Genomic DNA, 144,179 nt, shown 5'->3' on the forward strand with positions numbered 1-144,179 from the left:
CTGGTACAGTAGCATCAGCATGCTCTGGGAACTTCTCAGAAATGCAAATTCTAGCCCTGACCTGATTTACTGAATCAGAAACCCTGGAGAAGGGCCCAGCAACAAATTATCTAGGTGATTTTAATGTACACTGAAGAACCACGAATTTAGATAAAAACATTCTGCAGGGGGATGTGGGGGAGGGAACTAGAGGCTAAATAAATGCCAAAATATGTTATCATTGCCTTGTATGACAAAGTCATGTTTAACCTTGCTATTGAGCAGTGGTCAATAGGCAAAATTCCCATGCCAGATTTTTCATCAAACAGCTTGTGTTTTTTCTTAATACTGTCATCCTTCTGGTATCCAAGGGGAAGTGGTTCCAGGACACCCCCAGAGACACCTAAATTCATGGATGCTCCAGATCCTCATATAAAATGGCACAACATTTACATACAGCCTAAACACATCCTCTTATATTCTTTGAATCATCTCTAGATTACTCATAATACTTAATACAATGTAAATGCTATCCAAATAGTTGTATATTAACATTTGTATTATTTAAATTGTTGTATATTTTAATACTCTCCATCCAGGGTTCAATGATTAATGGATGCAGAATCCACGGACAAAGAGGGCCAAATGTATCATAAAGAGAACACCTTAAAATGTGAAATATATGTGCAAAGAGGGAAAGCAGAGAAAAAGATGGGGTATGTCATCTTAGAAAATACAAATTCATTTCGATATTTAACTATCTAATTCCTCCTAAAAGCCTAAAGATACAGTGATGCAGTGGCATTTAATGAGTTTTTTTCTTTAAGGTTTCAAAATCAAGCTCAAATGCTGTGTGTTGTTGACATCCACCACTATTTAAGAAAACCTTTCATAACACTCTTTATATTACACTGATGAAGGATTAAAAAATTCTTCAGGAAGGGCTGGTTTACAAAATGGAACTCTCTCTAGGGTCTTTGCCATGTTTCTCATACCCATCCCATTCTCTCTCCGTAACATCAGTGGGAGGAGTGACATAGCTCGCAGGTTAAGACTGACATGCAGGTGTTGACATCTAATGCACTAAACTGTGGAAGTTCTGGGAAGCTATTTTCTGCTTTTAAAAATAAAATTAGCCAGGCATGGTGACTCAAACCTGTAATGGCATCACTTTAGGAGGCCACAGCAGGATCACTTGTGCCCAGGAGTTTATATATGGGCAATATATGGAGACCCCATGGTTACAAATTTTATTTTATTTTTTTTAAACTAGCACAGCATGGTGGTGCATGCCTGTAGACCCAGCTACTTGGGAGGCTGAGGTGGGAGGATTGCTTGAGCCCAGTAGGTGAAGGAGATTGCAGTGAGCCAAGGTCCTGCCATTGTATTCTGGCCTGGGCAACAGAGCAAGACCAAAAAAAAAAAAAAAACCCAAAAAACAAGATTTTATCAAAAATTTAATATTTAATGCACATGTGTCCCATGGAAATATGCAGGACAGGAAAATTGACATTCCAAAATTAGCATAACTGAAAGAGACTAATTATATGACACCTGCACATGTCTGTTTAACAAAAAGTTGAAATTTTCTAAGCTCGTTTTGCAAAATGTTAGAAACACAAAGAAAAAGATCATATAGTGCAGCAGTCTCCAACATTTTTGGTACCAGGGATCAGTTCCATGGAAGACAATTTTTCCACGGATGCTTTGTGGGGCTAGGGGAATGGGGATGGGACATTTTCAGGATGAAACTGTTCCACCTCAGATCATCAGGCATTAGATTCTCATAAGAAGCGCACAACCTAGATTCCTCACATGCACAGTTACCAATAGGGTTCATGCTCCTATGAGAATCTAATGCCACCGTTAATCTGGCAGGAGGTGGAGCTCATGTGGCAATATTCACTTACCTGCCACTCACCTCCTGCCATGCAGCTGGGGGGGAGTTGGGGACCCTGATATAGTGTGTATAACATGGTAAAATAATTACAACAGATTTAGATTGTACAGTCCTTTTAAATTTTAATAAAATAGATTAATTTCATATTACATAGAGAGCAAATCCATCCACTCATCTGTGATAAAATTTTAGAAATACTTTCTATAAAATGTTTTGTATTTGATTGGAAATGAATCCAGTATAATATGACTTCCACAGATAGCATTCACATCCTCACTCCCATTCTTATTAATTTTGAGAAATGTTAAAAATACAGAAAAGTACAAAAAATAAGACAAGATATCCATATACCACAATCCAGAATCAATCAGTATCTTCTCATATTTACTTGAAGTCTTTTGAAAGAGAAGTGGATGTTTATATACAAAATGGAAGTCCCCTTTAACCAATACCCACCACACCTCCCACGCTCATTACTTTCCCTTCTCCACTCTTGACAAGTGACCACTATCGAGAGTTTGGTCTGTATCCTTGCAATCCATTTCAAAAACATGTACATACATATATGCATCCATTACCAATAGATAGTACTGAGTTTTGTGAGGGAACTTTTAATTCAAATTTACAAAATGTCATTGTACTAGCTGCATGGCGCTGCAACTTGATCCCCCATCAACAACTTTGGGATCTTTCTGTTAATACAAGTGGATTTCATTTGTTGCATTTTACAGATACATAGCATTCCATAAGAATTTCCCATATTGTTCATGATGGACTTTTTCAGTTGTTTCTAATTTTTGGCTACTACAAATCCAGCCACAGTAAACATCCTAATATATGTTTCCTGAGCATTCATACTCACAAGTAGAACTGCTAAGTATTTCTGAAGTTGTTACAAGGAATGTTTCCCTATTCCCAAGGTCATAAGTATTTTAGTATATAGCTTTTTCATATTTCTGTTTCTAACCTCTGGATTCACTTTTGTGTATAGTTCATGATGTATTTTTTCCCCCTTGGAGAACAAGTTACCTCCACTTAAAATAATAGTTCCATTATTTCCTCACTTCCTGATGCTGTTTGTATCATATTCCAAATTCTAATAAGTGCATAGGTCTTTTTCTGAAATCTCTTCTGCTCTGTTGAATCAATACCACAGGAGTCTTAATATTAGTTGTAGATGACCATGTTATCTATTTTTGTCTGTTCCTTTCCAATATTTACACTCATTTTTCTTGTTATTGGTGAAGATCTCCAGATCTATGGTGTAGCAATAAAAAACAGGCATCCATTTTGTGTTGCAATTTTTAGTGAAAATGTGCCTAAACTTTTACCATTATCTCTGCTGCAGGTTTCTTTGTCAGACACAGGCTCTTTATCATATGCGTGTCTTTGTCTTCTGTACAAATTTTCTGGTGTCCCTTGAGTTTTTAGTTGTTAAAGTTAACCTCATTCGTGGTGCTTTGCTTCAGAAGGATTATTTCTGGTGCATGATGAGGTGCAAATTTCTGATGAAAGCTTTCCCACTTTCTAGGCGTTCATGGGGTTTTTAGTGAGTATGAATTTTCTAGTGTCTAATGTCATGTGATTTCTTGCTGAAAGCTTTCCCACAGCCACTCCACTGATAAGGCTTCTTACCTGTGTGTATTCTCAAATGCACAGCAAGGGTTGAGAACTGAGAGAAAACTTTCCCACATTCATTACAACCATAGGACTTCTCACCAGTATGGCTTCTCACATGCACCGTGAGAGATGAGCTCTGAGAGAAGCCTTTTCCACAAGCATTGCATTCATGAGGTTTATCACCTGGATGAATTCTCACATGTAGAATAAGTGATGTTCACTGAGAGAAGGCTTTTCCACATTCATTACATTCATAGCGTTTCTCTCCACTGTGAATGTTCTGATGTTTTATGAGGTACTTCTTCTAACTAAAGGTTATTCCACATTCACTACGTTTAAAAGTCTTCTCTCCAATTTGCATTTTGTCATGCTCAGTAAGGTTGAATTTACCACTAAAGGTTTTTCCACACTCCTTACATACAAAGAGCTTCTCTCCTGTGTGAGTTCTCTGGCGTCTGATGAGGTTTGTCTTCTGAATGAAAGCTTCCCTGCAATCTTTACTTTCAAAAGATTTTTCTCCAGTGTGAATTTTCTGGTACATAAGGAGGTTTTCCTGCTGGCTAAAGGATTTTCCACATTCAGTACATTCAAAAAGCTTCTCACCGGCATGGGTGTTCTGATGTTTAATGACATACTCCTTTTGGCTAAGGGCTTTCCCACACTTGTTACATTCAAAAGGTTTCTCTCTCATGTGAAAATGCTCATGCTTGGTGAGGTTTAACTTGTGGCTGAAGACTTTCCCACATACCTTACAGGCAAAGGGGATTTCCCCACTGTAAATTCTCTGCCAGCTGAGGTGTGACATCTGAATGGAAGCTTTCTCATATTCACAAGATTTCTCTCCAGTACAAATTTCTTGATGAATGAGGATGTACTTTTGGCTTAAGATATCTCCACATGTCTTACATTTATAAGGTTTCTCTGTGTGTAACCTCCTAAATGCAAAGTAAGGGATACGGTTTGAGAGGAAATGTTATCACACTCAGTACATTCAATGCTTTCTCTCCAGAAAAATGTTCTAATATTCAGCAAAGTATTGCTACCTTCACTGCTTTCTCTCCAGCATGAATTTGCAGCTTCTCAGTGAGGGTTGTCATCTAGCTAAGGGTTTGTCAATACTCCTTAGTCGCACAGGGTTTCTCTTCAGCATGATTTCTACGTTTGATGAAATGCGACATGTGAGTAAAAGTTCCCCCACATTCAGTAAATTCACAGGGCTTCTCTCCAGTATGAACACTCTGGTGTCAGATGAGGAACAAATGTTTTAAACCAAAGGTATTTACACTTAAAGAGGGTTAATACCATAAGGAGTAAGCTGTGGTAGAGAAGTTCCCAACTAACTCCCTTGATGATTTTTTCCTACACGAGCTCCCTCATGATTTCAGTCCAGGTTGTGATTCAAACTCAAAACTTCAAAAAGGTGTGACCTTAAAAGAAATAAGGTCTGAGAACAGAGGAAGTATTTTTTCTTATATTCAATGCTCTTTTCCTCAGTCTTTACTGGAGATGAATCAACATGCCCTCAAGTCCTTGTGCCTGTCTATCTCTTCATCATCTTCTCGGGCTTCTTCTAAAATGGAGTATAAAGAACCATAGCACAAAGGAGTTAATTCATAAAGTGCTCAGAACCATGGCTGGCACATGGTAAGCCCTTCATCTTGCCTTTATATTACTGTCACTTTTATTTGTGAATTTTCCCATTACTAGCAATGAAACGTCAAACTGTGCTTTTTTGAGATTAACTCTGGTAGCCCATTTCCCAATATGAAAAGCGTCTATATTATTAATGCTTCCAACTAAATTATGAGAAGGGAACCCTACTTGAGGTGATCTAGGTAGAAAATTAACATAAATGGGTCCACAAAGCTGAGAGTACTCTTGTAAAATAACCTTTCTATTTCAGAATTTAGCAAGTTGTATAACAAATAATGAAGAACTGTTACATAGAAGAAAAAGATGACTACATAAATATTAGAAAGTCCACCTGGGATGCTAAGGAAGAAAAATACTGCTCATATTTTTATTTATTTATTTATTTATTTATTTATTTATGAGACAGAATTTTGCTCATTACCTATGCTGAAGTGCAGTGGTGCAATCTTGGCTCACTGCAACTTCCGCCTCCTGGGTTCAAGTCATTCTCCTGCCTCAGCCTCCCGTGTAACTGGGATTACAGGCATGAACCACTACACCTGGTTAAATAATGCTCATATTTAACAGAAAGAGAATAGATCAACCAACAAGTACTTCCTCCCAAAACCCCAGTAAAATGATAAGAAAGACGAAAGTGGTACAAACTCACAAGAAAAAAAGTATAGAAGAAACGCTGGTACACAGCAACAGATATTAACAGATTTTTCAATAATGGAAAGGATATGGAAGATTTCAGTGCACAACAGAGTTATCTGAGGAAACTCAAATAATGGAAATGTACAGCAGAAGAGAACGCCAGTGATTTGTACCACAAAATATCAGAAAGACTCAGAAAATGAAGGGAATTAGGTTTTTCAAAAGGAATAAACGATGATGGCTGAAAAAAAGCGTAAGGAGCAGTTGAACACACACTGTCCACTCATGAGAACAGAGGACTGGCCACACCTTCACATGAAATAGAAGTTTATCCTCTGCAGAAATTTAATCAGAGCTCAGGGTCATTCAGCAAATGAGATGACAGGAATGAGCTGCTATATGAAAATCAGAAATTAAACCTACATATATGGTAAGACCTGCAGCACCGTTCTGCAGCTGAAGACAAAAGATGCTGGCAACCAGGTATATATACCTATGGGCAGGATATGAGAGGATCCTTCTCTGGACAAACTGAAAGGCCCACAATAAACCTCATTAGCAGCCTGGTTAACATGGCAAAACCCCATCTCTACTAAAAATACAAAAAATTAGCCCGAGTGGTGGTGTGCGCCTGTAGTCCCAGCTGCTTGGGAGGCTGAAGCATGAGAATCGTTTGAACCTGGGAGGCAGAGGTGCAGTGAACTGAGATCACACCACTGCACTCCAACTCTAGCCTGGGTAACACAGCAGGACTCAGAAAAAAAACAAAACAAAACAAAACCAACCAACAAACAAAACCTCATTAAGATGCCCCTGCAAGATGATAAGTGTCACTTGTATTCATATTTCATTGGCTAAAAGAAAGGACTTGGCCATGGCTGAGTTCACTGGAGTCAGACAGTGTAATCCTTCTGTAAGACGGAGACCAGTGGTTCACTAAGCATTTCACTTTTCAGTCACTGAAGCCTACCAGATACAAGCACTTGGGCACAAAAGAGCTTATGATCACCTTTTAGTGAGCTGTTAACAAATATTCCACTAATTCCACCAACACGAAAGACATCAAAATCAAGAGAAAAAAAGCTACGAGGAAATAAAGGCAAGGCCCAGCAAACAACACTAAAACCAATCTGGAATAGGTAGAAGATATTTTGTCAGTTAAACAATAACAGGATTTTGTAAGCAAGAAATGGAAAGGAAAGTTCCCTTCGAAATTAAGACTGTGGGGAGTGGGGGGGAAATGATAAAGTGGAGCGTATCCACATTCATCAGTAAGAAGACACCTTGTTCCAGAAGGCATAGCCTGCCTCACCCTAGCAAACTCAGGCATGGCTAGGTGCTCACTTGGCTGATAAAATAGGATCACAAATGAAAAGTGTCATTTCATGGTAGAAGTTTCAATGACAAATTCAGAGTATACACCAAGGAAACAAAAAGCTGAGTAAAAGAAGTTCCAAAAGAAAAGAAAACTCATTGGAGGAAATATTCAAAGAACAAAAAAATGCCTCTACTGTAAGTCAAAGGGCCCACTTGAGTAAGAATAAGACCCATACCTAGACACATTACCGTACATTTCAAAACAGAAAATACAGAGGTTATAAATGTTCTCAGAAAGAAAGAACAAGGCTGGACACAGTGGTTCACACCTGTAATCCCAACATTTTGGAGGCCAAGGTGGGAGAATCTCTTGAGTCCAGGAATTCAAGACCAGGCTTGACAACATAGTGAGACCCCATCTCTACAGAAAAAGAAGTAAAGAGTTTCTGAGACCAAACAGTCTAAGAACAGCTGCTGAAAATATTTGTTCAACAAATACTTATCTCCTTACATGTGCATGGCAGAATTCTAGGCTCTAGGGATAAACAGCTCTCATCAAGTTTACATTCTCGTGGAAATAAGAATAGAGATGGTTTGTTAAAAAGCAATCTGGATATAGTGGCTCTGGCTTGTAATCCCAACACTTTGGGAGGATGAAACAGGCAGATCACTTGAGGTCAGGAGTTCGAGACCAGCCAGGCCAACATGGTGAAACCCTGTCTCCACTAAAAATATAAAAATTAGCCAGGGAGCCAGGGCTGGGTGCGGTGGCTCATGCCTGTAATCCCAATGCTTTGGGAGGCTGAGGTGGGTGGATCACCTGAGGTAAGGAGTTCAAGACCAGCCTGGCCAACATGGTGAACCCTGTCTCTACCAAAAAAAAAAAAAATTACCTGCTCATCGTGGCAGGTGCCTGTAATCCCAGCTACTTGACAGGCTAAGGCGGGAGAATCACTTCAACCCGGGAGTGGGAGGTTGCAGTGAGCTGAGATCACACCAACGCACTCCAGCCTGGGTGACAGAGTGAGACTCCATTTCAAATAAAAAAAAAAAAGTTTTAAGTGCTATGGAAACAAAATTAGGGAAACGGTAAATAGTTTCAATTTCAGATAGGATGATCTCTGACAAGGCAAGAATCATGTCAAGACATGAAGAAAATTAAGATAATGATCCTTACAGGTATATGGGGGACAAGCTTGCTTTCTTTTCATTTCTTTCTTTCTCTCTTTCTTTTTTTTTTTTTTTTTTTTTTGAGACAGAATTTTGCTCTTGTTGCCCAGGCTGTAGTGCAATGGCACCATCTTGGCTCATTGCAACCTCAACCTCCCAGGTTCAATCGATTTTCCTGCCTCAGCTACTCTCTCAAGTAACTGGGATTACAGGCGCACACCACCGGGTTTAAGCAATTCTCCTGTCTCAGTTACTCTCCCAAGTAGTTGGGACTACAGGCGCATGCCACCACACCCAGGAACTTTTGTATTTTTAGTAGAGATGGGGTTTCACTATGTTGGTCAGGCTGGTCTCGAGCTCCTGACCTCAGGTGATCCACACGCCTCGGCCTCCCAAAGTGCTAGGATTACAAGCGTGAGCCACCACAGGCGGCCTGGAGGAAGAGCTTGCTAAGCAGAAATTAAACAAGTTCACAGGCCCAGAAGAAGATCCTGCTGAGCCTCAGTGACACTGATACTTATCAAACATGATGTCCTTCATGTCCTTCTTTGGCTTAGCCTGACCCCCGCCTATGTTTTTTTTTTTTAATTTACTTTTTAAGAGACAGGGTCTCACTGTTGCCCAGGTTGGAGCACAGTGGCACAGTCATAGCTTAGTACAGCATTGAATTCCTGGGCTCAAAGGGATACTTCTACCCCAGGTTCCTGAGTAGCTAGGAACATAGGCATAGGCCACCACGCCCTACTACTTTTAAAAACTTTTTGTATAGATGGGGGTCTCATTATGTGACCCAGGCTAGTCTCCAACTCCCAACCTCAAATCAAGCAATCCTCCTACCTTCCCATCTACCTAAATGCTGGGATTTCAGGTGTGAGCTGATATACCTGGTGCTTATCTTTTAACATTTTTAGAATCTATACATATTCCTGGAAGTGGCTCCCAGAATGTGCTCTCTTTATTTTGGAGATGGAATCTTGCTCTGTCCCCCAGGCTGGAATGCAGTGGCACCATTTCAGCTCACTGCAACCTCCACCTCCCAGGATTAAGTGATTCTCCTGCCTCAGTCTCCCAAGTAGCTGGGATTACAGGTGCATGCCACCCCGGCCAGCCAATTTTTGTATTTTTAGTAGAGATGGGGTTTTGCCATGTTGGCCAGGGTGGTCTTGAACTCCTGACCTCCAATGATCTGCCCGCCTTGACCTCTCAAAGTGCTGGGATTACAAGTGTGAGCCACCACACCTGACCAGAAAGAAAAGTTTAGATTTTTAAGATATAGCAACCAGATGCAAAGCTTGAAACTTGATTATGTCCTGGAATTTTAAAAATGATGAAAGGCATTCTGGGGACAATTGGAAAAACGTGAACAAAGACTGGATCATCTATAATATTAGGACAATATGGTTAATCTTCTAAGGTGTGATAATGGCATTTTGTTATATGGGGAGCACCTTTTTTTTTTTTTTTCTTTTTGAGACGGAGTCTCACTCTGTTGCCCAAGCTGGAGTGCAGTGCTGCGATCTCAACTCACTGCAACCTCGGCCCCTGGATTCAAGTGATTCTCCTGCCTCAGCCTCCCAAGTAGCTGGCATTACAGGCATGCGCCACCACACCTGACTAATGTTTGTATTTTTAGTAGAGACGGGGTTTCACTATGTTGGCCAGGCTTGTCTCCAACTCCTGACATCTGGTGATCTGCCCTCCTCCACCTCACAAGGTTCTGGGATTAGAGGCATGAGACACTACGCCTGACTGGGAGCTCCTTTTTTTGGTAGAAAATACATATTTAATTTCTTAGGAGTGAAACATCATGATGTCTCAGCACAAAAAAGAAACGCACGGATACGGACATATAAAAGCATGGCAAAATATTAATTATTGAATCCACATGATGGGTACATAAGAGATTGTTTTACTGTTCATTCAGCACTTCTTATGCTTAAAGATGTTCATATGAAATAATAATTGAATGGCTGGGCATGGTGGCTCACACCTGTAATCCCAGCACTTTGGGGCCAAGAGTTTGAGACCAGCCTGGCCAACATGGCGAAACCCCGTCTCAACTAAAAATACAAAAAATTAGCAGGTGTGGTGGCTCATGCCTGTAGTCCCAGCTACCTAAGAGGCTGAGGCAGGAGAATCACTTGAACCCACGAGATGGAGGTTGTAGTGAGCCCAGATTGCACCACTGCACTCCAGCCTGGGTGACAGAACGAGACTATGTCTCAAAGAAAAAAATAAAAAGAAAGAAAAGAAAAGAAAAAAGAACTGGTCAATATTTCCACACAAAAAATTCATAGATTTAACAGCATCTCATGAGTTCTCAAACTACTGATCAGAAAAATAAAACATGGATCTTACTTTCAACAGGATTATAATGCAGACGATAGACAGAAAAATCCAAAAATATGTTTAAGATGTCATTTACTGAGGACTCGTAAGTTCCTCTGGAAAACATGAAGTCATGGACAAGCAGAAGGAAGATGAAAAAAAGGCAGAAATAACGGAAACATTTTAATGAAAATTGTATTCAAGTTTGTATAAGAAGTATGTACATAAATAGAATATTTCATAATCAAACACCAAGATTCAAAACATTTTATAAAAAGAAAGAAATATGTTCATATTCATTAGTCACACAATTTGTATGTTGTTTTTCCTTTTTTTTTTTGAGATGGAGTCTCACTGTGGCACTGGCTGGAGTGCAGTGACACAGTCTTGGCACAGTGCAACCTCCGCCCCCCAGGTTCAAGCGATTCTCTTGCCTCAGCCTCCCAAGTAGCTGGGATGATAGGTGTGTGCCACCATGCCCAGTTAATTTTTGTATTTTTAGTAGAGACAGGGTTTTACCATGTTGGCCAGGATGGTCTCCATCTCTTGACCTTGTGATCTGCCCACTTTGGCCTCCTAAAGTGCTGGGATTACAGGCATGAGCCAACACACCTGGCCTTTAAATATTATTATACAATGATCATATTTATAATATTATAGTTTATTATTGTTGTCACTTAATTGATGAGTTTATTATTATATTTATAATATGGGTTTATAATATGACTGGTTTTCATTCATTTACTCATTCAAATATGCTTTGAAAACAATGTGCAAATTCTTTTTTTTAAAAAAAATTGTATGTCACAGGATGGTGTTGTATGTCATGTACATAAATTGGTAACCAAAGCCTGCAGCTAAGAAAGGGATCAAGGACCCTTCCTTTTCCTTTTCTTTTCTTTTCTCTTTTCTTTTCTTTTCTTCTCTTCTCTTCTCCTCTTTCTTTCTTTCTTTCTTTCTTTCTTTCTTTCTTTCTTTCTTTCTTTCTTTCTTTCTTTCTTTCTTTCTCTCATTCCTTTTGAGATGGAATTTCACTCTTGTCGTGCAGGCTGGAGTGCAATGGCACAATTTTGGCTCACTGCAACCTCTGCCTTCCTGGTTCAAGTGATTCTCTTGCCTCAGCCTCCCAAGTAGCTGGGATTACAGGCATGTGTCACCACCACGCCCAGCTACTTTTTATATTATTAGTAGAGATGGGGTTTACCATGTTGGCCAGGCTGGTCTGGAACTTCTGACCTCAGGTGATCCCCCCGCCTCAGCCTCCCAAAGTCCCGGAATAACAGGCATGAGCAACCGCACCTGGTCAAGAACCCTACTTTCTAGCGTCAGGGAACTGTGGCATGGGGCTACTGGGGGAACCACTTTTTCAGAATGTGTGGGCATCTCTCCTCCAGCCCCAACCCCACAATGCTGGCTATAAGGAAAGGCCTAGAGGAAGACCAATCTGGCCTGTTGTGGGAGCCGAGGGAGCTGCTTCCCTTTTTCAAGCCAAGGGAGGCAGGCCTCTGGGAAACCCTTGTCGAGGTGGCAGGATGTGGGCTCTATAAGCTCCTGGCTTGTTTAAGAACCAGTGAGCCCTTTAATTCAGTTGGATGCCGCAGTGTCCAGGGTGTGGGTGAACAGCCCTGGGGTGAGCTACTTGGTGAGGGCTGTGGGTAGAGACAGGGCAAGACCCATCTTCGTGTCCCCTGACCTGGAGTTTCAGTCCCAGCTGGGACATAAAATTGATTCTGCATAGGCCCATGGTCCTAATAGTTTGCTACCAAGAATAGGTGAGTTCAGGAGCCTGTGACCACTGCTGAATGGAACATCTGAGGCATGTAGCAGGATGCTGTGAGCTGGGGCAGGAAGATACAAGCCAAGAGTCTGAAAGGACAATCAATGGCCATGGGAGGTACACAGGAGGGGGCTCTCCTTAGAGGGCCTATGGAAGCACCACTGGTCAGCATCAAGCCCATGCATAGTGCATTACTGCTGGATAGGAGAGAATGTCTCCTTGCTGGGTCAAATGGGACAACAACTGTCTTTTACTTCTTCCTCAGACCCCAATACTGGTCTCATTCTGGTAATATTGAGGGAGAAGAAGGATGATGGAAGTGAACACCAGAACTGTAAGGAGACAAAGCTCAGGTCTAATCTTGCCTGGTGAAGAGGATGAGGACTTCGAGTTTGGTATACTAATAGCAAAACTTTCATAGCACTTACTTCCTGTGCCTGGCACTCTTCTAAGCACCTTAATCATATTGACTCATTTAACCCTGGCAATGTTCCTATGAGGTAGCTACTATCATTATCCCCATTTTACAGATGATGACACTGGGGCACAGAGGTTGAGTAACATGCCCAAAGCTCTCAGTTAGTAAGTGGCAGAACTGGGATTCCAATCCAGGCAGCCAGCTTTCAGAATCTGTAGGTTTTCACTGAATAAGAATTAATCCAAAGGATTGAAATAAGGCTACTTAAAACAACAACAAAAACAACAATAAAAATGAGAAAACAAAAAATGGCCAAGCGAGTTATAGAACCAGAATGAAATACCATTAAGGGTGCTACTATCTAACAGGAAAGGAGGTTTGATGGAACATAATTAGTGGCAGGTTTTAGATACTGATATGTGCTTTGGCTGTGTCCCCACCCAAATATCGAACTGTAGCTCCCATAATTCCCACGTGTCATGGGAGGGACTCGGTGGGAGGTAATTGGATCATGAGGGCGGGTCTTTTCCTGCTGTTCCTGTTATAGTGAATAAGTCTCACGTGATCTGATGGTTTTATAAAGGGGAGTTCCCCTGCACATACTCTCTCTTGCTTGCCTGCTGCCATTCAAGATGTGACTTTGCTCCTCTGCCTTCCACTATGATTGTGAGGCCTCCCTAGCCATGTGGAACTGTGAGTCAATTAAACCTCTTTCCTTTATAAATTACCTAGTCTCAGGTATGTCTTTATTAGCAGTATGACACCAGGCTAATACAGATAAAACAATATTCACCCTCAGTGAGTTGAGACTCCTTGGTGAGCCACTTTCTCAGTTTTCTCTGTTTCTTCCTATGAGCTGTGAGGTAAGCACTGTTATTATTTTCATTTTACAGACAAGGAAACCGAGTTTTAGAGAGTTTAAATGATGTGCCCAAGGTCACCCACCTACAAGTGGTGAAGTTGGGTGTTTGAAGCAAGTTCTTTTTATTTTAGAACCTAAGCTTTGTATCTCTTCCTCATGGAGGTATCAGTATGAAGCTCACATACATGTTACCATTTTTGGTCTAGTTGGCCTATGGAGGAAGACACAGTGTAGAGCTACAATGTGATGGAGAAAGGTAAGAAGATTCATGAAACAGGTGTGTGTGACATTTTGAGTGGGTGGAGGGTAGATAGACTCAAAGTTACAGCTCCTCAAAATAATTAAAAAGGACAGGACTAAGGACATTACTACACATTGCGAAACAATAATGGTGATGACACCATTTTGAGCCTTTATATAGCACCAGATTTGAAGGAAGCTTAGTTAACCTAAGCTTCATGGTAACCTTAGGAGAGAGGTGATATCTACTCCATTTTGTGGATGAAAACCCAAGGCTCAGAGACATTAATTGACTTACCCAAGAATGCACAGCTCATAAAGAGGTAAGTACAGATTAAAATCAGGTTTGGCTGGTTCGAAACCTAATCCCTTTCCTCCAACATATGACTATTTTCAGAGCACCACTGTTGTCTTCCCTCATTTGATTCTCATGGTGATCTGAAGCAGAGGAGGGGCTGTTATTCCCACTCTACACAGGGCATAGCACTGCAAAGGCTGTGCCCAAAACTTCTCTCTGGAGCTCAGACCTGCAGATACAACGGTCTCATGGACATTTCTCCCCTCAGATATCCCACAGATGCCTTAAGCCCACCACGTCCAAAACGGAACGTATCATTTCATCTCCTTTTAAAATGATTGTCTGTATTCTTCCATTCATTCATTGATTCATTTAATAGATAGTTCCCATTCTCTGGGAATAAACAGTGAACACCACAGTAGCAAGAGACTCACTCTTCAGCCAGTTGCCTAAACCAGAAACCTAGAAATGTTCCTGGCTGACCCCAACCCTCCACATCTAATCATTCATTGAGTTTTTGTATGTCTCCTACTAAATAGCTCTAAAATTTATCCATATCTCCCAGGGTTCCATTATCTCTTGGCTAGAATTTTTTTTTTTTTTTTTTTTTTTTGTTTAGACAGAGTCTCACTTTGTCACCCAGGCTGGAGTGCAATGGCGCGGTCTTGGCTCACTGCAACCTCCGCCTCCCGGGTTCAAGCGATTCTCCTGCCTCAGCCTCCGGAGTGCTGGGACTAAGGCGTGTGCCATCGCACCTGGCTAATTTTTGTATTTTTAGTAGAGACAGGGTTTCGCCATGTTGACCAGACTGCTCTCGAACTCCTGACCTCGTGATCCGCCCGCCTAGGCCTCCCAAAGTGCTGGGATTACAGGTGTGAGCCACTGCACCTAGAATATTATATCAGCTTCCAGATGTCTCAAGTCTCCCTATTCCATTGTTTGTCCTCCTCTTCCTTCTCCTCCTCCAATACATATTCCCTACAAGTCTGAATGATGTTTCTAATATGCAAATCTGTGTCAATCCCCTCCACCGAATGCTCTTCAATAGCTTCTGAAACTGCGCAGGATGGCTTACAAGGCTCTAGGGCCTGGCCCTACCCACCTCTGAAGCCTCAGTTGTTACTGTTCTTCCTTGGCATTTTCTACTCAAGTTTTGCTGCACTCATTTTGGTTTTTCGAGCTTCATCACAGCGGCTTTCACTCCCAGGATTTCGTACATCCTGCCTCTTCTGGTAAAACATCCTTCTGATTCTTTTCACCTGGCTGATGCCTACACATTCTTCAGATCTCAGTTTAAATGGCTCCTCTTCAGGGAGGTCTTTTTTGACCCCATGGATTAGGTATTTGTTCCCCTGTCCCAGCACAGTCCCTATTTCACCGGCCACTGTTTGTTGATGTACTGACTTTTTTTTTCTGTGAAAACCAAATAGTCCTGCCCACCAATGACACATACTAACTGAACATATGAGCAAATGAATCAATGAATAAATGAACAGATGAAGGCCTAGAGTTACTAAAGAACATGGCAAAGTCTGGAAAGAGGAAGTGTCTCTGGAGACTCCAGCAGAGAATTTCAGGGGCCAATGATAACAGGTGATGTCAGACTCTTTTCTCAGCTGCAAGGCAGCAGCTAGGTTGGTTTTGGCCCTTACTCTATACTCAGAGGGTGGCCTAACACCAAATAAGTACTTGTTGAATAAACCAATGAATGAAGGTACGAATGAGTGCTCGTAACTTTCCTGGGTTAAGAGGGATGAAAGGGTGTGTTTTGTCATACACGATTTTTGTCTGCGATGATTCTTCCTTCTAAAGTGTTTTCTGTAATAAAAGGTTGATATTTTTGTCAACTGATTCTGATCCGAGTTTCTTCAGAGTAGGGGGAGGAGGGGGAGACGAGTGGAGGAAGGAAGAGGGGATTTGGTATTACCTAGAAACTGGTTCTGTGCATTGATCTTTCTTTGGATGCAGGAGTAGGCTGCTTAGAGGAAGAAATGAAAGCTGTGTTGATTCTGCTTCTGGAAGGGAATTTAACAGCTGCTGCCAGGAGTCCTGAGGCAGTGGATTCTAGTTGATGGTTCAAGCTCTGATTTGGGGTAAAAAAGCATGAATATATCTACCTTGTTTAGAATGTTCCAGTTTTACCATTATCTGGAGACTGGAGAACTACAGGGGAGTGGAATATGAAGAAAAAAAAGTCTCTTTTTTGTTTTAAATTCTTGTTAGATTCATCTTCAACAAAAGGGGCACAGTTAAGTCAATGATGCCTCATCCATTGGGGGAATATTATATATCCATTAAAATAATTTATATTAATATAAAACAAGATTATGCTACGGTATTTAGTGCAGAATCTAAAATGAAATAAAACCAGAAAGACTCAGGACCCAAAGTTGTTGCTACAGAATAGTAATAACTGGGTTGATGAGCTCCCTGCCTGGGGCCTGGCTTACCTCTGCAGCACCATCTCTTATCTCTCCTCCTCCTGGAGGCCTCAGCCCTCTGCCCTCCAGTCACCCCAGTGCCATGTTTCACTCACAACTTCCCCACATTGCCACCCTTCCCATCTCCTGGACCACTTCCCTTGATTCGTTAGGTCTCAACATAAATATCTCTCCCTCTGGAAACCCTTCCCTAAACCCAGAGTCCATGCAAGTGCCCCGAGGTCTCAACTTAAATGCCTCTCCCTCTGGAAACCCTTTCCTAAACCCAGAGTCCATGGAAGTGCCCTGAGGTCAAGCCCCTCCTACTTTCTTTTTGTACTTCCAGGTCATCACACTTAACACAAGGTCTCTAAGCCGTGAGCTCTGAGGGGAGGATGCAGTCATTGATTATAGTGTCACTAGCACAGTGCCTGGCAAAGTGTCAGTAAGTAAGAATATAGACCTGAAGGAAATAGGCCAGAGTGTTGCCAGTAGTTGCCTCTAAGTGGAGCAACTCATGCAGATTTTTATTCCCTTTTTCCAAGTTTTCTGTATTTTCTAAGATTTCCATAATAATCATGTATTACATTGATTGTTAGGATAGAAAATAACCCTTTAATTATCAAATATGTGGAGAAGGCATAAATATAGGCAACATCAAACATGTTTTCTATTTTAACAGAACAGTGGGATTTCACTTGCACTTTTTAGGTCTTTATCTGGGGCAAAACATACAAATGCATCTGAATTACAAACCCATGAGAGAGTGTGGTGAGACCTGCGGGCCATGCAGGGCTGTGTCATGACATTATGCCAGTGAGCTACATATACCAGGGAACTTCACCCTGTTAGGGATCAGGCTTTTCATCTCTCTGTTTTCAGCAACTCTCCCAGGGCTGGAGCAGAGAAGGTGCCTATTTACTAAATGTTTGCTAAATTCCTTGATAGCAGTTTCAGAGAAGAAGCTAACTTAAATTGATGCACAGAAAAGTGGAATGTATTTTGTGCCATTGTTCTGGAAATTTAGAGATGCACAGTAGGAAAAATTTCCCTCTGCCTTGAAATAGCACAATTGGAAGGTGTGTATGTGTAGTTATACTCCATTTATCTAGAGATAAGGTTTAAAGTGCCCTCAATTTTCCAGACTATGACTGAAAGCAGAAACAAGCCAAATAAATAAATAGGAATAAGAGAGAAATAAAACAAAAAGAAACCTGTGAGCATCCTGACAAGTTCACAAAGGCTGTCAAGTTCATGACCTGAAACCTCCAAGAGCTTCACATAGCCTCCCTCAGAACATGTTCACAGGTACCTTGGACACAATTCTAACAAGCACAGCCTTGATCCTAACAAGGGTCCCAAGTCCTCACATACTAGGGGCATTTTCCAAAGGGGCGTGCTACCGTCCATGGTGTAAAGGCACTGGGACTTTTCTAATGGCACAACGTAAGCAACGAACATCAAAACTAGAACAGGCCTTTAAAGAACTTCTAGTGAGGTCCATCCCCTCCTTTTACAGATGAAGAAGCACAACTAGTGAGGTTAATGGCCCCAAATCACACAGCAATAAGGATGAAACTGTGACATATAATAAACACACAAGTAAACAAAAACCTCCCAGGCCCCTGACTCCCTGTATTAAAGCAACTGTAATCAAGGGTCATCATGACCAAATGAAAGGAAGGCAAAGGAGTAAGTGCTATATTTTAGAGTGATTCCCAGCAAACATTCTCTTACAATTTTTTAATTGGTTTTTTTTTTTTTTTTTTTTGAGACGGAGTCTCGCTCTGTCGCCCAGGCTGGAGTGTAGTGGCCGGATCTCAGCTCACTGCAAGCTCCGCCTCCCGGGTTCACGCCATTCTCCTGCCTCAGCCTGCCGAGTAGCTGGGACTACAGGCGCCCGCCACCTCGCCCGGCTTAGCTTTTTTTGTATTTTTTAGTAGAGACGGGGTTTCACCATGTTAACCAGGATGGTCTCGATCTCCTGACCTTGTGATCCACCCGTCTCAGCCTCCCAAAGTTCTGGGATTACAGGCTTGAGCCACCGCGCCCAGCTTTTTAATTGGTTCTTAAGAATGATTATCTTCAGTTACCTGCACTACTGACTTCTGGCAAAGTTCCACTGCCCGATATTGCTGGACAGAAAAAGAACTCCTTTATATATATTTCCGCCTATTGTTGCAAAATGGACTCCGTACTCTAGCTGGGTACCAGCTACACACGCGCGCGCACACACACACACACACACACACACACACACACACTTTTTGTATCATCCCATTGAGCAGATAGCGTGCTATGTGAAGGCAGGCAGACTTGTTCATTTCTGTACAGTGCCTGGGGCGGTCGTTTTTCTGGATGAATGAATAAATGAACAAATGAATGAACCCGAAGATTCAGTAGTCAAGTTGTCCTATTTTTCAACACAGCACGCCCATATCTTGAGGCCAATTCTTAAAATCCATATGGTAGATGCATTTGGTATGACAGGAAGTAATTAAAACAAACCGTAAGCATTGCGGGAACGGTGGTCAACGCTTATTTTGATAACCCAACAAACAATGTGGAAACTGCATTTTTCCCTGTAAATAGGAGCATGCTGAATGGTGGAAATATAAATAAAAAAAAAAGAAAAAGAAAAGGAAAAACTTCAACACACTATGTAAATCCTAGGAGGAAAGAAAGAAATCACACAAAGCATTGATCTTTTACTTTTTTTGATGCAAGATTTACACACATGTAGTTTTGTGTTTCCTTTGCTAACTTACCTTTTCCTCCACAGATAACTGTTAAAATCATTCTCCCACTTAGTTCTCTTATTTAGTACCTTCTTAAAATTCAAGCTATTATTTCTTTTTTTTTTTTTTTTTTTTTTTTGAGGCGGAGTCTCGCTCTGTCGCCCAGGCTGGAGTGCAGTGGTGCGGTCTCGGCTCACTGCAAGCTCCGCCTCCCGGGTTCCCGCCATTCTCCTGCCTCAGCCTCCCGAGTAGCTGGGACTACAGGCGCCGCCACCACGCACGGCTAATTTTTTTGTATTTTTAGTGGAGACGGGGTTTCATTGTGTTAGCCAGGATGGTCTCGATCTCCTGACCTCGTGATCTGCCCGTCTCGGCCTCCCAAAGTGCTGGGATTACAGGCTTGAGCCACCGTGCCCGGCCTCTTTCTTTTTGTTGTACATCTTTAAAGGCCTTACTCCAGTAAGTATGCATTGCAATTTATTAATGCCTATCCCTTATTGAATCCTTGTCATGCGTATTTGTTATTAATCATAATTCATAATTCTTACAACTCAGAGACACCAGAGACTCATATAAGAAGAATGGCTGTGGGTTTTTATTTATTTATTTTGGTTTCTTTAGATTATCAAAGTCATTTATTTGTATCGAGTCACTAAGTATATACTTTGTTTTCTAAAAAAAATTCTAACTAAAAATAATTTTTTTAGACAAGGTATTGCTCTGTTACCCAGGCTGGAGTGCAGTGGTATAATCATGGCCACCACGGTGTCCACCTCCTGGGCTCAAGTGATCCTCCTACCTCAGCCTATGTAGTAGCTGAGACCACAGGCATGCACCAATATGTCCCCTACTTAAAAAATTTTATTTTGTAGATATGTGGGTGTGACTATGTTGCAGAGACTGGTCTTGAACTCCTGGGCTCAACTGATACTCCCACCTTGGACTCCCAAAGTGTTGAGATTACAGGTGTGAGCCACTGTACCCAGCTGATAAAAACTTAAAAAGAGTAAAATACTTTGGGACCTAATGTAAAATTTCCACTGAGATGATGCGTCAGAAATTAAGGTAGAATAAAATGATCCTAGGGCATCTGAAACAACGGAAACTAATCTTGGGCCAGCCGCGGTGGCTCATGCCTGTAATCCTAGCACTTTGGGAGGCCAAGGTGGGGGACTCACTTGAGATCAGAAGTTCGAGACCAGCCTAGCCAACATGGTGAAACACTGTCTCTACTACAAATACAAAAATTAGCCTGGAGGTTGCAGTGAGCCGAGATCGTGCCAATGCACTCCGGTCTGGGCAACAGAGGGAGACTCGGTCTCAAAAAATAAAAAAAGAAGAAGAAACAAACTCTTAATTTCTTCACCAAGTGTAAAACTGTGGACTGAACTCTGGAGGAATAATACATTAAAAGACACAAAAGCACTATATACTTTTTTGAAGTTTTATTGAGAAATATTAATAACATACCACAGAAGCCACCCATTTAAAGTGCAAAATTCAATAGTTTTCAGTATATTTGCACTGTTGTGCAAACATCACCACAATAAATTTTAGATCATTTTCATGACCCCTAAGTAAACCCTGTAACCCTCCATTTCCCCCCCAACTCCCCTAACCCTGGGCCACCACTAATCTACTTTCTGTCTCAACGTATTGTTGTATTTTGGACATTTTATTTAAATGGAATTACATAACATGTGGTATTTTGTGACTGGCTTCTTCCACGTAGCATAATATTTTCAAGGTTTATTTAATCCTGCATGTGCAGAGGGGGCACTTTACGCTTTATAAGGATAAACCTGGGGGGTGCTCACTGATTGATTTTGAAACTTCCCTCCAAAATTGTATATTTTCTTTTTTTTTTTTTTTTTTTTTTGAGACAGAGTCTCGCTCTGTTGCCAGGCTGGAGTGCCGTGGCATGATCTCAGCTCACTGCAACCTCCACCTCCTGGGTTCAAAGGATTCTCCTGCCTCAGCCTCCCGAGTAGGTGGGATTACAATCATGTGCCACTACACCTGGCTACTTTTGTATTTTTAGTAGAAACAGGGTTTCTCCATGTTGGTCAGACTGTTCCTGACCACCACCATGCCCATCTAATTTTTTTTTTGAAGATAGGGTCTCACTCTGTCACCTAGACTGGAGTGCAGTGGCACAATCTCAGCTCACTGCAGCCTCGACCTTCAGGGCTCCAATGATCCTCCCACCTCAGCCTCCCAAGTAGTGGAGTCTTATTGGACAGCACAGCTGTGGAGGGTGATTTTACGTATATCCCCACTGCTCTCTTTGCCTTGATTCCTGTCTACCCCACACCCCTGCAAAACGTGTGTTTTGTTTTTTTGTTTGTTTGTTTTTTTGAAATGGAGTCTCGCTCTGTCACCCAGACTGCAGTGCAGTGGTGGGATCTCGGCTCAGTACAACCTCTGCCTTCCAGGTTCAAGTGATTCTCCTGCCTCAGCTTCCCAAGTAGCTGGGATTACAGATGTGCACCACCAAGTCTGGCTAATTTTTGTCTTTTTAGTAGAGACAGAGTTTTGCCATTTTGGCTAGGCTGGTCTCGAACTCCTGACCTCAAGTGATGTGCCCGCCTCAGCCTCCCAAAGAAAGGCTTCCTTCCCTTTCTCCCTTTCCCCTTCCCTCCTCTCACATGTGGTGAGTCTTTTGCCCTTCCACCTTCCACTGTGCCCAACCTAGAAAGCTTATTTTATTTTATTTAATATTATTATTATTTTTCTTGAGATGGAGTCTTGCTTTGTCGCCCAGAGTGGAGTACAATGGCATGTTTCAGCTCCCTACAACCTCCGCCTCCCAGGTTCAAGCAGTTCTCCCTGCCTCAGCCTCTTGAGTAGTTGGGATTACAGGTGCCCACCATCATGCCCAGCTAATTTTTGTATTTTTAGTAGAGATGGGGTTTCACCATGTTGGCCAGGCTGGTCCTGAACTCCTGACCTCAGGTGATCTCCCCACCTCGGCTTCCCAGAGTGCTGGGATTACAGCATGAGCCACCGCTCCCGGCCAGAAAGCTTATTTTGAAAGGTGTCTATACAGCCCCTTATGTTTCTGCCTGATTTTTAAAATAACATATTTAGGTCTATATATTTTAGGATATAAGATCTCACGGTATGTGTTGCTTTGCATCATTGAACACTTTTGATAATTATTTTTACTTTCTATATATTTTAGAATTTTCATTAAACTAATACAGAATTTCATATTCAGGGCCGGGCGCAGAGGCTCATGCCTGTAATCCAGCACTTTGGGAAGCCGAGATGGGCGGATCACCTGAGGTCAGGGGTTCGAGACCAGCCTGGCCAACATGGCAACACCCCGTCTCTACTAAAAATACAAAATTAGCCAGGTGTGGTGGTGCATGCCTGTAATCCCAACTACTTGGGACGCTGAGGCAGGAGAATCGATTGAACCTGCGAGGCGGAGTTTGCGGTGAGCCAACATCACGCCATTGTACTCGAGTCTGGGCAACAATAGTGAAACTCCATCTCAAAAAAAACAAAAAAAAAAAAACAAAAAAAAAAAACCCAAAAATTAGCTGGGCGTGTTGGCGGGTGCTGATAATCCCAGCTACTCGGTAGGCAGGAGAATTGCTTGAACCCGGGGGCAGAGGTTGCAGTGAGCCAAGATTTCATGACTTCATTCCAGCCTGGGCCACAGAGCAAAACTCCTTCTCAAAAAAAAAAAAAAAAAAAGAAAAGAAAAAAAATTCAAATTCATATTCACTCATATCAAAAATGAAAATTTATTTTTGCAAATTTCTATTTGAGTGATAGAATTATTTTAATTTAGGAATGGTTCATAAAAAATGGGTGTAGTGATTATGTTCTTTCCTGTGCTTGAATGGAAAATGATGAGGGATCATGATGTTAGAGTTGCAGTGAGAAGGGGTGGGAAAGAGGGATTCCAGAGTGCCAGGCATGCAGGTTTTCTGGAAGGCTTGCACGAGGACTGCTGTGGTTTGAAGGTGTTCCCCAAAGTTCATGTGCTGGAAACTCAACCCGTAATGCAATAGGGCTGCCCACTGGGACCATGAAGAGACGATTAGGTCATAAAGGCTCTGCCCTCAGGAATGGATGAAGGCGGAGGGGGTTAGTTGTCTTGGGAGTGGGTTCCTGATAAAACAATGAGGATGGCTTCCTTTCCTTTCTCCCTTTCCCCCTCCCTCTTCTCACATGTGGTCACTCTCTTGCCCTTCCACCTTCCACTATAGGACAGCATAGCAAGACCTTCACCAGATGCAGCCCCCTCACTTTTCCAGTGCCCAGAACCGTAAACCAAGTGAACTCTTGCTTATAAATCACTCAGTCTGTGGTATTCTGTTATAGCAACACAAACAGACTGAGACAGGGACACTCAGTGGGCTTATCTCTCTACTTGATGGAGCACTCCCTGCGTGGTATCTTGTATTTGTAGACATGATGCTGTAAATGCTCTTTGAGTGCCTTGAAGGCTTTTATGTTTGAGGAGTTTACAGAAAAGCCCCTACAGGCTTCAGGTCCCTTCCTCTGTTGTTTCTTTGCTCTTTAGTACCTCCCCAAACCTAGTATTAAATTAGATCATAGTAAAGTCCTTGGATCAACAGTATTAGCAGTACCTGAAAAACATGCTGGAAGTACAGACTCACAGGCTGCACCGCAAAACACTGAACCAGAAACTCTAGGAGTGAGACCCAACAATCTGTATTTAACAAGTCCCCCAGGTGAGTCTGATGCACACAGAACTGTGAGATTCTGTATTAGATGATGTTCAGTTCATGCTAACGGAATCACTAACACACACGTCTGCTCACTGCTTGGTCTTTGCACAGGCACCTGGATCCTCCTGGAATACCTTTCTTAGTGTCTTGGTGTTGGTTAACTTCTGTGGAGTTTGATACTGCTCATTTTGCTGCTTGTTCTGTTTTTCCAGAGTCCCCGTATCACTTGACCTGCTGCCACATTATGTTTGATTACAGATACCCCATCAGCCTGGGTCTCTCTTTACAGCCTTTGTACACATACGTCTACACATAGGGATTCGGATTATCTCAGGATCCCACATCCTCACTGTCCCCCATCCCCCCTACCCCGCCATCCCCCACCAGTACCTTTCTGAAGTTTTCTAGTCCTTCCTTTTCGTTTGTGCTCCTTAAAGCCCAGCCCCATGCCTGACTTTGGTTCCCACTGAGTTCTGTTACAAGGATTCCACATTTGTGGATATCAAATCTTTGGCAAGGTCATTTACCTGGGCTGGAATAAGACTCTTGGCTGATCCTCCTTCCTAAACACCCACCCAATGGGAGAGGCTGATACTCAACATGCAAACCTTGTTTTTTAATTCTCCAGGCAAAGTGATGTTGGAAGACATTGGGGCAGGGGTGGTGTGTGAAGATTTACAAATAATTTTTGAATATCTGCTTCATGATAGGTCTCAGAGGTTCCTTGTGGGTGTGGCTTTGGAGGATGATTACGAGGAAATTGTGGATATTAGGGAAGTCAGGAAAGGAAAATAATCACTCACAATTCAACAATTCAGAGAAAGCTCCTAAGGGAATTTCTGGCTGCTTGATGCCCAGAGGCCAGGTCCTCACTTTGTATCAAGGCTCAGGACTATGGATAGAGAAATTATGGGGCACCAAAAAAACTCAGTAATCAAGATAAACAAAATTTTAATATAATATCTTTAAAAATACAAATTGATGCATAAAGAAAACACCCATGTTGAACAAAGCAGTTACAATGTTGCCTCCTCTTCAACACCACCCCACCCTCCAGAAGTTTCCTCCAAGCCGCACCTGTAAGATAAAAAAAAAAAGACAAAATAAAAACCTGTAAGAGAAAAGATAAAAATGAGATCGGCCTGGGGGCTCATGCCTGTAATCCCAGCACATTGGGAGGCCGAGGCAGGTGGATCACTTCAGGTCGAGTATTCAAGACCAGGCTGGGCAGCATGGCAAAACGCCATTGCTACTAAAAAAATATATAAAAACATTAGCTGGGCATGGTGGCAGGCACCTGTAATCCCAGCCACTTGGGAGGCTGAGGCAGGAGAATCTCTTGAACCTGGGAGGCAGAGGTTGCAATGAGCCGAGATCACACCATTGCACTCCAGTCTGGGTGACAGAGCAAGACTCTGTCAAAAAAAAAAAAAAAAAAAAAAGATCCTCAGGAATTTCTGGCTCAAGTCTCCCATCCTCACCACCACTACCACCAGGCGGCCTTTTGCTGTTCACTCAGGTCCAGGCTCCATCCCCTAAAATGCCGGGGAAATGCTACAAGACTCTCCCCATCTCCATTCCGGGAGTTTGCTGCAAGCCAATCTTGCTCTTCCTGAAAACAGCCTTGGGGTTCCCTGTCCTGGTACACCCTCCTACTGTAGGCAGCACAGGGCCAGTGTCACCTGCAAACCAGGAGTCCTGGCAAAGCATCGCCTCTCCCTGAGCTGCTTCTGTCCCAATCTGGCATCTGCTTGGGGAAGGGCACACCAGGGAGGAGACTTGCATGGTGAGCTCAGGTCACCTTCAGGGGAAGGTCAGTGCATACCGGCCAACCCGGACCACATTTTCCAGAATCCTTCAGCAGTACCGCGATGCTCTTGTGGTCAGCAGACCTCATTGGCTCCCAGCGAAACTTGTCAATGTCACTTGGGCATCTTAACAGTAGGCTCCTAAACTTGGTTGTGTGTGCTGTGCAGATGTCAGAGGCACCCTGTGTGGGCAAAACCAACTGCTTTCCCACCTCTCTAGCTCCAAAACTACAATCCCCAGAGGCCTCTGCAGTCACTTCTACTACTCATCCTACACACCTTCCCTGTGTCTGGTTAATGTCAGAAGCACTTCTGGTCTGTGGCCCCGGCTGGTTAGGCTGGTTGGCACCCAGTAAGGCCTCCCTCCAGGTCTTCCCCACACCTCTGCACCTCATTACCTGACCGGTTTCAGGATCTGCAGGGTGCATCTGTGTTCCATGGGTGCCCTATAGGCAGTCAGCATGCCCCTCTGTGTGTCCCTGTGTTACTCATGGGAATGAAGGCTGGGAGCCGTAGAGCTGTGTCAGAACTCAGGTGCTCTCCTGTGGGCACCTGCAGGCCATTTTCCTTTCACTGGAGCCCACAGGGTTAGAGACAAACCCTCACTCTGTGGCTTGGGGACAAGGGCTTCACTCCCTGGCCTGAGTTTGGAGCAAAGCTTGAGGGTGCTGGGTCAGTCTGGGCTCCCCCGGATGGGAACTGGCTGCCCTAGTGATTTCTGTGACATCCCCGGCCCCAACTGTGGGGCTCTGGAGTGGATTGTGCTTCACCTTGTGGCTGGGGGTTTCCAACTGAGAGTCGAAAAAGAGGTGAGAATTACCTGTAATTCCATCTTGGCTGTCAACAGGATGGGTCCCCTTACCTTTTCTTGCCCTCGAGGCTGCCTGGTTGGTACTGGGGAAAGTTCATTCCTAGTCCTGGAAGAGCAGCTCATTCTAACCGGAGTCCTCCCTCAGCATTCCTTTCTGCTCCATCCATACCGCAGTCATTCATGAAGTCGTTAATTGTAAACACATATGGAATGGTTTAAATAGAAGTACAGAGATGTGTGCACTTAATTGTTCAGTGATGTGGATGAAGGGCAGGGACATCAGAGATGCCTGTGACTTCAAGGGGTTGGGGGGGACTCCCAGAAGTAGGGTTGTCTCAGCTGTCCCTGACCGGTTTGATACCTTGGAGATTAGGGGGAAGGCATTCCAGTGGGAGGCGGGAAGGAAGCACAGTCTGAGAGGCTGGGCTCTTGCTACCATGTGGAAGGATTATTGTGGCCAAGGGCTTTCTTAAGGTTGATTTTTAAATATACATAGGTGAAGATACAGACTAGCTATTCACACATAGAACAAGGAGAAGCTTGATATAGGCTAACTTGAATTTTACCTTTGAGAGCATTTTCAGCTTCTGGAAATTGGGACATTTCACCCAAAATTCCAGATTCCCTGCTTCTCTGAAAATAAATCTGCCCTAACTCTTCACTATTTTTTTTTTTTTTTGGAGACAGATTTTCACTCTTGTTGCCCAGGCTAAGGTGTAGTGGCATGATCTCTACCCACCACAACCTCTGCCACCTGGATTCAAGCAATTCTCCTGCCTCAGCCTCCTGAGTAGCTGGGATTTACAGGCATGCGCCACCACGCCCGGCTAATTTTCTTGTACTTTTTTTTTTAGTAGAGACGGAGTTTCACCATGTTGGTCAGGCAGGTCTTGAACTCCTGACCTCAGGTGATCCACCTGCCTTGGCCTCCCAAAGTGCTGGGATTATAGGTGTGAGTCACCTCACTTGGCCAGTCTGCACTATTCCTTAGTGTCAGACAATTTGAGCCAAACAATGTCTTTCTCATTCGGACGTGACCTTCAGGGTTTAATTTTTGTATTTTTGGTATAGACAAGGTTTCTTCTTTCTTTCTTTTTTTTTTTTTTTCAGGTAAATTTTCACTCTTGTCACCCAGGCTGGAGTGCAGTGGCATGATCTCAGCTCACTGCAACCTCCGCCTCCTGGGTTCAAGCAATTCTCCTTCCTCAGCCTCCTGAGTAGCTGGGATTACAGGCGCCTGCCACCACACCTGGCTAATTTTTTATAGTTTTAATAGACACAGGTTTTGCCAGGTTGGGCAGACTGGTCTCATCTCGAACTCCTGACCTTCCTTGATCTGCCTGCTGCAGCCTCCCAAAGTGTGGGATAACAGGCATGAAGCAACGCCTGGCCTCCACTGGCTAATTCTTTATATGTTTGAAGAGATGGGGTTTCACCATGTTGGCCAGGATGGTCTTGATCTCCTGACCCTGTGATCTGCTGGCCTCCGCCTCCCAAAGAGCTGGGATTAGAGGTGTGAGCCTCTGCACCCAGCCTCAATGTAGCTTTTATATCAAAGTATTTATGTAGGAAAAATTAATCAAAGGGCACAAGCATTTCAATACTTAGGTTGTTTAAGATAAAATCTGTGGCTGGAAGAGTGCCAGAGACATAAAAATGTTTCGCACATGAAGGAACCACAACTTAAATAAACAAATTTGAAGGAACTAAGTAACAAATGATTTTCTGTTGTTTGTTTTGTTATGTTATTTTGGAAATGTGATTAATCATTATGTCAAGGGAGTTGGGAAGAATTTCCAGATACTCTGATATGCATGACATCTCAAACATACCAAATAAAGCAAGGCTATCTTAGGAAATTAGGTATCACTGCCAAGGACCTTTACATGAGATAAATTAAAATTACTATTAAATTTGTAACAATCAGACGGACTGGCAGGCAAGTTGTGTCATTTTTTTCTCAGCATTTTTTCTTTCTTTGATTCAATAAAACAAAGTTAAATGCCAGCTATCTGCAGAACACTCACTAGACTATGTTTAATGATATGTGAAACACAGCCTGCACACTCACAGATCCTTGCCATGGTCCCGTTCCCTTCTTTTCAAAACCTGTGTTACCCTGTGGCTAGATTTCTCAATGAGATGAAAGAGAGAGAGGAATGAGAACCATCTTCTTTGAGGTCGCTCTGCTCTGCTCCTGCAGGTAGACGATGACTTCTCAGGTGAGACTATTACCCTTGGCTGGGGGGTAGAGGTCTTAATCCTAGAAAAGAGGCCTCTCAGGGTGGAGAGGTGATTTAAATCCTTACCAGATAGACACAGCTCCCCAACTCCTCCAGACTTTCACAAACCCAAACTGGAACAGCGGAAAAACGACTGACAACCGGCCACATGCCCCAGGCAGAGACGCAGGGAGAAGCTGACCAGAGGGAAGGTCAACGTACAAGATACCACCCTCCGGCACACAGGGCACATGTGTCCCAACATACACACATACACACACAGACACAGAGCGAAAGAGAGAGAAAGGAGAGAGAAAGAAGAGACGCAGGCACACACACAAATGCACAAAGACGTATGGCAGTGGCAGGGTAACACCCACTCCCAGGCAGCCCCTGAAGCTGCCGGGTTCTGCTGTCTGTGACTATGACCCGTGGGTAAGAGAGCAGCCCACAGGCACACAAGCAAACCTCTCCTCTTTTGAAGAGACTCACTGGCACACCATCAGTCGGTGCAGGCCTGAGCCTGGGATCCCGCGCTGCTTCCCCAGCCCTCTGCCCGTGGTTTCTTCCTCCTGGACGACCCTCCGTGAATCCTGGCCTCCAAGACCATCCCGTCTATGCCCCTGGTGAGAGCTGGTCTTAGCCCTGACTCTGACTAATCCCTCTAATCCCAGGTACTCGGGAGGCGGAGGGAAGAGAATCCCTTGAATCCGGGAGGAAGACTTTGCAGTGAGCTGAGATCTCGCCACTGCACTCCAGACTGGGTGACAGTGAGACACTGACTACGTAAAAAAAAATACGGTGGAGCGGGGGCTGTGGGGACTGAGGCGGTGGCAGGTGAAGTGAAGATTGGGAAAGAGGCCTCCCTGACGCTCCACGAATCCTGGCCTGAGGCTGGGATCTCGCGCTGCCTCCCCGGAGATCAGCCGGAGGTTTCTTCCTCCTGAGGTTTCTTCCTGCTGGTTGGTTCTCCGTGAATCCCGGCCTCTGGAGACCATCCTGTTAACGCCCTGGCCAGGACTGCTCTCAGCCCCGACTCTGACGCACTATCACACAGGGCTCCTACTTCGCCAAGTCTCAGGGACCCATCCCCAGGAAATGGTGTCAATCGATGTGATCAAAACGGCGGCTCAGGCCTCGCGCATGAGCACTGGCAAGGCTGACTCCCCCTTTGCTCCAGAGAGTCAGGCTGGGGACCCCTTAAAAAATGGTGGCGACGCGACGCGGGGACTGGGGCGGCAGTGGCAGGAGTGGAGCAGTCCGAGGCGGCTGGTGGGAAGAGGACTAGGAGAGGGGCCTGCGCGAGAGCCAGGGACAGACCCATAGGAGTCCTATCGTCAGGACCTTCTTGATTGGTTTTCTGCTTTGGTTCCCGGTGGAGGAGGAGCTTCGGGATGCCCGCTGGGCTCTCTGGACACCTCTTCGAATCCAATAATGGATCCGACCGGGTGATCAGGAATGGGGTTACAATGTAGTGAGGCGGGAAGGGCCTCGCTGGGGCAAACAAAGATCCCAAGAGTTGCATGGCCTGCTGTTGGCTGAATAAACTGGCCCATGAGTCCATTGCCTCCCTCCTTCCTGAGTAGGGCAGGGGTTTACCTTCGCCTCCAAGGCCCGGGGACTCCGAAATCCCGACACAGCTTTCCCCAACACATGCAACAAGAGACAAAGGTGAGGCCAAGATAGAGCCAACGTCACCACACATGGCATTGACTTCCCCCAAGAGTAGATGGAGTGAGCGTGTGTCTTTGAGGTCATCTGGGACGATGCTGAGGCAGATAGTGAGGTCCGGGCATGAGCCCGGGGTCCACTGGGATCTCCCACACAAAGTTGAGGACAAGCCAAGCACACCTGAAAACCTGTGACACAGGACCTGTGCTAGAGTCCAAGCCACATGCAGGGATGCCTGCCAGAGGGGCCGAGACGTTTTGAAAAAGTATACCCCACCAAGAGCCCACCACCAGGTGGTTCCCCTGACACCACCTCCCCTGATAATCAGCAAAACCCAATCCCTTGGGAGACTTGAAATCCGTGGCAGTCAAAAGATTCAGTGCTTGAAGGCATTTTGCCCAGGAACAGGGGAACCGAAGGGATTTCAGAAATAAGCGAAAAATTACAGGCGGGATACAACACTGCCTTTCCTGGCAGGCAAAGGTGAGCCACGGAGGGGTCACATCACACTGGTGTCGGAGGGACCAGGCAGCAATCGCTTGAGACAAGGAGATCAATCGAAGTCCCCGCTCCCAGATAGGTATGAGGTCCAGAGATCCAGAGTAATTAAACCGGTACAAACAATAAGAAATACCACAGGAGACGAAAGCAATCAAGATCCGGAGCCCTAGGAAGTATCTCCTGATGAAATGGAAACTGTCCCATGTTGAAGACATTCAGACAGACAGAGAAGCGTGCAGGACCCTCGGCCTCCGTCCCCCTCCGAAAGAGCGGCGGCCTAGCCCCGCTTGCAAAAGCCCCGGGGCTCCCGCAAGCTGCCTCTGCTTTCCAGGACCCGCGCAAACAGGGACAGGGGCGGTTCCGCGGCGGAGCCACTGGCCCCACGCGTGGCACTGGCCGATCCCCGAGCAGACGATGTGAATGCGTGTCAGCCCGGGCGTACGGGGCGACGGCGAAACCAACAGCGGAGTCCAGGCCTGTGCCCGGGTGGAAGAGGGTCCCAAGGGACCTGCCCGTGGATTCCAAGGGAAATCAAAGATCGCCTGGGATCCAGGAGGGAGCCAGAAGATTCAGGGCGTCAGTCCACCTGCTCAGAGGAGCAGAGGAGAGGCTGTCCCTCAAGAACCACAGGGGAAGTGCAGAGGGGAAGTGCCGCACCGCCTGTCCAAGAAGACAAGGCCGGTCACGGTCGCCCAGCGCTCATGCTAGGCAGGCCACCCAGCCATGAGGTGAAACAGGGAGAGCAAGACAGCTTCCCTGTGGGAGACACGTATGGGAGCCAGGAGCTCCAGGGTCATGGAACCTGCCCAAGCAAGCAGAAACAGGTTTGGAGAGAGAAACCGTCACCACACGGATCTCCGAGGAGTGTCTCCCTGACGGACTGGGAAGCCATCTGCGTCCAAGACGTTCGGCCAGACCGACAAGCGTGTAGGCCCCCGAGAGACAGGGGAGACAGAGCAAGAGGGAGGACAGAGCAGAGGCCGGAGCCCGGGCCGGATACTGCCCGGTGCCACCGCCGCGGGCCTAAGGGGAGGGTTGCCCAACGGCTGACTTGTCCGGAGAGGCCAGCCTTCCAGGGACCGGGAGGCCTGGCATCTCCCCTTCCCGGCTTCCTCTTCAAGCTTCTGCCGTGGTGCGGCTTCATTTCTCAGAGAAGAGCCGTGAAAAGGTCCAAGCGTCTCCTCTGAGGCGGGTCTGCTCCTCTCCTGCAGGGCGACGAGCTCCTCTGGGGCTTCTGGCCCTGGCTGGACTGTGGTTATCTTGATCCCAGGAGGGAGTCCGCTCGGCACGGGTAAGGAGATTTCCACTGCTGCTGGGGAAGACGCATCTCCTCACGCGGTCGAGGCCCTCAGGGACCCCAAGTGGAACGGCGGCGAAAACCCACTGACGAGCCCGCCGCAAGACCCAGGCACAGAGGCAGAAGAAAGAGGCTCGGCAGAGCCAGGCCGACGCGCAAGAAGTCGCCTTTACAGTCACGCGGCAGCAGCGGCACAGAAACGCAGCCCCCGCAGGCACACAGCCCCCCCGACGCTGCAGGCTTCTGCTCCGGGCGTGAAGGCCCCTCGGGGGAGAGAGCAGCCCACGGACAGGCGGGCGGACCTGTCGTGGAGATCACGGGGGCAAGACTTTTGGGGAGACTCACCCCCACGCCGTCCGGGCAGGCCTGAGGCTGGGACGACGCGCCGCTTCCCCCGGACTCCGCCTGCGGTTTTGTCATCCTGGCCGGCGCGTTGCGACTCCCGGCGTCGGTCCGGAGACGTTCCTGTCGACCCCGTGGAGAGGTGAGGCAGGAGCCTCGCAGCCCCGACACCCAAGCGCCGCCACGGAGGGCTCCTGCTTTGCCAAGCCTCAGGGGGCCGGTTGCTAAGACAACCGTGGGACCCGCTGTGACGCGAGAGGCCGCTCGCGCCTCGCGCATGCGCACTGGCCCTGCCGCGCCGGGCCCACTCGCGCTCCCCACCTGGAAGTCAGGCTGCGGCCCCTTTAAACAACGGCGGCTGCGCGGGGGCGCCGGGGCCGGGGCCGGGGATGGGGTGGGAGGGGGCGTGTGCGCGGTGGGGCAGGGGGGAGCGGGGCTGGGGGGGGCCGCTGGGGCCTGCCGCGGGATCCGGGCTCCAGCAGGGGGCGGCGTGGGAGAAGGGGCGGCGGGCATCCCAGTACCAAGACCCCCGGAGTCCTGTCTTCAGGACCTCCTTGAGCCGACTGCCACCGGTGGAGGGGGAGCTTCAGGGCCTCCGCTGGGGTCTCAGGACTCCTCTTGAGATGGGATTTTGGACCCCTCCGGGTGAGAGAGGATGGACTCGCCATCAGCGGCTGAGGCAGGCGGGGCCTCGCTGCAGCACAGAATCATCCCCTGGGCCTTAAGGCGTGGTGCCAGGCGAAAATTCACTGACCCACGAGTCCTCGGCCTCCCTCCCCCTCCGAAAGAGCGGCGGCCTAGCCCCGCTTGCAAAAGCCCCGGGGCTCCCGCAAGCTGCCTCTGCTTTCCAGGACCCGCGCAAACAGGGACAGGGGCGGTTCCGCGGCGGAGCCACTGGCCCCACGCGTGGCACTGGCCGATCCCCGAGCAGACGATGTGAATGCGTGTCAGCCCGGGCGTACGGGGCGACGGCGAAACCAACAGCGGAGTCCAGGCCTGTGCCCGGGTGGAAGAGGGTCCCAAGGGACCTGCCCGTGGATTCCAAGGGAAATCAAAGATCGCCTGGGATCCAGGAGGGAGCCAGAAGATTCAGGGCGTCAGTCCACCTGCTCAGAGGAGCAGAGGAGAGGCTGTCCCTCAAGAACCACAGGGGAAGTGCAGAGGGGAAGTGCCGCACCGCCTGTCCAAGAAGACAAGGCCGGTCACGGTCGCCCAGCGCTCATGCTAGGCAGGCCACCCAGCCATGAGGTGAAACAGGGAGAGCAAGACAGCTTCCCTGTGGGAGACACGTATGGGAGCCAGGAGCTCCAGGGTCATGGAACCTGCCCAAGCAAGCAGAAACAGGTTTGGAGAGAGAAACCGTCACCACACGGATCTCCGAGGAGTGTCTCCCTGACGGACTGGGAAGCCATCTGCGTCCAAGACGTTCGGCCAGACCGACAAGCGTGTAGGCCCCCGAGAGACAGGGGAGACAGAGCAAGAGGGAGGACAGAGCAGAGGCCGGAGCCCGGGCCGGATACTGCCCGGTGCCACCGCCGCGGGCCTAAGGGGAGGGTTGCCCAACGGCTGACTTGTCCGGAGAGGCCAGCCTTCCAGGGACCGGGAGGCCTGGCATCTCCCCTTCCCGGCTTCCTCTTCAAGCTTCTGCCGTGGTGCGGCTTCATTTCTCAGAGAAGAGCCGTGAAAAGGTCCAAGCGTCTCCTCTGAGGCGGGTCTGCTCCTCTCCTGCAGGGCGACGAGCTCCTCTGGGGCTTCTGGCCCTGGCTGGACTGTGGTTATCTTGATCCCAGGAGGGAGTCCGCTCGGCACGGGTAAGGAGATTTCCACTGCTGCTGGGGAAGACGCATCTCCTCACGCGGTCGAGGCCCTCAGGGACCCCAAGTGGAACGGCGGCGAAAACCCACTGACGAGCCCGCCGCAAGACCCAGGCACAGAGGCAGAAGAAAGAGGCTCGGCAGAGCCAGGCCGACGCGCAAGAAGTCGCCTTTGGGCGCACCGGGCGCATTCGTCCGAACGCACCCACGCACACGGGCACGCACACACCAGCCGGCAGAAAGAGGGAAAGACACACACAGAGAGTGAGGGCCAGAGAGACAAGAGAGAATGGGAGAGAAGCAGACACACACAGTCACGCGGCAGCAGCGGCACAGAAACGCAGCCCCCGCAGGCACACAGCCCCCCCGACGCTGCAGGCTTCTGCTCCGGGCGTGAAGGCCCCTCGGGGGAGAGAGCAGCCCACGGACACGCGGGCGGACCTGTCGTGGAGATCACGGGGGCAAGACTTTTGGGGAGACTCACCCCCACGCCGTCCGGGCAGGCCTGAGGCTGGGACGACGCGCCGCTTCCCCCGGACTCCGCCTGCGGTTTTGTCATCCTGGCCGGCGCGTTGCGACTCCCGGCGTCGGTCCGGAGACGTTCCTGTCGACCCCGTGGAGAGGTGAGGCAGGAGCCTCGCAGCCCCGACACCCAAGCGCCGCCACGGAGGGCTCCTGCTGTGCCAAGCCTCAGGGGGCCGGTTGCTAAGACAACCGTGGGACCCGCTGTGACGCGAGAGGCCGCTCGCGCCTCGCGCATGCGCACTGGCCCTGCCGCGCCGGGCCCACTCGCGCTCCCCACCTGGAAGTCAGGCTGCGGCCCCTTTAAACAACGGCGGCTGCGCGGGGGCGCCGGGGCCGGGGCCGGGGATGGGGTGGGAGGGGGCGTGTGCGCGGTGGGGCAGGGGGGAGCGGGGCTGGGGGGGGCCGCTGGGGCCTGCCGCCGGATCCGGGCTCCAGCAGGGGGCGGCGTGGGAGAAGGGGCGGCGGGCATCCCAGTACCAAGACCCCCGGAGTCCTGTCTTCAGGACCTCCTTGAGCCGACTGCCACCGGTGGAGGGGGAGCTTCAAGGCCTCCGCTGGGGTCTCAGGACTCCTCTTCAGTTGGAATTTGGACCTCTCCGTGTGAGAAAGGATGGGCTCGCCATCCTCTGCTGAGGCAGGCGGGGCCTCGCTGCAGCACAGAATCATCCCCTGGGACTTAAGGCGTGTTGGCAGCTAAAAATTCAGAGACCCATGAGCCCTCGGCCTCCCTCCCCCTCTGAAAGAGCGGAGGCCTGCCCCCCGCTTGCAAAAGCCCCGGGTGTCCTGCACGGTGTTACTGCCTTCCAGGACACGCGCAAACAGGGACAGGGGCGGTTCCGTGGTGGAGGCAGTGGCCCCACGCGTGGCACTGGCGTGTCCTCGAGCCGACGATGGGAATGTGTGCCAGCCCGGCCGTACGGGGCGACGGCGAAACCAACAGCGGTGTCTAAGCCTGTGCCCGGTGAAGAGGGTCCCAAGGGACCTGTCCATCGATTCCAAGGGAAATCAAAGAACGCCCGGTATCCTCGAGGGGGCCAGAAGATTCAGGGAGTCAGTCCACCCAGGAGCAGAGGAGAGGCTGTCCCTCAAGAACGAGACGGAAGTGCAGAGGGTAAATGCCACACCACCTGTCCAAGAAGACCAGGCCAGTCACGGTTGCCTACCGCTCATGCTAGGCAAGCCACGCAGCCTTGAGGTGAAACAGGGAGAGCAAGACAGCTTCCCTGTTGGAGACACATATGGAAGTCAAGAGCTCCAGTGTCATGGAACCTGCCCAAGCCAGCAGAAACAGGTTTGTAGAGAGAGACCCTCAGGACAGGGATCTCCGAGGAGTGTTTCCCTGAGGGACTGGGAAGCGATCTCTGTTGAAGACATTCAGCCAGACCGAGAAGCATGTAGGCCCCTGAGAAACAGGGAAGAGAGAGCAAGGTCAGCCTGGGTAACATGGTGAGACTACATCTTGATTTGAAATAAAAATGGTTGTTGAACTTTATAAACTTTATAAAATAGGCTAAATTAAATTAGAGTTACCATAAATTGCATTATCCCTTATAATCAGAAAATGATCTGATTAAAATATTTTAGTAAATATATCAGATTTACAAAGATGACATATTTAAGAGCTCTGGACCACCATTTCAAGTGTTAGCTCGCCAACCCCCCCCCCCTTTTTTTTCTTTTTGAGACAGAGTTTCACCCTGTCACCCAGGCTGTAGTACAATGGCACGATCTTGACTCACTGCAACCTCTGCCTCCTGGATTCCAGTGATTCTCCTGCCTCAGCCTCCCGAGTAGCTGGGATTACAGTTGTGTGCCTCCACATCCTACTAATTTTTGTATTTTTCATAGAGAGAGGTTTCACATGTTGGCCAGGCTGATCTTGAACTCCCAAGCTTGTGATCCACCTGCCTCAGCCTCCCAAAGTGCTGGGATTACAGGCAAGAGCTACTGCACGTGGCCCAATTTAGCCTTTTTTAAGAGTCTATTGAGAGCAACGAAGGCAATGGACTTTAGCCTTAGAAATAGGTGAATACAAAGTTAATGTGCAAAAATCACAAGCATTCTTATACACCAGTAACAGACAAACAGAGAGTCAAATCATGAATGAACTCCCATTCACAATAGCTTCAAAGAGAATAAAATACCTAGGAATCCAACTTACAAAGGATGTAAAGGATCTCTTCAAGGAGAACTACAAACCACTGCTCAGTGAAATAAAAGAGTATACAAACAAATGGAAGAACATACCATGCCCATGGACAGAAAGAATCAATATTGTGAAAATGGCCATACTGCCCGAGGTAATTTATAGATTCAATGTCATCCCCATCAAGTTACCAATGATTTTCTTCACAGAATTGGAAAAAAATTCTTTAAAGTTCATATGGAACCAAAAAAGAGCCCGCATTGCCAAGACAATCCTAAGTCAAAAGAATAAAGCTGGAGGCACCATGCTACCTGACTTCAAATTATTGCAGCCCAGAATTTCATATCCAGCCAAACTAAGCTTCATAAATGAAGGAGAAATAAAATCCTTTCCAGACAAGCAAATGTTGAGGGACTTCATTAGCACCAGGCCTGCCCAACAAGAACTCCTGAAAGACGCACTAAATATGGAAAGGAAAAACTGGTACCAGCCACTACAAAAACACAACAAAATATAAAGACCAATAACACTATGAGAAAACTGCATCAACTAGTGTGCAAAATAACCAAATAGCATCATGAAGACAGGATCAAATTCACACATAACAATACTAACCTTAAATGTAAATGGGCTAAATCCCCCAGTTAAAAGACAAAGACTGGCAAATTGTATAAAGAGTCAAGACCCATTGGTACGCGGTATTCAGGAGACCCATCTCATGTGCAAAGACACACATAGGCTCAAAATAAAGGGATGACAAAAAATTTACCAAGCAAATGGAAAGCAAGAAAAATAAAAAGCAGGGGTTGCAATCCTAGCCTTTGACAAAACAGACTTTAAACCAACAAAGATCAATAAAGACAAAGAAGGGCATTACATAATGGTAAAGGGAACAATTCAACAAGAAGAGCTAACTATTATAAATAGATATGCAGCCAATACAGGAGCACCCAGATTCATAAAACAAGTTCTTAGAGACCTACAAAGAGACTTAGACTCCCACAAAATAATAGTGGGAGACTTTAACACCCCACTGTCAGTATTAGATCAACAAGGCAGAAAATTAACAAGAATATTCAGGACTTGAACTCAGCTCTGGATCAAGTGGACTTAGTAGACATCTACAGAACTCTCTACCCCAAATCAACATAATATAGATTGTTCTCAGTGCCACATGGCACTTATTCTAAAATCGACTGCATAATTGTAAGTAAAACACTCCTCAGCAAATGCAAAAGAACTGAAATCATAAGAAACAATCTCTCAGACCACAGTGCAGTCAAGTTAGAACTCAGGATTAAGAAACTCACTCAAAACCACATGATTACATGGAAATTGGACAAACTGCTCCTGAATGACTCCTGGGTAAATAGTGAAATTAAGGCAGAAATCAGGAAGTTCTTTGAAACCAATGAGAACAAAGAGACAATGTACTAGAATCTCTGGGACACAGTGAAAACAGTGTTAAGAGGGAAATTATAGCACTAAATGCCGACATCAGGAAGCTAGAAAGATCTCAAATCAACACCCTCACATCGCATTTAAAAGAGCTACAGAGACAAGAGAAAACTAATCCAAAAACTAGCAGAAGACAAGAAATAACTAAGATCAGAGAAGAATTGAAGGAGGTAGAGACAGGAAAAACTTTCTAAAAAATCAATGAATTCAGGAGCTAGTTTTCTGAAAAAAATAACAAAATAGACAGACTGCTAGCTTGACTAATAAAAACGAAGAGAGAGAAGAATCAAACAGACACAATAAAAAAAATGATGTAGGAGATATCACCACTGACCCCACAGAAATACAAACTACCATCAGAGAATACTATAAAAACCTCTCTGCAAATAAACTAGAAAATCCAGAAGAAATAGGTAAATTCCTGGACACATACACCCTCCCAAGACTAAACCAGGAAGAAGCTGAATCCCTGAATAGAAAATAACAAGTTCTGAAATTGAGGTAGTATTTAATACCCTACCAACAAAAATAAGCCCAGGACCAGATGGATTCACAGCAGAATTCTACCAGAAATGCAAATAGGAGCTGGTACTATTCCTTCTGAAACTATTCCAAACAATTGAAAAGGAGGAACTACTCCCTAACTCATTTCATGAAGTCAGTATCATCCTGATACCAAAACTAGGAAGAGACACAACAGAAAAAGAAAACTTCAGGCCAATATCCTGGATTAACATGATCCAAAAATCCTCAATAAAATACTGGCAAAGCAAATCCAGCAGCACATCAAAAAATTTATCCACCATGATCAAGTCAGCTTAATCCCTGGGATGCAAGGCTGGCTCAACATACATAAATCAATAAACATAATCCATCACATAAACAGAACCAAGGACGAAAACCACATGATTATCTCAGTAGTTGCAGAAAAGGCCTTTGATAAAATTCAACATCCCTACATGTTGAAAACTCTCAACAAACTAGGTATTGATGGAACATACCTCAAAAACAAGAGCTATTTATGACAATCCCACAGCCAGTATCATATTAAATGGGCAAAGACTGGAATCATTCCCTTTGAAAATCAGTACAAGACAAAGATGACCTCTTTCACCACTCCTATTCAACCTAATATTAGAAGTTCTGGCCAGGGCAATCAGGCAAGAGAAAGAAATAAAGGGTATTCAAATAGGAAGAGAGAAAATCAAGTTGTCTCTGTTTGCAGATGACATAATTTTATACTTACAAAACCCCGTCATCTCAGCCCCAAAACTCCTTAAACTGGAATTTGTATACCAATAAGAGCATAAAGATGGGAGAGGGAAATAAGCTAGACAGAAGCAAATCTGGTATTAATATACATAGCACTGTTATAAACTAAGATGTTAATTGTTATCCTCCCAGGACAATCACAAGAAAATAACTCAAATATTACAGTAAAAGAAAAAAGGAATTTAAATGGTCATCTATAAAATATATATTTAATACAAAAGAAGACAGTAATAGGCAAAAAGAGAAACTAAAAAGACATTATACATATAGAAAACAATAACAAAGTGGCAGAAGTAAATCTTATGTTGTCTGTAGTCACATTAAATGTAAATAGACTTAAGATTTCAAATGAAACCAAACTGGTAGAAGGGATTTTTAAAAAATAATTCAACTATATATTGTCTACTAAAGCAAACTTTAGATTTAAAGCTACAGTAGTTTCAAAAAACAAGAATGAAAAAACGTAGGCCATGCAAACAGTAATCAAAGATAACTGATCAACTATACTAATACAAATTTTTTCTTAAAAAAAAAAGAGGTAACAAGAGACAGAGACATAAACAGTCAAGCCATGACAAATATAAAATAATAAATATTTATGCATCTAAAAACAGAGAACCAAAGCACTTAAAGCAAAAAATTGACAAAAGTAAAGAAAAAGACAATTCAACAATAACATAGGCTTTAGTACCCCACTTTCAATAATGTATAGAGAAATTTGATTTAAATTTAACAAGGAAATAGAAAACTTCATCAACACTAGAAACCTGCTAGACCTAATAGTTCTAATCTATAGAATACTCCATCCAACATTAATGTATACACACTCATAAACTCATGTAAAACAGTCTCCAGAATTAGCCATATGTTAGTCTATAAAATAAGTTTCAGCAAATTTAAAAGAACTGAAATTGTGCAAATATGTTCTCTGGCAATAATAAAATTAAACTAGAAGTAAATACAATAAGAAAATTTGGGAAATACACAGATATGTGGCCATTAAACAACACACTCCTGAAAGAAAAATTAGTCAAAGAATAAATCACAAGTGATATTAAAAATATTTTGAGATTCAGGGAGGCAGAGCAAGAAGGCAGAATGGAAGATTTCACCAATATTTTTCATCTTCAAGAACCCCAATTCAACGACTATCTACATAAAAAAGCACCTTCATAAGAACCAAAAATCAAGCGAGAACTAACAGTACCTGGCATTAACGTCATATTGCTAATAGATGCACCAAAGACATAGGAGAAACAGTCTTTGTTTTTTGTGAAAGAAAATACTCTAGAGTCTTAAATAAATTTGAAAGGCAGTCTAGACCACAAGGACTGCAATGCCTAGGTGAATCCTGGTGCTGAACTGGGCCCAAAGCCAGAACACTGAGGAGGCCCGACAGCTACTTAAACATCGGCTGGGGTGACTAAGGGAGTGCTGACATCATTTCTCCTGTAACCCAAGGATTTATTAATACAAGTTGCAGCTCCAAAAGAGAACCCTTTATTCCACTTGAGAAGAAAAGAAGGAAGAGTGGGGAGGACTTTGCCTTGCATCTTAGATACAAGCCCAACCACAGTGGAATAGAATGCCAGTCAGAGTCTGAGGCCCCCTTTCTAGGCCCTTGCCCTGAACATTTCTAGACACAGCACAGGACCGAAGGGAACCTGCTGCCTTGAAGGGAAGGACCCCATCTTAGCAGGCTTCATCACCTGGTAACTGAAGAGCCCTTGGGGCCTAAATGACCAGCAGTAATACCCAGGTGGTACATTGAAAGCCTTCGGTGAGACTCTGAGACTTGCTGGCTCAGATATTTCTGGTTAAGAAAGGTGGAGTGAAACATAAAGGATATGTTTGCATTGCATCTTAGGCACCAGCTCAGTCATAGGGGGCTAGAGCACCATGTGGGCTCTTGAGGTCCCTGATTCCATGTGTTGGCTCTTGGAAAGCATTTCTGAACCTGCCATGGATCAGAAGGGAGCCCACAGCCCTGAAGGGTGAGTCCCAGGCCAGGCAGCATTTACCACAAGATGACTGAAGAGCCCTTGGCCATCAAGGGAACATTGGCAGTAGTCTGGCAGAACTTCCCATGGGACTGTGGTGGGGGTGCCCTGATGGGAAGGACACAGGTCTGGATGGCTTTGCCACCTGCTGATTGTAGAGCTCCAGGACCTTGAGCAAACATATGTGGTAACCAGGCAGTGATTACAGAAGCCCTTGGGCAAGACTCCGTGCTGTACTGACAGCAGGCCTGACCCAGTGCAGTTCTTCTGGTGGTAGCTACAGCAGTGCTTGTTGCACTCCACCCCCACATTTAGGTGGCTCATAACAGAGAGAGAGAGACTCCATTTGTTTGGGAGAAAGTAAGAGAGGAGAACAAGTGTGTCTACTTGGTAATCCAGAGAATTCTTCCAGACATAGCCCAAGATCATGAAGGGGGTAGCTCTACAAATCTGCAAGACCAACAGCATTACTGGACTTGGGGTGCCCCATAAGGCCAACAGAGCTTAGACCATAACACCCAAGTCCTTTCAAAAATCTGGAAAGCCTTCCTAAGAAGGAAGGATATTGAAAAGCATTCTTTTCAGGACTATGATAAATACCTAACTCCTAAAGACTACAATAAATACCTAACTCTTAAATGCTCGGACCCCAAAGAACATCTACTAGCATCGATACCATCCAGGAAACTCTGACTTTGCCAAATGAACTATACAAGGCATGAGGGACCAATTCTGGAAAAACAGAGATATGTGACCTTTCAGAAACAGAATTCAAAATAGCTGTGTTGAGAAAACTCAGAGTCATTCATAACACAGAGAAAATTTATCTTATGCGGTCAGATAGATTTAACAAAGAGATTGAATTAATTTTTAAAAATTCAAGCAGAATTCTGGAGATGGAAAATGCAACTGGCATACTGAAAGATGCATCAGAATCTTTTAATAGCAGAATTAATTGAGCAGAAGAAAGAAGAAGTGAGCTTGAAGACAGGCCATTTGAAAATACATGGTCAGAGGACGTAAAAAGAAAAAGGAATAACGAGACAATTAAGCATGCCTACAGAATCTAGAAAACAGTCTCAAAAAAGAAAATCTAAGAGTTATTGGCTTTAAAGAGAAGGTAAAGAAAGAGATAGGGGTAGAAAGTTTATTCGAAATGATTATATCAGAGAAATTTTCAAACCTAGAGAAATATGTCAATGTCCAAGTGCAGGAAGGTTATGAAACATCAAGCAGATTTAACCCAAAGAAGACAACCTCAAGGCATTTAATAATTAAACTCTCAAAAGTCAAGAGTAAAGAAGGGATACTAAAAGCATCTAGAGCAAAGTAACAAATATACAATGGAGTTCCAACACATCTGGCAGCAGACTTTTCAGTATAAATCTTATAGGCCATGAAAGAGTGACATGACATATTTAAGGTGCTGAAGGGAAAAACAAAAACAAAAACAAAAACCTTTCACCGTACACTAATATGTCTGATGAAAATATCCTTCCAATATGAAAGAGAAATAAAGGCATTCCCAAACAAGCAAAACTCTACCAAACATTTATAAAAGAGCTGATACTATTCATACTCAAACTGTTTCCAAAAAATGAAGGAGGAGAAAATACTTCCAAACTCATCCTACAAGGCCAGATATAACCCTGATTTAAAAAAAAAAAAAAAAAAACAGACATAGACACATCACAAAAAGAAAACTAAAGGTCAATATCTCTAATGATGATTGATGTAAACATCCTCAATAAAATACTAGCAAATTGAATTTAACAATATAATAAAAAGATTATTCATCATGACCAAATGGGATTTATCCCAGAGATGCAAGGATGGTTTAACATACACAAATCAATCAAAGTGATAACTCATATCTACAGAATGAATGACAAAAGCTATTTGATTGTATCAATTGATGTTGAAAAGCATTTGATAACATTCAATATCTTCTCATGATTTAAAAATACCCTTAAAACAATGGATATAGAAGGAAATACATCAACATACTAAAAGTCATATAGGACAGACCCATAGCTAGTATCATACAAAATGTGGAAAAACTGAAATGCTGTCCTCTAAGATCTGGAGAATGACAAGGATGCCCACTTTTACCATAGTTATTCCACATAGTATTAAAAGTTCTAGCTAGAGCAATGACACAGGTGGAAGAACTAAAGGACATCCAACTGGAAAGAAAGAAGTCAAATTATCCTTGTTTGCAGACGATATGATTTTACATTTAGAAAAACCTATAAATACCCCCCAAAAATTTAGAACTGAAAAACAAATTCATTACAATTGTGGGATAAAAATTAACATGCAAAAATTAGTAGCATCTGTATATGTCAACAGGAAACAATTTGAAAAAGAAATCAAGAAAGTCATCCTGTTTACCATAGCCACAATAAAATTAAATACATAAGTATATAGGAATTTACTTAACCAAAAAAGTGAAAGATCTCTACAATAAAAATTGTAAAACATTGATGAAAGTGATTGGACACCAAAAATAGACATTCCATATTCATAAATTGGAATAATTAATATTGCTAAAATATCCATACTATCCAAAGATATCTATGGATTTAATATAATCCCTATCAACACACAAATGACATTGGTCACAGAAATAGAAAAAAAATCCTAAAATTGATATGGAACCACAAAAGACCCAGAATAGCCAAAACTATCTAAAGCAAAAAGAGTAAAACAGGAGAAATAACATTATCTGACTTCAAATTATACTACAGAATTATAGTAATAAAAACAGCATGGTACTGGCGTAAAAACAGACATATACATCAATGGAACAGAACAGAAAACCCAAAAATGAATTCACACATCTTCAGTGAACTCATTTTTGAGAAAGGTGCCAAGAACATACAATGGGGAAAAGATAGCCTCTTTAATAAATGGCTCTGGGAAAACTAGACTTCCATATGCAGAAGAATGAAACTAGACCCCTATCTCTTGTCATACACAAAAATCAAATCAAAGTAATTTAAAGACTTAAGTCTAAGACCTCAAACTATGAAACGACTACAAAAAAATTAGAAACACTTTCCAAGACATCATTTCAGGCAAATCTTGAGTAATACCCCAAAAGCACAGGCAACCAAATCAAACATGGACAAACAGAATCACATCAAGATAAAAAGCCACTGCACGGCAATGAAAACAATCAACAAAGTGAACAAACAACCCACAGAATGGGAGAAAATATTTGAAAACTACCTACCTGACAAGGGATTAATAACCAGAATACACAATTCTGGAAAAAATCTAATAATCATATTGAAAAATGGGCAAAAGATTTGAATAGACGTTTCTCAGAAGAAGATGTACAAATGACAAATAGAAACATGAAAATGTGTTCAAAAGCATTGATGATCAGAGAAATGCATATAAAAACTAAAATGAGATATCATCTTACTCCAGTTACAATGTCTTTTATCCAAAAAACAGGCAATACCAAATGCTGGTGAGGATGTGGAGAAAAGGGACCCCCTCATAGCCTGTTGTTGGGACCATAAACTAGTACAACCACTGTGGAAAACAGTTTGGAGATTCTCAAAAAACTAAAAACAGCTACTATATGATCCAGCAATCCAACTGGTATGTTTATACCCAAAAGAAATCAGTATATCAAAGAGATATCTGCACTCCCATGTTTATTGTAACACTATTCACAACAGCCAAAAGTTGGGTCCAACCTAAGTGGCCTAAGGTTGGATGGATGAAGAAAATATGGTACTTATAACACAGTGGAGTACTATACATTCATTAAAAAAATAAGATCTTGTCATTTGCAACAACCTAGATGGAATTAGAGGTCATTATGTTAAGTGAAATCAGTCAGGCACAGAAAGACAAACATCACAAGTTCTCACTTACTGTGGGATCTAAACATCAAAACAATTGAACTCATGAAGACAGAGAGTAGAATGATTATAACCAGAGGCTGGGAAGGGTAGTGGGGGGGTGGGGTGAGGTGGAAATGGTTAATGGGTACCCCTGAAAAAACAGAAAGAACATACAAGACCTAGTATTTGATAGCACAACAGAGTGACTATAGTCGATAAGAATTTAATTGTACATGTAAAAATAATTAAAACAGTATAATTGAATTTCTTGTAGCACAAAGAATAAATTCTTGAGGGGATGGATACCCCATTTTTATGACATGATTATTATGCATTGTATGCCTCTATCTCATGTACCTCATAAATATATACATCTACCATCTACCTACTAAAATTAAAAATAAAAAATAGTAAAAAAATGGTTGCTAAAACAATATTTTGAGATGAATGAAAGCAAATACACAACATAAAGAAATTATTTGGTGTGGTTAAAGCAAGGCTGAAAGAAATTTAGAGCTTTCTATTTTTTTTTTTTAAAGAAAGATTTTAAATCAATAACCTAATACTCTACCTACAAAACCTTTCGAGTTTTTTTCTAGATAAGAGAAAACTAAATTTAAAGCAAGTAGAAGAACTAGTGAAAATTAGAGTAGGAGTTAATACAATAGAAAATAGAAAGATAGTATAGAGAAAACAAATAAAAATAAAAGTTGGTTCTGTGAAACTATTTTTAAATCATTAACTTTTAACTAGTCTGAAAAATAAAACAAACAGAAAAGTCAGTTTTTAAGCAGGAGTGGAAAATAGGAAATTATTTCCAAACTTATGAAATAAAATGGAGTATAAGTGAATAAAATGAACATTTTTGTACCAGCAAAGTAGATAACTTACATGAAATGCAAAAAATTCTGGAAAGACTTAAACCACTGAAACTAAATTAAGGGGAAATAAAAAAAGTCTGAATAGACTTATGAGAAGTAGAGCAATTTAAATAGTAATAAAAAATAATTTAAAATAAAAACTTCGCACAATAAAAACCCACGAACAGATGGCTTCACTTGTGAATTCCACCAAACATTTGAAGAAGAATTAACACCGATATTTTACAAACTCTTCCAAAACGAGAAAGGAGGGAGGCACTTTTCAACTATGAGACCAGTTTTACCCTAACACCAAAAACAGAAAAGGACATCACAAGAAAATAACACCACGGAATAACATTCATTATGATCATAGATGCTGAAATCAATAAAATGCTAGCCAAGGGAGTTCAGCAACATAGAAGAAGTTACATATTATAAGCAAATGGGTACATTGAATGTGTCCATTGAATCACCCTTGCATTATTCCTTAAACGCAAGGGTGAGGCAATGCGGACAAATATGTTAGTATAATATATTAATAATATAAACTTTGCCGGGCACAGTGGCTCACACCTGTAATCCCAGCATTCTGAGAGGCTGAGACAGGCGGATCACGAGGTCAGGAGATCGAGACCATCCTAGTTAACACGGTGAAACCCCATCTCTACTAAAAAAAATACAAAAAAAAAAGAAAATTAGCCAGGTGTGGTGGCCGGTGCCTGTAGTCCCAGCTACTTGGGGGGCTGAGGCAGGAAAATGGCGTGAACCCGCGAGGTGGAGCTTACAGTGAGCCAAGATCGCGCCACTGCACTCCAGTCTGGGCGACAGAGCGAGACTCGTCTCAAAACAAAACAAAACAAAACAAAAAACCACACACACAAAAAACAGAAAGCTTACCTCCTCACAACAGGAAAAAAAATAAAAAGTTTAAAGACGTTCACACTTGCCACTTCTATTTAACATTGTAGTGGGAGACTACATTCAGTAAAAAATAGGTGCAAAAATAAAAAAATCCAGATTTTGAAAAGCAAAAAGTAAAACTACCTCTATTTAAAAATGACATGATCCTGTATGTAGAAAATTCTAAGGAATAAAACACAAAAATTATTTCAGCAAGGTTGCAGGACAAAATATCAAGATAAAAATAAACTATTTCTATAACCAGCAATAAACAAACTGATAATGAAATTAAGAAAATAGCATCAAAAAGAATAAAATACCTTGGAATGAACTTCTTGACACACATGAAAGACTTATATTACACAATGAAAACTTGAAAACATCATTTAATGAAAATAAAGATGATATTATTAAAAGGAAAAACCATGTTCATGGTCTAGACTTAATTTTGTTTAGAAAGTGTTAAAAATTAATCTACAGATTCACTGTAAACCCTCAAATCTCAACTTTTTTCCAGAAATTGATAAATTGATCTTAAAATTCATATGGAAATGCAATGAAGCAAGAGTAGCCTAAATAATCTAGAATAAATGAAATAAATAAATCTTGGAGGAGTTACAGTTTTAAACTTTAAATCCTACTGCAAAGCTACAGTGGTGGTACTAACATAAAGATAGATATGTAAATCATGCAGAAGATTGAGAGTTCAGAAATAAATCTTTATATTTACATTCAATTGATTTTTCAAAAGGATGCCAAGACAATTCAAAATGAAAAGAACATTCTTTTTCAATAAATAGTGCTAGAAAACCTGGCTATTTACATGGAAAAAAAATTAAACTGGACCATTACCTCACACTATACACAAAAACTCACTGAAAATGTATCACTTATATAAACATAAAAACTAAAATTATAAAACTCTTAAAAATATAGGCATAAAATGTCATGACCTTAAAATAAGTTTTTTACATATGATACCAAAACACAAGCTTTGTACAAAAAAAGGATAAATTAATTTTATCAAAATTTAAAATATTAATGCTTCAAAGGACATCATCAAGAAAGTATAAAGACAACTCAAAGAATGGGAGAGAATATTTGAAAAACAAAAACCAAAAAAACCCAAGAATTCTCATTTAAGCACAATGAGATGCCACTGCACACCTATTAGAATGGCCAAAACCAAAACTACTGGTAATACCAAATGTTGGAGAGGATGTGGAGCAAGATACACTTCCATTAATTACTGGTAAGAACAAAATTTTGAAAAAGCCATTTTCCAAACATCACTTTGAAACAGCCCTTTGGAAAGCAATTTGGCAGTTTCTTACAAAACTAAACATAGTCTTACCATATAATCTGACAATCTCATCCCTTCAAATTTACCCAAAGAAGTTGAAAACTTATGTACACACAAAAATCTACACATAGATGCTTATAGTAGCTTTATTAATATTTGCAAAAACTGGAACCAACTAAGATGCCCTTCAGTAGGTGAAGAGATTAATCAACTGTGGTACTTCTGGACAATGAAATATTGTTCAGCACTAAAAACAAATGAGCTATTCATGAAGGATGAAAAGACATGAAGGAAACTTAAAATGTATATTAAGTAAAATGAGTCAATCTTAAAAGGCTACATACTGCATGATTCTAACTATGTGACATTCTAGAAAGGCAAAACGAGGGAGACAAAAAAAGAAAAACAGTGGTTGTCAGGGGTTGAGGAGGACGTAGGAATGAATAGGTAGACACAGAGGATTTTTAGGATGGTGAAACTGGTTGGTAGGATGCTAGAATGGTGGATAAATATTATTATACATTTGTCTAAACTCAAAGAATTTTTCAGGTAGCCTGTAATTATTGAGGTATGACATCAAGAATGAACCCTAATTTATAGTATGGACTTGGGATAATTATGATATGTCAATGTAGGTTCATCAGTTTTAACAAATGTACCACCCTGATGAGGAATATTCATAATGGAGGAGGCTATGCAAGCGTGGGGGCAGGGAGTATATAGGAAATCCCTGTATCTTTTACTCAATATTCCTATGAACCTAAAATTGCTGTAAAAAATAAAGTTAAAGTGTATTTGAAAATAATAATATAAAAGACATAAATGTTCATAACAGTATTATTTATAATTGGCCTAAGGTGGATATCCCAAATGTCCTTCAAATGACAAATGAATAAACAAAATGTGGTGCATTCATACAATGAAATGTTATTCAGAAATAAAAAGAATGAGTTACTAATACAACCTATGACATGGACAAACCTTGAAAGAAAGTGAAAGAAATTAGGTACAAAAGATCACAAATTGTATTATTTAAATTATATGGAATATCCAGAATAGCCAAATCCATATAACTAGAATGTAGATCAGTAATTTCTAATGACTGAGTGGGGAATGCAGAATGGAAAATGATGGCTAATAAGTACACGGTTTCTTTTTGGGATGGTGAAATTTTGTTTGAATTAAATAGTGGTGGTGGTTACACAACTCTTGAATATCTGAAATCACTGAAGTTCACACTTTAAAAGAGTGAATTTTATGGTATGTAAATTACATCTCATTTTTAAAAATCTAAGAAGGGGAAAAAATGAAGAAAAAAAAGATTCCTCCTTTAAGTAAGTCTTACTCAAGCTTTGTCTCCTCCAGTAAACCAACCCTTATTTTGCCCATATGACATGCCTTCTCCAAGCCCATTTGGACAGGAGTTCATTATCTCAACACAAAGGTTTATGGTGTAGCTTGATCAGAAGTAATACAATTGATCATCTCATGAGATTTTTTTCTAAACCTTTTATTCATTTACTTTAAGTCAAATATTGGTTGGATACATTAGGTATTCTTACATGTCCTTAAGTTGGGGACAAGTAGCCCTGACAATCTTATCACAATGTCATGTAATTTGCTCACTGTCCTTCAAAATGCTGCCATGCTTTTTAATCCTACTGATACTTCAGTGGGTATAAGATTCTGGGGAAGTTTGTATCACCATCTTATGATTCTATAGGCATATATTCAAGGATTAATGATTAGAAACAGATATATGGTAGCTAATATTTTTCTCAAAGAAAGCACCTCTCAAATTTGACACTATTGTCAAATTATTCCATTTTGTTTTTAAGACTCAATAATTACAGACTAGCTGAAAAATTTTCAATGAGAGTTCTACTACCAAGAAGACATACGGGTGAATCACATCTACTTTCTGCCATGAAATGTTTAGTAGAGACCAAACTCTTTCCAAAGGGTCAGCTGCAGGACAAAATACAGAAAGACAAACTATGGATGTGTTTGACCACTACTCTGTGCCCTTTTTGCTCAGTCACATTTCTCTTAAATTTCCTTTTAAATAATGTAGGATACATTATCAGTTTTCTGATTATCTCTGTAATGAATAATTTCCCATCAACCATTATTTTATGAATTCCTTGTATGCCATCATATTCAATCAGGTTCTGTATCTTATAAATACAGCTACCATAATACCTCTCATGCCTGTCTTCTTTATTCCATTTATACATCCTACTTTCTGAGTTTAGTTTCTTTTACTCTTTGACCTTATTTGTTGGAAGCACGGAATTTTGAGTCACAAAGGTTTGTATTCTGGCTCTACAATCACTAGGTGTGTGACTTTAAGGAAAACACTTTATTTACTATCACTGCCAGGAATCTTCCTAAAACATCACAGCCCATCACTGTCATCATCAGGAAACTCATGTAACTATTTTTTACTCTTTAAGGAACACATCATCCCAATATTGTACATACTAATATAAATCAGATAAAACTGTGGAAGCTGTAGAAATCATTTTGCAAACCTGTTGTAAGCAATTCGACACTCTAAGAAAATCCTAAGTGAAATAATGCAACCCTGTCATACGTATAGATGAAAAATTGCATATGAGAATATAATAATTTCATCATTTCAGCCATGCACATATAGTTTTATATAGGTAATATACAAACATTATCAAAATATCAAGTGTCAAAATAAAACAATGAAATTATATTGGATCAAATCAAATTAAATGTTTAATTTTAGGAAAAAATATTCCGTAGTATATAAGACTAAACTGCTAATATTTAATCTAATAAAATAGCTTTCCCAATCATTTTACCATGCTTTATTTAAAAAAAAAGGATAGACACTTTATTTCTTCCCTTTCCATATTTTCCTCACTGGTATAAAACAAAATTCTCTATGTTATATACCCTGTTTCATTACCATTGTGATTTTGCTGGGCTTTTAAAAACTCTCACTATATGGTTTTGAGATCTTAATATCAGATACTGTAAAACTCATCTGTCTGGATTTTGTGTTTAGTCACATATATAAAATATTATTATACTTTATCCAGAGTAGCTGGAGAAAGGATCTTCTGATGGTTTCTGTCTGCCTTTGAAAGGAAGTCTTAGATGCCACTTTAAATTAAGAGTTGAGGTAGATGTTTTATTATGCTTATTTCACGGATAATAAAACTAAGGCTCTGAGAGAATCAGTGACTTTTCCAGGACCAGACAATGAATCAGTATGAAGGAAATTTGAATGTGATGTACAGCATACTAGGAGCTTTTGCATGTTAATCAGTTCACATTTTAAAACCATATTTAAACAGGTAGAAATATAATCAAGGATAAATATAATGAGGACTTGTAAAATAAAAATAATTACAGCATTAATGCTAATTTTTCAAAATGAAGTAAAGTCACAAAATTGTTAGTTAAACATAAATCCATCTTTTTGTTATTTTCAGCACAAAAGAAGATCAAGGAAAATATAGTTCTTCAGCTTGGGGCAGAGCAGTGATGATTTTCTTATTTTATTTATGTTCAAGCTTTTTTTCAAAGAGGGATTAAAGCTACTAAATGATGAATTGAATAGAAAACCAGAACACTTTAACTCATCTTTTGCTTTTGTCTTATTTGTCAAGTGAAGTGACCACTGGACTAAAATAGTAGTGCAAACACTAATATAGGAGAAAGTGCCCCAAGATCATGCTCAAGATTGGTCAGGAGATGTAAGGTGAGTAACTAACTGTTTCAAGTCCCTCAGCCGACAAATTTGATGCTAGAACGAAAGACCTAGTAAGCAAGATTTCTTATGGCTGTTGATGATTATTGATTGTTATTGAGAATAGGATAAAAAAACTCTGTAAAATTGGTAAACAAAATCTTGATTTTTCACAGTGTATACTAAAAATAAAGTAAATAAACTGGGGATTGTATCATTTAATGTAGATCCTGGAAAATATTCTAGAATCAAGAACTACTAGGCATAAGCTGGGTTGGTATGAATGCATACTATCACATTAACCCATTCATTTCCTTGGGAAATAAATTGGTAGATATAAAAGATCTAACTGTGGTAGTCATCCTTATCAGAAAGGCATTTGATCATATTTCTTATGAGATACTTGTAGCTACAAGAAAATTAAAGGTGAAATGTAACAGCAATTTATTGAATCAGAAATCAATTGGGTGACTTTACCTAAATGTGAATAGAATTGTGATCAACTGGCTAGGTGATTTCTCATGGTTATCTCAAGATTTCATATAAAGATTGTTCTGCCTAATCTATTTTTATAGCTCTTTGGTAACAACAGAGAGGTCATTTATCTAAGTGACAGGTGGCAAACAGCAAATTTGATATATAAACTGATATATGACTTGAATAGTGAATTTGAAATGGTGATGGACTCAAAACCATGCAGTATAAATATACCATCCAAGTAAATAAATGTGATGTCATAACTTAAGTCCTAAAAATAGAGGTAGGGCAGTTACAACTCAGACAGTATTAATTTTTTTTCTAACAGTCATAGATGAATGGAAAATATTACCATTGTAAGAGAATAAAGGAATAAGACATTTGAATAAAATGAATAATATGCATCTTCTCCTTTATGAAGAATATAAGTATTCTGCTTGCAACAGTATATATTTTGAAATAATCAACAGCAGGCAACACACAGGTGACAAGGATTGTGTTAACAACTATGTAATCCAAAGATTTCAGGAAGGAATAAAATAAAGCATAGAAATTCAAGAACTTTAAGAGAGGAACAATGAATGTACAAGTATAAGGACTGCATTTCAAATGAGTTAAGGACCAAACAAGAATATTCCTCTTGTCTTAAGACATCACAATAAAATGAAATATGGTTAATGCCTAAAAACATATCAATTTGAGGAAAGAAAGAGGGAAAGAAATAAAGAAAGAAAGGAAAAAGAAAAAGGAAGAGGAAGAGAGAGAGAAAGAAAGAAAGAAAGAAAGAAAGAAAGAAAGAAAGAAAGAAAGAAAGAGAGAAAGGGAAGGAAGGAAGGAAAAGAAAGGAAAGAAGGAAGGAAGGAAAGAAGGAAGGAAGGAAGGGAAGAAAGAAAGAAAGAAAGAAAGAAAGAAAGAAAGAAAGAAAGAAAGAAAGAAAGAAAGAAAGAAAGAAAGAAAGAAAGAAAAAGAAAGAAAAGAAAAGAAAAGAAAAGAAAAGAAAAGAAAAAAGAAAAAAAGAAAGAAAGAAAAAGAAAAAGGAGGAAGGAAGGAAGGAAGAAAGGAAGGGAAATAAAAACAAGAAATCACCTACTAGTTGGCTTGGAGCTATAATATTTCAGGTATCATGAAATGTTTTATACACATTTTTATTTTGTTATTTATTCCTCAAAGCTCATCCATTTTTATTAAGAAATTAAAAGAAAAATGTAAAAAGGTTGTGTTAGCTTTTCAAGGGCATATGACTTGTAAGTAGCAGAGTTGATCTTGGAATTCTGGTTGTATCAGGTCCCTCTGTGGATTACTATGAGCTAGAACCAGTTCATATTACTCTTTACAGTCAAAATATCCAACATTCTCCCCCCACCAAGCCATATACTGAGGATCAAAGATATGGAATTGATCACAGAAGTTGGCAAGCATTGCCTTTTCCCCTCAATTTGGCACCTACAACCTATAAGAAAGTTGCTTAGTCATGTGATTGAAATTGAACTTAAAGACAAAAGAGACGCATACTGTTCTGAAGAGAAGAGTTAAGTTCAATAATTTACACACATAGTATTTTTACATTCATTGGCTTTCTCTCCCTGCAATCATGGGAGACAGGTTGTCATCTTCTATATAAAGGAATCACAACTATGTTATTTCCCATAGATTCAACTAATTAGATATAGAATTGTGACCACTACTTAATTCATTTGAAAATCAGTTACATGCCTTTTCACTTATATACAGGACAACTTTATACATTTATTAATAAGATATATTTAGTATATTTATGAATTACATTATAATGTACACAAAAGAAACAGAAAAAATAAAACTACAAATGAAGCACAGTTTTGACACAATAAGATTAAACTTGTTCTCAACATAATTGCCCCTGAGAGAGAGAGAGAGACAGAGAGAGAGAGATTTTTTTTTTCTTTTGGAGATAGAGTTTTACTCCCATCACCAAGCTGAAGTGCCACGGAATGATTTTGGCTCACTGCAACCTCTACCTCCCAGGCTCAAGTGATTCTCCTGCCTCAGCCCGCCAAGTAACTGGGACTGCAGGTGTGCTCCACTAGGCCCAGCTATTTTGTTTGTTCGTTCGTTTGTTTTTGGTAGAGACAGGGTTTCACCACATAGCCCACACTGATCTCAAACTCCTAGGCTCAAAGGATCAGCCCACTTCGGCCTCCCAAAATTCTGGGACTACAAGTGTGAGCCACCATGACTGGCCTGCACTTGATATATTTCAAAATGGTTTTCTAGTTTATTTGAAATATGATGTTCTGAATGTTTTCCTAAATTGCTTTTGTCATCCTGATATTCTTTCTTCAAATTCTGTGGTTTTTATGAGCACACGATGGTTGTCAAATGTTACCTATTTTAGGCATATGGCATATCATTGAGGTCGAAGTTTACTGAGTTCAATACTGGGTCAATTTTTGAGTATTATTATCTTATCATCACAAATACCAATTGAAGAACAAAGAACAGATACTCCAAAGGTCTAAATAATGAATTGAGTAGAAGAATGCTTTGGAATCCAAATCATAACTTCCTTGGTACAGTATCACAATACTAATTGTTACATGTGTGTCATGTTAAGGAGAAAAAAAATTCTAACAAATAAAGTATATTAACTGTCAATGTAGTGTTTGTATCAACTGCCGTAAGAAATAGTTAATTTTACTTAAAGCAAACAGTGAATTTTGCTAAAAATCAAAGATAATTATCTATGATGAAAATAGGAATAATGATGTTAAAAAACAAAGCTCATTTCCGCCAAAGTGGTGTTCAGCTAGTTCAGCCAGAAGTTAATTTTATAGAAATATATATTTCTGAGTAGTTTATAAATTATATATGAAAACATATCTGGAAAGGGATATGATGTTGAAATCATAATATTCAAAACAATTATCCACCATGGCAATCTAATAATTGATTCTAGAGACAAGAAATACAGACCTCTATACTTGCAATAATTTCTTACTCTGCTTTATTCCACCTTTCTTGTACTTCTCTATTGCCTCTGAAAAGACTAAAGAGACCAAATATTCCACAAAAAATATAAAGTAGATAATAATACCACTCCTGCTTTTCAGATAAATTAAATAGAAATATTAAGCAACTTGGCCTATTGTTGTATTTTGAGTAATATCAGTGCCCCATATTGAAATCTGATGAAGTAATTCTAAAGGTTGACCAGTTTTTGGTTTGTAAAAGAAAAAAACATAAATTCTAAAAAATCTGAAACAAATAAAAGTGTCCTGTGCCTAGAATACTCTAATAGTGAAAATTAGGTTGACTCACAGAAAGAGTAAGATGGTCTCAGAATTTTGTATGCGACGAAAAAACTATTGTGCATTCATTAGAAAGGAAACAAGCTTCCAAGAGTGAAATTGGATCAACTTTTAATATAGCACATACACTCACACATGAGTACAAGGTTTTGATTTTTAAAATAAAATGGAAAACACAAAAGAAAAAAGGGTTGTGTGTGGATGAGGGCTTTCATCTGAAAACCATGCTATCTCCATGAGAGAAAAAGGAAGGAAGATTTATTTGAGAGATGGTTGAGAATTCTAAAAACGTACTTAAGTCTGCATGAAAGTGCAGGAAAACCATAGACGGTAATCAAAACAGATCATTAGATGAAATATTCCTAGGCTTTACTACTTCAGGAAAAGTGATAACATAATAGGACATTTAAAATGTCTTTGAAGTCATGACTGTTCGAGTTTATACTGCCAATTCATGCTCATTCCATATTATTGTCTGGTGAGACAATATAATGGTAAATCGAACATGATTTGAGATCATGAATAAGAGAGAGAATATGTTTATTCTTAATGTAACCTAAAGACAAGGTCAAGTTCATTGAAGTTTGGACTCTGTTGGTCCTTGTTAAAATTGTCTGGGAACAAGATATTTATAATTCAAAAATTCATTTATAATTATGTTGAGGAATTGAACTTATCATCATTTAAATTCTTGTGAATACAAGAGAGGAGTTAATGAGATTGTGTAAGTGAACTTTCAAAGATATAAGCAGGATTTTGGAAACTTGGATAACTTGTATTCCACGAAGAGAAAGAAATATGGTTGAGAAAATATCTGACGGTTTATCACATGAAGTTTAGAGAAACACCAGAAGTGAATGATAAATTATGAATTTCAATATTCTATCCACTTGGATCCAGCCTATGAATGCCTTTTATTTGGCATCATAGGGAGTAAAGAAAACAGGCCAGTTAGAGGGCTGCTTCAGTATTTTTTTTTTTAACTCTTTATTTTTCCTTTTGCTACTGTCTTCTTTTTTAACTTTTAGGTTCAGGGGTACATGTGCAGGTTTGTTATGTAGGTAAACTTGTATTATAAGGGTTTTTTGTACAGATTATTTCATCACCCAGATATTAAGCCTAGTATCCATTTTTTTTTCCGCTCCTCTCCCTCTTTCTACCCTCCACCCTGAAGTAGGCCCCAGTGTCTGTTGTTCCCTTCTTTGTGTTTGTGAGTTCTCATCATTTAGCTCTCACTGCTGAGTGAGAACATGCAGTATTTGGTTTTCTCTTCCTGCATTAGTTTGCTAAGAAAAATAGCCTCCATCTCCATCTATGATACTGCAAATGACATGATCTCATTCTTTATTATGGCTGCATAGTATTCCATAGTGTATAGGTACCACATTTTCTTAATCTAATCTGTCACTGATGGACATTTAGGTTGATTCTATGTCTTTGCTACTGTGAATAGCACTGCAAAGAATTTTTGCATGCATGTGTCTTCATGGCAGAATGATTTATATTCCTCTGGGTATATATCCAGTAATCGGATTGCTGGGTCGAATAGTAGTAAGGATTGCTGAAACTGTGTAACGGCTGATACACAAAAATGTTCATTTTTAAGGGTTGGATATTGAGATTTAACTATTGATCATTTAGGTACATAAGACCTTTCAATGATTCCCCATTAATTCAATTCTAAAATCAATTCACTTTCCATGAAAGATGGTTTATAGCATCTAGATGTTTGGGATTTTATAAATTAGCATAAATATAGAAAATATGAATAACTGATCTGGATAATTCCAAGAAACAAAACTGATTACTCCAGGTGATCAAAGTGATAATGGACAAATAGCATCACATTAAGTTAACAAGCTTCTGCACAGCAAGGGAAACAATCAACAAACTGAAAAAGCAACCCACAGAATGGGAGAACATATCTACATTGTATCCATCTGATAAAGAATTAATAATCAGAATGTATAAGGAGTCCAAGTAACTCCATAGGAAAAAAAAACCTAATAATCTGACTTAAAAATGGGCAAAAGATATGTACAGGCATTTCTCAAAAGGAGACATACAAATGGCAAATGGGTATATGAAAAGGTGCTCAATATCATTGACTGTCAGAGAAATGCAAATCAAAACTATAATGAAATCACAACTACACTTCCATGTTAGTTAAAATGGCTTTTATGCAAAGGACAGGCAATAATGAATGTTGGTAGGAATGTGGGAAAAAAGGAACACTTGCACACTGCTGGTGGGAATGTAAATTAGTAAATCACTATGGAGAACAGTATGGAGGTTTCTCAAAAAACTAAAAATAGAACTACCACATGATCCAGCAATCTCACTACTAGGTATATACTGTTAAAACAAACTAAATATGGCCTGAAAAGGACTCTGTACTTCTATATTTGAGTCCTTGGTGATAAACTGTAACCTAGCTTAATAGGCAGACAAAATTGAAAACCTAACTTAGTAGTATGCACCTGTAACAATAGGTAACTCTTGGCCAATCCCAGCAGCCATACTTCAACCTTTCATACACCGCTGTGTGTTCAAAGTATGTTCAAATAAGGCATACACCAAGCTGTAACCAATCCAGCTGTTCTGTACCTCACTTCCAATTTCTGTACATCATTTCCCTTTTTTTGTCTATAAATCTTCTTCCACTATGTGTCTGCTCTGAGTCTCTGTGAATCTGCTGTGATTCTGGGAGATGCCTGATTTGCAAATCATTCATTGCTCAATTAAACGCCTTTAAATTTAATTTGGCTGAAGCTTTTCTTTTATCAGTACTCCCCCAAAAGGAAATCAGTATATCAAAGAGATATCTGCACTCTCATGTTTATTGCAGCACTATTTACAATAGCCAAGGTTTGGAAGCAACTTACTTGTCTGTCAACAGATAAATGAATACTGAAAATGTGGTACATACACACTATAGAGTACTATTCAGTCATAAAAAAAAGAATGGAATCTTGTCATTTGCAACAACATGGATGGAACAGGAGGATACTGTGTTAAGTGAAATTAACCAGGCACATAAAGACAAACCTCACATGTTGTCACTTATTTGTAAGAACTAAAACTTAAAGCAATTGAACTCATGGAGATAGAGAGTAGAATGATGATTACCAGAAGCTAGGAAGGGTGGTGGGTGGGGTGGGGGGAGTGGGGACAGGTAATGAGTACAGAAATACAGTTAGAATGAATTAGACTTAGTATTTGACAGCACAACATGGTGACTAGAGTCAACAATAATTTATTGTACATTTTAAAGTAATTAAAAGAGTATAATTGGAGCATTTGTAACTCAAAGAATTGATAAATGTTTGAGGTGATGGGTACCCCTTTTACCCTTTAAAAAACTTATGCAATTACTCAAGTTTTATAACATAGTTTACTTATAAGTCCAGGAAAGTGAAGCAGCTACTAAGCACTAAATGCCCAGAAGAGCACTTAGAAAGTGTGTTTCTAAAGAATGTATACTTTTTGAAAGAGCAAACATACATGGATATGTAAACTATAAAGTATACCTTAATAACAGAATAAGTTTATTTGACAACTACTAAAAAAAAAAAAACAGAAAGATCCATGTTTGTTCTAAGCTGATCAAAGATAAACAACTGGAGTTTAAAATAGAGAGCCTTGTTTCATCTCTAGCATTATCATAGTGCAATGAAAATTTAATGATCTGGATTCAGAGAATGAAAAATTCAAGGCAATAAATTAAAGAAAATATCATAAGCCTGGGACCTGTAGTAGAACTCAGTGGTATACCGACGCATTCTATTTTTTTAACCACACCCCTTTTCCATTAAGTTAATTTGCCTACTGATGAGAGTGTTGCTTGGAGGTGATTATTAATAATCTTTAAATATTTTCTCTCCAAAGGATGTTTTATATTTTAGGAGAATGACTTAACCTTGGATCTCTTCTTTCCAGAAATATTTCCATTCTATGAGAGACCACATGGAGTGGTGTAAAATGTGTCTATTGAATGTAGAGTCAGACAAGTTGTAGCAGATGCTTGTAATTCTATGTTGCCTCTGCATGCATTTTGAATACTGGTTAGCTTTCTTGTGCCAAAGGCAGGGCTCAGTGACCCTTGACACAGTTTCCAGTTCTACCTCACACCCAAAAGACTCAAGATGTGGCCAAAGACACAACTTAAATACATCTCTCTTGCTTAACAGACTGGGCTCCCAGCTTTGCTGCAGCTTCCCTTCAATGGATCATTCTGGCATTTGCTGGTGAACATAAAGTGACCCACAGCCTATTCCAAATATATACTGCTAGTTGCTAGGCTCTACCCTCACCCCTGTTTACACCCCCCTGACCTCCTGTGAATGGCCTCCAGGCATACAGTGTACCCCCTCAGGGTCTGTAAGTACTAAGAACTCTTAAACTTTCTCATTGTTTGTGAAACATTAAAGCCTGCCAACCAATCTGAACGCTGAAGTTAAGGGCCTCAAAAGAACCCAATGCAGATGGATCCCCTGCTGATGCTCTTCTTTTTTGTGCCTCCACTGGCTGGAGACAGTAGTTACCAAATGAGTTGATAGAGAAATCAAAGACTTTTGTTTAAAAGATAGGTATGTGTTGGGATTGTGGTTAAAAATGTACTGGTCATTTGAGAAGAGCAAAATTGTTAACATATTTGAGATTGATAGGTTCTTGATTTGTGAAAAGATGATAATTACATATAGTTTGTAAATCTGTAGTACAGATAAAAAGACAGAATAATGTGAACAGCTTAATAAGGTGGCCTTCAAGTACTAGCAATATATATCCTTATGTTTCTATCAGGAACAACACTTTTCAATTTTTTTAGGAAAAAAAGGATTGTTTTCAAATCTGAATAGTGCATCTTCCACCTCTCAGTTCAGGCAAGGCAGCTCTGCTTTCACTTTTCCCTGAGGAAGAATTTGTAAGTGGCGCATGTCTGAGAAGGATTGATCTTCAGTGTCTTTATACCCTGTGTCGGGGGATGTAGGCAGAATACACTTAATTGTACACATTAACACCTTGCTCTGAAGAGAAATTTAATTTCAACTTCTCTAAGTTTTTGTACTAGTCAGGGTGGGCAAGGTTGTGCTGGAATGGGACACCCAGAGAGTCAGGCTAATGGAAAAGCTATTACTCAGTGTCAATGGCTGTCATGGTGGGAGGCAAAAGGGAACTCGTGCAAATCTTACACAACGAATTAAGTCTTGTGTCTCAGAAGGGAACCCTGTCAATTCCAATTATGATTCTCAGTCTCAGTCAGCCACTAAAAGGCCAGAAAGTACAATCCTATGTTCCCAGAAGACTGAGGGTCAGAAATATTTATCAATCAGGCACATAATTACCATAGTTATGGCTTAATAAACACATGCACGTGCGCGTGCGCACACACACACATACACACTGTGTGTGCTAAGAGCACGTATCAGAAAGCTTATTTATAGAGAAATTTATTTTTTCTTTTCAATTACTGAACTGCATACTATCTCAAGTTCCCATTTTGCCTAGTAGGAAAAAAAAAGAATCAATTAATTATAGGTAAACTCAATCACTTCCAGATTGTGTTACACATTAGAGATTCAAACCGAGCCAAATTAGCATCTTTACCCTCTGTGAGGAAAGACAAAACATGTAGTATGGAAACATGTGGTATGAGACCATGCAATCACACATTGCCTGGCACTTACTACTTGGTTCCTAAGGCCTAGTTGTTCATTTATCATCCACAAAATTGTTGTCATGCTTCTACCATAGAATGGTATAATATCAGGGAGGCAAGGTCCCTTCCCTGTACTATAATCAATGAAAGAAAGTAAAACAGAATTAGCCATGGCCCAGAAAGCAAAATTTAACTGAGGAGACAAGGGAGGAATACATGAAAAGATAACACACAGTTCACAGCCGGTACCTAAAAAATGACTACCAATCATAGAGAGTGCTGGAAATGTGACGCGCAAAGTGGTCCACCAAGCTGGGAGGATTTTAGTGGAGGTAAGGAAAAAACTAGATCTTAGTCTACAATGACCAGTAAATTATAACATGCCCATTTATATTAGATTCAAACTTTAATGAAATCTATAATTAATTGTTTACCAATGTTGGGTACTTACGTTAAGCACCTTATGTGCACTGTTTCTTATAATTCTCATAATAATTTTATGAGGTTGGAAAGAATTTTATGCTCATTTGAAAGATATGAGTCACTTAAAGTAGTTTAATAATGAGGTGGTTAGCAAGTGTCAAAGACAGGGTTAATGTTCAGATCTTTTATACTCCAACAACTACACTATTCTTTATTTGCTATGTTCAACATATTTTGTCTCAGTTTGCAAATAATGACAAACTTACACAATCAAATTAATCATAGCATTTGTAAGTGGATTATGACTGGGGGCACTTACCAGACCGCATTGAGCCTTGAGTTTGAGTTCTGACTCCATCCGATAATAGCTGTATGAACACAGCAGGTCATTAATGTAGTGTGTATGTGTCTGTTTTCTCATCTATATAACTGAGATAAAATAATTGCCCTGCTAATCTTACAAGTTTTTTGATCATCAAAATAGCTACTCTACAGAGGACACAATAAAAAATTTTAAAAATATATGATATATATGTTCTAATTTTTAATATATAAAATATACATTATTATCAGAAGGGATTTAGCATTCCACATAGAAAAATGAAATATTAAAACAACAGCATTAGCTTTAAAATGCAATGTTCATGGAATAATTTATGAAGTAATCCATGAACATACCTGGCAAATATGTAAAATGCAAAAAAAAAAAAAGAAGTCTTTTTAAATTAGTCTGGTAATGTGAGAGTATAATAAAGCAAAATATAATTTCCAGAAGAAAAATTTCAAAGAAAAATGCAGCTTCAAATAGCCAGAGAGAGAAAACAAATCTCAATGTCTCCACCTCCCCTGCCCTCACTTTTCATTGTTAGGGTGCTCAGTGCTCCATAGTTTCCAGTGCAGTTTTTTAAAAGCTGGCTAAATCTTCCATTTTATTAACGCAATGACTAATCCGCCAAGTTTGCCTCTATTTCCTGAAATGAAACAATGATGACAACTTTCCAACTAGCGTATGAGTAAATGTTTGGGTAACCTAAGTCAGTAATGGGCAGGAACTTTCCATTTTAAAGCAATATCTAGAAGGTATTTGTTAAGAGAGGACAAAGAAAAACAGAACAAAGCTATAAACCACTTTATAATTAAAGCTTTAAAATTATATAAGAATGGCTGGGTGCGGTGGCTCACGCCTGTAATCCCAGCACTTTGGGAGGCCAAGGCGGGCAGATCATGAGGTCAGGAGATCGAGACCATTCTGGCTAATATGGTGAAACCCTGTCTCTACTAAAAATACAAAAACTTAGCCGGGCGTGGTAGCGGGCACCTGTAGTCCCAGCTACTCGGGAGGCTGAGGCAGGAGAATAGCATGAACCAAGGAGGCGGAGCTTGCAGTGAGCCGAGACCGCGCCACAGCACTCCAGTCTGGGTGACAGAGCGAGACTCCGTCTCAAAAAAAAAAAAAAAAAAAATTATATAAGAAAATGTTTAAAAGCTGTACATTAAGAATAATAGACCCCTATGTGATGGCATGGCTTGCCTATATCAAAATATTTCATGTGACCCATAAATACAAACATCTACTATGTACCCACAAAAATTAAAGAGGGAAAAAATGACAGCAAACAAAAAAAGAAAAACAGACACATCCTTTCAAAGGCAGATGGATTTCCTCTATATTAATGGCTTTCTAAGTGAATGCCATAAAACACAAATGCAATGCTAGAAAACTGTAGAAGTATCAATGTAGGTGATCTACAACAAACAGAAATAAGAAGCCACAAAGTGCAAAGTTTTGTCATGTTAATTAGTGTAACTCACCATTCCACATAAAGTCAATAAAAATTCAAGACAATTTCTCAAATCTATGCAGGGCATGAGAGTAATCAATGTTCACAGTCCAGCTGCGAGCTAGAAGGATTCAACATTAAGTTTTCTGATAGGAAGATAAGAAGAGACTAAATCTATACGCTTCTCATTACAAATAAGTGCCACCTGACTTTAAAATAAAAGGTCAGTGAATCAGCAGCTAGCTTTAAAATTTCTATTGTCTATGAAACTTACAACTGCTCAAATAAATCCCAAGTCGCTTTCTAAATTATTGTATTAATATATCGGTAGGTAGGTTTTGAGTATCATCTGTCCAAAAATGTGCTGCTCTTAGCTTGTCTTGTTTCTTCTTCACTTATTTTTCACAGCTATATTTTCACCGTTATTCCCAAGCAGCCCACAGGATCCAAATCTATTTTAGTTTGAAAGTCAAAGACAAAGACAGAATTGTGGTTATCAGCAACCTCAGGTGTGCACATCCTTCGAGTCAGCCCCAGTGACTCTATGCACAATGAGTGATCCCCAGACATCTGCAGCTGAAGCCTTTCCATATAATTTGTTCTTATCTACTCTTTTACACAAGTATAATAGGCCAACTGACTGTGTTTATATTGGATTTCACTGCCACTAACTCATATTTCCCAATCGGACTCGAGGCCCTCAACCTTCAGCCCATGGGATTCACCCTGATATTTTCTAATATCGTGAGCTGAATTCTACTTCCCATAAGCCAGACATTCCTCTCTTAGTTATTTCTCCAGATCATGCCCAGATTATACCAAATGTCTTACCCCAGGAAAAAGAGATCCTATCTTTCTACTACTCTGTCTTGGTAGTAGAAAAGTATCCTAAATCACATGCTGATGAGAACCTAGAAAGTCATCTATCATTGTCTTCACATTGAAGATAATAGCCTGACACCCATCGTCACTGAGATCTTGGCTGAAGTGAAAGGCTGCCATGATTCATTACCAGGATGGTCACACTACAAAGCTCATGTTAATTCTTCTCTTCCTTGAGAGCTTGACAGTGGTAGAATAATAGATAGGTGAAGTGGAGCAGGATTACGAAGAGCTCTGCAAATCATAAAGGAACGTTTTCACTTTATCCAATATGCCACAAGTTGTGATTGTTGTTTCCTGAGTTGGAGAAATCCAAATCAAAGTAATGCCTTAACATGGTGAGCATATTCTGGTTTTCTTATGAGATATCTGGCTTTTACTTGTGTCTGGTGTAACTTTTAATTGTTTCTGGCTTAAACTTTCAAGAGATTCTCTCTTTGAACAAGAAAATATTGTCCCCCTATGTTATGAAGTTGATGAATCACAGTCGATTAGTGGGAAGTATATTCATTATCTGTAATGCCCTAGAAGCAGCCTTTGGCCAAAAGAGTAATGTTTGGTTCTATACACTGTACCTACCATTTCTTGGTTAAGGAAGCATGCTTTTGTTTCACATGTCTCCTCAATTATACCATTCTTCTTAGGAGAGTTCTTGTTCTGAGTGAGTGGAAATAGAAAAAACTTCTTGTTCTAATTTGCCTGAAGGTTAATATTCTTTAATTACTGTACTCTTTCAAAGCACCACTGGCTTTTTCTATAATAACATTTTCCTTTTGTTATAGAAATTTGTGTTTTAGTGATATAACAATTATTTTGTTTTCTGTTGTCCTTTCCTTTTCTGTCTTAGCTTGTAGAATCTTAGAAAGAGAGAGAGAGGGAGAAAGAGAGAAAATAAATGAGTGCCTGTCTCCCTCTGCAGTTTCAAATATAATTAGCTTTAAATAGCTCCTAAAAAAGAAAGTGATGTGTATTTGGATATGCACCCTTGTGTTAGATTCAGATTTAATTACCAATAATTTAGCAATACCTGTATCAGCTCTGAAGATTCTGATGTGCAATGCATAATGCTAAATCTCTTCTATATATGAAGTTAGAGAGACTATATTCTCTCATACATCATGTAATATTCTCTCATAAGAGACAGGAGTATGCCTCTCAAATAATTGGGATAAAAAGACAAATGGAGATATAGACAGAATCATAATTGGACTTTATTTGGCTACTCCAGCAGTATCTAAGCCTGTCAACACAGTATAGGCTTATCTTTGAAGCAGGGGACAATGGCACTAAAAAGTAATCTGGGCTTATTTGTAAGATATCCCTGGCACAAAGGTAGTGTCAAATAGATACCCTTGCCTTAGTAAAGTGGCCTCACCTAAGATAGAGAAAACCACTGTGCAGAGAAACACCTGATTGAGATACCCTGTGCTTTTGATTCTATCATTCTGTGTCCAGGATTATAATTATAACAACAATCAGGTGTGCCATAATAAAATAAAAAGAAAATACATTGGGTACATACATGTGGAGACACCAGTCTTTACTAGACATTTTTTAGGAGTGAATACATAAGGGAAAAAGATGAGCTTATGAAAATACTTATCAATACAAAAGACAGAACATCACATTTAAAATGCTAAAAATGCATAATTTTTACATGGTTTGTTAAACAACTGAGAAGATTTTAGGAATCACACTTTGTGTTTTAGACAAAACTCAAATTCTATAAAAACAAAGATTTTAAAAAACAAGACAAAGAAGGGACAGAAAAACTAAACAAAATATATTAAATAATGACACTTAAGGCATTAGGCATCAGTCAATGAAGGACAGTAAGACAGAAAGAAAGCAGTTAAATTTTACACTTACCGCAGCTAATTGCCTGAAAAAGTTTTCAGGAGCAGTGCAGGATGGGAAAACTCACACAGAGTCCACAGCCTCCCTGGGTTGAAAAAATAGAGCCAAAGTCTGGGGAAGCTAAGGAGATTAAAGTAGACAGACGGAAGCACTGGAAAATGAGAGCTGCACAGAGAAAGAATTTCATATACTGCAAAAAACATCTCCTAGAGAATTCAACTAAGTACTGCTCAGTACGTGCATGGGAGAAAATACTCAAAGACTGGGAGAACAACCATCCAAAAGGATTAGAAGAAAAAATGCCCAGAAACCACACAGTGCCAAAACAGCATCTGTAATCATTATTCAGACCCAAACCATCTTATTTCAGGGGACGTTGTGTAGAGTAGAAAGGTCTTGCCTCACCAGCTAGAAAAATATATTAAACCCAGATAAATGCATTTCTTGTCTTGCCTAACAAACTTAAAACCAGACATGAAGGACTCAATGGTTTCTATATAGTGAATCTGTTTCTTTCTCTCTCTCTCTCTCTCTCACCCACACACACATATGCCCCTCAAAATTATTTAAAGAAATATAAAAACATCCAATATCAAACAAGGTAAAATTCATGTCTGAAATTACAGCCATGCAAAAAATCAAGAAGATACAACTCATACTAGTAAATCAAGAAACTGAAACAAACTCAAATGATTATCATAATTGAATTCATAGACAAGAACATTAAAACATTTATTATGACTGTATTTCATACTTTCAAAAATCTAAAAGTCATCTTGAACTTATTCAGGAGAGACATAAAAGTCATAAGAAAGGTTCAGATCTAAGTCAAAAATTACAAATTACAATCCCTGAGATGAAAAAGATGCAATGTGATTAACACAAGATTAGATATTGGAGAATAAAAGACTAGTAAACTTAAAAATATAGCAATAAATATATCCAAAATAAGAGCCAGAGGAAAAAAAAAAAGACTGAGGAAAAATGAACATAACATCATGTACTCTGAAGAATGTGACCATATATATGTTTAAGAGAAAAACTTTAAGCACCTCAGGGAAAAAAGACATGTTATGTCCAGAAGATCAAAGGTAATAGCTCTAGATTTCTCTTAGGAAAGCTAGCTTAGAAGACAGTAGAGTAATGTCTTTAAAAGTACTGAAAGGACAAAAAAGAAACTGTCAACATAGAATTCTATTCCTAGCAAAAATATCATTCAAATATTTAAGTAAAATAGTTTCTCAGACATACGAAGACTAATAATCATCAGCTGTCTTGTGGCATAAACAAATGTTAAAAAAAAAGAAGTACTTCAAGCAGAAGAAAATGAAACTATGTTGAAACCTGGATCTACCTAAAGGAATGAAAAAACACAGAAAGTGTAACTACGTAGATAAATGTAGTGACTTTTATTACTAAAATCTTATTTTAAAAATAAGAAACCATTTAAAATAAACATAATAATACTTTAAGTGTTGTTTTAAACATGTATAGAAACAAAATACATGACAATAGCATAAAGGTCTGGTGGGTGGGGAGTAGAAGCACAGTTGACCCTTGAACAACAAGGGTTTAAACTCTGTGGGTCTACTTATACGTGGATTTTCTCCCACGTTTGCTACCCCTAGGACAGCATGACTAACCCCTCCTTTTACTCAACCTACTAAACATGAAGAGGACAAAGATGAAGACTTCTATCATGATCCATTCCCACTTAATAAAGAGTAAATATATTTTATCTTCCTTATAATTTTCCTAATAACATTACCTTTTCTCTAGCTTGTTTTATTTTAAGCATATTGTATCTAACACATATAACATATAGAATAAGTGTTAATCAACAGTTTATATTATCTATAAGGCTTCTGGTGAGTAGTAGGCTATTAGCAGTTAAATTTGGGGGAAGTCAAAAGTTATATTTGGTTTCAGCTACACAGGCGGTCAGCATCCCTAAATCCTACATTATTCAATGGTCAGCTATACATTATTTTAAAGTTCTCACACTCTATGGGAAAAACATAACACTACTTGAAAGTAGACGGTAAAGAGTTAAAAATGTGTACTAAAAACCTTAAAGTATCCATTAAAATAAAACATCAAAAATAGCAACTAATCAGTCAACAAAAAAGGGAAAAATTGAGTAATGTACTCAATACCAAAGAAGAATGAAAAAAGAGAAAAAAAATAATTGCACGCAGATAGTATAAATAAAAAGCAAATAGCTTGAAGGTAGATTTAAACTCAATCTTATCAATAATAGTGTTAAATTTATGTGGTCTAAAACTTTTAGTTGGAATGCAGAGATTATCAGATTGGATAAAAATAACAAGACTTATATACACTGCTTTTCAAAAGATGTTTTTTAAGTATAAAAACACCACTACAAGTAAAAGGTTGTAAAAAGATATATCATGCAAACGCTGATCAAAAAGAAAGCTAGAGGGACTATGTTATTATCAGATAAAGTAAACAGACTTAAGAGCAAAGTCTCTTAATAGGGGTAAAAAGGATAATCTTACAATGGCAACAAAGTTAGTTAATCAAGATGATATAACAGTTCTTTCCATTTATGTACTTAGGGAAAGTTTTTAAATACTTGAAGCAAAATCTGATAGAACTGCAAGCAAAAATTCTGTTGTAGACAAATCTTTAGTTATAATTAGAGATTTTAATACTTCTCTCTCATGCCAAATAGTATAAATAGAGATAGAAAATCAAAAAGGATAAAGAAGACTTGAATAACCTATCAACCAACTAGACCAATTTTTTGTATTTATAGAATATTCCAAACAAGAAGAGCATCAGGATTTACAACTTTCCCAAGTGTACATAAAACATTTACCAAGATAGATCATACTCTGAGTTATCAAAACTTTCTCAATAAATCTGAAAAGATTTAAGCCATTGAAATTATATTTCTGATGACAATGCAATTAAAATAGAAATCATTAACAAAGTATTAATAATTCCCAAATATTTGGAAACTAACACTCTTCTTATAATCAGTGGGTCAAAGGTGAATTCAAAAGTGAAATTTTTTGAAAGCATTTGAATGTAGATCAAAATGAAAGTACGACATATGAAAATTTGTACTTTGCAGGTAACTCAGTAGTTAGTGGGAGGTTTATAGCACTGAACTCTATATTAGAAAAGAAGAAAGATCTGAGTCAGCTTCCACCTCGGCTCCCACCTTAAGCTAGAAAAGCAAACTAAGAAATTAGAAAGACACTTAAAGCAAAAGAAAACCAAAATAATCAAATGAAAGAAAATAATCAAATTAAATAGAAAATCAACAAAAGACAAAATCAAGTAAGAAAGACAGAGGGCGGCCGGGCGCGGTGGCTCAAGCCTGTAATCCCAGCACTTTGGGAGGCCGAGACTGGTGGATCACGAGGTCAGGAGATAGAGACCATCCTGGCTAACACGGTGAAACCCCGTCCCTACTAAAAAAAAAATACAAAAAAACTAGCCGGGCGAGGTGGCGGGCGCCTGTAGTCCCAGTTACTCGGGAGGCTGAGGCAGGAGAATGGCGTGAACCTGGGAGGCGGAGCTTGCAGTGAGCCGAGATTGCGCCACTGCACTCCAGCCTGGGCGACAGAGTGAGACTACTCATTCCATCATCACAACACCCTACGGGGTAGTGGCGATTATTACCTGACTTTTACAGGTGGGTAAACTGAGGCACGGAAGGGCTGGCTAGGGCAGCTGGGGCCTGAGGGTGGGGGGCTGGGAGGTGGAGGAGCTGGGATTTGAATCCCTATCTGTCAGCTTAATCACCACGGCTTACCCAATGCACCATCCTGCCTCCCTCTCCACTGGTCCTGTGGGTAGATCCATAGGTTGATTGATTGATTTTCTTCCCCAGAGACTCCAGGTGCAGAAAGGTTCTGGTGCTGGAAGCTTCCTAGAGGACTGGTCTCTATCCCCTTCCCAGAGGTAGGCGAGGCCCAGGGAGGAGACATGAGCTAGCCAGGGAGGGAGGGCTGAACCCACCTGACTCCCCACTCTGGCTTTGCTCTTGGCCACTGCAGGAGCTGTGGCCACAGGCGTGGCCTGGGTCGTCCCAGGGCCTCCCTTGACAGGGCTGCTAGCCTGAGCTGCATGGGCCGCCCTGCTGGTCTGGCGATGGTAATGAATGCAGCAAATATTTCACTTGCCCCGTTTCTGGGCCCTGTGCTGAGCGCTCCTCCCTCACAGCAGCCCCAGGGGCATGGGTGTCCTTCTCCCTCCCGGTAGGCAGATCCAGAGCCTGGCCTCTCTGTCGTGTCTCTGCGTGGGCTGCTGTTTCTGCTTGTCCCTGGTGGGGGATTCACCCCTTTTTATTGAGGTAAAATTCACGTAAGTTAAAACTGCTCTTCTTAAAGCGTACAAATTAAGTGGCATTCTGCTCACGATGTTTTGCAATCATCACAGCTCTCTAGTTCCAAAACACTTCCATCGCTCCAAAAGAAGACCCCGTGAAAATGCGGTGCACTCGCTCCTCACGTGCCCTCCTCCCCCGAGCCCCTGGAAACCTCTGAGCTGCTTTCCGTCTGTATGGGTTTGCCAGTGCTGGGCATTTCATATGAATGGAACCCTAAGCATTTGTCCTCCTGTGCCCTCGAAGTCTGTGCATGTTGTGCCAGTGCTGGAAAAAGAAAAAGAAAGAAAGAAAGACAGAGGAAAGTCTAGGCACGGTGGTCACTTCTATAATCCCAGGTCTTTGGGAACCCGAGGCAGGTGGATCAGGAGTTCAGGAGATTGAGACCATCCTGGCTAACACGGTGAAACGCCGTCTCTACTAAAAATACAAAAAAATTAGCCCGCCGTGGTGGCCTGTAATCCCAGTTCCTCGGGGGGCTGAGGCAGGAGAATTACTTGAACCTGGGAGGCGGAGGTTGCAGTGAGCCGAGATCATGCCATTGCATTCCAGCCTGGGCGACAGAGCAAGACTCCGTCTCACAAAAAAAAAAAAAAAAAAAAAAAAAGGCAAGAGGAAATAGTGAGAGAGAAACAAATGTCAGTAAAATACCACTATATACTTATTAGAACGTTTAAAATATCAAAGACTGATTATGCCAAGTATTATTAAGTGTATGGAGCAACTTGAGGTCTTACACACTGCTGGTAGGAGTGTCAAATTATGCCAGCACTTTAAATAACAATTGGAAGTTTATGAAAAATTTAAACAAATGCCAACCGTATAAGCGAGCCAATGCACCTCTACATATTTACCCAAGAGAAGTAAAGAATGTCTTCCCCGTTGCCTGACTTAGCTGCTGAGACCCATTGTGAACGTTGACTGCTCCATGATCAACTAACTTTTATGAGCCAGAAATCTTGACCTAGTCCAAATTTCAAAACCAACCTCCTCATCCTATTATGTGCTTTCACCATGTCAGTGCCACCTAGTATTTTAGCTGTTCGTGAAAGGAAAACCAGGGCAGATGCACTGCCTTTATGAGTTAGTGCCTGAAGTGGCCTTTCTCTTGTCTACAATACAGTTGCATCTCTTTCAACCTCATTCCCACCCCCACTACAATTTCTCAGTAGTGAACTTTGCTTTCTCAGTAGTGAGCTTCGCTTTCCCTGAGCTTTGCTTTCTCAGTTTTCTCAGTTTAATGAACCACTTATTCACGTCTTTCCAGTTCCCGCCAGCCTCCTTTATTTCCTAATTATAACTTTGTCCTCCTTTTTGGCCAGTGATTCCTTGGACTGATACAGTAGTGAAAACAAGCAAGTAAAAATAAGCAAGAAAACAAAAACAAGAAAAAGGCAAAAAATGCTTTTTTTCTTGGATCAAAACATCTCATACTTATAACCTGCATGGATAATACTGACTAGGCGTAATTCAACAGAGATCTCCGGTGTAAAAAAATCCTTTTGCTACAAAAGAGGGGAAGTGTGATTGTCTTCAATTCCTCATGTTCTGAGAGCATGTACTGCACTTTAGTGCAAATTAGAAAATTTCCCTGTTCAGGTGGATGATTCCCAAAAAAATACTTGCTCTGAGTGTTCGATGCATCGCAAGTTGACCCAATTCAATTCTATCAAACAGAGCCCAAGCTACCCTGCCTCACCCTAAGCTAAGTACTTCCTAATTACAGTTGAACTTTCATGTGATATCTAGAAATCCAGAATCCAGTGGAATAATGTTCTAAGGTATAAGAGAAGTTATAAAATACGTGTGTGTTCATGTAAAGCAGGCCTCTTGAGTTTTCCATTTTCCTCCCCCTTAAATTCTGATTACTTATTGCTCCTTGTGGCAGACTATTTTTGGAAAAGGCACAACAGTTGCTTCATGTTTAAAACTGAACAGGAAAGGTGAGATGTTGACATCAAATTTTTATTTTTCTGTCTACATGTCATTACATATTTATCTAAACCCCTAGGATATATATTTAGGTTCCAAGGGAACCCTAAAGTAAACTCTGGGCTTTGGGTGATAATCATGTGTCAGTATAGGCTCATGGATTGCAACAAGGGTACCACTCTGGTCAGAGGTGTTGATAATAGGGGAGGCCAGGTGAGGGGGACAGGAGGGATATATGGGAAATCTCTGTTTTTTTATCTCAATTTTGCTGTGAACCTAAAACTCTTCCTAAAAAAATAAAGTTTTTTTAAAATGTTTTAAATTATTCTCATTCAGACCATCTAATTCCTAATAAAAGACAAGCGTGGCTGGAAAATGGCATGGAATATGCAGACACACAGGGAGAAAGCATGCATGCTGCAAGTTTCCATGTGTCTACTTGAGAATTTCCAGATGCAAATGAAAAGAGAGAGATTGCAGACTAATCAGATGAACTCGCTTTATTTTACATTTTGACAGTTGCTATGTATTCTTCCCCCCAAAGTAAGAAACCCTCATCAGTGAGAAGTGGGAGGTTGGAAGAGGAGTGATAGAAAAATCCTAGATAACTGACATCAAGTATTCCAATTTATAGTGTTTCAAACTGTTGCAAGCATTTTTCTCTTTTCAGATAGAGCAGACTGAAGACTGATTTCCATCCAAATTTTGAAAAATAAAGCTGATCCTCCAACCGGGTGAGAGAAGAGAGAAAATTCTTGTTTTATAAATGAGAAGGCATGTGACAAATGGAACAGTTCTAACCAGAGACTTTTTTTTTTTTGCACTATTTTATATTTGGTATTACAATATGGAAGTGTCTTGTCCTTCACATGCAATTAGTGCCGTGGGAAAGTTGCTCTGCAATTTCTACTCACATTCCAGTCTTTGAAGGGACTCAAGACAAATGTGACCCATGTGACTCATTTTACACTGCTGAGAGAAATTGACTGTTCAAAATCCATCCTTCGATTTTAAGAGCCATGATTATAAAATGTCAGACGAAAACAAATATTTGAGAAAGACTTCCCTAGAAAATGTATCGATAATTGAGAGAAGGAAAAACTCTAAAATCAAATGTCATAATTAAAGTGAATAAAGTACACATTTTAAGCATAATTCATAACTGAATTACAAAAGTAATTGTCCTATTTTTATTGCTTAATCAATTTCCATACTCAAGTACACTAATTCCCACCTTCTTTTTGGTGTGACTTTTTTTTCCCTTCGAGGCAACTTAGTCTTGATGTTTTTTCAAATGTATTCTATTTATCTCATTTATGTGAGCTCACGAAAACATTATTTGGTCTTTCTGCTCCAACAGATATGAAAGAGAAGGAAAGACCAAACAGAGGACCCTTAACGGGAAAACAGTAATCAAAGCAAATAACCAAGGAAAAAAATAAGATATTAATGCTTATGATAATTTAAAAAGTAAATAAAATAATGAAACTAGCAAAAACTCCTCAGCAGAAATTATTCCCAAATTGCTCAATATCAAGGGCTTATACACATTATCGAAATTCATTTAGTCAAAGGGTACATGTAAGCCTTTGGGGTGATGGAAGTGTTTTGTATCTTGATGGTGATGGTGATCTTACAGGCATATTAAACAGTCAATATTCATCAAAGTGTACACTGGATGCAATCTATTACACATAAATTACACCTCAATAAACTTGATTACAATAAGAAAGCAAAACACTTGTTTATGATCCCTAGATAAAAGTTAAGTGCACTGAAAATAAATGAACTATGAGTGATAGTAAATATTCACATTTCACAAAAGTCATTGCTTTAAATGTACACTTACACTCCAATATTTTTCAGTGAGAGGTTTCAAAAATCGTGATATGTAATAAATGTGAGGTATCACAGGCACCATATCCATTTGCAATCACAAGGAAAAGCAGATGTAACAGTTTTTGACTTTTTGTTGTTTCATTTATGTATCAGTCTGTTTTCACACTGCTGATAAAGACATATCCAAGACTGGGAAGAAAAAGAGGTTTAATTGGACAAACAGTTCCACATGGCTGGGGAGGCTTCAGAATCATGGCAGGAGGCGAAAGGCACTTCTTACATGGCGGCAGCAAGAGAAAAATGAGGAAGAAACAAAAGCAGAAACCCCTGATAAACTCATCAGATCTCGTGAGATGTATTCACTATCACAAGAATAGCACAGGAAAGACCGGTCCCCATGATTCAATTACCTCCCGGTAGGTCCCTCCTACAACACTTGGGAATTCTAGAAAACACAATTCAAGTTGAGATTTCAGTGGGGACACAGCCAAACCATGTCAATCTACAACTTAGAGTTCCATCCTCTCAGTGCTGGAAAAGTTGGAATGTTTCATATTTTATGGTAGGATAAAGTCTGCAGACTGGAAGATAAGACATTGAAGTGCATTAACCATCAAAAACTGTGAAGGAGGCCAGGCGCCATGGCTCACGCCTGTAATCCCAGCACTTTGGGAGGCCGAGGCAGGTGGATCACGAGGTCAGGAGATCGAGACCATCCTGGCTAACACGGTGAAACTCTGTCTCTACTAAAAATACAAAAAATTAACCGGGCGTGGTCGCACACACCTGTAGTCCCAGCTACTTGGGAGGCTGAGGAGGCAGGAGAATCGCTTGAACCCAGGAGGCAGAGGCTGCAGTGAGCTGAGATCACACCGCTGCACTCCAGCCTGGGCGACAGAGCGATACTCCATCTCAAAAAACAAAACGAACAAACAAACAAAAAACTGCGAAGGGTCTGAGAGTTCACCCTTCTCACAAACTAACCAGTTAGCCAGATAAAAGTTTCATGAATGCTGGTAGAAGACACAAAACTCCTGGGTCACAGAAAAATAACAGTTTAGTGCTCATGACAATAGCAGTAGCCAAAGTATTAGCATTTTTTTGTACCAGTTAACCAGGCCTCCATTTTTGCAAGGTGATACAAAGAGAACCAGATGGTACCTTCCGTGATTGTGCTATAGAAGAGGAATCTTGACTTCAGGGAAGCCGAATCCTTTATAATGGGCAGTGAGCATGCCTGGCCTTTGCTCCAGACAGAGACACTGTCTCTATGTTCCAAGACTGTTCACAATACAAATATCCCTGAAAAGATCGTTCAGAATAAAGGGCAGTTACTTGCTCACTCACAAGAGATGCAGAAATACAAAAAGTCTGTGGAAAATTGACCTCTAACAATAACAATTCAATCATTAGGAAAGTACTTCAAGGTACCTTGAATTCTTCAAAGAAAATGTTAGCTAATTTATTAGAAACCTCTGCTTTTCCAGGTCCAAGTTTTACACTAATACGTGTATATAAAAGTGTATACATTTTCTCAATTTGAGTCAAAATACCAAAATCTACACAACAACATTTGTATTAATTAACAGAAAACAGACATAGCAAGGAATAGCACACTACATGCATGTGCTGGACCTCCTTGTAAATCACCTCATGTAATCAATGACAATCCAACTGTTACCATCTATTTCAAATGATGAGTTCTTGTCCATGAAATTTATTTCTTATTTATCAAGGTAACAGGAGTAGAAATTAATCAATCTTCAAATCAGCTGCTCATAATCACAAAGTACATTTTATTAATGTGCTAGAAGAACAAATATTGGAAAGTTTTATTTGGCTTCAAACTTGACCCTACTTAGAAATAAGGTGACAGTATACTGCATTTCAAAAAGTATACATTCCTCATTAGCTCAACAGCCCAAGCCAAAATATACATCATCCTAGATTCCACTCTCCTTGTCACTCTTCTCACATGTGGTCAGTTGCCCACTTCTGCCATCTTTGTTTAATCAATAGTTATCATATCTGCTTCCGAGTAAGGCTGTGCCTTTTATTTGTATCAACTGCATCTCGCATTATGCTGATGCATAGTCAGCATGCAATAAAGGTTTGTGAAACGAATAGATCTACTGCTTTATCAACGTCAGAAAACAATGCACATGGGAATGTAAATTGGTACATCCATTATGGAAATCCATATGGAGATTCTTCAAAAAAATTTGAAAAGAACTACCATATGATCCACCAATCACACCTCTGAGCATACCACATATATCCAATGGAAATGAAATCCATGTGTCAAAGAGGTATCTGCACTCTCATGTTAATTGCAGCATTATTCATAATAGCCAAGAGATGAAATCAGCCTAAATGTCCAACAATGGAGGGATGGATAAAGGAAATGTGATATATACGCACAATGGAATACTATTCAGCCTTAAAGAAGAAACCCTGTCATATGTGAAACATGGCTGAACCTGGAGGACATTATGTTAAGTGAAATAAGCCAAGCACAGAAAGACAAAGATCACATGTGGAATCTAAAGAAGTTGAACTCACAGAAGCAGAAAGTAGAATGGTGGTTACAAGGGACTGGTGGGAAGAAAGGTGGAGATTGGAGAGATGTCTGTCAAAGTATGCAAAATTTCAACTGGACAGGAGTAGTAAGTCCAAGAGATCTATTGTGCAATATGGTGACTACAGTTAATAACATTGGACAGTATTGTATTCTGGAAAATTTCTAAAAGAGTAGATTTTAAGTGTCCTCACCACAAAAATCGTAAGTATGCATATGATAATTAGCTACATTTAGCCATTCCAAATGTATGCATATTTTAAAATATTACATTGTACACAATAAATGTATGTAATTTTTGTTTAATTTTTTCAAATAAGCTTTCTAAACAGAAAACACCATTCAAAATGAAAAGGAAATTTTAAAACCACAGTGCACAAAGAGAGATATGGAAAAAATTAATCAATCTTGTCAAACATGGATTTTATCTTTCTAACAATTGTAGATATTTTCACATAATCGATAATACAAGCATACATTTTGTGTACTGGTAAACACAAACCCCATTCAAAATAGTGACATTTTTTCCTCCATCTCCTGTTAGCAATCCCGTTGCACTTACCTGTTAAACATTAGTTTCCTAGAGAAGAAGATACTATCATTTCAAACTGCAGCAAACAAAATATTCTACAGGACATATAAATCTTGTATAAAACCTGAACTTTGAGCTATGAAATTCTGGTGGCTTTCTCAACCCAGTCAGTATGACACTGTGAAATCTAAGACTATACCAGAAATGTTCATTCATTTTAAGGTATGTATGTTTATTTAAGGCTATTTTGCTTTAAACCAAGTGGTTATCCTCAAAATATGCAGCTTCTGTTGGGGAGGATAAAAGGAGAAAAATCAAAGTTTAATCTCCAGTTCTCATGGGAAAAATCTGAAGAGCAGTTGTCCTCCTTTAAAAAAAAAGTTAATAAAAAATGTTTTCATGAAAAGATAAGATCCTGTCATGTTAAGACAATTTAACCATTTTAACTGATGTAATCATTTTCTCTAAAATAGATACTGCGTTTGCTATCCAATGGGCAGTGGTTTGAGAGCACATTTCTGAAAGATCCTTTGGTTAGTAGCTAGGACAGAATTTACCTCAGGAACAACAATATCCGCACACAGTGACCATTCCCACTATTCTTTTGACTACACAGCTTACACTAAGGTAATAAAAACACCAGCTATGTTTTCAGGATGCAGTCAATACCCCATCCAAAAAGAAAATAAAACTTACATTTTAAATTAACTTAAATGGTATGCATTAGAAGAGAGTGATTTTGCAATTGCTGGATCAATCAATCACAGTCACTTGACTATGACTTGAGAGGAGGTTTCTAGAAGAAATTCAAAGTTTGGATGAATATCTGAGGGTAGTCTCTTCTTACCTTAATCCACATGTTTCTAACCCATAATTATCTCAAAGTTATCGCGCACACACACACACCACACACTTTCTTGACTTCACTGAAACCCACTGTCACCTAAGGATACTGCTTCTCCTCTCAAGCAGGGGCTGGGAGATGTTTTCCATCAAACTCAAAATATCCCGGTATCAGAACCAAGGCAGTGTCCTCCTGACTACCCAATGCCACTTGCAGACAAATAACTGCACTCTCTTTTGTAAGCTGCTCCTTTGAGTAGTTGACAATAAGAGCCTCTTCTCCCTACAGCCTTTGCTTAATCATTTGATCACTCCTTAAAGAATTTAGCACCCAACTGATCGTCTTCTTTTCACCCAACCTTACCATCATGCTAAGCAGATTTAACATCACTTGGATGCACCATCAAACCTTGACCAGCAGTTCCTTACTCTGATACCCACTGATAGTTGTCATCATTCACCCCAAGCACCAACTTCCACAGTCATACCATGAATTTGGTCAACATTGGAAACTGCACTTCAGATAATTCTGCAATAATATGGATACCTTCACAAACACCACCACCACCACCTTCAGCTTCCCTTTCCAATGGCCTTGTTTTCATCCCCTCATACAACATTTCTACCTATCAATAACTGCAATCCAGTGACACTTCTACTTTCTCTACATTCATCAGCCTCCTCAGCTCTCTACACCTCTCTGTCAGTACTATGTCACCTCCCTCCCCCATGTCCACCTCCAACTCCTGGCTTAGTATTTTATCTGGCCTATTCCTATTCATCCTTACTCATACCGCTTTCTTAGAAAGGGGCTATCCATACTTGTAAGCTAGATGAAGTTCTTCTGTTAAGCCATCTTGTAAGTTCTTTGTGCTTTTCTTAGCTATTCTTCAAACACAACAATGATCATATTGCAATTAATGTCATTGTGGATTTGAACATGGAAAGTCTCTTTTATCCTAGATTGTAAATTGGTTAAGAGCAGAGATCATGACTGTTTTACTCTCAATTACATATGTTGACTAACACCATGCCTGGAACATAGAAGGCACTCCAGAAATATATGTGGAGTCTCACACACACACACACACACACTTATGCATACACACTCATACACTTACCCACAAAGATTTCTTCCAGTAAATGGGTATCTGTATTATGCAAGCAATGTGAAATCAAAAAGAACATTTTGGGGTTTTTGCTGCCTAACACCAAAACTAATTGCAGCCACTCTTCAAAAAAAAATGCAATAACTTTATAAACAGCCACATCCTGATTCTTCCAGTAGAAATCTCTCCATTCTCTGCTGAATATTCATCTGTTGGGAGGGACACTCGCCAAGAAGCTCAGCACTTTCTGTAAAGAGAAGCAGCAAGAATAGAAGATGTGCAGAGAGGAAAGAAAGTCAAAGGCAGGCTCCTGCAATGCAAAGGTGCCAGGAACAAGGGTGCAATCCCAAGTTGTGCAACACAGGATGGAGGAGGGAGATCTCACTTTTATTGTAAATAGCAGAATTCTTTAAAGGTAGCTCTTTAAAGAATTCTTGAATTCTTTAAAGGTAGCTATTTCAGAATTCTTGAAATAGCAGAATTCTTGAATTCTTTAAAGGTAGCTATTTCAGAATTCTTGAATTCTTTAAAGGTAGCTATTTCAGAATTCTTGAATTCTTTAAAGGTAGCTATTTCAGAATTCTTGAAATAGCAGAATTCTTTAAAGAAAGAAAGAAAGGAAGGAAGGAAAAGAAAAGAAAAGAAAAGAAGGAAAGAAGAAAGAAGGGCCAGGCATGGTGGTTCACGCCTATAACCCCAGCACTTTGGGAGGTCAAAGTGGGTATATCATGAGGTCAAGAATTTGAGACCAGCTTGACCAATATGGTGAAACCTCATCTCTACTAAAAATACAAAACTTAGTCGGGCATGGTAGCTTGTGCCTATAGTCCCAGCTATTCAGGAGGCTGAGGAAGAAGAATCGCTTGAACCCGGGAAGCAGAGGTTGCAGTGAGCAGATCACACCACTGCACTCCAGCCTGGGCAACAGACTGGGTGACAGCGTGAAACTTAGTCTCAAGAAAAGAAAAGGCCAGGTGTGGTGGCTCATGCCTGTAAACCCAGCACTTTGGGAGGCCAAGGCAGGTGGATCATGAAGTCAGGAGATCTAGACCATCCTGGCCAACATGATGAAACCCTGTCTCTACTAAAAAAATAAAAAATAGCTGGGTGTGGTGACACATGCCTGTAACCCCAGCTAGTTAGGAGGCTGAGGCAGGGGAATCATTTGAACCAGGCAGGCGAAGGTTGCAGTGATCCAAGATCGCACCCCTGCACTGCAGCCTGCGACAGAGCAAGACTGTGTGTAAAAAAAAAAAAAAGAAAGAAAAAGAAAAAGAAATTGTGTGTTTCCTATAGGAGACCCTAAACTGTTGTGAATTGTGTGTTAAGAGACAAAAAAGTTGTTCATGCAAAGTGCATGAATATATCAGGAAAGCTTCCTTCCAAAGCTAACTAAAATCTTATATTGTGGGGTAACTAATTTCTGGCCTAAATCTCATGGGATTTTTTTTTTCACTCATACTTTCTATCTAAGTGGTTATTTTAAAACAGTTATTATTCTTTACTTAGGTGTTTAAGCTTTAAAAATGTTTCCAAGCCTAAGTTTAGGTATCCTAATTACCTTTTAAATATTTAGCACTTGGCATTGTTTACAATGTCTTGAGAGCAGATGCCTTTCCAGTTCAGTTTTAGAACCCATGTGCCCTAGACTCAACATCAAAGAATGCCATATTTTTCTCATCACTTTAATTTTTCTCTTTTATTGCATGACTACAGTTTCATTATTAACATGTGGTTAAGAGGGTACCTCTTGGAATGAACTTTGTTCTAGGTTCTCAAATTTGGGGGATTAATTTAAATTTCAGAATTAGACTTTTTTCAATACCTTTTAAAAAAATTAATTAGCATGTATTTGTATTTTCATGGCCTTTGACCTGAGAAGTTTTCTGAGCTCCAAACCCAAGTGCAAATTTTGCCTTTCGTTACATACATACATACATACACGTGTATTTAGTTCCAACAATAATTGATATTGCAGTGTTTCTCTAGCAGTTCAGGCAAATGGAACTTAATAAAATTCAGGGGAAAACTTGAAGCTATTAAGTGCAGGTTATTAAAACACTGGTCTAGGCCGGGTGCAGTAGCTTATGCCTCTAATCCCAGCACTTTAGGAGGCTGAGGCAGGCAGATCACTTGAGCCCAAGAGTTGGAGACCAGCCTGAGCAACATAGTGAAACCTTGTCTTTACAAAAAATATCAAAATTAGCCAGGCAAGGTGGTGTGCACCTATAGTCCCAGCTACTCGGGAGGCTGAGGTGGGAGGATCATTTGAGCCCAGGAGGTGGAGGTTGCAGTGAGCCATGATCATGCCACTCCACTCCAGCCTAGGCAACATCACAAGACCCCATCTCTAAAAAAGTAAATTTTTATAATAAAAGATAACAAAACTAAGTAAGAGGAATTTACATGCTCTGGTTCACGATCGTTTCTAAATTTTCAGACTGAAGAAAAACTAAAAACACAAAATTATACTTGAGATTAGTTTGCTACAACAGATTATCCTTTGCAAGGGTCATATATGAGTTCGGAAAATTGATACAGCAGTTAGTAATCTAAGCTTCATGGAAAAATTGGTCATCTCATGTTATTTTCCCCATTCTAAAGATGAGAAAATGCAACTAAAGTAAAAAAGTTCACCTTCGTGGACCCCAGATAAATGGTAAAGGGCTTAGTATTTCTCATCATCTGGCTTCACTAAAACCTCGGATCCACTTCCTAATTGAACCTGTCCTCCCAGTCTTTTTATTACAGTGTGTTTCCAAATGCAGCTGATGGGTTATCTCTAGCCTTTTTGTTTGCCTTCAGGCAGGGAAAGAGCAGAATCTACTGTTAACATGTAAAGAATTACTATTTCATGGCCATTCATTTTCTTTTTTAAATAGACATGTTTTTAGCCAGTCCTGACCACACAAAGACCACTTGCTGTTTCTGGCTATAACACAAATATTTAATAAAAGGAAAAACTACTTTGAGCCAGTCTTTCATAAGGCATAAACTATACTAGCTTTGTGCTACACTTTTGCAATTTCCCAAATCCATCTGATATTTATCCCAGAGTTTTTGTCAGCTTGGAAAACTTAGGAGGCATATTCACCTGGGTTTTAGAAATGTTTCCAGGAGGCCAGCCGTGGTGGTGCGCCTGTAATCCCAGCACTTTGGGAGGCCGAGGTGGGTGGATCATGCAGTCAGGAGTTCGAGACCAGCCTAACCAACATGGTGAAATACTGTCTCTACTAAAAATACAAAAATTAGCCAGGCGTGGTGGCAAGCGCCTGTAGTCCCAGCTACTCAGGAGGTTGAGGCAGAAAAATCACTTGAACCTGGGAGGTGGAGGTTGGAGTGAGCCAAGATTGTGCCATTGCACTCCAACATGGGCAACAGAGTGAGATTCCATCTCAAAAAAAAAAAAAAAAAAAAAAAAAAAGACAAAAGGAATATTTCCAGGAGATGCACGTGCAATCTTTGAGCTTCTATTTCTAGAAGAGAACCATCCAACCAGCTGTCACTATAAGAATCTGGATTTGTAGTTAGGCGTGGTGGCATGCACCTGTACTCCCAGCTACTTGGGAGGCTGAGGCAGGAGGATGACTTGAGCCTAGCAGTTCAAGGCTATAGCACAACATGATTGCACCTGCGAGCCTGATGTCTACCTGGTGACTCCTGTCCTGTGCTACCTGGGGCCTGGGGGTCTTCTGCCAAATGGCCAGAGGCATCTGGAGTGAGGGATGAGCATACATGGGCATCACTGGAAAAGAAAGGCTCTCACTCCCACCATTCCTGAAGCAGGAGCCTTGAGATGTGGGGATGCAGCACGAGAACATCTTGCTCTCTTGAGTATCTCCCACCAAGTGAACAGGCTACGGGGCTGACTCTAGGATGTGGGTGCCTGGTTACCAGAATTCTTTTTTTTTTTTTTTTTTTTGAGATAGAGTCTCATTCTGTTGCCCAGGCTGGAGTGCAGTGGCATGATCTCAGCTCACTGCAACCTCCGCCTCCTGGGTTCAATCAATTCTCCTGCCTCAGTCTCCTGAGTAGCTGAGATTACAGGCACGAGGCGCGCACCACCACACTCAGCTAGATTGTTTCTAATTTTTAATTTTTTTGTATTTTTAGTAGAGATGGGGGTTTTACCATTTTGATCAGGCTGGTCTCAAACTCCTGACCTCATGATCTGCCCACCTCAGCCTCCCAAAGTGCTGAGATTGCAGGTGTGAGCCACTTGGCCTGTTTACCAAAATTCTAAGTTCCCTTAGGTCTGTCGCCAAGGAAGTGAGGTTACTTCTTTAAGTTTCCATCCCCTCAGTCTCCTCCTTCCAGAAGACCTACTCAGGACCCCACTGGGCTGCTGACTGTTCACCCTCCCCACAGGTCAACTCCTTACCTGTACACAGTTATGTCCACCCAGGGCCTCTTGAACACCTGCACCTGATGTTCACCATAGGCCTAGAAATCCACTTGGGGCCTGGAATCCTACAGGGGCCTAATGTTACCCTGCAGATTGGGTAGCCTCCTGGAGACCAGGTATCAACCTGGGGACTGTGGTTGACCTGTGGGCTGATGTCCACCTAGGGACTGGGTATTCACCTGGGGCCCTATGTGCACCTGGGGCCGAATGTCCCCCTCAGGATGAATTCCACCTCAGGTCTGTATGTCCACCTGGGACCTGATGTATGCCTTAGATCTATGTCCCACTAGGGCCTTGCATTCACCGGGGACTTGTATCCAGCTGTGTCCTGATGACCTACTGCATCCTGTTGTTCACCTAAGGTCTGGTGCCCACCTGGGGCCTGGTGATCACCTGGGAGCTGGATATCAACCTGGGGCCTGGGTGTCCACTTAAGGCCTGATGTGTGCCTAGGGCCTGAATGTCCATCTGGGGAATGGATGTCCACCTTGGGTCTGATGTCCACCTGAAGTTGGGTATCTACCTAAGGCATGGTGTCTACCTGTGGCCTGATGTCCACATGAGTCTGGGTTTCAGCTGGGGCCTGCTGTACATCTGGGACCTTGGTGTCCAACTGAGGCCTGATGTCTACCTGGTGACTGTCATCCTCTCGAGGCCTGATGTCCACCTGGGAATGGTTTATGTATGGAAACGGTTATGTCCACCTGGGGCTGGATGTCGCCCAGGGGCTAGATGTCCACCTGTGGCCCCATGTCCACCTAGGGCCTAATGCCCACCTGGGGCATGGTGTTCACCTGGGACTGGGGTGTTTACTAAGGGCCTGATGTCCCGCTGGTGCCTAGATACCCACCGGAGGCCTTGTGTTAACCTGGGGCCTGGTATCCAGCTAGGTCCTAATGACCACCTGGGTTGAATTATTCACCTAGAGTGTGGTGTTCACTTAGGGCTTGAGTGCCAGCCTTGGACCTGGTGTCCACCTGGGACTTGGGTATCAAACCAGGAGTTGGTGTCCAGTTGAGACATCAGGTGCACCTGAGGTCTGAGTGTTCGCATGAGGCCAGATGACCACTGGGGGTCTGAATGTCAACCTGGTGTCTGAAATTCACTGGGAGCCTGGGTATCCACCTTGGGCCTGATGTCCACTGGGGGACTGATGTTCACCTTTGATCTCATGTTCACCTGGAAACTGTGTATTCACCCATGGCCTGAGGGTCACTTGGGGTTGAATGTCCAACTGTGGCCAGATGTGCACCTGGAAGCTGGGCATCCACCTGGAGCCTGATGTTCAGCTGGAGCCTGGAGTTCAACTGAGGCATGATGTCTACCTGAAGCTTGATGTTCATCTGGGTGCTGGATGTTCACCTGGGGCCTGATATCCACCTGAGGCCTGAGGACCCTTCTCGGGCCTAATGTCCACAAGTTGGCCTGGTATTCATCTGGTGCCTTGGTGTTGACCTGTGGCCTAATGTACTCCTGGGTTCTAGTGTCCTCTTGGGGCCTGATGTCTACCAGGATCCTGGTATCCACCTAGGGCCTGATATTCACCTGGAGACTAGGAATCCACTTGATAACTGGTGCCCATCTGTGTCCTGATATTCACCTTGGGACTGGGTAAACACCTGAGGCTTGATGTCCACTTAGGGCATCAAGTGTGTATTTGGGGTCTAGTGTTCATATGGGGCCTGATGTCAACCTTGAGCCTAGGTATTCACCAGGGGACTAGTGTCCAGCTGGGGCCAGATGTTCACTTGGGGCCTGGTGTCAACTTGAAGCATGGTTGTCAACCTAGGACCTGATTTACAGTCCAGTGTCCACCTTGGGCCTGTTTTCTATCTGAGTCCTGTGTGTCCTCATAGACCCTGGTGTCAATTTGGGGCCTGGGTATTTAGCTGGGGCCTGGATATTCAGGGGTACATCATGTCTACTGGGGTCTTTGTGTCAATCTGAGCTCTGATGTCCACCTAGGGATTGGGTATCCACCTATGGCTTGGCGTTTACATGGGGCCTCTAACACCAGGTTCCAGATGAACTCAGATGTCCACCTGAGGTGTGATGATGACCTGAGTTATAAGTATTCACATAAGGCCTGGTGTCAACTTGGGACCTAGGGCCTGGGTGTCTACCCGGGGCCTGACTTCCGAGTAGTTCTTGTGTCAACATGGAACCTGATATACACTTTGGGCCTAGGTTACCTCCTGATGACTAAGGTCCACATGGTTCCTGAGGACCACCTGAGGCCTGGTATTAATTTAGAGCCTAGTACCCACGTGGGGTCCAGGTGTCCACCTGAGACGTGATGTTCACCTGGAGTGTAGCAGTTCACCTGGGGCCTGGTTTCCACCTTGAGTGTGTGTATCCAACTGAGTGCTGGTGTCCACCTGGAGTCCAGTGCATACCTGGGGCCTGCTGTACACATGGGGCCTGGCCATCTACCTAGGACCTGATGTTCAGATAACGGCTGGAGTTCTCCTGGCCTGGTGTCTACATGGAGCCTGGGTGTACACCTGGAGCCTGATGCCCCACGTGGATACCTGGGCCCCAGTGGTCATCAGATCCTAGGAAACTTTCAGGCCGCAGGTGCACATAAAGCTCCAAGTGGCCACGTAGGCCACAGGTTGATTCACAGGATCCAGGTGGACACTTGGTGCAAGATGAACACCATGCCCCAGGTGAACACCAAGGCCCAGGTGTCTACCTAGTTTTCAAGCAGACACCAGGCACTAGATTGACACACAGGTACCAGGTGGATATCAGGCCTCAGGTGAACACTAGGCCGCAGGTGGTTGGGTTACATATACCATAGGTGGCCATCAGGTCCCAGGTCTATATCCACTCCCCAGTTGAAAATCAGGATCCAGGTGGATACCCATGTCCTAAGTGAACACCAGGTTCCAAATGAACATCAGACTCCAAGTGAACACACAGGCCCCAGTTCAATACCAGCCTCAGGTAGACATCAGGACCCCAGGCCCAATGTGCATGCCTAGTCTCTTGGAATACGTCATGTTCAAGGCAAAGACCAGACTCCAGGTAGATATCTGGTGCCAGGTGGACATCTGGCTGCAGGTGGACATCAGGCCTCAGGTGGATACCCAGTCTACAGGTGTAAATCAGGCCCCACTATTTCATCAGGCCCCAGTTAAACACTTGACTAAAGGTGTGCATCAAGACCCAGGTTGACACCCAGGTTTCAGGGGCACACTGGGCCCAATGTGTACACCCATGCCCAGGTGAACATCAGGCCCAAGGTGTACACCAGACCCCAAGTGGACATCAGGCTCCAAATTGACACCAGTCTCTAGGTAGATCCTTAAGCCCCAATTGGTCATCAGGCCCAAGGTGGATACCTTGACCCGAGGGGGTCACCAGGTCACAGGCAGGCCCCAGGTAGACACTAGGCCCTAGGTTAACACAAGATCTGACATGGTTTCAGCCCCCATGTGGACTTTAGTCATAAGGAGCTTACCTAGGCCCTAAGTGGACATCAGGCCCCAGGTTGACACACTGAACCAGGTAGAAGTCAGGCTCTAAGTAGACACCCAGGCCCTAGGTAAATACTTCAGTCCCAAGCCAACATCAGGCCCTATGTGGACACCCAGACTCCAGGCAGACGTCAGGCCCCAGGTGAACACTGAACTCAAGGTGGTCATCAGGCCCCAGGTTGACACATAGGCCTCAGGTAGACAACAGGCACAGGTGAACTTCAGGCTCCATATGAACATCAGGCTCCAGGAAGAAATCTGTGCCCCAATTAAACACCAAGTCTTAGGTAGACATCAGGCCTCAAATGGATGCCCAGGCCCCAGATGGATATAAGGCCTCAGAGAAACACCAGGCCCCAGTTAGACATTAGACACCAGGTGGACACAAAATCCAAAATTGACAAATGGAATCTAATTAAACTAAAGAGCTTCTTTAGATACTGTGAGGCTTGATGTTAATCTGTGGCCAGATGTCCATCTGATGCTTGATGTCCACCTTAGTCCTGGGTGTCTACTAGAGACCTCATGTCCAACTAGAGCTTAGGAAACCACTGGGAGCTTCGTGTAAACCTGGGGACTGGTATGCAGCTGGGTCCTAATGATTCCCTGGGTCATATTATTCACCTAGGGCCTGGTGTCCACTTGGGGCTTGAATGTCAACCTTAGGTCTTGTGTTCATCTTTGACCTGGTGTCCACCTGGGACTTGGGTATCAACCTGAAGACTTGGTGTCTAGTTAAGGTGTCATGACCACCTGGGTACTGAATGTCAATCTAGGGTCTGATGTAAACCTCTAGTTCAGTATTCATCTGGGCCTGGTCTTCACCTGGGGCCTGCTGTCTACCTGGGTCTTGCTGTCAACGTAGGGTCTGATGTAAACCTCTAGTTCAGTATCCACCTGGGGCCAGATGTCTTCCTCGAGACTTATATTCCCTTTTGACCTGATGTCCACCTGGGGACTAGCTATCCATCCATGGTCTGATGTTCAGCTGGGCACAGATGTTGAACCGTGGCCAGAAGTGCACCTGGAGTCTGGAGTCTGGGCTTCCACCTGGAGCCTGATGTTTAGCTGGGGCTAGAGTTTACTTGGAGAATGATGTCCACCTGAAGTTTGATGTTCACCTGGGGCCTGATACCCACCTGGTGCCCAAGTATTCTCATGTGCCTAATGTCTACCAGTTGGTCTGGTATTCATCTGAGGGCTTGGTGTCAACAGGTGGCTTTATGTACACCTGGATTCTAGTGTCCTCCTGGGGCCTTATGCCTACCAGGAATCTGGTGTACCCCTGGGGCCGTTGCTTTTGGTGTTTTAAAAATGAAGTCCTTGCCCATGTCTTAAAGCTGCAAAATGATTTTCTTTGACTTCATGTCTCACATCCAGGACATGCTCATGCAAGAGGTGGGTCCCCATGGCCTTAAGCAGCTCTGCCCCTGTGGCTTTGCAGGGCACAACCACCCCTCCTGGCTGATTTCGCGGGCTGGTGTCAAGTGTCTGGCTTTTTCAGGCAAACAGTGCAAGCTGTCAGTGGATGTACTATTCTGGGGTTTGGAGGATGGTGGCCGTCTTCTCACAGCTCCACTAGGCAGTGCCCCAGTGGGGACTCTGTGTGGGGGCTCGCATCTCACATTTTCCTTCTATACCACCGTGGCAGAGGTTCTCCATGAGAGCTTCATTCCTGCAGCTCACCTCTGCATGGACATCCAGCCATTTCTATACATCCTCTGAAATCTAGGAGGAGGTTCCCAAATCTCAGTTCTTGATTTCTGTGTACCTGCAGGCCCAACAACACATGTAAACCACCAAGGCTTGGGGCTTGCACCCTCTGAAGCAATGGCTTGAATGCTACATTGGCCTCTTTTAGCCATACCTGGGATGCGGGGCACCAAGTCTTGAGACTGCGCAAAGCAGCAAGGTCTTGGGCCAGGCCCATGGAACCATTTGTTCTTCCTAGGTCTCCAGGCATTTGATGGGAGGGGCTGCTGTGAAGACCTCTGACATGCCCTGGAGACATTTTCCTCCATTATATTGGTAATTCACATTTGACTCCTTGTTATTTATGCAAATTTCTGCTTCCAGCTTGAATTTCTCCTCAAAAAATGGGTTTTTCTTTTCTATCGTATCATCAGGCTGGAAATTTTTTCCAAACTTCTATGCTCTGCTTCCCTTTTAAATGTAATTTCCAATTACAAACCATATCTTTTTGAATACATAAAACTGAGTGCCTTTAACAGTACCCAATACACCATTTGAACACTTTACCACTTAGAGATTTCTTCCACTAGATGCCTTAAATCAACTCTCTCAAGCCCAAAGTTCCACCAATCTCTAGGGCAGGGTCAAAATGCTGCCAGCCTCTTTTCTAAAACATAGCAAGAGTCACCTTTATTTCAGTTCCCAACAAGTTCCTGTCAGCATTTTGATCAAGGCCATTGCCATTCAGCAAGTCTCTAGGAAGTTCCAAACATTCCCACCTCTTCCTGTCCTCTTGTGAGCCCCCCAAACTGTTCCAAGCTCTGCCTGTTACCCAGTTCCAAGGACGTTTTTACATTTTTGGATACCTTTGCAGCACCACCTCACTCTTGGTACCAATTTACTGTATTAGTCTGTTTTCATGCTGCTAATAAAGACATACCTGAGAATGGGACATTTATAAAGGTAAGAGATTTAATGCACTCACAGTTCCACATGGCTGGGGAGGCCTCACAACCATGGCTGAAGGTGAATGAGGAGCAAAGTCACATCTTATATGGTGGCAGGCAAGAGACCTTGTTTAGGGGAGTGCCCTTTACAAAACCATCAGATCTCGTAAGACCTATTCACTATCACGAACACAGCACAGGAAAGACTCACCCTCGTGATTCAGTTACCTCCCATTTGGTCCCTCCCATGACACATGGAAATTGTGGGAGCTACAATTCAAGATGAGATTTAGGTAGGGTCACAACCAAACCATATCAGGCCCCACATGAACGTATGTCCCCAGGTAGACATCTGTCCCAAAATGGACATCAGGCCACATATATATACCCAAGCCCCAAGGGTACACTTAAGCTCTGGGTGACTCCCCAGGCCATACGTAAATACAAGGCCCAAGGTGGACATCAGGTCCCAGGTGGACCCCCCACATCTCAAGTACACAACAGGCCTCCCCCCTGCCATCAACATCAGGTCCCAGGTGGAAACCCAGTCCCAGGTGGACACCAGGCACTTGATGAACACTAGGACCCATGTGGTCACCAGGCCACAGCTGGACACCTGTCCCCAGTGAACAGCAGACCCTAGGTGTATACCTCATCTGCAGGTGTGCATCAGGCATTGGGTTGACACACAGGTGCCAGCTGAAATCTGGCCCTCAGCTGAACATCAGATCCCAGGATGTCACCCAGGCTCCAGCTAAACACCAAGTATTAGGTGGACATCAGGCCCCAGGTGGACATCAGGCCTCAGGTGGATATCTAGGCCTTTGGGGAACATCAGGCCCTGGTGGATGCTGAGGCCCCATACAGATACATGGCCCTATGTGGACACCCAGGGTCCAGGTGGACATTAGATTCTGGATGACCTTAGTCACATATGGCTGCGTCTACCTAGGGCCAATGACTGGGGCCTAGGTATCCAGCTGGGGCCAGATGTCTATCTGGGGCCTGATGTCCACCTCAGGCCTGGATGTCCACCTGGGCCATTGTGTTCCTCTTGAGCCCAGTGTCCACCTGGAACCTGGGTATCACCCTGTGACCTGTGTATCCACTTGCAGCCTGATGTGCATCTGGAGCCTGAGTTTCCAGCTAGGACCTAATGACCATCTGGGACCCAGGTACCCCCCTGGGGTATCTGGTTCCAGGTGTACACCAAGGCCCTGTAGATACCAGGCCCCAGGTAAACTCAAGACCATGTCTGTATATCAGGTCCCAGGTGACTGCCAGAGCCCCATGTGTACATTAGGCTCTATTAGACACTGGATTCCAGGTGGACATTGGCCCTGAGGTTGACACACACAGTCCAGGTGGACGAAAGGCCCCATGGATATACTTGTGCTCCAGATGTACATCAGTCCCCAGGTGAACATAAGACCACAGGTGGACATCAGGTCTCAGGTGCACATCTAGCCCTAGGTAAACCTCAGTTTTAAGTAATTAGCCAGTGGGCACACAGGTACACAACAGGCCCAAGGTGGACATTGAACTCCAGGTGGGCATCAGGTCCTAGGTTGATAACCATGCACCAGGTAGACAGCAGTCCCCAAGTGAACACCTAGATTCAAGGTTGATATCAGGCCCCAGGTGTACACCAGGCCCCAAGTGAACACTAGGCCCTAGGTGAATACCTATGCCCCAAGTGGGCATCAGGTCCCAGGTAAGCACTCAAGTCCCAAGCTGAACATCAGGATCCAGGTGGACACCAGTGAGGAAAGATTCCTAGGACCTCGGTGAACATCAGGCCAACAGTAAAATCCCAGGCCCCAAGTGGATACTAGGCCCCAGGTGTACATCAGGCCCCAAGAGGACATTGGAATCTATGTCCACATCAGGCTGCCGGTTGACCCCACATCTCCAGATGAACATCAGGCCAACTGGTGGATATCAGGTGGCATGAGAAGGACACTTAGGCCCCAGGTGGATACCCAGGCCCCAGTTGCACATCTGGCCACCCAGGCCCCAGGTGGACATCAAGCTTCAGGTGGACATCATGGCCTGGGTTAACCTTAGGCCCCAGCTGAACATCAAGTCCCAAGGGAATACCCAGACCTCAGTTGTACATCTGGCCACAGTTGGCCATCTGGCCTCAGGTGGACATTTGGCTGTGGGTGAATATCCAGTCATCAGGTGGACATTAGGTCAAAGGTGAACATCAGTCCCCAGGCGAACGTCAGGCTCAAGGTTGCCATAAGGTCCCAGGTGGACCCTGAACTTGAGGTCTACATCAGTCCGCAAGTTAACATCCAGGACCAGGTGGGTAGTACACCTTAGGTGAATACCAGACCTAGGTGGACATCAGGTCCCAGATAGAAACCAGGACTCAGGTGGATACCTAGGCTCCTGGTGGATATCAGGCCTCAGGTGAACACCAGACCCCAGGTAGACATCAGGCACCATGTGGACACTCAGGCCCCAAGTGGACATCTGTCCCCAGGTGAATATCCATTTATAGGTTTATATCAGGCCACAGTTATATTCCCAAGCCTTAAGCAGACAGCAGGTTCCAGGAGAACCCCAGACCCCAGGAGTACACTCAAGCCCCAAGTGGACACCCAAGACCCTGGGTAGCTACAAGTCCCCAGGTGGACATTAGGCTCCAGATGGATATGAGACCCTAAGTAGACACCTAGGCTCTAACTGGACATCAGCCTCAGTTGGATTCCCAGGTCTTAGGTATATATCAAGCCCAGGTGAACAACATGCCCCAGGGATTTATAAAGCCCCAGCTGGACACCACTCTGCAGGTGGATACCTAATCCCCAGTTCGACATCAGTTCCCAAGTGGACACCAGGCCTCAAGTGAACAAAAAAGCCAGCTGTGTACCTAGTTCCCGGGTGGGCATCAGGCTCTAGGCTGACACACAGGCACTAGGCGGATATCAGGCTCCACGTGGATGCCTATACCCAAGGTGGATATCAGGTCCCAGGTCTATACCCAGTCCCTATCTGAACATCAGGATCCAGGTGGATACCCATGCCCTAGGTGAATACCAGGTTCCAGATGAACTTCAGGCCCCAGGTGGACACCAGGCCCCAAATGGATACCTAGGCCCCTGATGAACATGGGGTGAACACCCAAGCACCAGATGGACACCTGTGCTGCAGATGGACACCAGGTGCCAAATGCACGCCAAGGCCTCAGGTGGATATCAGGCCCCAGGTGGATACTGCGCTCCAGGTGTATATTAACCCCTATTTGACACCCAGGCCCCAGACGGACACCAGGACACAGGTGAATATAAGGCCCTAGGAGGATGCCAGGCCTTATGTGCATATTTGCCTCCAGGTGGACACCCAGGCCCCAGGTGAACATGAAGCCTCAGGTAATCATCAGGCCCCAGGTGGACATCAGAATCCAAAAGGACACAGAGGCCCCAGGTGGACTCCCACGCCCCAGGTAAAGACCAGGCCTCAGATGGATACCTAGGTCCAGAGTGGACATCAGGCCTGAGTTAGATGGTGAACTGTAGGTGGAAACCAGGGCCCAGCTGAACATCAGGCCCCAGATGTACACACAGACCCCAGGTAATGCCAGGCCTAAGGTAGACATCAGGCCCCAGGTGGACCCCAGGTCCCATGTGGATACCTAGTCTCTTGATGAACATCCCACTCAAGGTGGTCATCTGGCCACAGGTGGACATCAGGTTCCAGGTTTACACCAGGCTTCTGTTGGACACTGGACTGGAAAAGTGAATCAGGACCCAGGGTGACCTCCACACCCCAGGTGGACATCACATTCCAGTTTGACTCCCAGACCCCAGGTGGACAATATGCCCTAGGTTAATGGCAGGCCTCAAGTGGTTCTCAGGCCCCACATGGACATCAGTCATATGGATCTTATCTAGGACCCAAGTGAACAGTCAGGCCTCTGCCTGACACCAAGAACCAAGTGGAAGTCAGGCCCCAAGTGGACACCCAGGCCCTAGGTAAATACCTTGATCCCAAGTCAATGCCAGGCTCTATGTGGAAACCCAGGCCCCAGGTGGGCATCAAGCCCCAGATGAACTCTGAACCCTAGGTGGACATCAGGCATATGTAAACTTCAGGCCACAGCTGAACGTCAGATTTTTGGCAAATGTCCATGCCCCAGGTGGGTATCAAGCTTCAGGTGAACACCAGGCCCCAGGTGGACATCAGGAACCAGGCGAACACTCAGTCCCACATGGACATCTGTGCCCAGGTGCACATCCATCCCAAGGTGGATATCAGGTCACAGATGTACACCGAAGCTCCAGGCAGGCACCAAGCTCCAGGAGAACTCTAGAGCCCATAAAGACACTCAGGCCCCACGTGGTTGCTTAGGCCCTAGGTAAATACAAGGCCCCAGGTGGACATCAGGCTCCAGTGAACACCAGCACCCAGGTGGGTACCTAGTCCTCAGATGTGCACCAGGTTGACACACAGTCCCCAGTTGAACTCTGGGCCCCAGCTGAACATGAGATATCAGGTGGTCACCCAGGCCTCAGATAAACACCAAATCTTAGGTGGCTATCAGGCCCAGGTGGACACCAGCCCTCAGATGGACACAGGTCACCAGGTAGATATCAGGCCCCAGATGGATATCTAGGCCCATGGTGAACATCAGGTCCTAGTGGACACCCAGTCTTCATATGGACATCAGGACCCATGTGGACACCTAGCCCCAGGTGAACATCACACTCCAGGAAGACACCAGGCCCTAGATGGACATCAGGCCACAAGCGGATGTCTAGCCCCAGAGGGACTTTCAGCCCCAAGTGGACATCAGGGCCTGCATGGATAAACCATTTCCAGGAGGACACCAGTCACCAGGTAGACATCAGGCCACAGGTGAACACTGGACTCAGGCTGTATATCAGGCCCCAAGTTGACAACCAGGCCCGAAATGGACACCAAGGCCCCAGTGGACCACAGGCCCCAGCTGAACACCAGACTCATGTGGACCTCAGGCTGCAGGCAGATGCCATACCTAAGATAGATACCTAGGCTCTAGGTAGACGTTAGATGGACACCCAGTCCCCAGGTGGTCATAAGGCCCTAGGTAGACATCAGGTTCCAGGCACACATCAGACCCTAAATGACACCCAGGCCCCAGTGATCACCAGCCTCAGGTGGACACGGAGGCCCAAGGTGGAATTCAGGCCTGAGGAGGACATTTGGCCCCAGGTGCACATCAGGTCCCAGGTGAATACTCAGTCCCCAGGTGGACATCAGGCCCCAGGTTGATACCTAGTCCTCAGGTGACTATCCAATCCCCAGTGTAACATTAGGCCCCTGTTGAATCCCAGGCCCCAAGTGGATTCATAGGTCCCTGGTGAACGCCAGGCACAGATCTACAAGCAGGCCCTGGGTGGACATAACTATGTAAAGGTAAGGAGTTGACCTGCGGGGAGGGTGAGCAGTCAGCAGCCCAGTGGGGTCCTGAGTAGGTCTTATGGAAGGAAGTGGTTGAGGGGATGGAACCTTAAAGAAGTGACCTCACTTCCTTGATGACAGACCCTAACAGAACTTAGGATTCTGGTAACCAGGTGCCATATCCTAGAGTCAGCCCTGTAGCCAGCTCACTGACTGGGAGATGATCAAGAGAGTAAGATGTTCTCATGCTACATCCCCACATCTCAAGGCTCCTGCTTCAGGAAGGCCCAGAGTGAGAGCCATTTCTGACGATGCTGACAAAGGCTCATCCCTCACCCCAGATGCCTCTGCATATTTGGCAGAAGGCCCAGGTATCACAGGACAGCCCAGGGCAGGCCCTTCCGGGCTGAGGGTCACCACTGATATGAATGGGGCTGCATCTGCACATTGTCCTTGACAAGCTGGAGCCTCTGAAGCCCACTGATGTACAGGCACATGATGAGGTGACCTCCAGTCTGGAAGACTATCTGGGAGTGCTGTTTTGGGGCTAAAATTCCTGTAAATTCAGTGAGGTTGTTTTTGTGTTTGGAAATTCCAGTGGAAAGTGAGTGACATTGGTAACCATTCTCTTTTCTCAGCTCCTGCTCCATGTGCAGAAATACAGTTATTTCCAGCATCAGCTGTTGAGTTAGTGCCAGCACCAGGGGAAGACCCCCTCCAGGGACAGTGGTGGAGCTAGAGGCAGCTCCAGAGACCTCCTGTCCCTGCCTTGGGACTGCCAAAGTCTAGCCCAGTGAGGAGCTGCCTGACTTCATGTCACTTGCTCTAGCCACTGGCCTCAGCCATGTCACTTGCTCTAGCCACGCTCAGCTTTTAGCATGGCTGAAGCTACAGCTGGCAAGAAGGGTTGGGCCAGCACTGCCCCAGCCAGCAGCTCCCACGCTACTCTCAGTCCGGGACACAGTGGGAGCCATGGAGGCAGAGAACAGGGTGTGCAGTCTGGGATCCTGTGCATTGCTAGAGAGGGGCTTCTCTCATTTGGCAGAGCCACAGCCCTGCTGCCGAAGAGCCTGCTGTTTGTCTGCTTGAAGGAGTTGCTAGAGAGCAGGAAAAGAAGCCTGCAAGGAGGGGTTCCAGTAGCTCCTCCTGTCCCAGAGGTGGCCTCCTCCAGGCATGGAGGTTTGCCCTCTGCTGGGCACCTGCGCTGTTTGCTGCCTGGGATGGGCTCTTCTTGACAGGCAGGCAAAGGGTGAGGGAGTCAGGGGGTGTCTCCAAAGGAAGCTTCCAAACTCAGCAGCTGCACATCAGGGTCTGCATGCCTCCATTTATGAAATTTATTTATTTATGAAAAAAATAACACTTTTATTCATAGTGTTAGAATTAAAAGTTTATACAATGACATTTAAATAAACTTTGACTTTTTGAAACTTGAATGTCTTCTTTCACTCCCTAATGTTGCAGATGATATTTTTGAGGCATCCTGGAAACCTCTAACAGTTGTGTGCTTTTGTGCTTTTACCTGTTTTGACTCCCTCAGGTTTATTGTGGAAAGAGGGATCATGTAGGTTCATTTCTCAGGCAGATAGATCACCTTTTACCATCAAAGATTTAGTATCACAGTTTCTTTCCAAAAGTTATGTGTGCAAGTTGATATGTTGGTATTTTTGCTAATCTGGGGTTAAAACAGAATGCCATAGACTAGGTGACTAATAAACAACAAATTGACTTCTCACAGTTCTGGAGATGATAAAATCTCAGGTCAAGTGGTCAGCAGATTCCGTGTCTGGTGAGAGCGGGCTTTCTGTTTCATAGACAGCCATGTTTCTACTGTGTCCTCACATGACAGAAGGGATGGGATGAGGGATCTCTCTGTGGTCCCTTTGATAGGAGCATGAACCCCATACACGAGGTCTCTGCCTGCATGACCTAATCACTTCCCAAGGCTCTACCTCCAAACCCCATCACACAGGGAAATGCGCAAAACTATGAAGGAAGGAGAAAGGAGAATCTAGTCCAGGTTTTCTGGTGACCCACAGCAAAATATGTCAAAATGGATGCCTCTCCATTGAGGACCACACACTCTCCAGGGTTGGACTGGCTCCAACAATAGTCTCATAGAGCTATGACTAATTTCTACCATCTGATTCTTCTTCCTATGACAAAAAAAAAAAAAAAAACCCACCACTTTTGGATGACACAAACAGAAAATAGTAATATAAAGACAGTTGAAATAAACAGGATAACTAAATTTCACCAATAATGTCAAAAAAAATGGGTGTTGGGCACTCTCTCTGCAGAGTTCCACACAGGAGATCAATGAGGAACTATTTGATGGGTCCAACTTCTCCAACTCCGTGGACCAAGAGCAGGTGCGCCACACCACTAACTATGGCCAGCATGGGCCTGATGTCCATCTGGGGCTTAGGAATCCACCTGGGGTCTATACCCACCTTGGGCCTGGTGTTCATCTGGGGCCTCATATCCACCTGGGTCCTGGGTGTCAACTTGGTGCCTGATGTCCACCTGAGGCCTATATATTCACTTGGGCCCATTGTTGACCTGCGGCCTAGTGTACGTTTGGAGCCTTAAATCCACAAGTGACCTAGGTAACTACCTGGGGACTGCTGTACAGCTGAAGCCAGATGTCCACCTGGATCCTGGTGTTCATCTGGGGTCTGCTATATACTTAGGGCTGCTATATACCTAGGGCCTGATGTCTATTTGGGGCCTGGGTATCCTCCTGTGGTCCAATGTCCACCTCTGGACATCTGGGGCCTGGATGTCCACCTAGAGACCTGATATACACCTGGAGGCTACTGTCCACCTGGGCACTGATGCTTACTAGGAAAATGGCGTATACTTGGGACCAGGTATCCATTTGAGGCCTGGGTGTCCATTGTGGGCCTTGATGTTCATCTGGAACCTGGGTGCCCACTCAGGAATTGATGTTCACCAGGGACCTAAGTATTCTTCTGGGGCTTGATGTCCCTGTAGGACCCTGTGTTCTCCTAAAACCTGGGCCTCCACCTGTGGCCTAATGTCCATCTTGGGCCTTGGTGTTCACCTAGGGCCTGAAGTCCATCTGGGCATTGGGTATCCACCCAGGGACTGGTGTCAACCTAGGGTCTGATGTCCACCTGGTACTGGGTTTCCACTCAAGTCCTGATGTACATTTGGGGCCAGATTTTCATCTGGGAACTGATGTCCACTTAGACCTGGGTGTCCATCTGGGGCCTGATGTTCACCAGGTCCTAGGTATTTACTTGGGGCCTGATGTCCACTTGTCCTCAGACTGTGGGCACCTGGAGCTGAGAGACCACTTGGTCATTTTCAGTATCACATGCTGGGCACACCAGGGTACCTGGCACAGGACTAGTGCTAAGGGCAGAATTGCTGAGTGAATCAATAAAAAGGTGTCACACGTCCCTTCTTGCTTCTGGCTACCTCACAATGTGGAGATCCTTAATAAGAACTGGAGGTGCATGACCTCAGCATGACTTTCTCCTGGCTCCAGTGGGCACCAGGGACCCAGGAGGCTGCTCTCCCACTACCCATGTCGCCAGGAGGAGCATCACAGAACACAACAGTCACCTGCATTGGGGGGTCATCAACTTAGTGGCTCTCCAGGGTCCCAGGAGGCAAAGGAGCAGAAACTGCAGGCTCTATGGGCACTAAGAGGGACCTTGGAAGCTCTCTTGTCCCCTTTTTTCCTCCAGCTCCTGAGGTATGCAGCTCATTCTCAATGCATCCTTACTTTGGCCAGGGCAGCGATTTCCACTAACTTCCAAATGAGGACCTCACGGACCCAATGTGGCCTGCTCTTGTCTCAGGAATTTTGACACAGAGTCCAGTACCTGGAAACATTCTGTCTTATCTGAAATCATCACCCAAGCCCCCAAGCCTCTCTCTGCTCTGAAGGACCCCCCAGGAGTAAAAAGCATTTTCCAAGTGTCTCAGCACACACTCAGTCATTCATAAAGAACCAAGGCCAACAGATTCTTCTGAGTACATGGAAACCTGTGGTTCCATGCTCCAAATAAATCACATCATAAAAAGGAGAAAATAGGGGCTTACTCCCCTGTACCTACACTATGACAGGTGGGACCATCCGATTCCAGGTACCCATAGAGGTGGACTGCAGGACCCTAATCTCAACCTTCCAAGGCTGTGCTGGGCAGGGGGCCCTGGCCCAGGAAGAACCTTGGGAAGCTTATGGATCCTCCTGCCCATGCTCTGGGCCCTTTTCTGAGCCTGACTCTAAAACTCAGCAGATTGAACAGGACTTGCTGGTTATACTTTGGTCAAAGGTGTAACCTCCTATATCTCTAATTCCTCACAGAGTTCTTGCCATGTTCTCCCACCTGTCCTGTTCTCAGACCTCCAGAGTCAGGGGTGATAGGCTACTGACTGGTAACTCCATCTGGATGTCTAAGAGCATCTCCTACATAGCAAATTGTTACAGAACTCTTATGTCCACCACCCTCAATCCTATTCCTACCAAAGTCCCCCCATCTCAAGCACCATGGTCTTCAAGCTGCTCAAGTCAAAATTTTAGGTTTCATTCATCCCTGGGGGCTATTGTTCCCTCGCTCTGCATTTTCATTTCATGAATAAGTCCTGCATCTCTCCAGAACATAGTTTTTATTCTTTCCACTTCTCTCTGTGTCCATTAATTTCATGATGTTCCGGGCCACCACTGATTCTCACCTGGATGTCTATAGTGACATCCCCAGTTGTCCTGGCTTCTGCTGCCACCTGCCTACAACTCACTCTCCATGCAGCAGGCAAAATGTCAATGTAACATTTACATCTAAGTATGCTACTTGCTGCTGAAAACCATCCAAAGGCCTCCAACACACACGTGATAAAATCAGAACTTCTGACTCTCAGATGGCAAAGACAGTATCCATCATTCTATTGTGCCTTCTTATCAGAACACCTTCAGGGCTGGAATCATGAATATGTAATGCTTAGTTCTCAGGTTGGTGCAAAAGAAATTGCGGTTAACATAAAACCCTAATTTAAACTGGCTCAGCTTTCCCATACAACTGAAGTTGAAGAAAATTACATTTGTTTTATCTGAATTCCTTTCTTAGAAAACCAACCACCAGGACTCACAGACAGTATCAAGGAACTGAAACTTTCCAACAGTGCATTGGATAATGAGATGCACCTGCTGCTTGTTGACCAACTCCTCTTACTCACCCCTTCCTGATTCCTATTTTCCTGTATGTAGTTACATTCATTTCTCACTAGATACACCTCTAATTTTAGTTGGGGTGGGAGACTGACTTAAAGCTGATCTCCTATGTCCTGGCTGATGGCATCTGCATTAAAGCCTTTCTTCTCTGGAAACACTCCTTGTCTTAATGATTGGCTTTCAGTGTGGTGAGCAACTTGACTTAGGCCAAACCCGCTGCATTCAGCAACATAATTTCTAATCTTTCTTACAACCAGAAGTCATCAGCTTTGTGATTCTGGGTAATGAAATGGAATCCTACTAGAAAGTTCTTTGAGAATTTTGACTTTCCTGATGCAAGTTTTACCACACACAGGTTGCCCTTTCTTTCATGTTTCCTATCTGGGATACAATTGTGATGGCCAGAGCAACCATAACTATTTTGGAATTGTGATGTAAAGTCTATGAGGCTCCAAAAGAATACATCACTGAGACTTTTCAGCCATTAAAACTATCTACCTCCACCTCGGACTTCCCATTACCTGATAGAATGAACCTCCTTCTATTGATCTCACTGTGTTGAAGATGGAGTTTCCCAAATTTAATTGCAAATTATCCACGTGGCCTATCAGGGCCTGCGTCTTCTGGTCTCCATCCAGTTCTTGGACTCTATTGTCTCCATCTTTCTGGTGGTTCAATTCATTCTTTCTCATTTTTGTCTCAAGACTTCCCATAAGTTAACATTCCCATCTCTGTACACAACCATCCTTATTCCATTCCCTTTTCTCACTTGCAATGCTTACATGTACCTTTTTATTAGCTGACTCCTAATGCTGGAATTAAAACTTTATGGGAATAGAAACCTCAACTGAGTTTTTAATCACTGAATATGTGGTGCCTAAAAGAATAGTGGTAGGCACTTGGTAAACATTTGCTGAATGAATGGAAGGAATGGGTCCAACTATCAAGTGCAATTTCTTTAGTGTTCGAATTTTTGAACATAATGTACAGTCATAATGAGGTGTTCTTTTGGAACTTTACAATGGAAAAGATAATGCACATATGAAAATTTGTTACTTGGACTGTTATGGCTGGTGTGTTTTCTCTCTGCAGTCCCATATACAGAAAAAGCAAAGTCATGAACAGAAGACTATTAGGAGAGGATGAAATAAACAGGCCTTGTTGTTGTGCTTTTCTGTTTCCTGTTTGTTTGTTGTTATTTGTTGTTTTCTGTTTATCTCTGATAGTTTGGAGAAATTTCTGAAAGGAAAACAAATAAACTTATTTTTTTCTGATTTAAGACCAAATTTTAAAATCTATATCACATCTCTACTTATCTCTTTTTCAAAGTTCAGTTTCATTTGCATTCATTTTCTTCTTAGTTAGAATTTCTAATATGAAAAAATCATTTTTAAATTTTAATCTTTAATGATCTATTGTTTCTTAAAGTGGTTTAAAGTCCTTAAATATGTTTTGCTTTTTATTTTACTTATATGTTCTTTCTAGATTATCAGGTAGAAGATTTAGTGCTTTTTTATATTTTTGTTTTTTTCTAAAAATTTATTTGAAATTAGATATACCTCCAATTCCTCTTTTAAATTTATTTTCGGAAACTTTACGTGTCTAAATTTATTAATTTACCTATTGTTTTCTCTTTAACCTCAGGAATACTTAATGATGGGCTTAGTGGTTTCTAAATATATGAAAATTTTTGTTGTTGTTGGCTTTGAGGTTGAGAAAACACAATATGATATTGATTATTTAGAATGTATTGATTATTCTCTGTCTAATTTATGAGCTACTTTTGAAAGCATAACAAAATGTATATTCTTTATTTGTTCAATATACATTTGTATAGTTTTAGATAAAGTTTATTGATCATGTTATTTATACCTTTTTTGCTTTTTTACTTTTGTCCCTTCAACATTACTAACCAGTTTACTAATAGACTAGTTAAAACATATTTTCTAACTATTTCTCCTATACTATGTGTTTAATTTAAAATTTCAAAGTTATACATTTATTTATGTTAAAGATTTACATAGCTTCTTATCAACTGTTCTTTACAACTGTTCTTTGTAAAGTCATTTTTGATATCCTGTGATTTTCCCTTTAAGTGGTGTTGAAGGGAAATAATAAAGCAACTCAGACAAGGTGATAAGAACCAGAAGACAGACGTAAGTCAATGCGTCAATTTATTTTGAAATTTAACTACACAACAGCAAGAAAAAAAAGTGTTGTAGATCAGCAACAATAACAGAAAAAAATAACAGAAAGTGAGTCTCAAAAATTTTAAGTTTTCACACACACACATACACACACACACACATACACACACACACACACACACATACACACACACCCCAATCAAAACAGCTATGGAGCATAGGAAACAACATAAAACAACTAATGTTTAAAATACAGTGATTGTTCATGTAAAGGCAGATAGAAGAAGATTTTGAAGCAGAAATCCAAAATTTCATGATAGTTCTAGACAAAAGGAAAATAAAATGCAAAGTGGATACTCATCAGTCTCAGAGAAAAATTGGGAAAAAATTGTGTATCAGAAATTAAGATTAAATTACAGTGTTCCTCAGACAGGGCATGAATTAATTGAAAATACAGTGTTAGAAATAGGGGATAGAAACAAACCTAAGAGAATAAAACAGAATTAAGGATGTTATCAAAAGAATTAGGAATAGGTGTGGAAGATAAGATATGCAAAGAGAATCTGGCAGAGGTGTAATTGGAGTAACTTATTTCCTTCATTTTTTTTCTTTGAGGAAATATGAAACATTGAAATAGAATTAATTTTAAGACTGTAACAGTCTCATAAACACACACAGGCACACATGTACACACATGCAGACACACACACACACACACTTTCTTGAGATAAAACAAAATTTGAATTTACATGTTGAGAGGCACCTATCATACACCTGAACGTTTTGGCCCAGAGACAAAATTCAAAAATATATTGTAACAAAAATTAAACCTTAAAAATTATGTGGTGTGTGAATCTTCAAGTGTAAAGACCAAGTCACTTACAAAAAAAAAACCAAAAAAAAAATCAAGTTGATCTTAGATTCAAGCCCCAGATCCACATCAGGCCCCAAGTCAACACCAGTGCCCCAAAGGGACCTCATGCCCAGCATGAACAACAAGCCACAGGGAGACATCAGTCCCCAGATAGATAGTCCATAGATGAACATCCAGCCCCGGGTAGATACCAGGCCCCAAGTTTACTTCAGGCCCCAGAGGGACACCTAAGCCTCAGGTGGACACCAAACTCCAAGTAAACATAAGGTCCCAGCTGGACATCAGTACTCAGCTGGACATCAGTCCTCAGCTGGACACCAGTCCCCAGGTGAATACTTGGTCCCTAGACGAACATCAAACCTCAGAAGCACATCAGTTCCCATGTGGACAGAAGGCCCAAGTGGAGATCTAGACCCATGAGAAACATCAGGTCCCTGAGAGACACACAGGCTCAGGTGAGCACCAAGGCCCTTGATGGAAATGAGGCCCCACATAAAAATCCAGGAGCCAGGTTGGTATCACATCCCAGGTGAATTTCGGACACCTGGCAAACATCAGACCTCAGGTGGACACTAGACTCAAGGTGTACATCAGGACCCAGGTTGATCTCCAGGCCCCAGATCAACACCAGGTAATAGGTGGACATCAGGCCACTGGAGGATATGCAGGTGTCAGGTGAATATCTAGCTCTAGGTGGACCCCCCAGGCCTCAGGGAGACATCAGGGACCAAGTAGTCACCCATGCCCCAGAAGAATATCCTGGACACATGCAAACAACAGGCCCCTGAGGCACACTTAGGCCACAAGTAGACATCAGGCCTGAGGTGGACATCAGGCTCTAGGTTGACACCCAGGCCCCAGGTGGACAACAGGCCCCAAGTGAACTCCAGGTCCAGCTGAACATCAGTTCCCAGGTGGTCTCCCAGACTCCAGGTGGAAATCAGGCCCCAAGTGGACATTAAGTCTCAGGTGGATAAAAAGGCCCTTGGTGAACATCAACCCCCAGGTTTACACCCAGGGTCCAGGTGAACACGAGGCTTCAGATGAAAACCAGGCCCAAGGTGGACATAGGCCCCTGACAGACCATGGGTCTCAGGTGTATAGCTAAGCCCCAGGTTGCTACCAGTTTCCAGGAGAATACCCAGGCCTATGAGGACACTCAGACCCCAGGTGGATATAGGCCCCAGGTAAACACCAGGCCCCAGGTGGACATCAGGGGTCAAGTGGACACACAGGTTCCAGGTGTATATCAGGCCCCGGGTATATACCATTTTTCTGGTACATAAGGTGTACATCAGGCTCACAGGTGGACACCCAGGCCCCATATGGACACCAGCCTACAGGTGAGCATCAGGCTCCAGGAGGATACCCAGGCTTTAGGTAGCTATCAAGCCCTAACAGGACACCAGGCCCCAGGTGGGCATCAGGGCCCAATTGGGCATTCAGGTTCTAAGTAGACACCCAAGCCTCAGGTAGCATCAGGGCCAAGGTGGATACTAGACTCTAGGTCGACATCAGGCCCTAGTTGGACATTAGGCCCTAGGTAGACACCTGGGACCCTGGTGACCATCAAGTCCCAGATTAACTCCAGGTCTTAGGTGAACATCTGGTCCCAGTTGGATATCAGGCCCCAGGAGCACATCCATCCCCAGGTGGATATCAGCTTTCAAGTTGACATCAGGCCACAAGTGGACACTGGGCTTGAGGTGTACATCAGGCCTTGGGTGGACACCCAGGCTTCAGGTGTACACGAGGCTCAGGTGGAAATCAAGGCACAGGTAACACCATGCCCTAGGTGGTTACCTAGGCTTCAGGTGGACATCAGACCCCAGGTGGACACCTGGGCCTCAGGTGGTCATCAGGCCCTAGGTGGAAACTCAGGCCCCAGGTGCACATCACTCTCCAAGTGGACACCCAAGACCCAAGTTGATACCCAGGTTCCAGGTGGGCACTGGGCCCCAGATGAACACCAGGCCCCGGGTGGGGCTCCAGGTGGACATCAAGCCTCAGGTAGATAGTCCTCAGGTGGAAATAAGGGCCCAGTTCGACACCACACCCTGGGTGGATACCTAGGTCTCAGGCGGATGCATAGTCTCCAGCTGAACATCAGGCTCCAGGTGGACACCCAGGCCCTAGGTGAACACTGGGTCTTAGGTGGACATTAGGCCCCAAGTGGACAACCAGCCTTAACATGGACATCAGGCCCTAGGTAGACAGCAGGTCCAAAGTGCACATGAGGCTCCAGGTGAACACCGGTCCCCAGGGCCACCCTTGTACCCAGGTGAACACCAACACCAATTAAGACATCCACCTCCACTTGGACATCATTCCCCAGGTGTATACCTAGGTCCTATGGGAGCACCAGGCCCCAAGTGAGTATATAGATCCCTGGTGGCCATTAGGCACCAGGTTGACAACCAGGGCTTAGGTGGACATGAGGCCCCAGATGAATGCTAGTCCCCAGATGGATAAATAGTACCCATGTATACATGAGGTCCAAGGTTCATACTTAGTCTTCAGGTGAACACTAGGCCCCAGGCAGACACCAGACCCCAGGTGGATACCAGGCCCTAGGCAGACACCAGTCTGCAGGTAGACAGCAGGCCCCCAAAAGGACATTATGCCCATTATGTCCCAGGTTGACACCTAGGCTCCAGGTGGACACTAGGCTACAGGTAGTTATCTATGCCCCAGGTGGACATCAAGCCTTAGGGGAATTCCTAGTCACCATCTGAACATCAGGCCACAGGTGGATGCCCAAGCTCTTGGTGAATATCAGGTCTCACATGGACATCAGGTCCCAGGTGAACATCAAGCCCCAAGTTGATACCTAGATTCCTGGTGAACATCAGGACCCAGGTGGCACTCAGGCCCTAGAAGAACACTCAGGCCAAAAGTGGAAATCAGAACATATGTGGACACTCAGGGCCCAGGTGGCTACCAGGCCCCGGGGGAAAACTCCAGGCTCCAAATGAACAACCTGGCTCCAGGTTCCAGGTAGACACTGGAATCCAAATCAGCACCAGGCCCCAGATGGACACCCAGACCTGAGGTGAACATCAGACCCCAGAGGGTGGCCCGAGGTGGACATCAACCCCCAGTGGATACCTAGTCCCCAGGTGGATATCAGGCCCCAGTTTGACTTCAGTCCCTGGGTAGATACCTAGGCCTCAGGTGGATATCTAGTCTCTAGCTAAACATCAGGCTCCAGGTGGACCCAGGCCCTAGGGGACTAGTGTTCATATGGGGCCACATGTCCATCTGGGCCCTTGGTGTCAACTTGGAGCCTGATGTACATCAGATGCCCAGTGTTCATTTGTAGCCTGATGTCAGCCTGGGAGCTGGTGTTCGCTGGAGGCCTGAAATCCTCCTGGTGCCTGATGTCCAACTTGGAACTTTGTTTCCACCTGGAGACTGATGTCCACCTGGGACCAGATGTCCAACTGGAGCAAGATGTCCACCTGTAACCTAGAACTTCACCTAAGGCTTGATGTTCCCCAGGGCCTATGCATCTACCTAGGGACTTGTGTCCAGGTGGGACCTGAGGTCCATCTTGGGCCTGGAATTAACCTGGGAGCTGATGTCCACCTGGGGCCTGGGTGTTCCCAGGGACTTGGGTCCATCTGACCCCAGTAAACATCAGCCTGGGGCCTAGTTGTCCATTTAGAGACTGGAGTTTTCACTTAGGCCCTGAAGATCACCTGGTACCCAGGTGTCCACCTGGGACGTCAGGCACTAGGTGTACGCCCAGGCCCCAGGTGAACAGTAGGCCCTAAGAGAACTCCAGACCATATTTAAACATCAAGTCCCAGGTGGATGCCCAGGCTCCATGTATACACCAGGCCCCAAGTATACAGTGGACACCACCTGAACATCAGCCTCAAAGTTGACACCCATACTACAGGTGGATATCAGGCCCCAGGTGAATACTTATTCTTCAGGTGAACATAGGTCAGAGATGGACATCAGGCCTCAGGTGCACGTCTGGCTCCAGGTAAACATCGGGCCTTAGGTGGATACCCAAACCCCAGGCAGACATCAGAGGCCAAGTTGACACAAAAAATTCCCAGGGGTGTCACTTCCCAGTGGACATCCAGGCTCCAGGTAAATACCCCAGCCCCACTATAAGCGTAACAACCATACTGAGAAATGGTAGGTCTAAATACCATCATGCTCATTGCACACAAAAGGATGCTTAGCTATTTTATTCAAAATACAACTTCATTTATCACTCTGAGCAGCAATGTGCAGAGAAGAAAAGAAAAACCAGGCCTCAAGGAATCCATCCAAAATCACTTAGATATGATAAGGGACAGAAATCCCCAAATGAAATGTTATAGTTGACTTAGAATAGTCTTTAAATCCCATTAATTTTCTTACACGTTTGATCCAAAGCATTATTTCCAGACACTGAACCTAGAAAGAATTATTTAAGACTAGTAGTCTTGTTCCAGTCTGGATCCCACACTGTTGAACATCTGTAGGTACTACACCACATTATACATAGCACTGGCATGACCTGTGCATTTAATTTTCTAATACTTGTTCATCTCTGGCATACTTTATGTGTGTGTATATATACACACACACACACACACACACACACACATATACACACACACACACATATATATAACATATATGACATACATACACACAAGTACACACACACAAAGTATATAAGGGTAGGATAGTATAATTGTGCAATAACGTTTTTGTGAAAGTGGTACAAAGTGGATTGCTTTGGCGACCTGCTGGAATGTGCCTCCATTGGCAGAAGTAAGGCTTTCAAAACTAGTGGTTCTCATTTTTCTCTAGCAACCGGGAATATTAATAATTGAAGATGTGTTGGTATAAAAATAATCATAATAATCACAATAAAGTGTTAATAATTATATCACAAGATATAATAGACATTATAGATATTATGAGATATCAAAAAAAGTCATAAAATCTTTGAGATGATTGACACGTTCAATGCGGCCCCTTGTGCCGCCCTGGGGCGCCTCTCTAGCTGGGTTCTTAGCGGTGCTCGCCCTGCTCCACCTACTCATCCCAGGTTCCTGCGCCCCTGGAGTGGTGCCATGGGAGTGAGGTTCTTTGCCGCGGCCCTAGACAAGGACAATGAGGAGGCGGTGCACGTGGAGTCTCCTTGGAAAGGCTGGAATCTGGGCAGGAGAATTCGCGTACCCGCGCAACCTCATCTGCAAGCCTTGATCACTGCCCGGTGCCTGCTGCACCCTGCGAGCTCCGCGGTGGTGGAGCCAGGCCGACACTTCAGGCTCTCGGCCCTACCTGCGGACCCTCTGTCCTTTGTTTTGACCGTGGGACCTAAGCTTCAGCTGGCCCACGGTTCCTGAAATTTGCTGACGATGGGCCCGCGTCTGGTACTGGGTCCTGGGCCTTGTGCTCTGGCCGCCGCGTCATCAGGGTCGGGTCTCCTCAAGGTGCTGCTGGCGATGCAGGATGCAAGGGCTCGGGCTCTGCTTGGTCGCCTATCCCTCCGAACCTCGTCACCTTCCATCGTGACCACCACGCTGACTACAGTCAGCCGTGGTCTGCAGACTTTCTGGGAAACCTCCGGTGCAAAGGAGGCATCACTCACATCCACTTGCGAAACCGGGGCGCAGCTGTTGGTGACCCAGCGCTGGCGCTGTCTTTCTTACCCAGGCTAGTGTGGTTCCCGCAACCCAGGGATAAGGGATGAGATTTCAACGGCTGCGGGAGGAAAGCATCTCCTCACGTGATCGAAGCCTTGGCAATCCCAAAGTGAAACCGCTGCGAAAACGGTTGACAAGCGGACACATGACCCAGGCACAGACGCAGATAGAGGCTCAACAAAGACAGGCCGACATGCAAGACACCGTTTTCTGGCGCATCGGGCACATTTCTCCAAACACACACACACACACACACACACGCACACCCCAACCGACAGAGAGAGGGCAAGAAACTCACAGAGTGTGAGAGACAGACAGAGAAGCGAAAATGGGAGACATACAAACACATACACACAGCGACAGTCCTACAGCAGTGGCACAGAAACAAACACCACCAGGCAGGCGCTGAGGCTACGGGGTTCGGCACTCGAGCAGAACGACCCTCGGTTGAGAGAGCAGAGCAGCCCACTGGCCCGCAGGCCGACCCGTCTTCGAGATCCCGGGGGCACGACTTTCGGGGAGACTCACCCGAACAGCGTCCGGGCGGCTCTGAGGCTGGGATGCGGCGCTGCTTCCCCCGGATTCCGCCTGTGCTTTCAACATCCTGGGCAGCCCTATGCCACGACTCCTGGCATCCGGAGACAGTCCTGTCGACCCCGTGGAGAGGTCAGGCTGGAGCCTCGGGGCCCCGCCACGCAAGCACTGCCACGGAGGGCTCCTGTTTGCCAGGCCTCAGGGCGTGGTTGCTCTGACAACCGTGGGAACCACTGTGACGCAAGAGCCAGCGCTCGCCACTCGCGCATGCGCATTGGCTGGGCCGCCCCGCGCTCCGCTGCTGGCAGTCAGGCTGCGTCCCCTTTAAACGACGGTGGCCGCTGGGCGCCAGGGGCTCTCCTGCTGCAGCCTTGGCAGCGGCTGCATCCGGGGTCCAGTAGGGGGCCGCGTGGGAGAGGCGGCCGCGGGCGGCGTCCCAGGATCAAACCCCAGGAGTCCCGTCTTCAGGACCTCCGTGAGCCGATTTCCATCGGGGGACGGGGAGCTTCAGGGCGCCTGCTGGGGTCAGGTCACGACCTCCCAGCAGATCCGATTCTGGACCCCTCCGGGTAAGAATGGATGGTCTGAGCACATGGACTGAGGCAGGCAGGGCCTGGCTGCAGCCCACAATGATCCCATGGGCCTCAATGCCCGGAGTCAGCTGAAAGTTCACTGACCCGTGAGCCCTCTGCCTCCCTCCTTTGAAACAGCAGTGCCCTGCCGGGATACTGAAGGGCCTGGGACCTAGCCGCGGGCCAAAATTTCAGGGTGTCACTTCACCCAGGAGCAGAGGGGAGTCTCATTCCCAGGAATGAGACTGGATGTGCAGAGGAAATGCGACCAGCACCTGTCCCAGAAGGCAAGGACTTGTCTTTCAAAGGGGGAGGGGGGCAGAGGGCTCAGATGCGTCAGTGACCTTTCAGTTGACAGCGCAGCCTTGTGGCCTGTGGGATGATGGTGGGCTGCAGCCAGACCCTGCCTGTCTCACTAGATGTGCTCAGCCCATGCTTTCTCACCCGGAGGCTCCAGAATCGGATCTGAAGCGGAGTCCTGAGACCCCAGCAGGCGCCCTGAAGCTCCCCCTCCCCCGGTGGAAATCGGCTGAAACCCAAGCAGGTTTGAAGAGAGAAACAATCATGACAGGGATCTCCAGGAAGTGTCTCCCTGATGGACTGGGAAGTGATCCTTCTGGAAGACATCCAGCCAGCCAAGGAAGCATCTAAGCCCCGGAGAAACAGGGGATACACAGCCAGAGGGAGGATGGAGCAGAGGCCAGGGCCCAGGCGGGGTAGAGCACCGTGCCACTGCCACGGGCTTCATCAGACGGGTGCCAAACGGGTGGCTTGTCCAGTGAGGCCGGCGTTCCAGTGACCGGGATTGTGGCCATCTCCCATTCCCGGCTTCCTCTTTCAGCCTGTGTCGTGGTGTGGCTTGTTTTTTCAGAGAAGAGCCCTGAAAAGGTCCAAGCCTCTTCTGTGATGTGGGCCTCCTTCTCTCCTGCCAGACAATGAGCTCCCGTGCGGCTTTTGTCCGTGGCTGGACTGTGTTCGTCTTGATCTCAGAAGAGAGGCCGCACGGGATGGCGATGAGATTTCAACGGCTCCGGGAGCAACGCATCTCCTCACGTGGTCGAAGCCTTGGCAATCCCAAAGTGGAACGGCGGGGAAAACGGCTGACAAGCGGACACATGACCCAGGCACAGACGCAGAGGGAGGCTCACCAAAGACAGGCCGACATGCAAGACACCGTTTTCTGGCGCATCGGGCACATTTCTCCAAACACACACACACACACACTCTCACACACACACACACACACACCCCAACTGACAGAGAGAGGGCAAGAAACTCACAGAGTGTGAGAAACAGACAGAGAAGCGAAAATGGGGGACACACAAACACAAACACACAGCGACAGTCCTACAGCAGTGGCACAGAAACAAACACCACCAGGCAGGCGCTGAGGCTACGGGGTTCGGCTCTCGAGCAGAACGACCCTCGGTTGAGAGAGCAGAGCAGCCCACTGGCCCGCAGGCCGACCCGTCTTCGAGATCCCGGGGGCACAACTTTCGGGGAGACTCACCCGAACAGCGTCCGGGCGGCTCTGAGGCTGGGATGCGGCGCTGCTTCCCCCGGATTCCGCCTGTGCTTTCAACATCCTGGGCAGCCCCATGCCACGACTCCTGGCATCCGGAGACGGTCCTGTCGACCCGTGGAGAGGTCAGGCTGGAGCCTCGGGGCCCCGCCACGCAAGCACTGCCACGGAGGGCTCCTGTTCGCCAGGCCTCAGGGCGTGGTTGCTCTGACAACCGTGGGAACCACTGTGACGCAAGAGCCAGCGCTCGCCACTCGCGCATGCGCATTGGCTGGGCCGCCCCGCGCTCCGCTGCCGGCAGTCAGGCTGCGTCCCCTTTAAACGACGGTGGCCGCTGGGCGCCAGGGGCTCTCCTGCTGCAGCCTTGGCAGCGGCTGCATCCGGGGTCCAGTAGGGGGCCGCGTGGGAGAGGCGGCCGCGGGCGGCGTCCCAGGATCAAACCCCAGGAGTCCCGTCTTCAGGACCTCCGTGAGCCGATTTCCATCGGGGGACGGGGAGCTTCAGGGCGCCTGCTGGGGTCAGGTCACGAACTCCCAGCAGATCTGATTCTGGACCCCTCCGGGTAAGAATGGATGGTCTGAGCACATGGACTGAGGCAGGCAGGGCCTGGCTGCGGCCCACAATGATCCCATGGGCCTCAACGCGCGGAGTCAGCTGAAAGCTCACTGACCCGTGAGCCCTCTGCCTCCCTCCTTTGAAACAGCAGTGCCCTGCCGGGATACTGAAGGGCCTGGGACCTAGCCGCGGGCCAAAAGTTTCAGGGTGTCAGTCTACGCAGGAGCAGAGGGGAGTCTCATTCTCAGGAATGAGACTGGATGTGCAGAGGAAATGCGACCAGCACCTGTCCCAGAAGGCAAGGACTTGTCTTTCAAAGGGGGAGGGGGGCAGAGGGCTCAGATGCGTCAGTGACCTTTCAGTTGACAGCGCACCTTGTGGCCTGTGGGATGATGGTGGGCTGCAGCCAGACCCTGCCTGCCTCACTAGATGTGCTCAGCCCATGCTTTCTCACCCGGAGGCTCCAGAATCGGATCTGAAGCGGAGTCCTGAGACCCCAGCAGGCGCCCTGAAGCTCCCCCTCCCCCGGTGGAAATCGGCTGAAACCCAAGCAGGTTTGCAGAGAGAAACAATCATGACAGGGATCTCCAGGAAGTGTCTCCCTGATGGACTGGGAAGTGATCCTTCTGGAAGACATCCAGCCAGCCCAGGAAGCATCTAAGCCCCGGAGAAACAGGGGATACACAGCCAGAGGGAGGACGGAGCAGAGGCCAGGGCCCAGGCGGGGTAGAGCACCGTGCCACTGCCACGGGCTTCATCACAGGGGTGCCAAACGGGTGGCTTGTCCAGTGAGGCCCGCGTTCCAGTGACCGGGATTGTGGCCATCTCCCATTCCCGGCTTCCTCTTTCAGCCTGTGTCGTGGTGTGGCTTGTTTTTTCAGAGAAGAGCCCTGAAAAGATCCAAGCCTCTTCTGTGATGTGGGCCTCCTTCTCTCCTGCCGGACAATGAGCTCCCGTGCGGCTTTTGTCCGTGGCTGGACTGTGTTCGTCTTGATCTCAGAAGAGAGGCCGCACGGGATGGCGATGAGATTTCAACGGCTCCGGGAGCAACGCATCTCCTCACGTGGTCGAAGCCTTGGCAATGCCAAAGTGGAACGGCGGGGAAAACGTCTGACAAGCGGACACATGACCCAGGCACAGACGCAGAAGGAGGCTCACCAAAGACAGGCCGACATGCAAGACACCGTTTTCTGGCGCATCGGGCACATTTCTCCAAACACACACACACACACAGACACACACTCACACACACACACACACCCCAACCGACAGAGAGAGGGCAAGAAACTCACAGAGTGTGAGAGACAGACAGAGAAGCGAAAATGGGAGACACACAAACACATACACACAGCGACAGTCCTACAGCAGTGGCACAGAAACAAACACCACCAGGCAGGCGCTGAGGCTACGGGGTTCGGCACTCGAGCAGAACGACCCTCGGTTGAGAGAGCAGAGCAGCCCACTGGCCCGCAGGCCGACCCGTCTTCGAGATCCCGGGGGCACGACTTTCGGGGAGACTCACCCGAACAGCGTCCGGGCGGCTCTGAGGCTGGGATGCGGCGCTGCTTCCCCCGGATTCCGCCTGTGCTTTCAACATCCTGGGCAGCTCTATGCCACGACTCCTGGCATCCGGAGACGGTCCTGTCGACCCCGTGGAGAGGTCAGGCTGGAGCCTCGGAGCCCCGCCACGCAAGCACTGCCACGGAGGGCTCCTGTTTGCCAGGCCTCAGGGCGTGGTTGCTCTGACAACCGTGGGAACCACTGTGACGCAAGAGCCAGCGTTCGCCACTCGCGCATGCGCATTGGCTGGGCCGCCCCGCGCTCCGCTGCTGGCAGTCAGGCTGCGTCCCCTTTAAACGACGGTGGCCGCTGGGCGCCAGGGGCTCTCCTGCTGCAGCCTTGGCAGCGGCTGCATCCGGGGTCCAGTAGGGGGCCGCGTGGGAGAGGCGGCCGCGGGCGGCGTCCCAGGATCAAACCCCAGGAGTCCCGTCTTCAGGACCTCCGTGAGCCGATTTCCATCGGGGGAGGGGGAGCTTCAGGGCGCCTGCTGGGGTCAGGTCACGACCTCCCGGCAGATCCGATTCTGGAACCCTCCGGGTAAGAATGGATGGTCTGAGCACATGGACTGAGGCAGGCAGGACCTGGCTGCGGCCCAGAATGATCCCATGGGCCTCAACGCGCGGAGTCAGCTGAAAGCTCACTGACCCGTGAGCCCTCTGCCTCCCTCCTTTGAAACAGCAGTGCCCTGCCGGGATACTGAAGGGCCTGGGACCTAGCCGCGGGCCAAAAGTTTCAGGGTGTCAGTCTACGCAGGAGCAGAGGGGAGTCTCATTCTCAGGAATGAGACTGGATGTGCAGAGGAAATGCGACCAGCACCTGTCCCAGAAGGCAAGGACTTGTCTTTCAAAGGGGGAGGGGGGCAGAGGGCTCAGATGCGTCAGTGACCTTTCAGTTGACAGCGCACCTTGTGGCCTGTGGGATGATGGTGGGCTGCAGCCAGACCCTGCCTGCCTCACTAGATGTGCTCAGCCCATGCTTTCTCACCCGGAGGCTCCAGAATCGGATCTGAAGCGGAGTCCTGAGACCCCAGCAGGCGCCCTGAAGCTCCCCCTCCCCCGGTGGAAATCGGCTGAAACCCAAGCAGGTTTGCAGAGAGAAACAATCATGACAGGGATCTCCAGGAAGTGTCTCCCTGATGGACTGGGAAGTGATCCTTCTGGAAGACATCCAGCCAGCCCAGGAAGCATCTAAGCCCCGGAGAAACAGGGGATACACAGCCAGAGGGAGGACGGAGCAGAGGCCAGGGCCCAGGCGGGGTAGAGCACCGTGCCACTGCCACGGGCTTCATCACAGGGGTGCCAAACGGGTGGCTTGTCCAGTGAGGCCGGCGTTCCAGTGACCGGGATTGTGGCCATCTCCCATTCCCGGCTTCCTCTTTCAGCCTGTGTCGTGGTGTGGCTTGTTTTTTCAGAGAAGAGCCCTGAAAAGGTCCAAGCCTCTTCTGTGATGTGGGCCTCCTTCTCTCCTGCCAGACAATGAGCTCCCGTGCGGCTTTTGTCCGTGGCTGGACTGTGTTCGTCTTGATCTCAGAAGAGAGGCCGCACGGGATGGCGATGAGATTTCAACGGCTCCGGGAGCAACGCATCTCCTCACGTGGTCGAAGCCTTGGCAATCCCAAAGTGGAACGGCGGGGAAAACGGCTGACAAGCGGACACATGACCCAGGCACAGACGCAGAGGGAGGCTCACCAAAGACAGGCCGACATGCAAGACACCGTTTTCTGGCGCATCGGGCACATTTCTCCAAACACACACACACACACACTCTCACACACACACACACACACACCCCAACCGACAGAGAGAGGGCAAGAAACTCACAGAGTGTGAGAAACAGACAGAGAAGCGAAAATGGGGGACACACAAACACAAACACACAGCGACAGTCCTACAGCAGTGGCACAGAAACAAACACCACCAGGCAGGCGCTGAGGCTACGGGGTTCGGCACTCGAGCAGAACGACCCTCGGTTGAGAGAGCAGAGCAGCCCACTGGCCCGCAGGCCGACCCGTCTTCGAGATCCCGGGGGCACGACTTTCGGGGAGACTCACCCGAACAGCGTCCGGGCGGCTCTGAGGCTGGGATGCGGCGCTGCTTCCCCCGGATTCCGCCTGTGCTTTCAACATCCTGGGCAGCTCTATGCCACGACTCCTGGCATCCGGAGACGGTCCTGTCGACCCCGTGGAGAGGTCAGGCTGGAGCCTCGGAGCCCCGCCACGCAAGCACTGCCACGGAGGGCTCCTGTTTGCCAGGCCTCAGGGCGTGGTTGCTCTGACAACCGTGGGAACCACTGTGACGCAAGAGCCAGCGTTCGCCACTCGCGCATGCGCATTGGCTGGGCCGCCCCGCGCTCCGCTGCTGGCAGTCAGGCTGCGTCCCCTTTAAACGACGGTGGCCGCTGGGCGCCAGGGGCTCTCCTGCTGCAGCCTTGGCAGCGGCTGCATCCGGGGTCCAGTAGGGGGCCGCGTGGGAGAGGCGGCCGCGGGCGGCGTCCCAGGATCAAACCCCAGGAGTCCCGTCTTCAGGACCTCCGTGAGCCGATTTCCATCGGGGGAGGGGGAGCTTCAGGGCGCCTGCTGGGGTCAGGTCACGACCTCCCGGCAGATCCGATTCTGGAACCCTCCGGGTAAGAATGGATGGTCTGAGCACATGGACTGAGGCAGGCAGGACCTGGCTGCGGCCCAGAATGATCCCATGGGCCTCAACGCGCGGAGTCAGCTGAAAGCTCACTGACCCGTGAGCCCTCTGCCTCCCTCCTTTGAAACAGCAGTGCCCTGCCGGGATACTGAAGGGCCTGGGACCTAGCCGCGGGCCAAAAGTTTCAGGGTGTCACTTCACCCAGGAGCAGAGGGGAGTCTCATTCTCAGGAATGAGACTGGATGTGCAGAGGAAATGCGACCAGCACCTGTCCCAGAAGGCAAGGACTTGTCTTTCAAAGGGGGAGGGGGGCAGAGGGCTCAGATGCGTCAGTGACCTTTCAGTTGACAGCGCACCTTGTGGCCTGTGGGATGATGGTGGGCTGCAGCCAGACCCTGCCTGCCTCACTAGATGTGCTCAGCCCATGCTTTCTCACCCGGAGGCTCCAGAATCGGATCTGAAGCGGAGTCCTGAGACCCCAGCAGGCGCCCTGAAGCTCCCCCTCCCCCGGTGGAAATCGGCTGAAACCCAAGCAGGTTTGCAGAGAGAAACAATCATGACAGGGATCTCCAGGAAGTGTCTCCCTGATGGACTGGGAAGTGATCCTTCTGGAAGACATCCAGCCAGCCCAGGAAGCATCTAAGCCCCGGAGAAACAGGGGATACACAGCCAGAGGGAGGACGGAGCAGAGGCCAGGGCCCAGGCGGGGTAGAGCACCGTGCCACTGCCACGGGCTTCATCACAGGGGTGCCAAACGGGTGGCTTGTCCAGTGAGGCCCGCGTTCCAGTGACCGGGATTGTGGCCATCTCCCATTCCCGGCTTCCTCTTTCAGCCTGTGTCGTGGTGTGGCTTGTTTTTTCAGAGAAGAGCCCTGAAAAGATCCAAGCCTCTTCTGTGATGTGGGCCTCCTTCTCTCCTGCCGGACAATGAGCTCCCGTGCGGCTTTTGTCCGTGGCTGGACTGTGTTCGTCTTGATCTCAGAAGAGAGGCCGCACGGGATGGCGATGAGATTTCAACGGCTCCGGGAGCAACGCATCTCCTCACGTGGTCGAAGCCTTGGCAATGCCAAAGTGGAACGGCGGGGAAAACGTCTGACAAGCGGACACATGACCCAGGCACAGACGCAGAAGGAGGCTCACCAAAGACAGGCCGACATGCAAGACACCGTTTTCTGGCGCATCGGGCACATTTCTCCAAACACACACACACACACAGACACACACTCACACACACACACACACCCCAACCGACAGAGAGAGGGCAAGAAACTCACAGAGTGTGAGAGACAGACAGAGAAGCGAAAATGGGAGACACACAAACACATACACACAGCGACAGTCCTACAGCAGTGGCACAGAAACAAACACCACCAGGCAGGCGCTGAGGCTACGGGGTTCGGCACTCGAGCAGAACGACCCTCGGTTGAGAGAGCAGAGCAGCCCACTGGCCCGCAGGCCGACCCGTCTTCGAGATCCCGGGGGCACGACTTTCGGGGAGACTCACCCGAACAGCGTCCGGGCGGCTCTGAGGCTGGGATGCGGCGCTGCTTCCCCCGGATTCCGCCTGTGCTTTCAACATCCTGGGCAGCTCTATGCCACGACTCCTGGCATCCGGTGACGGTCCTGTCGACCCCGTGGAGAGGTCAGGCTGGAGCCTCGGAGCCCCGCCACGCAAGCACTGCCACGGAGGGCTCCTGTTTGCCAGGCCTCAGGGCGTGGTTGCTCTGACAACCGTGGGAACCACTGTGACGCAAGAGCCAGCGTTCGCCACTCGCGCATGCGCATTGGCTGGGCCGCCCCGCGCTCCGCTGCTGGCAGTCAGGCTGCGTCCCCTTTAAACGACGGTGGCCGCTGGGCGCCAGGGGCTCTCCTGCTGCAGCCTTGGCAGCGGCTGCATCCGGGGTCCAGTAGGGGGCCGCGTGGGAGAGGCGGCCGCGGGCGGCGTCCCAGGATCAAACCCCAGGAGTCCCGTCTTCAGGACCTCCGTGAGCCGATTTCCATCGGGGGAGGGGGAGCTTCAGGGCGCCTGCTGGGGTCAGGTCACGACCTCCCGGCAGATCCGATTCTGGAACCCTCCGGGTAAGAATGGATGGTCTGAGCACATGGACTGAGGCAGGCAGGACCTGGCTGCGGCCCAGAATGATCCCATGGGCCTCAACGCGCGGAGTCAGCTGAAAGCTCACTGACCCGTGAGCCCTCTGCCTCCCTCCTTTGAAACAGCAGTGCCCTGCCGGGATACTGAAGGGCCTGGGACCTAGCCGCGGGCCAAAAGTTTCAGGGTGTCAGTCTACGCAGGAGCAGAGGGGAGTCTCATTCTCAGGAATGAGACTGGATGTGCAGAGGAAATGCGACCAGCACCTGTCCCAGAAGGCAAGGACTTGTCTTTCAAAGGGGGAGGGGGGCAGAGGGCTCAGATGCGTCAGTGACCTTTCAGTTGACAGCGCACCTTGTGGCCTGTGGGATGATGGTGGGCTGCAGCCAGACCCTGCCTGCCTCACTAGATGTGCTCAGCCCATGCTTTCTCACCCGGAGGCTCCAGAATCGGATCTGAAGCGGAGTCCTGAGACCCCAGCAGGCGCCCTGAAGCTCCCCCTCCCCCGGTGGAAATCGGCTGAAACCCAAGCAGGTTTGCAGAGAGAAACAATCATGACAGGGATCTCCAGGAAGTGTCTCCCTGATGGACTGGGAAGTGATCCTTCTGGAAGACATCCAGCCAGCCCAGGAAGCATCTAAGCCCCGGAGAAACAGGGGATACACAGCCAGAGGGAGGACGGAGCAGAGGCCAGGGCCCAGGCGGGGTAGAGCACCGTGCCACTGCCACGGGCTTCATCACAGGGGTGCCAAACGGGTGGCTTGTCCAGTGAGGCCCGCGTTCCAGTGACCGGGATTGTGGCCATCTCCCATTCCCGGCTTCCTCTTTCAGCCTGTGTCGTGGTGTGGCTTGTTTTTTCAGAGAAGAGCCCTGAAAAGATCCAAGCCTCTTCTGTGATGTGGGCCTCCTTCTCTCCTGCCGGACAATGAGCTCCCGTGCGGCTTTTGTCCGTGGCTGGACTGTGTTCGTCTTGATCTCAGAAGAGAGGCCGCACGGGATGGCGATGAGATTTCAACGGCTCCGGGAGCAACGCATCTCCTCACGTGGTCGAAGCCTTGGCAATGCCAAAGTGGAACGGCGGGGAAAACGTCTGACAAGCGGACACATGACCCAGGCACAGACGCAGAAGGAGGCTCACCAAAGACAGGCCGACATGCAAGACACCGTTTTCTGGCGCATCGGGCACATTTCTCCAAACACACACACACACACAGACACACACTCACACACACACACACACCCCAACCGACAGAGAGAGGGCAAGAAACTCACAGAGTGTGAGAGACAGACAGAGAAGCGAAAATGGGAGACACACAAACACATACACACAGCGACAGTCCTACAGCAGTGGCACAGAAACAAACACCACCAGGCAGGCGCTGAGGCTACGGGGTTCGGCACTCGAGCAGAACGACCCTCGGTTGAGAGAGCAGAGCAGCCCACTGGCCCGCAGGCCGACCCGTCTTCGAGATCCCGGGGGCACGACTTTCGGGGAGACTCACCCGAACAGCGTCCGGGCGGCTCTGAGGCTGGGATGCGGCGCTGCTTCCCCCGGATTCCGCCTGTGCTTTCAACATCCTGGGCAGCTCTATGCCACGACTCCTGGCATCCGGAGACGGTCCTGTCGACCCCGTGGAGAGGTCAGGCTGGAGCCTCGGAGCCCCGCCACGCAAGCACTGCCACGGAGGGCTCCTGTTTGCCAGGCCTCAGGGCGTGGTTGCTCTGACAACCGTGGGAACCACTGTGACGCAAGAGCCAGCGTTCGCCACTCGCGCATGCGCATTGGCTGGGCCGCCCCGCGCTCCGCTGCTGGCAGTCAGGCTGCGTCCCCTTTAAACGACGGTGGCCGCTGGGCGCCAGGGGCTCTCCTGCTGCAGCCTTGGCAGCGGCTGCATCCGGGGTCCAGTAGGGGGCCGCGTGGGAGAGGCGGCCGCGGGCGGCGTCCCAGGATCAAACCCCAGGAGTCCCGTCTTCAGGACCTCCGTGAGCCGATTTCCATCGGGGGAGGGGGAGCTTCAGGGCGCCTGCTGGGGTCAGGTCACGACCTCCCGGCAGATCCGATTCTGGAACCCCCCGGGTAAGAATGGATGGTCTGAGCACATGGACTGAGGCAGGCAGGACCTGGCTGCGGCCCAGAATGATCCCATGGGCCTCAACGCGCGGAGTCAGCTGAAAGTTCACTGACCCGTGAGCCCTCTGCCTCCCTCCTTTGAAACAGCAGTGCCCTGCCGGGATACTGAAGGGCCTGGGACCTAGCCGCGGGCCAAAAGTTTCAGGGTGTCACTTCACCCAGGAGCAGAGGGGAGTCTCATTCTCAGGAATGAGACTGGATGTGCAGAGGAAATGCGACCAGCACCTGTCCCAGAAGGCAAGGACTTGTCTTTCAAAGGGGGAGGGGGGCAGAGGGCTCAGATGCGTCAGTGACCTTTCAGTTGACAGCGCAGCCTTGTGGCCTGTGGGATGATGGTGGGCTGCAGCCAGACCCTGCCTGCCTCACTAGATGTGCTCAGCCCATGCTTTCTCACCCGGAGGCTCCAGAATCGGATCTGAAGCGGAGTCCTGAGACCCCAGCAGGCGCCCTGAAGCTCCCCCTCCCCCGGTGGAAATCGGCTGAAACCCAAGCAGGTTTGCAGAGAGAAACAATCATGACAGGGATCTCCAGGAAGTGTCTCCCTGATGGACTGGGAAGTGATCCTTCTGGAAGACATCCAGCCAGCCCAGGAAGCATCTAAGCCCCGGAGAAACAGGGGATACACAGCCAGAGGGAGGACGGAGCAGAGGCCAGAGCCCAGGCGGGGTAGAGCACCGTGCCACTGCCACGGGCTTCATCAGACGGGTGCCAAACGGGTGGCTTGTCCAGTGAGGCCGGCGTTCCAGTGACCGGGATTGTGGCCATCTCCCATTCCCGGCTTCCTCTTTCAGCCTGTGTCGTGGTGTGGCTTGTTTTTTCAGAGAAGAGCCCTGAAAAGATCCAAGGCTCTTCTGTGATGTGGGCCTCCTTCTCTCCTGCCAGACAATGAGCTCCCGTACGGCTTTTGTCCGTGGCTGGACTGTGTTCGTCTTGATCTCAGAAGAGAGGCCGCACGGGATGGCGATGAGATTTCAACGGCTCCGGGAGCAACGCATCTCCTCACGTGGTCGAAGCCTTGGCAATCCCAAAGTGGAACGGCGAGGAAAACGGCTGACAAGCGGACACATGACCCAGGCACAGACGCAGAGGGAGGCTCACCAAAGACAGGCCGACATGCAAGACACCGTTTTCTGGCGCATCGGGCACATTTCTCCAAACAAACACACACACACACACACTCTCACACACACACACACACACACCCCAACTGACAGAGAGAGGGCAAGAAACTCACAGAGTGTGAGAAACAGACAGAGAAGCGAAAATGGGGGACACACAAACACAAACACACACCGACAGTCCTACAGCAGTGGCACAGAAACAAACACCACCAGGCAGGCGCTGAGGCTACGGGGTTCGGCTCTCGAGCAGAACGACCCTCGGTTGAGAGAGCAGAGCAGCACTCTGGCCCGCAGGCCGACCCGTCTTCGAGATCCCGGGGGCACGACTTTCGGGGAGACTCACCCAAACAGCGTCCTGGCGGCTCTGAGGCTGGGATGCGGCGCTGCTTCCCCCGGATTCCGCCTGTGCTTTCAACATCCTGGGCAGCTCTATGCCACGACTCCTGGCATCCGGAGACGGTCCTGTCGACCCCGTGGAGAGGTCAGGCTGGAGCCTCGGGGCCCCGCCACGCAAGCACTGCCACGGAGGGCTCCTGTTTGCCAGGCCTCAGGGCGTGGTTGCTCTGACAACCGTGGGAACCACTGTGACGCAAGAGCCCCCAGCTCGCCACTCGCGCATGCGCATTGGCTGGGCCGCCCCGCGCTCCGCTGCCGGCAGTCAGGCTGCGTCCCCTTTAAACGACGGTGGCCGCTGGGCGCCAGGGGCTCTCCTGCTGCAGCCTTGGCAGCGGCTGCATCCGGGGTCCAGTAGGGGGCCGCGTGGGAGAGGCGGCCGCGGGCGGCGTCCCAGGATCAAACCCCAGGAGTCCCGTCTTCAGGACCTCCGTGAGCCGATTTCCATCGGGGGACGGGGAGCTTCAGGGCGCCTGCTGGGGTCAGGTCACGACCTCCCAGCAGATCCGATTCTGGACCCCTCCGGGTAAGAATGGATGGTCTGAGCACATGGACTGAGGCAGGCAGGGCCTGGCTGCAGCCCACAATGATCCCATGGGCCTCAAAGCGCGGAGTCAGCTGAAAGCTCACTGACCCGTGAGCCCTCTGCCTCCCTCCTTTGAAACAGCAGTGCCCTGCCGGGATACTGAAGGGCCTGGGACCTAGCCGCGGGCCAAAAGTTTCAGGGTGTCACTTCACCCAGGAGCAGAGGGGAGTCTCATTCTCAGGAATGAGACTGGATGTGCAGAGGAAATGCGACCAGCACCTGTCCCAGAAGGCAAGGACTTGTCTTTCAAAGGGGGAGGGGGGCAGAGGGCTCAGATGCGTCAGTGACCTTTCAGTTGACAGCGCACCTTGTGGCCTGTGGGATGATGGTGGGCTGCAGCCAGACCCTGCCTGCCTCACTAGATGTGCTCAGCCCATGCTTTCTCACCCGGAGGCTCCAGAATCGGATCTGAAGCGGAGTCCTGAGACCCCAGCAGGCGCCCTGAAGCTCCCCCTCCCCCGGTGGAAATCGGCTGAAACCCAAGCAGGTTTGCAGAGAGAAACAATCATGACAGGGATCTCCAGGAAGTGTCTCCCTGATGGACTGGGAAGTGATCCTTCTGGAAGACATCCAGCCAGCCCAGGAAGCATCTAAGCCCCGGAGAAACAGGGGATACACAGCCAGAGGGAGGACGGAGCAGAGGCCAGAGCCCAGGCGGGGTAGAGCACCGTGCCACTGCCACGGGCTTCATCAGACGGGTGCCAAACGGGTGGCTTGTCCAGTGAGGCCGGCGTTCCAGTGACCGGGATTGTGGCCATCTCCCATTCCCGGCTTCCTCTTTCAGCCTGTGTCGTGGTGTGGCTTGTTTTTTCAGAGAAGAGCCCTGAAAAGATCCAAGCCTCTTCTGTGATGTGGGCCTCCTTCTCTCCTGCCGGACAATGAGCTCCCGTGCGGCTTTTGTCCGTGGCTGGACTGTGTTCGTCTTGATCTCAGAAGAGAGGCCGCACGGGATGGCGATGAGATTTCAACGGCTCCGGGAGCAACGCATCTCCTCACGTGGTCGAAGCCTTGGCAATGCCAAAGTGGAACGGCGGGGAAAACGTCTGACAAGCGGACACATGACCCAGGCACAGACGCAGAAGGAGGCTCACCAAAGACAGGCCGACATGCAAGACACCGTTTTCTGGCGCATCGGGCACATTTCTCCAAACACACACACACACACACACAGACACACACTCACACACACACACACACCCCCCAACCGACAGAGAGAGGGCAAGAAACTCACAGAGTGTGAGAGACAGACAGAGAAGAGAAAATGGGAGACACACAAACACATACACACAGCGACAGTCCTACAGCAGTGGCACAGAAACGAACACCCCCAGGCAGGCGCTGAGGCTACGGGGTTCGGCTCTCGAGCAGAACGACCCTAGGTTGAGAGAGCAGAGCAGCACACTGGCCCGCAGGCCGACCCGTCTTCGAGATCCCGGGGGCACGACTTTCGGGGAGACTCACCCGAACAGCGTCCGGGCGGCTCTGAGGCTGGGATGCGGCGCTGCTTCCCCCGGATTCCGCCTGTGCTTTCAACATCCTGGGCAGCTCTATGCCACGACTCCTGGCATCCGGAGACGGTCCTGTCGACCCCGTGGAGAGGTCAGGCTGGAGCCTCGGAGCCCCGCCACGCAAGCACTGCCACGGAGGGCTCCTGTTTGCCAGGCCTCAGGGCGTGGTTGCTCTGACAACCGTGGGAACCACTGTGACGCAAGAGCCAGCGCTCGCCACTCGCGCATGCGCATTGGCTGGGCCGCCCCGCGCTCCGCTGCCGGCAGTCAGGCTGCGTCCCCTTTAAACGACGGTGGCCGCTGGGCGCCAGGGGCTCTCCTGCTGCAGCCTTGGCAGCGGCTGCATCCGGGGTCCAGTAGGGGGCCGCGTGGGAGAGGCGGCCGCGGGCGGCGTCCCAGGATCAAACCCCAGGAGTCCCGTCTTCAGGACCTCCGTGAGCCGATTTCCATCGAGGGAGGGGGAGCTTCAGGGCGCCTGCTGGGGTCAGGTCACGACCTCCCGGCAGATACGATTCTGGAACCCTCCGGGTAAGAATGGATGGTCTGAGCACATGGACTGAGGCAGGCAGGACCTGGCTGCGGCCCAGAATGATCCCATGGGCCTCAACGCGCGGAGTCAGCTGAAAGTTCACTGACCCGTGAGCCCTCTGCCTCCCTCCTTTGAAACAGCAGTGCCCTGCCGGGATACTGAAGGGCCTGGGACCTAGCCGCGGGCCAAAAGTTTCAGGGTGTCACTTCACCCAGGAGCAGAGGGGAGTCTCATTCTCAGGAATGAGACTGGATGTGCAGAGGAAATGCGACCAGCACCTGTCCCAGAAGGCAAGGACTTGTCTTTCAAAGGGGGAGGGGGGCAGAGGGCTCAGATGCGTCAGTGACCTTTCAGTTGACAGCGCACCTTGTGGCCTGTGGGATGATGGTGGGCTGCAGCCAGACCCTGCCTGCCTCACTAGATGTGCTCAGCCCATGCTTTCTCACCCGGAGGCTCCAGAATCGGATCTGAAGCGGAGTCCTGAGACCCCAGCAGGCGCCCTGAAGCTCCCCCTCCCCCGGTGGAAATCGGCTGAAACCCAAGCAGGTTTGCAGAGAGAAACAATCATGACAGGGATCTCCAGGAAGTGTCTCCCTGATGGACTGGGAAGTGATCCTTCTGGAAGACATCCAGCCAGCCCAGGAAGCATCTAAGCCCCGGAGAAACAGGGGATACACAGCCAGAGGGAGGACGGAGCAGAGGCCAGAGCCCAAGCGGGGTAGAGCACCGTGCCACTGCCACGGGCTTCATCAGACGGGTGCCAAACGGGTGGCTTGTCCAGTGAGGCCGGCGTTCCAGTGACCGGGATTGTGGCCATCTCCCATTCCCGGCTTCCTCTTTCAGCCTGTGTCGTGGTGTGGCTTGTTTTTTCAGAGAAGAGCCCTGAAAAGATCCAAGCCTCTTCTGTGATGTGGGCCTCCTTCTCTCCTGCCGGACAATGAGCTCCCGTGCGGCTTTTGTCCGTGGCTGGACTGTGTTCGTCTTGATCTCAGAAGAGAGGCCGCACGGGATGGCGATGAGATTTCAACGGCTCCGGGAGCAACGCATCACCTCACGTGGTCGAAGCCTTGGCAATCCCAAAGTGGAACGGCGGGGAAAACGTCTGACAAGCGGACACATGACCCAGGCACAGACGCAGAGGGAGGCTCACCAAAGACAGGCCGACATGCAAGACACCGTTTTCTGGCGCATCGGGCACATTTCTCCAAAAACACACACACACACACACACACACACACACACACACACACACACACACACACTCTCTCACACACACACACACACACCCCAACTGACAGAGAGAGGGCAAGAAACTCACAGAGTGTGAGAAACAGACAGAGAAGCGAAAATGGGGGACACACAAACACAAACACACACCGACAGTCCTACAGCAGTGGCACAGAAACAAACACCACCAGGCAGGCGCTGAGGCTACGGGGTTCGGCTCTCGAGCAGAACGACCCTAGGTTGAGAGAGCAGAGCAGCACTCTGGCCCGCAGGCCGACCCGTCTTCGAGATCCCGGGGGCACGACTTTCGGGGAGACTCACCCAAACAGCGTCCGGGCGGCTCTGAGGCTGGGATGCGGCGCTGCTTCCCCCGGATTCCGCCTGTGCTTTCAACATCCTGGGCAGCTCTATGCCACGACTCCTGGCATCCGGAGACGGTCCTGTCGACCCCGTGGAGAGGTCAGGCTGGAGCCTCGGGGCCCCGCCACGCAAGCACTGCCACGGAGGGCTCCTGTTTGCCAGGCCTCAGGGCGTGGTTGCTCTGACAACCGTGGGAACCACTGTGACGCAAGAGCCCCCAGCTCGCCACTCGCGCATGCGCATTGGCTGGGCCGCCCCGCGCTCCGCTGCCGGCAGTCAGGCTGCGTCCCCTTTAAACGACGGTGGCCGCTGGGCGCCAGGGGCTCTCCTGCTGCAGCCTTGGCAGCGGCTGCATCCGGGGTCCAGTAGGGGGCCGCGTGGGAGAGGCGGCCGCGGGCGGCGTCCCAGGATCAAACCCCAGGAGTCCCGTCTTCAGGACCTCCGTGAGCCGATTTCCATCGGGGGACGGGGAGCTTCAGGGCGCCTGCTGGGGTCAGGTCACGACCTCCCAGCAGATCCGATTCTGGACCCCTCCGGGTAAGAATGGATGGTCTGAGCACATGGACTGAGGCAGGCAGGGCCTGGCTGCAGCCCACAATGATCCCATGGGCCTCAAAGCGCGGAGTCAGCTGAAAGCTCACTGACCCGTGAGCCCTCTGCCTCCCTCCCTTTGAAACAGCAGTGCCCTGCCGGGATACTGAAGGGCCTGGGACCTAGCCGCGGGCCAAAAGTTTCAGGGTGTCACTTCACCCAGGAGCAGAGGGGAGTCTCATTCTCAGGAATGAGACTGGATGTGCAGAGGAAATGCGACCAGCACCTGTCCCAGAAGGCAAGGACTTGTCTTTCAAAGGGGGAGGGGGGCAGAGGGCTCAGATGCGTCAGTGACCTTTCAGTTGACAGCGCACCTTGTGGCCTGTGGGATGATGGTGGGCTGCAGCCAGACCCTGCCTGCCTCACTAGATGTGCTCAGCCCATGCTTTCTCACCCGGAGGCTCCAGAATCGGATCTGAAGCGGAGTCCTGAGACCCCAGCAGGCGCCCTGAAGCTCCCCCTCCCCCGGTGGAAATCGGCTGAAACCCAAGCAGGTTTGCAGAGAGAAACAATCATGACAGGGATCTCCAGGAAGTGTCTCCCTGATAGACTGGGAAGTGATCTTTCTGGAAGACATCCAGCCAGCCCAGGAAGCATCTAAGCCCCGGAGAAACAGGGGATACACAGCCAGAGGGAGGACGGAGCAGAGGCCAGAGCCCAAGCGGGGTAGAGCACCGTGCCACTGCCACGGGCTTCATCAGACGGGTGCCAAACGGGTGGCTTGTCCAGTGAGGCCGGCGTTCCAGTGACCGGGATTGTGGCCATCTCCCATTCCCGGCTTCCTCTTTCAGCCTGTGTCGTGGTGTGGCTTGTTTTTTCAGAGAAGAGCCCTGAAAAGATCCAAGCCTCTTCTGTGATGTGGGCCTCCTTCTCTCCTGCCGGACAATGAGCTCCCGTGCGGCTTTTGTCCGTGGCTGGACTGTGTTCGTCTTGATCTCAGAAGAGAGGCCGCACGGGATGGCGATGAGATTTCAACGGCTCCGGGAGCAACGCATCACCTCACGTGGTCGAAGCCTTGGCAATCCCAAAGTGGAACGGCGGGGAAAACGTCTGACAAGCGGACACATGACCCAGGCACAGACGCAGAGGGAGGCTCACCAAAGACAGGCCGACATGCAAGACACCGTTTTCTGGCGCATCGGGCACATTTCTCCAAAAACACACACACACACACACACACACACACACTCTCTCACACACACACACACACACCCCAACTGACAGAGAGAGGGCAAGAAACTCACAGAGTGTGAGAAACAGACAGAGAAGCGAAAATGGGGGACACACAAACACAAACACACACCGACAGTCCTACAGCAGTGGCACAGAAACAAACACCACCAGGCAGGCGCTGAGGCTACGGGGTTCGGCTCTCGAGCAGAACGACCCTAGGTTGAGAGAGCAGAGCAGCACTCTGGCCCGCAGGCCGACCCGTCTTCGAGATCCCGGGGGCACGACTTTCGGGGAGACTCACCCAAACAGCGTCCGGGCGGCTCTGAGGCTGGGATGCGGCGCTGCTTCCCCCGGATTCCGCCTGTGCTTTCAACATCCTGGGCAGCTCTATGCCACGACTCCTGGCATCCGGAGACGGTCCTGTCGACCCCGTGGAGAGGTCAGGCTGGAGCCTCGGGGCCCCGCCACGCAAGCACTGCCACGGAGGGCTCCTGTTTGCCAGGCCTCAGGGCGTGGTTGCTCTGACAACCGTGGGAACCACTGTGACGCAAGAGCCCCCAGCTCGCCACTCGCGCATGCGCATTGGCTGGGCCGCCCCGCGCTCCGCTGCCGGCAGTCAGGCTGCGTCCCCTTTAAACGACGGTGGCCGCTGGGCGCCAGGGGCTCTCCTGCTGCAGCCTTGGCAGCGGCTGCATCCGGGGTCCAGTAGGGGGCCGCGTGGGAGAGGCGGCCGCGGGCGGCGTCCCAGGATCAAACCCCAGGAGTCCCGTCTTCAGGACCTCCGTGAGCCGATTTCCATCGGGGGACGGGGAGCTTCAGGGCGCCTGCTGGGGTCAGGTCACGACCTCCCAGCAGATCCGATTCTGGACCCCTCCGGGTAAGAATGGATGGTCTGAGCACATGGACTGAGGCAGGCAGGGCCTGGCTGCAGCCCACAATGATCCCATGGGCCTCAAAGCGCGGAGTCAGCTGAAAGCTCACTGACCCGTGAGCCCTCTGCCTCCCTCCCTTTGAAACAGCAGTGCCCTGCCGGGATACTGAAGGGCCTGGGACCTAGCCGCGGGCCAAAAGTTTCAGGGTGTCACTTCACCCAGGAGCAGAGGGGAGTCTCATTCTCAGGAATGAGACTGGATGTGCAGAGGAAATGCGACCAGCACCTGTCCCAGAAGGCAAGGACTTGTCTTTCAAAGGGGGAGGGGGGCAGAGGGCTCAGATGCGTCAGTGACCTTTCAGTTGACAGCGCACCTTGTGGCCTGTGGGATGATGGTGGGCTGCAGCCAGACCCTGCCTGCCTCACTAGATGTGCTCAGCCCATGCTTTCTCACCCGGAGGCTCCAGAATCGGATCTGAAGCGGAGTCCTGAGACCCCAGCAGGCGCCCTGAAGCTCCCCCTCCCCCGGTGGAAATCGGCTGAAACCCAAGCAGGTTTGCAGAGAGAAACAATCATGACAGGGATCTCCAGGAAGTGTCTCCCTGATGGACTGGGAAGTGATCCTTCTGGAAGACATCCAGCCAGCCCAGGAAGCATCTAAGCCCCGGAGAAACAGGGGATACACAGCCAGAGGGAGGACGGAGCAGAGGCCAGAGCCCAGGCGGGGTAGAGCACCGTGCCACTGCCACGGGCTTCATCAGACGGGTGCCAAACGGGTGGCTTGTCCAGTGAGGCCGGCGTTCCAGTGACCGGGATTGTGGCCATCTCCCATTCCCGGCTTCCTCTTTCAGCCTGTGTCGTGGTGTGGCTTGTTTTTTCAGAGAAGAGCCCTGAAAAGATCCAAGCCTCTTCTGTGATGTGGGCCTCCTTCTCTCCTGCCGGACAATGAGCTCCCGTGCGGCTTTTGTCCGTGGCTGGACTGTGTTCGTCTTGATCTCAGAAGAGAGGCCGCACGGGATGGCGATGAGATTTCAACGGCTCCGGGAGCAACGCATCTCCTCACGTGGTCGAAGCCTTGGCAATGCCAAAGTGGAACGGCGGGGAAAACGTCTGACAAGCGGACACATGACCCAGGCACAGACGCAGAAGGAGGCTCACCAAAGACAGGCCGACATGCAAGACACCGTTTTCTGGCGCATCGGGCACATTTCTCCAAACACACACACACACACACACAGACACACACTCACACACACACACACACCCCCCAACCGACAGAGAGAGGGCAAGAAACTCACAGAGTGTGAGAGACAGACAGAGAAGAGAAAATGGGAGACACACAAACACATACACACAGCGACAGTCCTACAGCAGTGGCACAGAAACAAACACCCCCAGGCAGGCGCTGAGGCTACGGGGTTCGGCTCTCGAGCAGAACGACCCTAGGTTGAGAGAGCAGAGCAGCACACTGGCCCGCAGGCCGACCCGTCTTCGAGATCCCGGGGGCACGACTTTCGGGGAGACTCACCCGAACAGCGTCCGGGCGGCTCTGAGGCTGGGATGCGGCGCTGCTTCCCCCGGATTCCGCCTGTGCTTTCAACATCCTGGGCAGCTCTATGCCACGACTCCTGGCATCCGGAGACGGTCCTGTCGACCCCGTGGAGAGGTCAGGCTGGAGCCTCGGAGCCCCGCCACGCAAGCACTGCCACGGAGGGCTCCTGTTTGCCAGGCCTCAGGGCGTGGTTGCTCTGACAACCGTGGGAACCACTGTGACGCAAGAGCCAGCGCTCGCCACTCGCGCATGCGCATTGGCTGGGCCGCCCCGCGCTCCGCTGCCGGCAGTCAGGCTGCGTCCCCTTTAAACGACGGTGGCCGCTGGGCGCCAGGGGCTCTCCTGCTGCAGCCTTGGCAGCGGCTGCATCCGGGGTCCAGTAGGGGGCCGCGTGGGAGAGGCGGCCGCGGGCGGCGTCCCAGGATCAAACCCCAGGAGTCCCGTCTTCAGGACCTCCGTGAGCCGATTTCCATCGAGGGAGGGGGAGCTTCAGGGCGCCTGCTGGGGTCAGGTCACGACCTCCCGGCAGATACGATTCTGGAACCCTCCGGGTAAGAATGGATGGTCTGAGCACATGGACTGAGGCAGGCAGGACCTGGCTGCGGCCCAGAATGATCCCATGGGCCTCAACGCGCGGAGTCAGCTGAAAGTTCACTGACCCGTGAGCCCTCTGCCTCCCTCCTTTGAAACAGCAGTGCCCTGCCGGGATACTGAAGGGCCTGGGACCTAGCCGCGGGCCAAAAGTTTCAGGGTGTCACTTCACCCAGGAGCAGAGGGGAGTCTCATTCTCAGGAATGAGACTGGATGTGCAGAGGAAATGCGACCAGCACCTGTCCCAGAAGGCAAGGACTTGTCTTTCAAAGGGGGAGGGGGGCAGAGGGCTCAGATGCGTCAGTGACCTTTCAGTTGACAGCGCACCTTGTGGCCTGTGGGATGATGGTGGGCTGCAGCCAGACCCTGCCTGCCTCACTAGATGTGCTCAGCCCATGCTTTCTCACCCGGAGGCTCCAGAATCGGATCTGAAGCGGAGTCCTGAGACCCCAGCAGGCGCCCTGAAGCTCCCCCTCCCCCGGTGGAAATCGGCTGAAACCCAAGCAGGTTTGCAGAGAGAAACAATCATGACAGGGATCTCCAGGAAGTGTCTCCCTGATGGACTGGGAAGTGATCCTTCTGGAAGACATCCAGCCAGCCCAGGAAGCATCTAAGCCCCGGAGAAACAGGGGATACACAGCCAGAGGGAGGACGGAGCAGAGGCCAGAGCCCAAGCGGGGTAGAGCACCGTGCCACTGCCACGGGCTTCATCAGACGGGTGCCAAACGGGTGGCTTGTCCAGTGAGGCCCGCGTTCCAGTGACCGGGATTGTGGCCATCTCCCATTCCCGGCTTCCTCTTTCAGCCTGTGTCGTGGTGTGGCTTGTTTTTTCAGAGAAGAGCCCTGAAAAGATCCAAGCCTCTTCTGTGATGTGGGCCTCCTTCTCTCCTGCCGGACAATGAGCTCCCGTGCGGCTTTTGTCCGTGGCTGGACTGTGTTCGTCTTGATCTCAGAAGAGAGGCCGCACGGGATGGCGATGAGATTTCAACGGCTCCGGGAGCAACGCATCACCTCACGTGGTCGAAGCCTTGGCAATCCCAAAGTGGAACGGCGGGGAAAACGTCTGACAAGCGGACACATGACCCAGGCACAGACGCAGAGGGAGGCTCACCAAAGACAGGCCGACATGCAAGACACCGTTTTCTGGCGCATCGGGCACATTTCTCCAAAAACACACACACACACACACACACACACACACACACACACACACACACACTCTCTCATACACACACACACACACCCCAACTGACAGAGAGAGGGCAAGAAACTCACAGAGTGTGAGAAACAGACAGAGAAGCGAAAATGGGGGACACACAAACACAAACACACACCGACAGTCCTACAGCAGTGGCACAGAAACAAACACCACCAGGCAGGCGCTGAGGCTACGGGGTTCGGCTCTCGAGCAGAACGACCCTAGGTTGAGAGAGCAGAGCAGCACTCTGGCCCGCAGGCCGACCCGTCTTCGAGATCCCGGGGGCACGACTTTCGGGGAGACTCACCCAAACAGCGTCCGGGCGGCTCTGAGGCTGGGATGCGGCGCTGCTTCCCCCGGATTCCGCCTGTGCTTTCAACATCCTGGGCAGCTCTATGCCACGACTCCTGGCATCCGGAGACGGTCCTGTCGACCCCGTGGAGAGGTCAGGCTGGAGCCTCGGGGCCCCGCCACGCAAGCACTGCCACGGAGGGCTCCTGTTTGCCAGGCCTCAGGGCGTGGTTGCTCTGACAACCGTGGGAACCACTGTGACGCAAGAGCCCCCAGCTCGCCACTCGCGCATGCGCATTGGCTGGGCCGCCCCGCGCTCCGCTGCCGGCAGTCAGGCTGCGTCCCCTTTAAACGACGGTGGCCGCTGGGCGCCAGGGGCTCTCCTGCTGCAGCCTTGGCAGCGGCTGCATCCGGGGTCCAGTAGGGGGCCGCGTGGGAGAGGCGGCCGCGGGCGGCGTCCCAGGATCAAACCCCAGGAGTCCCGTCTTCAGGACCTCCGTGAGCCGATTTCCATCGGGGGACGGGGAGCTTCAGGGCGCCTGCTGGGGTCAGGTCACGACCTCCCAGCAGATCCGATTCTGGACCCCTCCGGGTAAGAATGGATGGTCTGAGCACATGGACTGAGGCAGGCAGGGCCTGGCTGCAGCCCACAATGATCCCATGGGCCTCAAAGCGCGGAGTCAGCTGAAAGCTCACTGACCCGTGAGCCCTCTGCCTCCCTCCCTTTGAAACAGCAGTGCCCTGCCGGGATACTGAAGGGCCTGGGACCTAGCCGCGGGCCAAAAGTTTCAGGGTGTCACTTCACCCAGGAGCAGAGGGGAGTCTCATTCTCAGGAATGAGACTGGATGTGCAGAGGAAATGCGACCAGCACCTGTCCCAGAAGGCAAGGACTTGTCTTTCAAAGGGGGAGGGGGGCAGAGGGCTCAGATGCGTCAGTGACCTTTCAGTTGACAGCGCACCTTGTGGCCTGTGGGATGATGGTGGGCTGCAGCCAGACCCTGCCTGCCTCACTAGATGTGCTCAGCCCATGCTTTCTCACCCGGAGGCTCCAGAATCGGATCTGAAGCGGAGTCCTGAGACCCCAGCAGGCGCCCTGAAGATCCCCCTCCCCCGGTGGAAATCGGCTGAAACCCAAGCAGGTTTGCAGAGAGAAACAATCATGACAGGGATCTCCAGGAAGTGTCTCCCTGATGGACTGGGAAGTGATCCTTCTGGAAGACATCCAGCCAGCCCAGGAAGCATCTAAGCCCCGGAGAAACAGGGGATACACAGCCAGAGGGAGGACGGAGCAGAGGCCAGAGCCCAGGCGGGGTAGAGCACCGTGCCACTGCCACGGGCTTCATCAGACGGGTGCCAAACGGGTGGCTTGTCCAGTGAGGCCGGCGTTCCAGTGACCGGGATTGTGGCCATCTCCCATTCCCGGCTTCCTCTTTCAGCCTGTGTCGTGGTGTGGCTTGTTTTTTCAGAGAAGAGCCCTGAAAAGATCCAAGCCTCTTCTGTGATGTGGGCCTCCTTCTCTCCTGCCGGACAATGAGCTCCCGTGCGGCTTTTGTCCGTGGCTGGACTGTGTTCGTCTTGATCTCAGAAGAGAGGCCGCACGGGATGGCGATGAGATTTCAACGGCTCCGGGAGCAACGCATCTCCTCACGTGGTCGAAGCCTTGGCAATGCCAAAGTGGAACGGCGGGGAAAACGTCTGACAAGCGGACACATGACCCAGGCACAGACGCAGAAGGAGGCTCACCAAAGACAGGCCGACATGCAAGACACCGTTTTCTGGCGCATCGGGCACATTTCTCCAAACACACACACACACACACACAGACACACACTCACACACACACACACACCCCCCAACCGACAGAGAGAGGGCAAGAAACTCACAGAGTGTGAGAGACAGACAGAGAAGAGAAAATGGGAGACACACAAACACATACACACAGCGACAGTCCTACAGCAGTGGCACAGAAACAAACACCCCCAGGCAGGCGCTGAGGCTACGGGGTTCGGCTCTCGAGCAGAACGACCCTCGGTTGAGAGAGCAGAGCAGCACACTGGCCCGCAGGCCGACCCGTCTTCGAGATCCCGGGGGCACGACTTTCGGGGAGACTCACCCGAACAGCGTCCGGGCGGCTCTGAGGCTGGGATGCGGCGCTGCTTCCCCCGGATTCCGCCTGTGCTTTCAACATCCTGGGCAGCTCTATGCCACGACTCCTGGCATCCGGAGACGGTCCTGTCGACCCCGTGGAGAGGTCAGGCTGGAGCCTCGGAGCCCCGCCACGCAAGCACTGCCACGGAGGGCTCCTGTTTGCCAGGCCTCAGGGCGTGGTTGCTCTGACAACCGTGGGAACCACTGTGACGCAAGAGCCAGCGCTCGCCACTCGCGCATGCGCATTGGCTGGGCCGCCCCGCGCTCCGCTGCCGGCAGTCAGGCTGCGTCCCCTTTAAACGACGGTGGCCGCTGGGCGCCAGGGGCTCTCCTGCTGCAGCCTTGGCAGCGGCTGCATCCGGGGTCCAGTAGGGGGCCGCGTGGGAGAGGCGGCCGCGGGCGGCGTCCCAGGATCAAACCCCAGGAGTCCCGTCTTCAGGACCTCCGTGAGCCGATTTCCATCGAGGGAGGGGGAGCTTCAGGGCGCCTGCTGGGGTCAGGTCACGACCTCCCGGCAGATACGATTCTGGAACCCTCCGGGTAAGAATGGATGGTCTGAGCACATGGACTGAGGCAGGCAGGACCTGGCTGCGGCCCAGAATGATCCCATGGGCCTCAACGCGCGGAGTCAGCTGAAAGTTCACTGACCCGTGAGCCCTCTGCCTCCCTCCTTTGAAACAGCAGTGCCCTGCCGGGATACTGAAGGGCCTGGGACCTAGCCGCGGGCCAAAAGTTTCAGGGTGTCACTTCACCCAGGAGCAGAGGGGAGTCTCATTCTCAGGAATGAGACTGGATGTGCAGAGGAAATGCGACCAGCACCTGTCCCAGAAGGCAAGGACTTGTCTTTCAAAGGGGGAGGGGGGCAGAGGGCTCAGATGCGTCAGTGACCTTTCAGTTGACAGCGCACCTTGTGGCCTGTGGGATGATGGTGGGCTGCAGCCAGACCCTGCCTGCCTCACTAGATGTGCTCAGCCCATGCTTTCTCACCCGGAGGCTCCAGAATCGGATCTGAAGCGGAGTCCTGAGACCCCAGCAGGCGCCCTGAAGCTCCCCCTCCCCCGGTGGAAATCGGCTGAAACCCAAGCAGGTTTGCAGAGAGAAACAATCATGACAGGGATCTCCAGGAAGTGTCTCCCTGATGGACTGGGAAGTGATCCTTCTGGAAGACATCCAGCCAGCCCAGGAAGCATCTAAGCCCCGGAGAAACAGGGGATACACAGCCAGAGGGAGGACGGAGCAGAGGCCAGAGCCCAAGCGGGGTAGAGCACCGTGCCACTGCCACGGGCTTCATCAGACGGGTGCCAAACGGGTGGCTTGTCCAGTGAGGCCCGCGTTCCAGTGACCGGGATTGTGGCCATCTCCCATTCCCGGCTTCCTCTTTCAGCCTGTGTCGTGGTGTGGCTTGTTTTTTCAGAGAAGAGCCCTGAAAAGATCCAAGCCTCTTCTGTGATGTGGGCCTCCTTCTCTCCTGCCGGACAATGAGCTCCCGTGCGGCTTTTGTCCGTGGCTGGACTGTGTTCGTCTTGATCTCAGAAGAGAGGCCGCACGGGATGGCGATGAGATTTCAACGGCTCCGGGAGCAACGCATCACCTCACGTGGTCGAAGCCTTGGCAATCCCAAAGTGGAACGGCGGGGAAAACGTCTGACAAGCGGACACATGACCCAGGCACAGACGCAGAGGGAGGCTCACCAAAGACAGGCCGACATGCAAGACACCGTTTTCTGGCGCATCGGGCACATTTCTCCAAAAACACACACACACACACACACACACACACACTCTCTCACACACACACACACACACCCCAACTGACAGAGAGAGGGCAAGAAACTCACAGAGTGTGAGAAACAGACAGAGAAGCGAAAATGGGGGACACACAAACACAAACACACACCGACAGTCCTACAGCAGTGGCACAGAAACAAACACCACCAGGCAGGCGCTGAGGCTACGGGGTTCGGCTCTCGAGCAGAACGACCCTAGGTTGAGAGAGCAGAGCAGCACTCTGGCCCGCAGGCCGACCCGTCTTCGAGATCCCGGGGGCACGACTTTCGGGGAGACTCACCCAAACAGCGTCCGGGCGGCTCTGAGGCTGGGATGCGGCGCTGCTTCCCCCGGATTCCGCCTGTGCTTTCAACATCCTGGGCAGCTCTATGCCACGACTCCTGGCATCCGGAGACGGTCCTGTCGACCCCGTGGAGAGGTCAGGCTGGAGCCTCGGGGCCCCGCCACGCAAGCACTGCCACGGAGGGCTCCTGTTTGCCAGGCCTCAGGGCGTGGTTGCTCTGACAACCGTGGGAACCACTGTGACGCAAGAGCCCCCAGCTCGCCACTCGCGCATGCGCATTGGCTGGGCCGCCCCGCGCTCCGCTGCCGGCAGTCAGGCTGCGTCCCCTTTAAACGACGGTGGCCGCTGGGCGCCAGGGGCTCTCCTGCTGCAGCCTTGGCAGCGCTGCATCCGGGGTCCAGTAGGGGGCCGCGTGGGAGAGGCGGCCGCGGGCGGCGTCCCAGGATCAAACCCCAGGAGTCCCGTCTTCAGGACCTCCGTGAGCCGATTTCCATCGGGGGACGGGGAGCTTCAGGGCGCCTGCTGGGGTCAGGTCACGACCTCCCAGCAGATCCGATTCTGGACCCCTCCGGGTAAGAATGGATGGTCTGAGCACATGGACTGAGGCAGGCAGGGCCTGGCTGCAGCCCACAATGATCCCATGGGCCTCAAAGCGCGGAGTCAGCTGAAAGCTCACTGACCCGTGAGCCCTCTGCCTCCCTCCTTTGAAACAGCAGTGCCCTGCCGGGATACTGAAGGGCCTGGGACCTAGCCGCGGGCCAAAAGTTTCAGGGTGTCACTTCACCCAGGAGCAGAGGGGAGTCTCATTCTCAGGAATGAGACTGGATGTGCAGAGGAAATGCGACCAGCACCTGTCCCAGAAGGCAAGGACTTGTCTTTCAAAGGGGGAGGGGGGCAGAGGGCTCAGATGCGTCAGTGACCTTTCAGTTGACAGCGCACCTTGTGGCCTGTGGGATGATGGTGGGCTGCAGCCAGACCCTGCCTGCCTCACTAGATGTGCTCAGCCATGCTTTCTCACCCGGAGGCTCCAGAATCGGATCTGAAGCGGAGTCCTGAGACCCCAGCAGGCGCCCTGAAGCTCCCCCTCCCCCGGTGGAAATCGGCTGAAACCCAAGCAGGTTTGCAGAGAGAAACAATCATGACAGGGATCTCCAGGAAGTGTCTCCCTGATGGACTGGGAAGTGATCCTTCTGGAAGACATCCAGCCAGCCCAGGAAGCATCTAAGCCCCGGAGAAACAGGGGATACACAGCCAGAGGGAGGACGGAGCAGAGGCCAGAGCCCAGGCGGGGTAGAGCACCGTGCCACTGCCACGGGCTTCATCAGAGGGGTGCCAAACGGGTGGCTTGTCCAGTGAGGCCGGCGTTCCAGTGACCGGGATTGTGGCCATCTCCCATTCCCGGCTTCCTCTTTCAGTCTGTGTCGTGGTGTGGCTTGTTTTTTCAGAGAAGAGCCCTGAAAAGATCCAAGCCTGTTCTGTGATGTGGGCCTCCGTCTCTCCTGCCGGACAATGAGCTCCCGTGCGGCTTTTGTCCGTGGCTGGACTGTGTTCGTCTTGATCTCAGAAGAGAGGCCGCACGGGATGGCGATGAGATTTCAACGGCTCTGGAGCAACGCATCTCCTCACGTGGTCGAAGCCTTTGCAATGCCAAAGTGGAACGGCGGGGGAAAACGTCTGACAAGCGGACACATGACCCAGGCACAGACGCAGAGGGAGGCTCACCAAAGACGGACCGACATGCAAGACACCGTTTTCTGGCACATCGGGCACATTTCTCCAAACACACACACACACATACACACTCACACACACACACACACACACCCCAACCGACAGAGAGAGGGCAAGAAACTCACAGAGTGTGAGAGACAGACAGAGAAGCGAAAATGGGAGACACACAAACACATACACACACCGACAGTCCTACAGCAGTGGCACAGAAACAAACACCCCCAGGCAGGCGCTGAGGCTACGGGGTTCGGCTCTCGAGCAGAACGACCCTAGGTTGAGAGAGCAGAGCAGCCCACTGGCCCGCAGGCCGACCCGTCTTCGAGATCCCGGGGGCACGACTTTCGGGGAGACTCACCCGAACAGCGTCCGGGCGGCTCTGAGGCTGGGATGCGGCGCTGCTTCCCCCGGATTCCGCCTGTGCTTTCAACATCCTGGGCAGCTCTATGCCACGACTCCTGGCATCCGGAGACGGTCCTGTCGACCCCGTGGAGAGGTCAGGCTGGAGCCTCGGAGCCCCGCCACGCAAGCACTGCCACGGAGGGCTCCTGTTTGCCAGGCCTCAGGGCGTGGTTGCTCTGACAACCGTGGGAACCACTGTGACGCAAGAGCCCCCAGCTCGCCACTCGCGCATGCGCATTGGCTGGGCCGCCCCGCGCTCCGCTGCCGGCAGTCAGGCTGCGTCCCCTTTAAACGACGGTGGCCGCTGGGCGCCAGGGGCTCTCCTGCTGCAGCCTTGGCAGCGGCTGCATCCGGGGTCCAGTAGGGGGCCGCGTGGGAGAGGCGGCCGCGGGCGGCGTCCCAGGATCAAACCCCAGGAGTCCCGTCTTCAGGACCTCCGTGAGCCGATTTCCATCGGGGGACGGGGAGCTTCAGGGCGCCTGCTGGGGTCAGGTCACGACCTCCCAGCAGATCCGATTCTGGACCCTCCGGGTAAGAATGGATGGTCTGAGCACATGGACAGAGGCAGGCAGGGCCTGGCTGCAGCCCACAATGATCCCATGGGCCTCAAAGCGCGGAGTCAGCTGAAAGTTCACTGACCCGTGAGCCCTCTGCCTCCCTCCTTTGAAACAGCAGTGCCCTGTCGGGATACTGAAGGGCCTGGGACCTCGCCGCGGGCCAAAAGTTTCAGGGTGTCAGTCCACCCAGGAGCAGAGGGGAGTCTCATTCTCAGGAATGAGACTGGATGTGCAGAGGAAATGCGACCAGCACCTGTCCCAGAAGGCAAGGACTTGTCTTTCAAAGGGGGAGGGGGGCAGAGGGCTCAGATGCCTCAGTGACCTTTCAGTTGATAGCGCAGCCTTGTGGCCTGTGGGATGATGGTGGGCTGCAGCCAGACCCTGCCTGCCTCACTAGATGTGCTCAGCCATGCTTTCTCACCCGGAGGCTCCAGAATCGGATCTGAAGCGGAGTCCTGAGACCCCAGCAGGCGCCCTGAAGCTCCCCTCCCCCGGTGGAAATCGGCTGAAACCCAAGCAGGTTTGCAGAGAGAAACAATCATGACAGGGATCTCCAGGAAGTGTCTCCCTGATGGACTGGGAAGTGATCCTTCTGGAAGACATCCAGCCAGCCCAGGAAGCATCTAAGCCCCGGAGAAACAGGGGATACACAGCCAGAGGGAGGACGGAGCAGAGGCCAGAACCCAGGCGGGGTAGAGCATCGTGCCACTGCCACGGGCTTCATCAGAGGGGTGCCAAACGGGTGGCTTGTCCAGTGAGGCCGGCGTTCCAGTTACCGGGATTGTGGCCATCTCCCATTCCCGGCTTCCTCTTTCAGCCTGTGTCGTGGTGTGGCTTGTTTTTTCAGAGAAGAGCCTTGAAAAAATCCAAGCCTGTTCTGTGATGTGGGCCTCCTTCTCTCCTGCCGGACAATGAGCTCCCGTGCGGCTTTTGTCCGTGGCTGGACTGTGTTCGTCTTGATCTCAGAAGAGAGGCCGCACGGGATGGCGATGAGATTTCAACGGCTCCGGGAGCAACGCATCTCCTCACGTGGTCGAAGCCTTGGCAATCCCAAAGTGGAACGGCGGGGAAAACGGCTGACAAGCGGACACATGACCCAGGCACAGACGCAGAAGGAGGCTCACCAAAGACAGGCCGACATGCAAGACACCGTTTTCTGGCGCATCGGGCACATTTCTCCAAACACACACACACACACACACACACACACTCTCTCACACACACACACACACACACCAACCGACAGAGAGAGGGCAAGAAACTCACAGAGTGTGAGAAACAGACAGAGAAGCGAAAATGGGAGACACACAAACACATACACACAGCGACAGTCCTACAGCAGTGGCACAGAAACAAACACCCCCAGGCAGGCGCTGAGGCTACGGGGTTCGGCACTCGAGCAGAACGACCCTCGGTTGAGAGAGCAGAGCAGCCCACTGGCCCGCAGGCCGACCCGTCTTCGAGATCCCGGGGGCACGACTTTCGGGGAGACTCACCCGAACAGCGTCCGGGCGGCTCTGAGGCTGGGATGCGGCGCTGCTTCCCCCGGATTCCGCCTGTGCTTTCAACATCCTGGGCAGCTCTATGCCACGACTCCTGGCATCCGGAGACGGTCCTGTCGACCCCGTGGAGAGGTCAGGCCGGAGCCTCGGGGCCCCGCCACGCAAGCAGTGCCACTGTTTGCCAGGCGTCAGGGCGTGGTTTCTCTGACAACCGTGGGAACCACTAAGATGCAGGTCCCAGCTTGTTACTCGCGCATGCTCATTGGCTGGCGGTTACGAGCTCTGCTGCCTGCAGTCAGGCTGCGTCCCCTTTAAAAGAAGGTGCCCACTGGGCGCCAGGGGCTCTCCTGCTGCAGCCTTGCCAGCGGCCGCACCGGGATTCAGTATGGGACCCCGTGGGATAGGCGGCCGCGGTCGGCCTCCCATGTTCAAACACCCAGGGGTCCAATCTTCAGGACTTCCTTGAGCGGATTTCCACCGCGGGAGCGGCAGCTTCAGGGCGTCTGCTGGGCTCATCTCATTAACCCCCATCAGGTCAGATTCTGGATCCCTCCGGGGGAGAATGGATTTGCTGAGCACATCTACTGAGGCAGGCATGGCCTCTTTTCAGCCCAGAATGATCACATGGGCCCCAAGGCGTAGTGTGAGCTGAAAGTTCTCTGACCGGTGAGCCCTCTGCCTCCTCCTTTGAAAGAGCAGTGGGCTGCTGTGATTATAAAGGGCCTGGGGCTCCTACAAGCTGTTCCAGATTTCCACACACGTGTAAAGAGGTCCAGATGCGATTCCGAAGTGGCACCAATATGACCACATATGGCACTGGCTTCCCTAGAGCAGAAGGAAACCATTGAAGAACTCCTGGAAACCATTGCCTCAGGCATAAGGGGAGGAATGCAAATCAGGTGACTTGTCCTGAGAGGCTAGCGTGCCTTTGACAGGCACCGTTTCGCTTCCCGTTCTCAGCTTTTTCTTTAAGAGTTGTTTCGTGGTGTTTTTTCATTCCTCTGAGAAGAGACGCAAGGGGATAGAACCATCTCCTTTCACCTCGGTCTGCTCCCCTCCTGCAGGACAATGTGCTCTTTGAGGCTTTTCTTTTTTTTGGCTGGAGTGCGGTCATCTTGATCGTGGAAAAGAGGCTGCTCAGGATCGGAATGAAATTTCAATTTCCCTGAGACGGACGCATCTGCTCACATTATCGAGGCCTTCACAAAGCCAGAGTGGAACTGCCACAGAAATGATTGACAACCGGCACATGACCCAGCCCGGGAAGCAGAAAGAGGCTCACCAAAGACCGGCCTTCCTGCAAGAAGTTGCTTTGTAGCGCCCTGGACACATTCATCTCAACACGCACGCACACAGGCACACACACACAGAGACAAAGAAAGCGAGAGAAACAGACGGACAGTGAGAGGCAGAGAGAGAAGAGAGGAGACGCACGCACACAGACATACAGCAGTGGCAGAGAAACACACACCCCAAGACAATCCTGAGGCTGAGGGGGTTCTGCTCTTCGGGAGCACGACCCTCAGGTGAGAGAGCAGCCCACGGGCACACAGGCAGACGTGTGTCGAGATCACGGGGGCACGGCTTTTCGGGGGCTCACCTGAACACCGTCCCGGAGGCCTGAGGCTGGGATTCCGCTCTGCTTTCCTTGTACTCTGTCTGCTGTTTCGGCATCCTGGTCAGCCCTCGGTGTAGCGTGGTGTCCTGAAACTGTTTTTTCGACCCCCTGGATTGGTCAGGCTGGTGCCTCGACACTGAGGCACTGCCACAGAGGGGTCCTGCTTTGTTAAGGCTCAGGGAGTTGTCCTCAGCCAAACCGTTGGAGTCACTGTGACAGGAGAACCGGCTAGCGCCACGCGCATGCGCATTGCCCAGGCCGACTCCTTTGCTGTTCCAGTTCTGACTGCGGCCCCTTTAAACAGGTTCATTGACGCCTGGGCAAGGGCTTCTGTGGCAGTCGTGTTGGTAGCTGGAGCGCGGATATTGTAGAGGTTGTTTTGCGAGTGGGGGCTTCGGGGCCTCCAGGACCGGATCCCTGGGACTCTTGTCCTCAGAACCTACTTGAGCCCACACCTACCAGTGGAGGGGGAGTTTCGGGGCACCAGCTGGGGTCTCCTGACTCACAGGCTGGTGTGCATTGTGATCATAGCTCACTGCAGCCTCAATCTCCCGGGCTTAAGCGATTTTCTTGCCTCAGCCTCCCAGGTACCTGGAACTACAGGCATGTGTCCCC

The 144,179-nt window shown here is 47.1% G+C and overlaps 2 long non-coding RNA genes and 1 pseudogene across 4 annotated transcripts; 1 reads left to right on the top strand and 2 right to left on the bottom strand.

The window, feature by feature from the left end:
- Positions 1-3,425: 3,425 nt before the first annotated feature.
- LOC139361418 (zinc finger protein OZF-like) lies at positions 3,426-4,472 on the bottom strand (annotated as a pseudogene).
- A 31,735-nt stretch (positions 4,473-36,207) lies between these two features.
- On the top strand, positions 36,208-74,740 carry LOC105465345 (uncharacterized). Of its 2 annotated transcripts, XR_011618995.1 has the most exons (7): positions 36,208-36,347; positions 52,509-52,600; positions 68,583-68,678; positions 70,820-70,890; positions 71,191-71,281; positions 73,917-73,980; positions 74,607-74,740. It is a non-coding gene; the product is annotated as an uncharacterized lncRNA (long non-coding RNA). The 2 variants fall into 2 exon arrangements; XR_011618996.1 differs by lacking the exons at positions 71,191-71,281; positions 74,607-74,740 and having other exon boundaries at positions 73,917-74,013.
- Positions 74,741-78,823: 4,083 nt separating this feature from the next.
- LOC139361417 (uncharacterized) lies at positions 78,824-110,652 on the bottom strand. Of its 2 annotated transcripts, XR_011618994.1 has the most exons (5): positions 110,474-110,652; positions 101,786-102,503; positions 83,242-83,541; positions 80,160-80,394; positions 78,824-78,991 (listed from the first exon to the last, which is right to left on the bottom strand). It is a non-coding gene; the product is annotated as an uncharacterized lncRNA (long non-coding RNA). The 2 variants fall into 2 exon arrangements; XR_011618993.1 differs by lacking the exon at positions 78,824-78,991 and having other exon boundaries at positions 79,755-80,394; positions 110,474-110,649.
- Positions 110,653-144,179: the final 33,527 nt, after the last annotated feature.

Source organism: Macaca nemestrina, unplaced genomic scaffold, assembly GCF_043159975.1.
Source record: "Macaca nemestrina isolate mMacNem1 unplaced genomic scaffold, mMacNem.hap1 Scaffold_48, whole genome shotgun sequence".
Classification (NCBI taxonomy): Eukaryota; Metazoa; Chordata; class Mammalia; order Primates; family Cercopithecidae; genus Macaca; species Macaca nemestrina.